Source organism: Martes martes (genome assembly GCF_963455335.1).
Source record: "Martes martes genome assembly, chromosome: 7".
In the NCBI taxonomy this organism is placed as follows: Eukaryota; Metazoa; Chordata; class Mammalia; order Carnivora; family Mustelidae; genus Martes; species Martes martes.
In genome coordinates, this window is record NC_137894.1 from 59,594,511 (window position 1) to 59,732,073 (window position 137,563).

Consider the following 137,563-nt stretch of genomic DNA (forward strand, 5'->3'; position numbering starts at 1 on the left):
TCTGTGCCTGATGGCCTGACGGAATTGATTAGTGAAGGGTGGCAGGAATGCATCTTAGTCAGGAAGCAATCATGGGATCAGATGAACCGTGATAGCTAGCTCAGCCACCTTTTACGAGCCTTCAGAAACCTTGAAAAGGTTCTGCTTTTTTTTTTTTTTAAGATTTTTTAATTTTTTTTTTAATTTGAGAGAGAGAGAAAGCATAAGCAGGGAGAGGGAGAAGCAGACTCCCTGCTGAGCAAGGAGCCTGATCCCAGGACCCTGGGATCATGACCCGAGCTGAAGGCAGAGATGCTTTACCGACTCAGCCACCCAGGAGCCCCTAAAAGGTTCTGCTTTTAAAGGACTCTGAGCAGCACGTGCCTAGCTGGGGAAGCTAAGGGACCAGTGAGTATAGATACTAAGAATTATTACCAGGAGAAAAAAAAAAGAGAATTCTTACAAACACCGAGCTGGCTGAGACCTGGGGTGAGGATGAGCCACCTGCTAGCATCACTGTTCTCACCAGTGAACCACCGGCCCTGTGGATAGTTGAAGAAGTGCAAACACCAGGAGAGATGTGCTGCTGCCCCCGCAGTGGTTGGTCAGAGCTTTGACAGCGGAGCAGGTGAGAGAGCCAAATGGCTGAGAGAAGGTGTAGGTTGCTTCAGAGGGGAGGCTTTTTCTCCCCTAAAGCAAACAATAAAAGACATGTGGGTGAAAAGCAAAATATGAGGGATTAGTTATGCTGCAAAATACAGGGCACACAGTTGAGCTGAGCTCATTATTAGACAATGCTGCCCAGTACAAAGAAGAGTGAGAAGCCAGTGTCGGTAGGGCCCCCTGAGGCCTGCACTTCTCCAAAGCTGTAGGGGGGTAGCTTCTGTGCTTTTTACATCACCTTGTAGTCTGCAGGGGAGCCTGGAAAAAGTCCGCCCTTCTTTTATTTCCCTCTGCAGCCTACACAATGGCTTTCTGTGAGAGGGCTTGGTAAGGCAGAGCAGAAGGGAAGTGAAAGAGTTTCCAGGGTTCTTCTGGTTCCCCCCGGCCTTTGTGTAGATGGTGACCTGTGGCTTTTGCAGTGGCACACGGCTTCACATACTGGACACATACGGCAGGCAGTGTGTACAGCAAGAGCCCGCTGACCGCCAAGAAGGGCACCATTGGCCAGAACAGAGTCGGGTTGGTGGGGAGCCGTAGTGGGAATAGCTTTATTCTCACGGGTTAGAAATGAGCTGCAAAACTGTCCATCAGGAAGGAGAGGTCTGTGCAAAGTCGGGGAGGGGGTTACTTTCCTTGACCTGCTTTGCCCCTGGATGATCAGGATCGTTTCTAGGTGTTTACTTCCATGAGAAGTTCCTCTGTGCATTTACTCCCTGATGGCCTGCGTTTGAAGGAGGAGATCATCCTCTCTTGGAAGTGAAGTTTCGAAGGGTGAGGGATCAGGAGTTCGCTAAGCTGTTTAGACTGAGTTTGTTGGAATCCTTCTTTCCCCCATGATGCTGAGGTGTAGGGAAGGGTTTCTGTGAAGTTTTAAGCATAAGAAATACTTTCTTCCTAACAGCTCTGGATTTCTGCAAATTATGATACCACAGCTTGGGAAGCTTTTCTGTCTACCTTGTTTTTCAGTTTTCACTAGGGAATTCTCAGATACTGTGTTCTTCAGTTGAGTATTTATATCCTGTTTTGAAATGCTGAGTGGAGAGCATCTACTTGTTTCTACATGTTTCTTTTAGGGGAACCGAAAGGTCAGGTCCTGAGCTTTAGGGCTACCGCAGCTATTAAAAGGGGTAATAATTGTCCTCCCCTTCCTGTCTGCAGAGAATGGAGATATTTCTGGAATTGCAGTGCAATAACAAAAGGGCTACAGCTGTATACGTGGTTTTTTGTTTTTTGTTTTTTGTTTTTTTGTCTCCCTCAGTGGAGGGATAGACCCCAATAGCTTTGCTTGTTTCGTGGGACCAGCACTGAGCTTGGTGCCTGGCACATAGCCATAGGTGCTCAGAGGTTGTTGGCCATTTGGTTGATTGTCGTGTTAGATAGAAGTAGCCCCAGTATCAGTGTGGTGTTTCTGGTGTAATCCATTTGCGTTCCCACATCCACAGCCTGCAGTCTGGTTCAGGGGAGTAGATGCCTGAAGAGAACCCATGCGCAGACCATAGTCTCTTTCCAAGGTGAAGGACTTGGGCCCCGTCTGCCTGGTCTTTCCAGGCACCGGAAGTCCCCAGCTCTATCCTGTGTGGTGCTTAGCAGGGGCAACATAGATTATGTGTCCCATCCATTGTCCCCTCTGCCCTGGCCCCATGGCCCAATGCGGAGCTGTGAAAATACCTGCTTTCTCGGCAGTTTTTGGTCACACCTGTTTTACTTGCTGACAAGCTTGTGGGTTTCTGCTGCCACAAAACCTGTGTTAAACTCTTTGTTCCCTCCAGTAACTAATTTAAAAAACACAAAAACAATTTTTCCCCCTTAACCACACACCCAGACTCCATCAGGCTGTCCATCCTCAGTGCAGAAAAAGCCATGGCTCCAAGTCCTGCACTGTGTACATGAGCCACCAGGAAGGAGCACCTGGGCCAGACCAATTTCCATGCATTCTATAAACATTTGTTAAGCGGCTATAAGGGACCAGAAAATTCCCACACTGTTCTCTCCCTCAAGCCATTTACAGTCATGCCAACAAGAATCTACCTTTGTTACTGCCCTGTTTTCTTAACTTCCAGAATCTGTTTTTACAGTAGCTTACCAGTTAAACGCAATAGAATTCTAACTTCCCTTGAAATATTTTCCACGAGCCACTACTATTAATCTGAGAACTATTTATTCACTGCCTACAGTGTGCCAGGTGGGCCCCAAAAGCCCCCAAACGGACTTGTCCAGAAAAGCAATTCCATTGATGACCAAGGCACTCCTTTTTAATCCACCTCTCTCTGCTCCCTCCGTGTTCAGAGTCATGAGCTGAAGTCTCTGCCCAGCTTGTGACCTGGAGGCCACCGCCACTCCCTGTGGGTAGTCTGGGCAGGATTGCATCACACGGCAGTCAGCCTCCGTGTGCATGGCCAGCTCAGGGCATCACGAGGACCTAGGGGGTAGCAGGGGGAGGGAGGCCGTGTGCTCTCAGAAGGGACCCTGAACTGAAAAATAGGGAACTTGCAGACTCAGTGGTAAGACACTGGTTAGGCCTTGGCCCCACTTTTTCCTCCTAACCAATGGGAACTCGTTAGAGCCACCGGAGGGAATCGGTGTGAGATGGCTTGGAGATCTGGGGACTGAAAGTACCATGTATACATAGGAGGTAACATAGTTTCAAGCGAGTGCCTGTCCCTTTGGGCAAAATGATACCTGGAGAGAGACGTTATACACTGTGCCCAGACCATCGGCGTCAGCATCACCTGGGAATGTGTTAGAAATGCCATGTCTCAGGCCCCCTCCCAGACCAACCGAATGAGAGCTTCAGAAGGTGGGGCCCAACTTTGCGTTTAACTAGCCTTCCAGGTGATTCTGACACTAAAACCTGAGAACCACCGGCCCAGACTCTCCCTCTGATTCCGGAACTTAGGGTTTAGGTATTTTTGTTTTGACAGATGGCTACAAGGTGACTTTTGACCTTTTTTCTTGGTCGAAGCCAGCTGCCCTGCTGGAGAGAAAGGAAACACCGTATCCCCAGAGTTTGTAAGAAAAAGGGAAAAAGCCTGTGTTACTGGTTATTTTTGAAGGTGCCCAGAGAACTTGTCCTGAAGCTCCTTAAGAAGGATGCAGGCCTGCAAGAATCTGCTCTCCCCTCCCACAAAGATACTGCTGTGTCTGCTTCACCTCCTGCCCCAGGGCCTGCGCTCCTTGTGTCAGTCCTTAAAAGGAGCAGTGGGTGCCACATTCAATCTTTCTGGTGCCAGGTCTGTGCTGTTTCACTTTGCCGGCATCAAGTGGTTGCTTAATGAGAGGCTGTGACGCAGGCCGGCACACTTGAGAGAAAGCAGCCTCAGTCTGTGCTTTCTGCAGCTCTGCTCTACTCCCTGCCTTCCCAGCCTCGGGGTCTCCCCTTAGTGAGGTTGTGGTCACCCTGGGGGCAGCCCTCACTCAGAAGAGCTGCTTGCTGGTGTCTGTGGGTGCTGATAAGTGACTGGAGAGGCAGAGTGAAGTTGTATCTTTAGTTTCTCCTATTCCCTTGACCCCCCCCTTCCCAATCTTGTCCCCAAAATAAGAAGACATAGATAGCCACATGGGGATTATAGCTATTTCCTTTGTGGGTTTTTCTTTCCCTTTTTTTTTTTTTTTTAAGGGGGTGGCGGTGGCTGGTACCATCTTTTCCTGTTATTCCTGTCCCTGAGGCCAGGATCAGGGCTGGAGTTGACTGATGGTCAAACCCTCCAAACGTGTGCCTTGCGAGATAGCTAGGGATTCCCCAGTTACCTGTCCCTTGACCATAAGAAAATACAGTCATGCTGCTCCTTTGGGGAAAAAAAAACAAAAAACAAAAACTTAACTCTGGGAGGCATAGAGCAAACCCAACAAGGGAGTTTTAATTCTGGGGAAAATAATAAGCAAAGACCGTGGTGGGAGTCCATGAAATTACCACTGACGTTAATGGAAGAAAAGAGGAAACTCTTGAGGAATGAAAGTTGGTGCGTGGAGTTAAAGGAAATGCTGAGGGCGAAGAACACCCCAGTAAGAGCAGGGTCCCTGTGTGAGTCTCTTTAACTCCAGGCGACTCCCCAGGTGAGCTTCCTTTAAGAAGGTCACTTCCCTGGAAGGCTGAGTAAACTTTACAGACCATCCCTTATTTCCCTGAAGTGTACTGACCCCAGTGAAGGTGAGGCCAGAAGAGGAGGTAAAGGAGAAAATCGAAAACAAAGTAGACAGAGATCAAACCAAACAGCTACTTCATTTATTCAACACACTTGACTGAGTGCCAGGCTCCTGTTTCTACATTGCCTACTTGGTGAGCCGGGCATGTTTTGCATACTCTTATCTTTAATTTGTTTTTATAACCCTTCAAGGTTGTTACTGGCCCCGTTTTGCAGCTAAGAAAACTGAGGCTTGGGAAGGTTAAACTTGATCAAGTTCACCCAGCTAGCCGCTGACAGACGTAGGTTAAGATTCAGTCTGTTGGAGTCCAAGGCCTATGTTGGTTCCACTCTACCATGCTGCCAGTCCTCCAAAAACATACCTCCCTTGCAATCTGGTCTACTGCTCCCTTCTGCCCAGGTGCTAGGGGCTCAGGACAGAGCTATCTTCTGCCCTTTCCGCCCTCCTGGTTATGAGGCCTTAAGTAAAGCTATCATCTCCCTACTCCTCTTCGGGCAGCTTCCTTCTCTGTTCCTCCAGCTCTGTGCCTGGGTTCCTGAGAGCTGTGTCTCATGAAGAACTTCCCACCTTTGAGGAGAGGCTTGTCAGTTGGAGAGGAGGTTCTAAGAGGAAATCTCCCAGCCAGGCCTTTCAACAAAGGAGCCAGGAGTTGCTACAGGCAGGCTTTCATGATCCTGAGGTCTGTGGAAGGTGGTCCATGCTTTTCTCCTGCTCCATAGCTGGTTCCATCCGAGGGAAGGAGGGTGGCCACCATAGCTGCTGGTTCTCTTATCCTGAAGAAGTGCTCCCCCTTTTTTGAGAAAAGTTCAGTGATACTTGCCTGGCATTATAGTCTTCCTATAGGGAAGATGTCCTGGGCCAGTCTCTGCACTCTCCAACCCTTAGTGACTCCCAGGACATCCCGCGAGAGAAGCTTTCTTTCTCGATAGCCCTTCATAACCCATCTTTCTCTCCTGCTTAGGTCCTGTTGTGAGGGCTGAACCAGAGCTCTGCCCCAAATCTATGTCCCCATCCCATTGTCAAACATACATTGGCCTATACTCTTGGTAGCGCTGGGGGATTGGGAAGCAGAATTCAAATTCTTGATCATGATTATTTTTGGAGATCTCTGAATTCAAGGGCTCTGCCTGAATCTGCTGTTCCCCAGCTCCATCCTTTGGGAGTCATGGGTCAAGTCCAGGGTCATGCTCCAAGTGTATCTATGGATGACTGGAGGGCAAGAGGCAAACTTGAGCTTGGAGTCACTCACCTTTACCTATTCCTGTCTCACGGGAGTCTCCTTCCCACGTGCATAAGAATATTCCCAAGCCTTTTTAAAATTCCTCCAATCTGGGGCACCTGGGTGACTCAGTGGGCTAAGCCTCTGCCTTTGGCTCAGGTCATGATCTTAGGGTCCTGGGATCCAGCCCCACCGGGCTCTCTGCTCAGTGGGGAGCCTGCTTCCCCCCCTCTCCCTGCCTGCCTCTCTGCCTACCTGTGATCTCTCTCTCTGTCAAATAAATAAATAAAATCTTTTTCAGAAAAATTCCTCCAACCCCATACCAACCTCTTCCACCCCCTTCACCTCATCCCATTCCCAAGCAACTTCCTCACTCCCCACTACAGGAAGTTGGCATCACCCACTCACTGGCCTCTTCGAGCATCTTCCCAGGTGCCTCAGCTTCCCACCCAACTCTGAAGCCAGGAAGCCCCCACCTGGCAGGGGCAGCCCTCACCAGGTCCCCAATATAGCCAGCAATAAGTCCTCAGAGTCTAGAGTCTGTCTGCCCCTGGCCCTCCATATATTCTAGTCCAAACCCTTCCTACTCAACCTGCGGTCCAAGAACCGGCAGCACAGGTATCTCCAGGAGCCTATTAGAAGTGCACATTTCTAGGCCCACCACAGACCTTACAGAATTAGAATCTGCATTATTCTGCACCTTAATGCGCAAGGAGCACACTGATCTGCTGAAAAGACACCCCTCCTCATGCTTCCTGAGTAGAAGGGGTGGAGGGCGGCGCAGGAGCCCGTGAGGAAGCTGTGACTCCACAGCTCTGCCCTCACTTTGACAGAACAGAACCCTTGGGGATGATCGAGATACTCCTTAGAGAAGCCAGAGAGGCTGGGGAGGCCCGGGACCCCCAGCAGGGAGGACGAGCCACGGCAGGGCTAAAGAGGAGGGGAGCTGGGGGGCCACATGGGGAGATCCACGCATGGTGAGAGGGGAAGGGGCACCTGCCTTTTCAAGCAGAGGTGAGATGATTCTCTGGGCTCCTACCACCATCCCCAGCTCCTAGCAGGCTCTTACAGCCAAGAACGTCGCCTGCTGTGCCGCCTAGATCTGCTGGATGCCTGGGTTTCTCCCTCCCTCTTGCTGGCAGAGTCACCATCGCCCACCGGCTGCACTGCTGCTGGTGGGTGCTCAGGAAATGTTTGTTGAATAGAGAGGAAGCCACAGCTTGTGTGGAGTCTGAATAATTCACCAGCCGTGGGCCTCAGGGGAGGGGCGGGAACGGAGACCAAGTAGGAAAGACAAGTTCCGAAGTTGTACTGAGCTAGATAGAGCCCCTTTCTCTGTCCCTTGTCTGAGTCCTTGCTTTGGTGTGCCGGTAGTGCAGGGGGGTGGTGGGGAAGAGGAAGTAGGAGACGGCAGGAAATGGCCCTGGGCTGCCCTCTGCACCGCCTCAATGTTGTCTTGATGGTACACTTGATGTCTGGTCTGGGTATGGGGGAGGGTATCCCTGATCATGAGCCCTCCCATCCTTCTGTGGGGAGAAGAGGCTGTCCTCTCCCCACCCAACCCCAGGCTGTTTTAGAGAGGAGGCCTTCCCAGGGACCCTCTCTTTGGCAGAGGCTCTGCTCTTCTGTCCCCAGCTCAGTCCCTACCTGCTGTGGCCTCCCTTTCTTCGAGCCTCAGCCTTCTCTTGCAGAAAGGCCAGAGGCTGACAGCTGATGGCTGAGATTCCCCTGGCTTCACCATCCTGGGAGTTTGGGGCTGTGAGTCACCTGGGTGCAAGGCAGAGGCAGGGGAAGGAGCCCAGGCCTGGACTGGGCCTGCTGGCTCCTGAGGCTGCCTACACCCAAGGAGCCAAAGCCACAGGTGGAAAGAGAAGCCAGGCCTCGGGGTGAGAGAGGCCTGGAGTGCCAGGTGCTGAGTGCTTCTGAGCCTCACCTTGCCATGGCAGGAAAGAAGTTTGTGGCCTGGGTGGCAATAGACCCAAGACGGGGCTCACCAGTCTCAGAGACCAGGGGTGGCATAGGACTACACCAAGACCTTTACCTGCAAGTAAAAACACACCTATACACGGGACATACCCAGGGATGTGTCCGTGAGGTGCAAGAAAGGACAGCTCCTTGCCCTCCCAGTGTCCCCCCACTGGAGAGTTTGCCCAGCTGTGCAGCCAGATGGCCACAAGCCACCTGCATCCACACACCCATCCCACGCCAGACTCCCACCTGTGTTCTTCCCTCTTTCTCTCCCCAGCCCGGCCCCTGTGCTCCCAGGAGTTTTGCTCAACATCTTCCTGCAGGGCCAGGCCGTCCTGTCCTGCTTCTCATACCTCTTGTGCCCCTTGCCCTTTGGCCCATTCCTCTGGATGGCCTGTTTCGTGGTGCCAAGGCCTGCTGGGCCCCAGCCTTGCCAGACCTGTCTTCTCTGGGCTCTAGGGGCCTTGTTCCTCCCTGTGGCTCGGAACTAGGCTGTACTTCTGGCTCAGCCTGGGTGTCATTCCACTCCAGGATCTGCTCAGAACCATCTGGTGGTGGCGAGGACACAGGGTTCTCCTGGGCCCCAGGCCTTAGAGTGAGTGCACAGGTACTCTCCCCAGACCCAGGGCTACTGGCCCCTCCAAGAGAAAGGTCAAGGGGAACTAAGTCAGTGTTTTGTGGAGAGCTAGGGTTTGGACTGGCTATGGAGGCTCCTGATTCCCTTTTTGGGCCCCCTGGGGATCCTGGGGCTGGGCTAGTTGCTGGGGCACTTGTGGGTCGGCCCAGCTCCGTCGGGCTCTGCTTCTGTGAATGTTCCTCCTCACTCCAGGTCTTTCTGGTACTTTGGCTTCCCTGAAACAAGAGATTGGCCCTGCTGGCTGGCGATTCAGAGCTCATGCCCCTGGCCCACCCCATCCTATTTCCAAGCACCCACCTCCTGGTTCTGCGGCTCCTCCTTGTCTTCCTTTGTTTCCCACCTGTAGAAACACAGCACGCGGCAAGCCCTACTCCTCCCCACCCCACCTCACATCCCTCTGTCACTCTGTAGCCAGTGGCCCATGTTCCCAGGAAGCAGCCGGAGCCAAGGGTCTCAGAGGAGCCTCAGAGCCAGAACAAGGCTCCAGGATGCTCCCCATCCAGCCATTTCCTCCAAATGCCACCAACTTGAGCGCCATCCCAGGTCCCCAGCTGCTGTTCATGGCTGAGCCCGCAGCACCTCGAGTTTCGTGGGGACTCTGGACATGTCTCTGCCTGCACCGCCTGGGAAAGGCATGCCCAACTTCCCGGGGGAAGGCAACTGCTGTAATTACTGCCAGCCTCCCTGGGCACCAGGCTCTCGTGGCTCCCGCCTTTGCGGCTGGCCTCTCCCCGAACCTCATTAACCTGCCTCCAGGCAGCCGTCAGGCAGAAGGCAGCAGCCCCAAAGGCTGGAGCGGCCACCTGGACCAGTGCTGAGCCTGACCTCCCAGGGCCAAGGGAGATCCAGGAAATCAGGGAGCCCAGATGCTTCCCCCAATTCTGCCCCCTGCCATCTGTTACCTGCGGGCCCTGCCGGTCAGCCTCTCTGTCCCCCGGGCTTTGCTTCGTGTGGCCGACACCACTGAGGGTCTGCTGGGTTGCCCACCCCGAGTAGTACCACCTGCAAGAGATGGTCCACAAATCAAGAAGGGAAGAGGGTCATGGCAGCCCAACACCGTCCCCAGCTCATGCAAACCTGCTCCTTTTCTCTCAACTCACCTTTACCATCAGGGGACAGTGGTGGGGGTTGTGATTTCCGGTGGCTCCTGGGACCTAAGTGAGGCAAAGGAAATGGAGAAAGAGTGGGGTGATAAAGGATCAAAAGCAGTAACAGGAGTCTTCCAGGACCAGGAAGATGTCTGTCTTTCTCTTGGTCCAGGTGTGGGTTTTCTGACTCCCAAAAAGATCCTGTCTCCGGGGATGGAGAGAGCTGGGTCTCTGTGCCCCCGTTGCTGTTCCTGGCTAGGTAACTGGCTGAGTCTCTCCAGCCCCAGCTTCCTCACATGTAAAATTAGGGAACCAACAATTCTAAAATCTCTGTTCCTACAACAGGCCAGGGGCAGGGAAACTGGAGCTTTCACCCATAAGGGACCAACCTTGAAAGGATCCCGGGGCAGATTTCCTTGTGAGCCTCCTCCCCCAGACCTTCTGAGGTCAGAACCCAGGGTGGGAGCTGTGGATTTAGGGGGTGGGAAGGTGCCCTGCTCTGATAATGAGGGAAAAGAAATAAGATGTTCTTCCATGCCTCCTTCCAGCTCCAAAAATAAGTGCTATGCCAAGAGACAGAGAAAGGAGAGGAAGCATGAGGGGACAGGTGGGGGTGCTGTGATGAGAGCCAAGGAGGAGAAGGGGCTGGGGTAGGTATTGACTCACCCCTGGTGCCGCCTACCCTGGCCAGGCCCTCTTCCCGAGGCTTGCTGGAGTCCTGTAGCCTGTGGAGCCAGAAAGTCAGGCTTCTGTGGGGCGGACACAAGCTACAGCGAGACCCACACAACCCCTGCCTCCCCCAGCTCCAACCCCAGAACCGACGACAACAAGATAATGGTGAGCCCCCAAAAATGGGGACCCGGTGCCCACCCTCTCAGCCCAAGGTCCCACCAGAGAGCCCAGACAGACCTTAACCACCCTGGAGAGGGTCCCACTCCAAGAAGCACCCACAGTTAGTCCTACCCCAAGCCCCATAAGCATGTCAGTCCAACGAGCTCCCCAGCCCTGCCACCCACGTGGGCTTGGTCTTGTCCAGGTCCCACGGCCGACGCCAGTCACCCTGTGCATCTCTGTGCCTGGCCACACGAGCCAAATCGATCTGCTCCCGTTCCTGCTTCCACTGGGCATAGTCCCAGCCCACCTCCAAGGGTCCCCCCATGGGCCGGTGGGGAACTGAGCCTGGGACCAGTCCTGGACTCTGGGACTCCTGAGTACCCTGAAGGAGAAGACAGCACCATGGGGAAGAAGCAGGAAGCCTTGGACCTGGAGTGGAAATCTGGATATTATCAGCCCCTTCCCCTCAAGGTTTTGACGTCCCCATCTAAAAATGAAATCCATTCCATCTCTGACATGTTTGTTTGCCATAGGCACCGTTTCCAGTCACATGTTAGCTGTGTCTTTTGGGCAAGTTACTTAACCTCTCTGTGTATCATTTCCTTATCTATAGAATGGGGCTAATAATAGCACCTATCTGCTGGGTTGTTGCAGGGGTGTGTGTGTGTGGACAGGCCCCAAGTGGAGAAGCTCCCAGCAGCAGTGAGCAAGAGCCAGGACTAGGGGCTGCTGCCACCTAGAGGTCACACCTGGCACACGGCCCACCCCCAAGGCCCCCACAAGCTTGCATCAGAAAATCCAGTTAGGGTAAGGGGCTGACCTCTGACGTACCCTGTCAGGGTAAGGCCCACCCAATGTGGAAACTGGCCAGAGAAAGGGAGAAAGGGTGGGAATTCTTGCTGGGGCTGCCTGGGCCATGTCCCCAGAGATAGGGGACACAAGTGACTCAGCTTCTCCGCCTCCCCCGAATGATGACTGCCACTTTCATGTCCCCATCCCCTCTTAAAGATGTACTTTCCGGGCAGAATCCGAGCTGACGAGCATCTGCATGGAGGAGGTCCGGCCCAAGCCCCCTCCACGTGACCCTTCTGCGCCCTGGTTCCTTGCTCTGCTGGGCTTCTCACTCACGATTCGCTTGGCCTGGGTGGGGAGAGGAGGGAGGCAGGGACGGGCAGCGTGGCACAGTCTGGTAAGAAGAGGCTGCCGGCCTGATGCCCTGGCTTCCCTTGCCCACCTGCTCACCTCGGCTTTGTTTTCCATGGTCACAGCCAGCTCCACCCGCTCCCCCAGGCAGAAAGTACCAGTGTGGTCATCCCCTTCCTCATCCTCAAGCATCTCGTCGGCTGCTCCAGGTCTGAGGGGTCTTGCCCAGTTCCGGCTGACCACCCGCTTCCCCTGCAGAATGAGATGCCATGCCCTCAGACCACATGGCCAGAGCCGAGCAGGAGCTGGGGACGGAGTCCTTTGGAAGCTTCCCCAGGCTGGGTTCCAGCCCTGGCCCTCCCTGGAATGCCCACAGAGGAGCGGACTCCCTGGGGCATTCACATGCCGGTGCCATGAGGTTATCCAGGGACCGGGGCCACCCCGGGGCCCAAGATGCCACAGCAGCCTGTCATCTCTGAGCTGGGAAATCCAGAGAGCTCGGACAATGGGGCTTTGTCCCTTGCACTCTGTTCCTGGCATTCAGCCCCCCTTCTCTGTCCCTCTAGGGTTGGGGGCTCAGGAGTGGCCTGGGATTTAGTACACAGGCGCAGGGCTGTGGGTGGGGACCCTCCCTAACTTTCACATTCACCTGGAAAAGGGCTTGAGGAGGACTCGATTTGGTGGCCTTTCAGTTGTGGCCCTTTGGGGTCAGGGGAACCACAATGGGCTAGGCTGCCTCAGGCTGGGAGCTGAAGTGGAAGTGTACCCCAGAAGTGGAAGCAGAGGAAACAGAGGAGCAAGAGCAGTTTCCTTTTTGGACTTGGACATGGGCTGGACCTCCACCTCCTTACCACCCCACCCTCTCTTCCTGGGGTGGGGGAGGGGGGCTTACACCAGGAACCTGGCTGATAGTGACAGTGAGGCCATCAGGCTGGAGGAATTCTGCTGTGGTCACGGCCATGCCCCCCTGCTCTGCCTGCCGCCGGTCTTCCTGGATCTCCTGCGGGAGGGCCCTGGGTCAGCACAGGCCACGGCCCCCCAGATGCACACAGAAAGGCCTACACAGAGAGACACCAGTGGGACACCAGGGGGCAGAGGCACCACATCACAGCATCCCCGGGACCCTCACAGAGTTTCTGAGAGGGACCACACCACTGTAACTCGGACCCCAGGCTTAGCGCCTGTAGGGAAAGACCACAGTGCAGGGGCGCGGGGCAGGTCTGGGGGTCACACAGGCAGTGCCAACCCAGTCAGTCCTTCCAGCTCCCATCACAGCCCACTCACCTGGTACCTACGTAGTAAGGCCTGGTTCTTCTTTCGAAGGGCAACTATCCTCCGGTCCAGCTCGGCATCCTTCTCTTCCTGCCTGCTCATGGGTGACTCGGCTCTGTGAGGCCCCTGCGTAAAGTAGGGGTGGCAAGCTCCTGACTATTGTGCCTGTCCCTTATCAGGCCCCTAACTTTCACATTTACCTGAGAAGCATCTTCTTACTACAAATGGACCCCAGCCCGAGAGCTAAGCTTCCAGGGGGAGATGGCACATGGAAGGCCCCAAGTCCCCACTCTGCTGGGCTTGTCCACCTGTCTCTGCCTCCTCAGGGGCTCAGGTCAGGGCCTTACTACCCTCCCCCCCACCACCACCACCACCCCTGCACCCACAGCTTCCAGCAGTGGGCCGCCCCTCCCCCAGCCTCTCCAGGGAGCTCCACCACTGAGCAGAGCCTGGAATGAGAGTTATAAATGGCTCTGGCAGCGGAACCTGCGGGGACTGGGAAGTTGCCAGGGGATCCAGGAGGTCGGTGGGGGGCGGGGGGCGCTGTTTGGCTCCCAGGCCCAGAACCACAGTAAAAAGAGAGGCCCGGGCTCTGTGCTGGGCTCCCAGGCCCTGGGCTCCACTCCCTAGGCTTGTACCCTGCCTGTGGGAAAGAGCCACTCTCATGGGCCCAGTCTCTCCCGGCCTGGAACTGCTGGTAGTCAGGACAGAAGAGAACCAGTTCCGTAGGCAGGCCCGGCCAGGGAGCCACCCAAGCAAGCCAGGCCTCTGCCCCTAGATCCCAGGTCTCTCCCTGCCTGGCTGCAGGGTCTCCATTGCAGCCAAAGGCCCCTGCCCAGACCCCCAACGGCCTAGGCACAGCCCTCTTCCTCCCAGGCCCAGCCGTCCCCAGCTGTCCCCAGAGTGTGACTGCCTGGTGCCCCAGCCTCCTCCCGGCCCCAAGAAGCCCCCCGCCGAAGGTGAGGTGCCACTCACAGCTGAGTGCATGGTAACAGTGGGCACCGAGAGAATTCCAGAACAGCCCCAGGGGAGCCAGAGCAGGAGGGAAGCTGGAGCTGCAGAGCCACGGGAGCCGGAGCGGAGCCGGGGCCTTTGCTGGCCTCTCCCTGCCGGCTTCACTGCTCAGCACACGAGATCATGTTGTGATTACAAAAGACTCCTCTGGGCTCCCAGCCAGGAATGCGCGCCGCCACCCCCACCCATCCACTCTCAGAGGGCAAGGACCAGGGCGCCGGCCCTGCCCAGCTCCTCTCCCAGCCCTGGCCCAGCGTCCCCAGAGACACAGGCAGGAACCTCTCTCTGTCGGGTTGACCCCACACAGGGGGCCTGGCTGCCCCAGGCCCTGCCTTCTCTGAGGCCGTTCGCCCAGCAGAGCCCCAGCCTGGACCTACCTGCCAATGCACAGGCAGCCAACATAAGCCTCCATCTCTCCCAACAGTAAAGAAAGGCCTGGGGGATGCAGCTGAGCCCATCAGCTGTCCTAGTCTGAGGGCCCACACCCCAAATGAGCCCCCCTTTACTGTCCTCATCAGCTCTGGTTTAACCCATTTGGAGGGATCAAGAAGCTTAACTCCCCTAGGCCACCAAATACAACTACATACCTGAAATGACACCATTAGTCATTCCTTGACGTAGAACATTGGCTTCCCTGTGTTTTAAAGCACAGCCACTTCTGAGAGGCTCAGCTGTTCAAGTCTCCCCTCGGTGTGTGGGGAACTGGCCCTTCCTGCAGGGCCCATACCACTGCAGCTTGGAGTCTGCCTACTACAGCCTTCCCCACCCAGGTTCCTCACTCCGGGCCCTTCCTGGCCTTGGTCCCCATGGCTGACTTTTAAGCCTCTCCCACCCCGAGAAAAGAAGCAGCCTTTCTCAAGAAAATCTCTCCCCAAATCTTCCCAGTACAGCTGAGGCTGGTCCCAGTGCCCAGGGGAGCAGCTGGCCTGGCAGTCCCACTCGTGGAGCCTCCAGGAGCTGGGGCTTGGGGTAAGGGGGGGGTGTCTCTGGATCAGGGGTACCTGTGGTCTCCTTCAATAGCTACAGGGCCCCAACCTCTAAGCCCTAAAGGGAGGGTCAGAGATTCTCTGCATCCCCCACATCCCACCTGACCAAGCCTCAGTTTCCCTAATTCCAGCCCCACTGCCCTCTCTCTCCTCCCCAGACCAGCCCAGTCAGCCAGCATTTCAATCTCTGTTCCCCTTGAACCCTGTCTTCCTGCCCTCCTCCCATTCCCACCACGGTTAGCCTCTTTCCTGGCCAGGCCTTCACATAGTACCCCGGACCCCACAGCCAGTCTCCACAGCCCCATAGTTCCCATCCTGCTTGGAAATGCCACCACACTCTCTCTTCCTTTCCTGCCGGATGTTCTCACTGAGTCAAACTCCCAGCAATGGTGACACACCCAGGCTCCTCTCCCCAAACGATCTCTCTCTCTCTCTCTCTCTCTGCCTCTCTGTCCTTCTTCCACCCTTTCTGGGCACTGCCTCAAACAGGCTGCTGAGTTCCAGCCTAGCCCCAGAAGGCCAGAGGCAGGGCCCTCGTGGGCCCCACAGTCGCTGGCCCCACCCTTCCCAAGTGTCGCTGGTGGCAGCCCAGCTTCCCACCGCCTCCCCCGCACTGTGGTATTGGAACTGGGAGGCCTGCCCAGCACCAGCCTGGGATGGGGAGATCCACCTGCCGAGACCTAATGTTCTCCATCATCTCTGGAACCCAGGCTCCCAAACCAGGTCTGGGGCAGTGGGGTGTAGCTAGAGGAGGCTACGGGGAGCGGGTGGGTGGGGAGGCCAGGTCAGCTGCACCTCTCACTCCTGTTCCCAGCCAGAGTTGGGGTGGGACAGCAGCAGGGGAACAGGAAGCCTGGGTAGCAATCCAGCCGTCCCACAGGGAGGGCCGGAAGGGAGAGACTCTCCTAACCCAGTGACAAAGTCCTCTGGGCCCCTCAGGCTGCAGGCCCATGTGCCTAGGACAAACCATTGACCAGATAGGACCCTGCAGTCACTGGCCCCACCCTTCCCAAGTGTCACACAATATGTCAGACCTCAGAGCAGCCCCGACATTGTCCCCGTATTCTCCAGAGTCCGAGGTGTGTTTATCTGATCCCCCACTGGACAGAAGCTCTCTGAGGGCAAAAATGGTGTGCCAAGTGCCCCCAGATCCCCAGGGCCTGGCACAGTGCCCTTCTAAACCCCAGACCCTGGTGTGCCTGGGTGGCTCAGTTGGTTAGCCGTCTGCCTTCTGCTCAGGTCATGATCTCAGGGTTCTGAGAACGAGTGCCACATGGGTCTCTTTGCTCAGTGGAGAGCCTGCTTCTCCCTCTCTCTGCCCCCACCCCCGCTTGGGTGCTCTCTCTACCTCAAATAAATAAATAAAATCCTTAAAAAAAAATAAAAATAGGGGTGCCTGGGTGGCTCAGTCATTAAGCGTCTGCCTTTGGCTAAGGTCATAATCCCAGGGTCCAGGGTTCGAGCTCTGCTTCGGGCTCCTTGCTCAGCAGAAAGCCTGCTTCTCCCTCTCCCACTCCCCCTGATTGTGTTCCCTCTTTCACCATTTCTCTCTCGGTCAAATAAATAAACTCTTTAAAAATAATAAAATAATAAATAAATCAATAAAAATAAAATAAACCACACACCCTCCCTCAGCGCTTGCAGGGCAAATATATGCGTGAATAAGCCATTCTGTCTTGTGCAGGCCCGTGGGTATCCTATGGGTATGTCTTTCTCTACCCAGAATGCACGCAGCCCTGAGAGAGGCCATAGGCTGTAAAGGGTCTTACAAAGTGTAGAGGACCCTTGTCTGGGAGAGGTAGGGAGAGACCATGTGTCTGTTACTCCCTGCCACCACTAGAGGACAGCAGAGTCACAAAGCCTGGGGCGGTGGGGGTGCTCCTCCCCTTCCCTCCTGCTCCCCGGCTCCTCTCTGAGTCTCTACAATCTGCAGAGGAGAAAACTCCCAGCTCTGCCAGACTAGAGAAGCCTCGTTATTGATGAGGAGGACCAGAGAGGCAGCACCACCTGCCCAGGGCACACAAGCCTTTTGGGTCACACATGAGACTAGAATCCAAGGCTCCTGCCGTCCTGCCAAGCAGTCTCCTCCCCCTCCCCACCCCCAGGCTTCTCCCAAAATGCTGTTTCCACTGCAACTTCTCTCTGTGCCCTTGTCCTCTCTGCCCCGAGGCGACGCAGGGTCCTAGCGCCTCAGCCATGGGTCTGGGTCCCATCTTTTCCCTGGCTGATCTCCCACCCCCTCAGGTGGCCTGCCAGCTGCACCCACAGCCCCCACACTTGGAGTGGACCATATCAGGGTGCCATTTGCAGTCTGTGGTATACAGAGCTCATCCTGAGGGCAAGATGGCAGCAAGTCCGGGAATCTTCACTGAGGAGGAAAGGGGAGAGAGGGCTGCAGGGGAGGAGGGGACTGTCGGGACCACACACAGAGACTGGGAGCACAGACCTGACAGAGGCCCCACTCATGGGCCTCGTTCACTACTTCCAGAATGGCTGCCCCTGCCTGTGCCTGAGTAATAACATTTAAGCACTCCGGCCCTTGACCTCCCTCCAGCTTGTCATAAGATGAGGCAGAGAGGGCTAGGGGAGTTCAGATTAACTTCACCCTCACTGGCTGTGTAGGTCCCTTATCTCTCTGGTCCTCATCTGGAAAATGAGGTGTACCTACTCCTCCAAGTCATTGGCAGATGAAATGAAATAACAGTAATATCCATCTCCAGAACAACATGCAACCCAGAGTGAAGTTCAACCTAGTTTTCTTCTTGCCTCAGGTAACCATGAGAGCTACCTTCTGGATACTACCACTGCAGCATCCTTTGAGGGGCCCCAAAGACTGCCTCCTGCAAGCCTGCTGGGATCTGCACACACCTAAGCCTTCTGAGGTATGAGGCCCACTTGTAACCTGGTGGGGAGACCCAGAGGCACCCCGTCAGCCTCTCTGAGCCTCCCTTCATGCTGACCCCTGGCCACAAAGCCTGCACAGCCAGGTTCCTGCCCCACCCCAACTGCCCTCCTCCTCTGTCGCTTTCCCCTCTGAAGTCCCAGGCTCTGACTGCCATCTCTGGCCAGCTTGTGCTGGTGCTTCTGGAGCACCTCCTGTGCTTCACCTGCCTCTGTTCCAGCAGGAGAACAGGAGGGCCCAGTTCCGGGTTCGCCTCCCAGCACCCAGGAACGATTCCTGGCTGGGCCGAGCACTTAGAGGTCACCGGTATCACCTTCAGCTCTGGGTGTGTGGATGAGTGTTGAGGAGGAGGACAGGCCAGGCTGGATCACGTGAGCACCCAGAAACTAGGCAGGCAATCCGCCAAATGGAAAAGGTCCAGAGGGTGGCTTAAAGGTTTCCTTTCCTGCAAACCCATCCCCCCCCAGGGTCACTTCTGGGCTCAAGAAATTGCTGTCCTGACTCCTCCTGACCTGAAGTCTGTGCAAGCCTCTCAGGGCAGGCCAGGCCTACGCCTGGGTGGGGAGGACTCGAAAGTACATGAGGTAGGGCTGGAGGGACAAGGCCTGGCCAGGCTCCAGTCACCGGAACAGTCTGGGCCTTGCCTCCCCACATATGCCAGAACAGGGCGGGACTGAAGCCCTTTGAGGCATCGGGAAGGTGGAAGGAAGGCTGCTCTGGGGACCCACTCCTCTGGTCTGCTTTCCAGGGCACACCCAAGGCTGAACATCACGAGCTTTGGAGCTCCTGCCTGGCAGTGAGAGATGAACTCTAGTATGGAAATGAACCCCTGGGGTCTCCCTTGTTTGGGGCCCTCTTCTCCATGGGGAGTGCAAAGGTGACTCCCAGTGTTTTCCCAGGACCCACCCCTGCGTCCCACCCCCGGCCCTGAGCTGCCTGCAACCAGAAGCTGAGGGCTGCCTTGTCAAGCGCTTGCCTGCAACATTAATGCGGCACCTACTGTGTGCTTTCCCTGGCCGAGATGAGGGAACCAAGAGGCAGGGACCCAGACTCCACCTTCGAGGCACTTGCTAATGCCAGTGTGCATTAGCCTGAGGCCAGGGCCCCACAGGGCTCAGACCAACCCAACCAAGGAGTTTTCCAGCTGAGCTTCAAGGGGCTGAGCAGGACTCAGCAAGGAGATGGTCGGGAGAGGTCATTCCATAAAGCGTTCGTGGGAAGTGGCAATAGCACACACGGAAGGGTGTGTTCAGATCCTGGAGGGAGGGGTCTGGGTCAGACAGAGCGGTGGGGATCCAGGGAATAGTGAGCAGGGGGCCCTCACGAGGCCTCATGGGGGTGGGCAAGGTGGAGAGGGGAAGAACCAAGGCATCAAGGACTCAGGCCTAAGGGTCCTCATGGATGTGGGGAGCAGCCCCGGTTTGCCCGCATGCAGTCAGAGGGCTCTTTCCTTGGGGCAGACAGAGAGGCTGGAAGGCTGGCATGGGACAGGCATGCTCTGCACCCCATGTGCTGCTCACCACAGGGAGGTGAGGGGTGGGTGGAGTCATACCCTCCAGGCATAGGGGAAAAGCCTGGCAGGGTTTTAAGGAGTAGAAAGAAGGACAGAAGCCCAACAGAAGGCAGAGGGATTGTAGAGAGCTGTCCTGTCCCACTGAGAAGATGGAGGGGCCTTTGGAGTGGCTGAGGGGGGGCCCCACCCCTGAGAGGGGGGCATACCCTCTCTGCAGGTAGCATCACCGAGCCTGGCGGCTTCAAGACAAGAAAGAACAACCCATGTGAAAGAGAGAATGTGCCTGGGACACTGTGGTCACCACAGGGAAGAGGAAGCAGCCTCAGGGCGGGGAGAGAAGTAAGGTGACCAATTGTCCTGGCTTGCCTGGAATTGATCCCTTCGGAGCACTGAAAGTCCTAGTCCAGAACACCCTCAGCCCTAGGCAAACCCGGATGTTTGGTCACCTTAGGGGGAAGGTGGGTGTTACAAGAGGCTGGACCAGAGAAGGAATGTCTCGAGAGCCTCTTAGTAAAATACTCAGTGATGCCAAGAAGCCAAAAATGGTGACATATCTGGCAGGAAAATCCCAGTGTGAGACAAGGCAGGAATGATGAGGCCAGGAAGTCAGTAGGTTGTCGGTGCTAATACTGACAATAATAACACCGTGTTGGGGCACCTGAGTGGCTCAGTCGGTTAAGCATCCAACTCTTGATTTCAGCTCAGGTTAAGATCTCAGGGTTATGGGACACCTGGGTGGCTCAGTTGGTTGGACAACTGTGTTCGCCTCAGGTCATGATCCCGGAGTCCTGGGATCGAGTCCTGCATCGGGCTCCCAGCTCCACGGGGAGTCTGCTTCTCCCTCTGACCTTCTCCTCACTCATGCTCTCTCTCACTGCCTCTCTCTCAATAAATAAATAAAAATCTTTAAAAAAAAAAAAAAAAAAGATCTCAGGGTCATGAGAATGAGCCCCATGTTGGGCTCTGAGCTGGGCGTGGAGCCTGCTTAAGATTCTCTCTCCCCCCCGGGGGGGGGGCGGGGGAGGGGGGCAAGGAAAAAAAAATATATTCTCTCTCCCCCCTCCCTCTGCCTCTCCCCAGCCATGCATGCATGTTGAGGGTGGGGGTGGGGGAGAACGTGCTTTCTCTCTCTCTCTAAAAAAAAAAGGAACACCATTCACTTACATACAACCCTGCCAATGGCCTTATACTTGTAATGTCATTTGGTCTCATCTATCTTTGAAATGTGTGAATTAACTAGGGCAGGTGTTGTTAGCTGCTTTTTGGAGATCAGTGTCAGTGACTCTGACAGAGTCAGTAGGCTCTGCGGTGAGGTGGGGGGTCCCCACAGCACCTATGCTGCCTCACAGAGGCTGACATCCAGCCCTGCGCACTCTCTCCAGCCCACGCCCAGGACCAGCCACCTTTGCCCTGTTGCCATGAGAAACCCATCCACCCAGAACTGTGTAAAGACGCCTGGCTCTCCGGCCTCCCTCCCTGACTCACAGCGCAGCCCCGGAGCAGGGTGGCGCCTTGCTCACGGGCTCTGCTGGCAGGGATTGGGGGTCACAGAGACTGACCCCTGATCTTTTCCACTCATGACTTTCTGGCAGGGAAGACCACCTCTCTCAGCCAGACAGTAAGTCCAAGCACGAGGTGAGCATTCTCCATCTCTAAGGCATTGTCCCCAGGGAAAGAGGGGACACACCCATGGTTGAGGCTCTGCTCACCCACATCTTAAGTTTGGGCAGGGGAGAATCCATACACATCATACTCTCTTATAAGTTCGCCCTGCAGTGTGCACCACTGCTATGGGCATCATCACCTGCTGCAGGAACCGCCCCCATCCCGCCCCTCCCCGGCCTCAGCCACCACATCTGTCCTAGCTTCTCTGTCCACCCCATCAACACAGGTCCACCTGCTCTGCCCAAAGCCTCCTTGTCTCCCACAACCTGCCTGTAGGACTCGGAACCGAGTTCAGACCCTGACTCCGGAGACTGTAAGACAGGAACCTGGAGCCCAGGGCACTGGGACCCAATGGCACTCCTCAGCCCTACAGCCCCACTGCCCCCTTTGGGGGTCCCTGAGGACACAGACCTTCTCCCCTCAGCCTCCTGCCAAAGGCTGGGGGTGGGGGTGGGGAATCATGCCACCAGGGTCCCCGAGGGGGAAAAGGATGATTCCCAGAAGAGGGGGGCTTACAGGGCTGCGGAGGCCAGGGACATGGGTGGATGCGGGTGGTGCCATTCCTGCGGTGTGGGCTGGAGGGTGGGAAGCTGCAGGCACCACACCTCTGTCAGCTTCCTGGGACTTGGGCTGCCCTCTGTGTCCCGATGCCCTGAAGGCACATAATTGTGTGTATAACGCCCCACCTTCTCATGATCCAAAGCCCTTTGCCCACAAAGTTACCAGAGCAGGCTGGAATTTTCCTGAAGAGCATTCCTGAAAGGAAAGGCAAAGTTAAGGAAAAGAGGCTGAGGCGCCAGGTCCGGGGGTCCTGACTGGGACTAACTACACACTGGCTGGGTGACCTCAGGCAAGTTTCTCAACTTCTCTGAGTCCTGGCTTCTTTTATCTATAAAGGAGGGAGAAATAATAACACCTTTCTCCAAGAACCTGTATGAGATCATTGATAGTGTGAAAGCACCTGATACAGGAATAATTTCCTGTCCACCATGGAAATAAAGGAGAATCACTTTTTTCCTTCTCTCCATTTTTCAAACCTTTTTTTTTTTTTTTTAAAGATTTACGTATTGATGAGAGAGAGTGCTCATGTGTGGTGGGGGGCAGAGGGAGAGATACTCAGACTCCTTGCTGAGGGCAGAGCCCACCGTGGGGCTTGATTTCAAGACCGTGAGATCATGACCTGAGCTGAGATCAAGAGTAACCAACTGAAAAAAAAAAAGTAACCAACTGAGCAACCCAGGCGCCCCACGAATCATTTTCTGATATGGCTATGTTACTTCTGTTTTTACAGCTCTTAACAGAGACCAAATTGACATACCATAAACTGCACAAATTGTGCAATTTGTTATGTGCCATGTGTATACTCCGTGAAACCATCACCACAATCAAGATAATGAACATATCCATCAAACCTCAGAGTGTCCTCATGTCCCCTCTAATGGCTTCTTTTTTTTTAAAGATTTATTTATTTATTTGAGAGAGAGCGCGCGTGTGCAAGCGCTTGCCCAGTGGGGAGGGGCAGAGGGAGAGAAAGTCCCAACCAGACTCCATGCTACCGGCAGACCCCCATGGGGGGGGCTCCATCTTATGACCTTGAGATCACAACCTGAGCTGAGACCAAGTCGTTTAACTGAGTGAGCCACCCAGGCCCCTCTAAGGGCTTCTTCTACTCCTCCCAATTCCTGCCCCCACTGTCCCCAGGCAACCACTGATCTGCTGGTGTTAGTTCACATTATAGAATTTCATAAAATTTTAGACTTTTCTAGACATAACTATACATTTCTTGCTTCCTTCACCCCGCGCGTGATTTTGAGATGCAGGCATGTTTTGGTGCACATCCGCGGCTCATCCCTTCTTATTGCCGAGTGCTGGTCCATTCCATAAACATGCCCCACACATTTATCCACTTGGCCTATGGATAGACATTTGAGAAATTTCCAGTTTCCAATTTCAGCTATTGCAAACAAAGCTACTATGAACATTCAAGTAGAATCCTTCCTGAGGACCGGTTTTCATTTCTCTCCAGTATGTTACTTTTTTTCTTCTTTTTCAATCGGGTATGTTACTTTTATAAAAAACTAATTAAATGCAGCTCAGGTGCAGCCAGTCCATCCAGGCTCTTTACCGGGAGGCCTGGCAACAGTGGCTGTTTTAACTTCTCTGCTTTGTCTTGCGTTCTTCAGATTTCTCAGGGTTCTTGTTCTCCTGGATTGAAAGGGGCCAACTGAGCCCTGTTGTCTAACTGAAGGTTCAGAGGGTTAGTGGGCTTCGGTTTCGCCCAGCACTGGGAGCCCAAGAGTTGCTGAGGTTTGAGACCCTGATTGGTTCTATGGCTTCTAGGGCGTCTCCTTACCAGACTGATGGGGTAAAGGGTTGTTCCCCAACCCCTTCACCTGCTCCCTCTCCCCCTCCCCACCTGCTCCCCACCCACACCCTCACCCATCAAGCTTCTGGCTGCTCTTTGCCCAGATAAAAATTAGCCCATCCTCCCTCATTCCTCCACACCCTCTGCCCATGACCCTCCTGGTGCACCTGATTCATTGAGCCCCTCCCCACCCTATACAAATACACCTGAGGACAGACAGAGCCTCAGACTTCCTGCAGCTCCTGGCTCTGTGCTCTCAGGTAAGGCTCTGCTGGCTGTGGACGGTGGACAGGAGGGGCTCTCTTTGCAAGTGTGTTGTGGGTCTGTCTGGTTGTGCTTTCTCTGAGTACGTGTGCATGTGTATTGAATTGGTATCCGTGCCTCTGTTTCTGCTTCTGTGGGCGTCGTACATCTGTGAGTGATGGTCTGTGTCACTCAGAAGCACAGTGTGGGTCTGTGGGCCATGTGTCTGTGTATCTGCATAGGCGGCCACCCCAGGACTAGCCCGGGTACCTCTGCTGCCGTGCCAGGCAGAGTGGTCTCTCTGAGGGCTGCAGGGGAGTCAAGTGTGCGGGGATCCTTTCCAGAGGAACCTGCCTGCCAACTCCTGTCCTTCAAGCTCCTTGGCCTGAACTGGGGAGAGAAAAGTCCATGGCTTGTCTTGTTTTTTCTAATTGAGGTTTAATTGACAAAACCTATTTGTTTCAGGTGCACAGCAGTTTATACTTTTTTAAAAAAAGATTGTATTTATCTGACAGAGCGCACAATCGGGGGAGAGAGAGAGAGAAGCAGGCTCCCTGCAGAGCAGGGAGCCTGATGTAGGTTGATTGGGTCAGTCGTGTGACCTTGAGATCATGACCTGAGACAAAGGCAGACGCTTAACTGACTGAACCACCCAGGCACCCCAGTTTTTACCTTTTGACACCCATTTTGCACCTCCACCCACTGACCACCAAACACCAATCAGTTTTCTGTGTCTATTAGCTAGGGGGTTTGGGTTTGGGGTTTTGAGGAGGTTTGGGTTTTTTTTTTTTTTTTTTTTTTTTAGATTCCACATATAAGTGAGAGCATATGGTATTTGTCTCTGTCTGACTTATTTCACTTAGCATAATGCTCTCAAGGTCCACCCAAGTTGTTGCAAGTGGCAAGATTTCCTTCTTTTTGATGGCTGAGTAATAGAACACTGTATACATGTACCATGTTTTCTTTGTTCATCCATTGAAGGACACTTAGTTGCCTCCATGTCTGGCTACTCTAAGTAATGCTGCAATGAACCTCGGGGTGCACACATCTTTTCCAATCCGTGTCTTCATTTTCTTTGAATAAATGCCCAGAACTGGAATGTCTAGATCCCATGGTAGTTCTATTTTTAATTTTTAGAGGAACCTCCATGCTGTTTTCCATAGTGGCTGCACCAAGTCACATTTGTACCAAAAGCATATGACGGTTTCCTTCTCTCCACATCCTCACCAACACTTGTTATTTCTTATCTTTTTGATACTAGCCATTCTGACAGGTGTAAGGGGATAGCTCATTGCAGTTTTGATTTGTGTTTGATTTGATATTGAGCATCTTTTCATGTACCCGTTGGCCATCTGCACATCTTCTTTGGAAAAATGTCTATTCAGATCTGCCTCCCATTTTTTAACAGGCTTGGGTTTTTTCTCCTTCTTCCAACCTAATTTAGTCCTAAGCTTCCCTTGATCACCCCCTTACCACACCCCAGCCTCACGGATCTCTTCCATACTCATTACTCACTAGGGGAAGGTTCAGGGGTCAGGAAGGACCATGGGCATAGCTCAGAGGCTAACCACAACTGAACATTTGTGGTACAAGTAGAAGCCAACAAAAACGGGTGACTCTAGAGGTGCAAGGGGTTGGGGCTCTTGTGTTAGGGATGCGCGCACGTGCACATGTGCGTGTGTATGTGTGTGTGTGTGTGTGTCTGTGTGTGTGTGCTTGCATGTTTAGCAACCATATGGATACCAGAGTGCCCTGATGTCAGGTGTTTGGTCCTTTCGTCATATACTAGAGTCTGACTTGGGGTCAGAAAAAAAATGAATGTATTGTGTGTCCATAAGGTCCGTTCCGGGGTTGTGCATTGTGACCGATGTTCCAGCTCCAAGTGAGACAAAGCCAGCCTTGGTACCAGAGCACATCAGTAGTTCCCTCCAATGAGAGTACACTCATTGGAGAATGACAAACTGGCTCAGACCCCAAGCCTCCCACCAGCTTCCAACGTCCTGGTGGGAGGAGGTAGGAACAAGCAGCTAGGGCGCTGGAAGGCTTTCCATTCCTTTGTGCTGAGTCCCTCAGAGGCCCTGACAACCCCAGCCTGCTCTTCCCTGCTCTGTCTTCAAGCCTCCCTCTCCCACCTTTATGCCAGTTGTCTACATGGAGGCAGGAATCTATAGGGACTGGGTGCCATGGCCCGGCACATGGTAGGCTCACATGAATGATGAACATGACTGACATTGACCAAGTGGAATTGAGTTAATACACGACTGGTAGTCTGGGGGTGGTTCTGGGGTCAAGTGTGAGGGTGTGGTGTTCAGGGGACAGTGTATGATACTTTCATGTCCCTGTCTACCCTCCATGTGGGTGAACCCACCGTGTGCATTCACCACCCATGCCTGGCACCTACTCCGCGCCCAGCTCCATACTGGATACCAAGCTAAGCCAGAGGGAGCACTTTTATCCCTTGAAGGAGCTGTGTGTACACATCCCGGCGGGGGTGGGGTGGGGGAAGAAGGAGAGACTGAGATTTAGATTACAGCCAACTAAACTTGACCTGTTGAACCACAGGTGTTTCTTTTGTCATTTCCTGTAGTTGGCCGATAAAGATGGATCCAGGTAAGTGCTGTGGCTGGGAGGCTGTGGGGTGAAGAAGGAAGGAGAGAGGTGAGAGCAGAGGCCATCGGTCAGCCATATCTACGGCATGCCGAGAATGTATGTGTGTGTGAAGGTAGTGGAGGGTTCTAAGAGGAAAATGATCTCTTATATCTTGTAGAACACTTTAGAGTTTAGGAGACATGCTCATACAGCCTTCATCTCACTAGCCCTCAGGAGTAAGGCAGACAGGTGCTTCTCCCATCGTACACATGGGAAATTAGGGGCCATGCTCAGGATGACATTGTGGGGATATGGAAGGTCTGGAGCCCAGAACTCAGCTCTTGGCAGCTGTGCCCTTGGCTCCCCTCAAAAGGAACAAAGGACTATCCTGGTCCTCAAGAAATTGCAGTCTCCCCCAGCAGATGATTCCCACCAGTGGAGCACTTCAGAAGACTCAGGACCACTCCGATTGGTTGTTGCAGATTGAGCCCACCACCGTGGGCAAGCAGAGCGGCAGGATGGCCCAGTATAAGCATACTTTCTGCAGGAAGGCACACAGAACAGAGCGAAAAAGCTATCCAAGGGGCAGGAACAACAAGCAAAGGCTAAGAGCTGGGGCCAGATCAGAAGCAGGAACACATGAACACCTGAGAGTCTGAGCAGAGACTGGGTCAGAAAAAGTCAGATTTGGGGGAGGAGGTGGACTGGGGAGGCAGAGTGGGGACCGTCTGGAGGTGGAAGCAGAAGAGTCAGGATTTGCCACTGTGGAGTACCTCCCTTGTGTCATGGAATTTGGCCAAGGTCGAGAGGGTAGACAGCCGGCAGGCTGGGGATGAGAACCCATGTCCCCTGACTTCACCCCACCCTGGAGGACTCCGTCAGCTCTCCAGCAAACAGGGATACACAACTAAGCTTTGTACTGACTTCCAATTATCTGTATCTGTTGTTGAGAGAAGGAATGATGGTCAGGCAAGTGACCAGTTCTAAGGAGACTTTGCGGGGCTTGGCGATGAGGGTGGGGCAGTTTGGTGGCCACAAAATCTGGCCCCGGGGACAGCACAGTATCTCACTGCAGAACCAAATGACCAAACCTACTTCTTTTTCTCCTTTCCTCTCCTACAGGTCCAAAGGTAAGAAAGCTCTCTAGCCGTCTCCCTTGCTCCTCCCCACTGCCATGTCCTCCAGACCTCCAGCCCCCTCCCTTGACCTTCAGGGAGTAGCCATGACCTTCCTGAAATGAAGAGTGGGGAGCAGGCTTGGCCATCAGCCCCATGGGCGGGCAGGCAGGGGCACCACAGTGCTCCTCCACCCGGGCCGGCTGCAGTCTTCTCCTCAGCATCTCTCCTGTTTTCCCATCTGTCTCTCCCGCTTCCTCACATCCCCTCCCTGTCTCAGCTTCTCTCCTGCTGCTTCCCCGCCTGTTTCATGCTTCTCTGCTTTCCTGGCTACCCCCACAGCCTCCCTGGATAGCTGGCTTGCTCCCAAACCCCAACCACACTGCAGGGCTCCAGTGACCTGCCTCTGCCGGAGAAAGGAGGCTGCCTACCCACCTCCCCCCATGGGTTCCCACCAGCAGATGGGGCTCCTAGGCCTGGAACTGGCCCCACCCCAAGGAGATCATAGAAGGAAAGGCGGGCGGGGTGGGAAGTAGTTGTTTGCAGGCATCACTGAACCTGGATGAGGAAGGGGCTGCTCTGACATGGTCATGGGAAGCACCCCCCCCACCCGAGCCCTGGAGCCTACCTCTACTTTTCCCATGCCAAGCCCTCACTGGGGCTTAGGGGGCAGAAGCCAACTGAGGCTAGGGCCATAGCCCCACCCCTGCTCCCTCAGGGCTCCAGGCCCCCAGTGCCCCAGCACCAGGAGCAAGGTACCTGTTGTCTCCGTTCTCTTCCCTGGGCCTGTGGCAAGAGGCAAAGAAACTCCTCTGGCGTTGGGGCCTCGGGAATTGTTCCAGCAAAGACAGAAGGTTAAGCCACACTCTTTCCGGCCTCTGCTGGCTGAGGCAATACAGCCTTGATTTTACTATTTTTATTCTTCCTGGTTTCTTGAGTCTAGCACCTGCTCAGGGACAGGCACAGGCTCACGCATGCTCCCACTGTCACATATACACACGCACACACATGCACCTACATGAGTGTATCTGGGGGCACAGCAGGTATGTGTGCCTCTATCTGTGTACCTGTGCATGGGGTGGGACCCACCTGTGCACAGGTACACAGACATAACTCTTTGCATGTAAATAGAGCACACCCCCTTGCACCTACACACACACACACACACACACACCCAGAGACACACAAAAACACTGTATAGAGAACTTGCATATCCTTACCTGCCACCTCCTGCTTTTGTTCTCCTCCTACCCTCCAGCTACCCTCCCCCTCACCACCCCCCCAGGGCTCCTGCATCACTGTGAATCCTGCCTCTTGTCTCCTCCTTGCTCCTGGCCCTCAGGGAGCTCCCTTAGAGCCACCCCCAGCCCACCCTCACTTGTGAGTAGTCAGCCTGCAGTTTCTAGCTGGGCAAAATCTCCAATGACTCTGTAAGGGTTCCTGTGTGAGAAAAGGGAGAAGATGAGATCATTCTGCTCCTTAGCTATAGAAATAAACCAAGGTCCAGGGAGTAGGAGTCATTTCTTGGCTCAAGGAATGGAAACCAATGAATCTAGGTTTTTCCCCTTTTGTCTGCTTAGTGCTCTGGCTTCATCACTTGCTGGCCCTGCCTCCCAGCCCTATACCACCATCTCCTGCTAGTGTCCAGGAATCCAGAATCCTCTATGACAGAAGGTGGAAGGGAGGGGGGAGAAAGAGGGAAGTTGATCTCAGGCGAGACTGGCACTGACCCCTGACTCTAACATTTTTCATTTGGCTTTCCACAGGGGCACTGCCATGGTGGTGGCCACGGCCCAGGGCACTGTCCTGGGGGAAACCACCCCCCAGGGCCCTGTGGGCACCCCCCTGGCCATGGCCCAGGACATGGTCCTGGGGGGAACCACCCCCCAGGGCCCTGTGGGCACCCCCCTGGCCATGGCCCAGGACACGGTCCTGGGGGGAACCACCCCCCAGGGCCCTGTGGACCCCCACCTGGTCCACCTCACTAAGGAAGCAGAAGAAAGAGGACACAACAATGGGGAGCCTGAGTTGGGTTGCCCTGCTGACCTGGCATGGAGCCTGAAGCAGAATCTTCTCTTCCTAATAAACAACCTCCCAGAGGCCATATTTTATTCTTAAAGAGCCTATCATCCTTCTTATCCAACTGCACACCCAGGGGCCCTGGTGGTCTCCAGGTTCCCTAATTATAAAAATGAGTACCCAGCCAGGCATTCTCAGAAGCTTGACTCAGTGGTGCCCATGGCACGTGGTTGTGTATGGTCACCGTTCCTTTCCTTTTCACTTCTGCCCTCTCCCATCAAACAGCCTCAACTGTGTCCTCACCACTTTAACCCCATCATATACACCCAGACCTGGTGGGCCTCCTGAGGTTCCATCTAGATGCCTCGCTCTACAGATCAAAAGACTTCAGTGAATCCCGACTGTCCAGCTGTATTTCTCACCATTCCCTAAAAAGACACTGACCTTTCAAGCCTCCTTAGCTTTGCCTATTTCGCCCCCACCCCCGCCCCTTCCCCACCTCCAGGTCAAGAATACCTTCCCTCCCAGCCAGCTTCCTTCCCATATTGAGGCTCCACCATCAATATGAAGCCTTCCCTAAAGTCCATGAGGAAGAGAGAGGTCCTATTTGTATGCTGCACCCTTCTCTGTAGCTTATATCAACCATCACAGGGGCCTGACCACACCCTACCCAGTCGGCACTAGTTTATGGGCTGGCCTTTTATATCTCCAGCTGAACTGTAAGCTATTCAGGACAGGTCCACCACTCCTACACCTGCCTCTAGATTCTCCCACCTAGTGACCTATGCCTTGCATAGAGTGACATGCACAGTTTAGGGATACCTATATTCTAAGTGCTTGTAGGTTCTGACTCTCTCCCCAGCCCCACTCCTCAGCCATGGCAGCTCCCTGCACATTCAGCCAGCGTGCTTGCTGTGAAACACTTTCCATCCAAATCCCACATCTGGAACCCTCTCCGCTCCCCAACTCCCAGGCCTCTCATCACCCATATGTATTCTAGAACTCTACCCAGGCCTGTCCCAGGCCCATTACTCCCTCCCCTCCCTCATAGCCGTTCCCTGATGGTGGAGCAGCAAGTGTCCTAAAGTGAGTGGCTGTTGGGTACCTCCTAGGCTGAAGTGGGGTGATTATAAGAAAAAGAGCTGTGAATTCTCTTTTCTCCCTCTTCCCACACCCCATACTCCGCACTTGAATAACAGAAGCCAGGCTCCAGGTCCAAGGGGTGCAAACCCAGGTCCAGGTCCAGATAAACGTGAAGACAAACCCAACCTGAACAGTGCCTTAGTCCCACTGTTGGGACTGAGGAGAGTGTTGCTGGGCAAAGCCGAGAGAAATGTGGGACTTAAGTCGCACAACGTCTCAACCTTGGAAGTTTCTTCCTCTTTCTGGCTGGAAGAGTGCGTTTCAAATAGTGAAGCTCTCCGCACGGTGCCTAGAGTCGCGCTTCCTGGTCCCTTAGGGGAGGATCGATGTCCCCCTGGGAAAGGCCAACGTGCGGACTACAGCCAGCCGGCCAGACTCCTAAAAGCTCTCAGACCTGGCCTGGGTAGGTCCCGGGGTTTTGAAGACAGCAAGCCTCCAGCGCTGGGCAGCCTGGCAGCCACAAACCTCTGTCCCCGCCCCTCCGGTGCCGCGCCCATTGGCTGGGCTTCTTGTCGGCCCCGCCCAGCGATCTGTCCGACTGGCGCAGACGCATGCGCGGGAGCCAGGCGCCGCCGCCGCCACCGCTTCAGCACCAGCACCCGGACAGCGGTGCCGCCCACGGGCATGGACGCTGGTAGCGGCGGAAGCAGCCGCGGTCCGGCTCCCGGCCCGGGTCCGGATGGGGAGCAGCGGCCCAAGGGGGAGCCCTTGGCCCCAGACAGCAGCTCCCCGGACAGGTAGGGCGGACCGCTCCGCAAACCCAGCTCGCAGACCTTCCCAACACCCCCGCCCCAGGTATCCCCGTAGCCGCCATATGTCTCCCTCATTCATTCCCCAGCCCCTCCCAGAGACCCTTCTAGCGCCTCAGAGCAGCCGGCCCCCTGGCCACGCCCTCATTCAGCCGGGTCAATTTTCTCTCTCCCTGATACCCCCTACTGCGAGTCCCCATCGCTCTCACTGTCCCGATACCTGCCCCACCCACTGTTCCTACCTTACCTCTAGTGCCGGGCTCTCCTCCGACCCTCCAACCTCATGAACCCCTCCCTTTAGGCTCTGCCCCCGCATCTTCTCAGTAAGCCCCAAGCCCGGGGAAACCTTAGTCTGGGTTCCAGCATGGCAGTGTGCTCGAAGGTGCATGTGTGGCATAGACGGGAGGATCCCCCAGGTGTGTGTCCTGGGGAGAGCAGACCTTTGCCGCCACGCCAGGAACTGTCTTTGTCCATCACCGTCAGTCTCCAGTCTGCCTCCATGGCCGGCTGCACACGTGTCGGCTTGAGTCCCCGCCTGTGGCAGCTACCAGCACTCACTCGCTGGAGGCGCAAGGGTGGGCAGGCTCTGAGGCTCAGGCTGCGGTTAGTACCATCCCTGAGGGAGTCCCAGGCTGGCAAGACAGGAGGAGCATCTTCTCATTGAGAGCCCAGATATCAGTGCCTCTCCTCCACCTTCCCCCATCATATGTGTGAGGGAACAGCCCAGCCAGGTAACAATATGGCGCAATTTCTGTGCCCTGCCTGGTCTGCCACCCTCAGAATCCCTCCCCTGACATGACACTGCCTCTCTCTCTCTCTCTCTCTCCTGCCTGGACTGAAATAAGAGGCATTCTTTGGGGCCAAAAAGCAGAGATGGACATATACTGCCCCAGTTAAAATGTATGTTCTTGACCTCAGAGCAAAGAGGAGGCCCCACAAGTAGAGAAAAATGTTTTCTTCCCTTTATTGTCAACACTCAGCCTGGATAGATTTAACCACCTGTCACTCTGAAAGGCACAGAGCTTTCTTCAAGGGAATGAGACACAGGATGGATGTGTTCCCTGGACCAGGGGGCTGCCTGGGACTATTGCCTGGCCAAAAAGCCAAGGATGGACAGGGCAGGGACAGGACAGGGCAGGGCGGGGGCCCGGGGCCAGAAGTCTCCCTGGAAGGGAACAGAGAGTCATTTGCTGCCTTGGATATTTCATTAAGGATAAGCCTTGTCTGGTCTGATCACTTCCTCTGCATGTGGGGGTCATTCCTGGGCACAAGAACCACTGGCTCTTCTTCAGCAGCTCCTTGGGACCTCTGGCCTCTCTCTGATTTTCCCCAGAGACCCTGGACACTAATCAGGCAGAGGGGCACAGTTCAATTCAAGAAACAAAAAAATGTTCATTGCGAGCTAAGAAGTACTCTGGAGTTAGATACAGAGTGAATAAAACAGTGTGTGTGTTTAAGCACACCCATGGTCCTTTACTAATTCATTGACTACAGAGCAATTTGAAATAATTCATTCTCTGTGTTTTTGAAATTACCTTTTTATTTTCCCAGCGGCATGACTGCTCCCTTATCCATCTTGGCCACTCTGCGGGATCACATGGAAGTCCATATGGCTCTGTGGCTGTGGGCCTGGGGGTGTCCTCAATGTGCATGTATTTACCTCTTATGAGTCTCCCAAGTGGGCGGCTCTGTGTGGGGGGCAGCCCTATCAGCCAGGCATTGTCTGCTTTCGCTCTGGCCTCTTGAGGAAGCCTGCGTCAACACTTTCCACCCCCCTGCCTGCCTGCCCCAGTCACTTGGGATACAGGCCTGCCTAGGAGGTGGCTCACTCTTGTCAGAGCCATGGAACTGAAGGGGTAAGAATGAAAGCTGCCTGGGGAGGCAAGACCTGGGGTGTTTAACTTGTGTTATTACTAGGTCTCCTGAAAACTGAGAGCAGCAGAAGCTGGCAGGAGAAAGCTTTTATTCTCAGAGGAGTTTGGCTCTTCTCCTTGGGAGGGTTGACACAAAAGCCCAGTTCGTACGGGAATGTGAAGGGTTTTAAATTCTGCCACATTGACAATGATGAGCACTGTCAAGAAGGATGGGATTTGGGAGAAGCTGACCTTAGGTCCCTGGAGAGGGGTGAGAGAGGTTGAGAAGAAGGGGCTGGGGTCAGGGAAACCCCAGTAGAAGCAAACCTATGGTAGAGGCTGGAATCCCCCTTGAACAGAAGGCAGCTAAAGAAGGGTGCAGGCTTATGAACTTTGGTAGACTGCCTAGGAAGGAGTGCTCCCTCTCTCCTCCAGCACCCCCATAGTGCTAGCTAACCTTAATAAATTAAAAAAAACATCCCCACACTCCAACTGGGACAGGGGAAGCCTGGCTCTATGTACTCAGTGAGTGCTCTAAGACCATGGGCAGCTCAAATAGACACTCTGGCCGCCCCACCCTCCTGACCCTTGGAATGCAGGTTTGCTCTAAGGAGGGAGACCAAGGGGGGCCTGGATGGCTCAGTCAATGGAGCACATGACTCTTGATCTCAGGGTTTTGAGTTTGAGCCCCACATTAGGTGTAAAGATTACTTTTTTTTTTAAGATTTTATTTATTTGTTTGACAGAGAGATAGAAAGAGAGCACCAGTAGGCAGAGGGGCAGGCAGAGGGAGAGGGAGAAGCAGGCTCTCCATTGAGCAGGGAGCCCAATGTGGGGCTCGATCCCAGGACCCTGGGATCATAACCCAAGCTGAAGGCAGTCACTTAACCAACTGAGCCACCCAGGTGCCCCAGTAAAGATTACTTGAAAAAAATAAAACCTTGGGGTGCCTGGGTGCCTCAGTTAGTTAAGGGTGTGACTCTTGATCTCAGCCCAAGTCTTTTTTTTTTTTTTTAAAGATTTTGTTTATTTCACAGAGAGACACCCAGTGAGAGAGGGAACACAGGCAGGAGAGGGAGAAGCAGGCTTCCAGCCAAGCAGAAAGCCCATGTGGGTCTCGATCCCAGGACCCTGGGATCATGACCTGAGCAGAAGGCAGATACTTAACAACTGAGCCACCCAGGTGCCCCTCAGCTCAGGTCTTGATCTTAGGGTTGAGTTCAAGGCCCATGTTGGACTCCACAGTGGGCAAGGAGCCTACTTAAAAAAAAAAAAAAAAAGATAAAAAAATTAAATCTAGGGGCACCTGTGTGACTCAGTTGGTTAAGCGTCAAACTCTTGATTTTGGATCAGGTCATGATCTCAAGGTTATGAGATCAAGCCCTGCATGGGGCTTAGCACTGGGTGTGGAGCCTACTTAAGAGTCCCTCTCTCCCTCTTCCTCTGCCCTTCTCTCCCCACCATGTGCTCTTTCTCTCTCGGAAAAAAATAATAAATAAAGGGGAGACCATGACTAATGGGTCATTTTCATGCCTTCGGGATAACCAGACCAAGAGCGGTGCCCAGCATGTGATAGGTGCTCAAAAGAAACCTGCAAGGGGCATCTAGGTGGCTCAGTTGGTTAGGCATCTACCTTTGGCTCAGGTCATGATCCCAGGGTCCTGGGATCGAGTCCTGCATCAGGCTCCCTGCTCAAAGGGAGTCTGCTTCTCCCTCTACCTGCCTCTCTCTCTCTCTCTCTGTCAAATAAATAATTTTTTTTTTTTTAAAGACCTGCAGGGGTGCCTGGGTGGCTCAGTGGGTTAAGCCTCTGCCTTTGCTCAGGTTGTGATCTCAGGGTCCTGGGATCAAGCCCCACATTGGGCTCTCTGCTCAGCAGGGAGCCTGCTTCCTCCTCCCTCTCTGCCTGCCTCTCTGCCCACTTGTGATTTCTGTCTGTCAAACTAAAAAAAAAAAAAAAAAAATCTTAAAAAAAAAAAAAAGACCTGCAGAATAAAAACCTTAAAGAAGAAAATGTCCACACTTATGTACCTTCCCTTTGGCCCACAGAGATGGGCCAATAAGGTCTTTTATCTTCCAGGACCTTGGTTGCTATATCTACTTTATGGGTCATCTGAGGTCTTGCTTTAGAACAACTTTGTCAAACTCCTCTTTTTCTAAACAATGAGTTAGTTTAAAAAAAAAAAGTATCAGTGATTTAAACCATGAGATCAAATGCTGATGCAGCTTTTGAGTAACAAAAAGGCAAGTATGTGTAATTATATATGTAGTGACAGTCTCAAGGTGTGAGGAGTTCTAAAATGGAGTTATATTATCTGAGGTGCCTAAAGAGGTCAAATTGTAAATATACTTCTTAAGCTGCATGCTCCCCACAGCCCTGAGTGCAAACGAGGGCAGGGGGACAAATGTGTCTTCCCCATGCCAGGCTCCGACAGGAAGCTCATGTATGTTACACCTTAATTCCTGTACCAACCCCGAGAGGGGGTGTTACCATCATACTCTCGCTCAAGACAAGGATGCCAGCACCCCAAGAATTGTGTGTCTTTCCCAAGGCCTCAGAGCTAAAGGATGATAGAGCCAGCAGCCCACCTCCAGTGCTCCCGCATTTTCCCTTGGCATGAAGGTTGTGCTTTCCCAGACCGCTATGCCAGCCAGCCATGCTTCCAGGAGGAGCAGGAAGAGCTTGCCTCTTCTTCCCAGTTCCTCTACTTAGTCTCCAGGCAGAACCCAGCCTCCCTGGGCAATGTCTGCTTGCCGCCAGGACAGGGACTCTGGCCTCCAGCCCCTTTGGGAGTGCAGCAGGCAGGTCTGAAAGCCACAGGTGGGTCAGCATAAACCACACAGCTACACAATTTCTGGCAGGCCAGGTGGGTCCAGTGAATGTGGGGAGGAGACAGGGCTCTGCCAGGGCTTCCTAGTCCAGAACCTCTCTGGGAGCACCCCTTAGCCCTCAGGGACTCTGTTCTGTAGCCATCTACTCCTGTCCCAGGTCTGGCAGTCCTGCCACTGGGGGAGACTCCGCCTCCCCGTGCACCCAGGGAGTGAGGCTGGGTCCATGCCCTGAGTACTGTCCTTGTGAGTAGTTCTGAAAGAAGAATCTATTGCTGACTCCTCCTTGGCAAGTTCTTTGGGGGTCCCAACTCCCTTTCCCAGCCGTACACACTCTTGCAAAGCAAACCTTCTGTCCCGTGGCCCAAGGGTGGAGGAAGGGCAGCACTCACAGCTGCCATACCTTCCGTGACTACCCCCACCACCCTGTCAAAGTTGGGCCTTCCTTTTCAGTGCTCTGTGACTTGGACTCTGGTCAACATCTCCCACCCACTATGAGTGCCTGGAAGACAAGAATGGACCTTATTCATCCCAGCATCACCATTAGCAGCCCATCTAGGGCTCAGTATTCACTCAACAAACATTCCCAGGGCCCCTTCGAAGTGCAAGAGATGAACAAAGGCATGAGACCCTGCTCTCCCAGAGCTCACATTCCATCGGAGAGGCAGGCTCAAAACAGGACACTGGATAATGTCCAGTTGTGGCAAATGCTGCGAAGAAATATAAAGCAGGTGGGGGATTGAGAGCCGGCAGGTGGCTAGTTGGTCGGGGAAGGCTTCTCTAAGAAGGTAATAGTTGGACTGAGACTAAAGGGAGGCTCCGAGCCATCCAGTTATCTTGGGGAGGAGACCCCAAGCTGAGGGAGGAGGAAGTTCAAAGGCTATAAGGTGAGAACAAGATTGCAGTAAGTGCTCAATAAATGCCTGCCAAGAGAATGAACAGGTGGCTGCAGCAGAAAGAGTACAGGACTGGGGCGCCTGGGTGACTCGGTCAGTTAAGCATCTGCCTTGGGCTCAGGTCATGATCCTGAGGTCCTAGGATCAAGTCCTGCATCGAGCTCCCTGCTCAGCAGGAAACCTGCTTCTCCTTCTGCGTGCTGCTCCCCCGGCTCATGCTTCTTCTCCCTCTGTTTTCTTAAAAATCTTAAAAAGAAAGAAAGAGGGGTGCCTGGGTGGCTCAGTGGGTTAAAGCCTCTGCCTTTGGCTCAGGTCATGATCCCAGGATCCTGGGATCGAGCCCCACATCGGGCTCTCTGCTCAGCGGGGATCCTGCTTCCCCCCCCCCTCTGCCTGCCTCTCTGCCTGCTTGTGATCTGTCTGTCAAATAAATAAAATCTTAAAAAAGAAAAAAAAGGGAGGGAGGAAAGGAAGGAAGAAAGATAGGCAGGTAGGTAGGTAGGAAGGTAGGAAGGAAGGTAGGAAGGAAGCACTGGCGCAGGACTGCAAGTCAAAATGGGTTTAAGGCCCAGCTCTTGTCTCACTGAACCTATTTTCAAATATAGAACAAGGAAAGTATCTCCCCTGTAGGGTTTTGTGAGTACACAAGATCATACATGTAAAAGCACAGTGTCTGGCATGTAGCAGGCTGCCAATAATGTTTTTTGAGTGCATGGACAGGTGATGAATGAGACAACAGACTCAAGAGATAGGTTGGGGGTGTATGGATGGAGGCTGTGCCCCCCTCCCCTCTCCCCCAGGACTAATAAGAACAACCCCAAGCCCTGTCTCCTTCTCTCAGGGCATGGGGTAGCCCAACAGCACACCCCACACTCATCACCCTTGTCTCCTCTCTCCCCAGGTCCCAGAGCAAGGCTGTGGCCCCTGAGGCAAGCCCAGAGAAGAGCTGCTCCCTCCACAGTGGCCCCCTGGAGGATCCTTCCAGTTCTTCAGGACCCCCACCAACAACTTCCACCCTCCAGCCTGTGGGCCCATCCAGCCCCTTGGCCCCTGCACACTTCACCTATCCCCGGGCACCACAGGAATACCGGGGGGACAATTCCCTGCCAGGGCTTGGGGACCGAGCAGCTCTATGCTCCCATGGCTCTAGCCTCAGCCCTTCACCAGCCCCCTCACAGAGAGATGGGGCCTGGAAGCCGCCATCTGTGCAACACCATGTGGTCAGCGTCAGGTAAGGAGGGATCCAGCAGCCTGCAAGCTTCCACTGGAAGATGGGGCAGAGCTTAAAAGTGGTGTGAGCCCCCCAGGCTCTGGACTCCTTCATTAAGAGGCAGCCCAGGATGTCCCTTGCCTCTGAGGGAGGAGGCAGCCTGGATGGAGGAGGAAGGAAGCATTGGAGCTTGAGAGTAGAACAGCCTGAAAGGATTAATACCATCTTGCTCTGTCCCCATACCCTACCTCCCACCCTGCAAGGGGGCTCTGACAAGCAAGTGTCTTTTCTTCTCTTCCACAGGCAGGAACGGACCTTCCGGATGCCAAAGAGGTAGGCCCCTGGGCCTCTGGCCCCCTAGGGGTGACTAGGTGGGTGCCGAGTCTGGCCCTGCCACCCCTTCCTGGTGACACCTAAGCTTACCACACCCAACATCAGTTCCAGTGGCTTCTCTTCCTCTTTCCCAGCTATTCCCAGCTGATTGCTGAGTGGCCAGTGGCTGTGCTGCTGCTGTGTCTGGCTGTCATCCTCGTCTGCACCCTGGCTGGACTGCTGGGGGACCGGCTGCCCGACTTCTCCAAGCCCTTGCTGGTAAGAGGCTAAAGGGGGGACAGGGACTCCCAGGCCTAGCCACCTCGGCTCAGTCTGGGGTAGAAAGTTGGAGTGACCCAGCTGGGGGTGGGATGGCAGTGGTGGACTCTTGACCCCCAGAGTGAGTTGGGGGAGATGGTAAAGAGGGGATACTCTCGTCCAATAATCCAGAAAGGCAGGCTGGCCTTCCCTGCTCCAGGGATCCAGGGGGCAGAGCCAAGAAGGGCCAGATGGGACGCCGCTCCTTTTGCCCACCTGATCTTCTCTGTCCCTCTCCCTGCAGGGCTTTGAGCCTCGAGACACAGACATCGGCCGCAAGCTAGTAGTGTGGAGAGCACTGCAAACCCTCACGGGCCCCAGGAAGCTGCTTTCTCTTTCCCCAGACCTTGAGCAGAACAGGTACTGGGTTTCCATCTTTCCACTGTTAAAGGAAAGGGGGAATGAGAGAGGACCTCCCAAAATCCAGGTCAGAGGGACTTGCTGGGGTCCACTGGGAAGGGGTGTCTGGCCTCCTCTGAGCCCCTACCCCTTGATGGTGCCTGGCATAGGTTTTTCTCTCTACCTTAGTTCCAACGCCCACACCACTCTGAGCCCCACACCCTGGAGCAGTACCCAGGAGGGCTTAGTCCGGCCTCGAAGGATGGTGGAGCCCCTAGAGGACAGAGGGCAGGAGAACTTCTTCTGTGGCCCGCCGGGTAAGCAGCAACCTAGCCAGTTCCTGCCTTTAATGGTGGCCCCCATCATACCGACTAGAACCGGAGGGCCCAGGAGAACAAATCTGGGCAGGCCGAAAAGGAAGGAGGCCAGCTGGCCACGTTCAAACCATGGAAGTTGGGTTACAGTCAGGAGGCTGAGCTAGGCCTCAGCTGCTCCAGCCACACTAAGTCAGGCTGGGCAGGGGTGGCGGGGCACAGGATCGGGCAGCAAGGCACAGGTTTCAGACTCCTGAGAATCTGAGCCTCATAAGGCCCTGGGTAAGTGTCTTCCCTCCAGCGGGCCCAGGACCTGATGCCGAAGAGCTGAATTCTGGGGTGTGTTGGGGGGTGTGTTGCAGAGAAGAGCTATGCACAGCTGGTGTTCATGTCCACCTCGGCAGGCAGCCTGTGGAACCTGCATGCCATCCATTCCATGTGCCGCATGGAACAGGACCAGGTGAGCTCACTGGGGAGGTGCCGTGGGTGGGAGGTGAGGCAGGGGGAGAGAAGGGACTCTTCTTGGCCTAATCCCAAGGAAATACAGCTGAGCCAGGACTGCTAGGGTGGACTGGGGAAGGGTATTCCCTGCTCAGAAAAGTCTTCCAGCCCCTGTTGAAAGGCTCCAGGTTCAGGTGGGGAAAGAAGAGTCAGCTGTTCTTAGAGAAGCCAAGACACAGAGACTAGCAGAGCCTGGGGATTTTCAAAAGGTCCTGAAAAGGGGCGCCTGGGTGGCTCAGTGGGTTAAAGCCTCTGCCTTCGGCTCGGGTCATGATCCCAGGATCCTGGGATTGAGCCATGCATGGGGCTCTCTGCTCAGCAGGGAGCCTGCTTCCTCCTCTCTCTCTGCCTGCCTCTCTGCCTACTTGTGATCTCTGTCTGTCCAATAAATAAATAAAATCTTTAAAAAAAAAAAAAAAAAGGTCCTGAAAAGGAGCCTCAGGGGCTATTGAGGAGGCCCCAGCCAAGGCCGCCTCCTGATCATTCCAAGCAGTGCTAACCCGGTTCTCCTAATCCGAGAGCCAGATACCACCATAACATCTGAAGAAAGGTTTGTTGCCAAAACAGTGTAAACACCATTGAGTCGCCCAAGGCATCCACACAAGTGTATCTGATACACCAAAAGACACTGGTTAGGAACACGTGCCCTGGAGTCAGATTCCTGAATTCAAAGCCAGTTCTCTCTCTCTCTTTTTTTTTTTTAAATAAAATTTTATTTATTTTTACGATTCACAGACCTGTACCCCTGGGGATAAAAATACATTATATGTTTATTAAAATAAAAAAATTAAAAAAAAATTTTATTTATTTTTTATCTGAGAGAGAGAGCTAGGGGAGGAGCAGACGGAGAGGGACAAGCAGGCTCCACCCTGAGCGTAGAGCCCCACATGGAACTGCATCCCAGGACCCCGAGATCACAACCTGAGGTGAAATCAAGAGTTGAGCACTCAGCCAAATGAGCCACCCAGGTGCCCCAAGGCCAGTTCTAATACCCCCTAGCTTTGTGATTGCAGGCACATTTCTAAACCTCTCAGTGCCTCGGGCTTTGGATGTAGAAAATAGGACAAATAATGGTACTTTTCTCATAAGGATGTTGTGACAACTGAACAAGACAGATTTGCCTGGCAAATTGTAGAATAATGACTGGCAATAGAAATCTCTCCGTAAATGTTGCTGTTGTTACCATGATCTCAGGTCCAAGCCCATATAGCCAGTTGGTAGCAAAACAGGGCCTCAGATCCCCAGGCCAGTGCCCTCCAGAGCTACACCGGCTGTCATGATGTGTTGTGTTAATAGCAGGTGGGAGAGAAAAGGAGGCATGAGGTCTGAAAAAGAAATAGCTCTGTCACTAAGACGGTTTAAGCAGCCCAGTGGACAAAGGTAGGAGGCTATGTTTGGCACTGACCCTGACCCTGGAATGTTCTGGTCCCTACTTTTCCCACTGTTTGCTTCCAATTCCCTGGACTCTTGACCCATCTGTGGCTGACACTGTCACTTCCACTCCTGGTTTAGGCAGGGCAGAATTGGGGTGTGTGACCTGCAGGGGCCCTTAGGGCAGGACCTCTCGGAAGGAGATCTCGGGCAGCATTCCTGAGGCTCCCCTTTGGTGGGTAGTCAAGATGTAGCCAGGAACCGAACACAGCTTTGAGATGAGCCTTGTCTGCTGGGCTGTCAGGTACCTCTCTGCCTCAGCCCTCTAGCCTGGTAGGAGGTGAGGCGTCCCTGGACAGGGGCCGGGGAACCTGGGCCCCTGCCTTGACCCTGAGCTCTCTCCTGCCCTGTGTGCTGTACAGATCCGCTCCCATAGCCACTTCGGGGCTCTGTGCCAGCGTACGGAAGCCAACAAGTGCTGCCCCAGCTGGTCCCTGGGCAACTATGTGGCTGTGCTCTCCAACCGCTCCTCCTGCCTGGACACTACTCAAGCCGATGCTGCCCGAACACTGGCCCTTCTGCGGGCCTGTGCAATCTACTACCACCGTGGCGCCCTGGTGCCCTCTTGTTTGGGCCCTGGACAGGACAAGCCAGCACACTGCACCCAGGTGCCCACCAAGTGCTCCCGGAGCAGCGCTGTCTACCAACTCCTCCATTTCCTGCTGGACAGGGACTTTCTGAGTCCCCAGACTGCCGACTACCAGGTGCCCTCCCTCAAGTACAGCCTGCTCTTCCTGCCCACTCCCAAGGGAGCCTCCATGATGGGCATCTACCTGGACCGCCTCGCAGTGCCCTGGGGGCTCTCTGACAACTACACGTCCATCACTGGCATGGACCTGGGCCTCAAGCAGGAGCTGCTGAGACACTACCTGGCCCAGGACACGGTGTACCCCTTGCTGGCCCTGGTTGCCATCTTCCTCAGCATCGCCCTCTACCTGCGTTCCCTCTTCCTCACACTCCTGGTACTGCTGGGGGTGCTGGGCTCTCTGCTGGTCGCCTTCTTTCTCTACCGGGTGGCCTTCCGCATGGCCTACTTCCCCTTCGTCAATCTGGCAGCCTTCGTCCTGCTCAGCAGCGTCTGCGCCAACCACACACTCATCTTCTTCGACCTGTGGCGCCTCAGCAAGAGCCAGCTGCCCTCGGGGGGGCTGGCGCAGCGCGTGAGCCGCACCATGCACCACTTCGGCTACCTGCTGCTGGTCTCCGGCCTGACCACCGCCGCGGCCTTCTACGCCAGCTACCTGAGCCGCCTGCCGGCCGTGCGCTGCTTCGCCCTCTACCTGGGCACGGCCGTGCTGGCGCACCTGGCACTCACGCTGGCCTGGCTGCCCGCCTCCGCCGTGCTCCACGAGCGCTACCTGGCGCGCGCCTGTACGTCCCGGGTGCAGGGCCCAAGGGCCGGCAGCGCGCCCCGGCGACTGGCGCTGGCGCTGCACAGAAGGCTCCGCGGTCTCCGGAGGGCGGCGGCCGGTACCTCGCGCCTGCTCTTCCAGCGCCTCCTGCCCTGTGGGGTCATCAAGTTTCGCTACATCTGGATCTGCTGGTTTGCCGCGCTGGCGGCAGGGGGCGCCTACATCGCCGGAGTCAGCCCCCGCCTGCGGCTGCCCACGCTGCCGCCGCCCCGCGGCCAAGTCTTCCGGCCCAGCCACCCCTTCGAGCGCTTCGACGCCGAGTACCGCCAGCAGTTCCTGTTCGAGCGGCTTCCTCAAGGCGAGGGCGGCCATTTGCCCGTGGTGCTGGTGTGGGGCGTCTTGCCCGTGGACACCGGCGACCCGCTGGACCCTCGCAGCAACAGCTCACTGGTGAGTGACCCCGCCTTCTCGGCCAGCGGCCCCGAAGCCCAGCGCTGGCTGCTGGACCTCTGCCACGGAGCTCGGAATCAGAGCTTCTTTGGCACCCAGCCCGAGGGCTGGCCCACGCTCTGCTTCGTGGAGGCCCTCCAGCGCTGGGTGGAGAGCCCTGCTTGCGCCCGCCTGGGGCCGGGCCTCTGCTGTGGCCACTCTGCCTTCCCTTGGGCACCCCAGCTTTTCCTGCACTGCCTCAAGATGATGGCTCTGGAGCAAGGCCCCAACGGCACCCGGGACCTGGGGCCCCGCTTCAATGCCCATGGCAGCCTGGCTGCCCTGGTCCTGCAGTTCCAGACTAACGTCCAGTATAGTCCGGACTACGGCCAGGCCCACCGCTTCTACACTGAGGTTAGCCACTGGCTGGCAGCGGAGCTGGGCCGCGCACCGCCTGGCCTCCACCGGGGCTGGTTTACCAGCCATCTGGAGCTCTACAGCTTGCAGCACAGCCTGAACACAGAACCCGCTGTGGTGCTGGGCCTCGCGCTGGCACTGGCCTTTGCCACACTGCTGCTGGGTACCTGGAACGTTCCACTGAGCCTGTTCTCGGTGGCAGCCGTGGCGGGCACCGTGCTTCTCACTGTGGGTCTACTGGTTCTGCTTGAATGGCAGCTCAACACTGCCGAAGCCCTCTTTCTCTCCGCCTCTGTGGGCCTCTCGGTGGACTTCACAGTCAACTACTGTATCTCCTATCACCTGTGCCCGCACCCTGACCGCCTGAGCCGCGTGGCCTTCTCCCTGCGTCAGACCAGCTGTGCCACGGCAGTGGGGGCCGCGGCCCTGTTTGCGGCCGGGGTGCTCATGCTACCTGCAACCGTGCTGCTCTATCGCAAGCTGGGCATTGTCCTGATGATGGTCAAGTGCGTCAGCTGTGGCTTTGCCAGCTTCTTCTTCCAATCTCTGTGCTGCTTCTTTGGGCCAGAGAAGAACTGTGGGCAGATCCTCTGGCCTTGTGCCCACCTGCCTTGGGACACTGGAACCGGAGAGCCGAGTGGGGATAAGGCAGGCCGCCCACGGGCAGGGCCAGTGGGAGGGGCCCCCGGATCATGCTCGGAACAGTACGAGCTCCAGCCCCTGGCACGGCGCCGGAGCCCCAGCTTTGACACGAGCACAGCCACGAGCAAACTGTCCCACCGGCCCTCTGTGCTCTCTGAGGATCTCCAGCTGCACGATGGCCCCTGCTGCTCCCGGCCCCCACCGGCCCCTGCCTCCCCGAGGGAGCTGTTCCTGGACCACCAGTCCGTCTTCAGCCAGTGCCCAGCCCTGCAGACATCCTCCCCCTATAAGCAGGCGGGCCCCAGCCCCAAGACCCAAGGCAGGCGGGACTCCCCAGGTCAGAAGGCTGAGCCTGCTCGGGCTTCGCCAAAAGTCCCTGCCCACTCTCCCAAGGCCAAAGCTGTGGAGCCTCCTGATTGCCTCTGCTCTTCAGCCAGCACCCTAGAGGGCCTCAGCGTCTCTGATGAGACCTGTCTAAGCACCTCGGAGCCCAGTGCCCGAGTTCCAGATTCTGTGGGTGCCTCCCCAGACGACCTGGATGAAACAGAGCCAACTGTACCTGAGCGGGGCCAGCTGAATGAAAAGCGGGACACCCTGTGGCTGGCGCTGAGGGAGGCCGTGTACGATCCGTCCGTGCCTGCCTCCCACCAGAGCAGCTCATCCTGGAAGGGCCGTGGGGCCCCGGGGGATGGCAGCCCTGTGGTGCTGCCCAACAGCCAGCCAGATCTGCCAGACGTTTGGCTCCGCAGGCCCAGCACCCACACTTCAGGCTACAGTAGCTGAGGGAGGCCCAGACTAGGGTGCAGAGCCTGTTGGAGGTGACCAGGTGGCCCCGGACTGAAGCTCAATGGTGTCTCCCCACCTCAGCACGGAGAGGTTTCACCATCCAACTGTGGAGTTTAAACCCTGCCCCATGTGGGTCAGCCTCGGTCCAGGCTGCTGCTTACTCCCCACATCTGGAAGATTCAGTGGGGTGGATCTTGGGAAAGAAAGGTCACAGGCTCATGTCTTGTGACTTGCTGATCTCTCATCTGCCCCCCCCGCCCCCCCACGTAATGCCAACCAGGACCTCTGGAAGGGGGAAGGCCAGATGCATGGCTCCAGGTATCAGGGGGAGGCCGACATGTCCCCCAAGCCAAGCAGGTGTGAGGGACCCAGTTCCTGGGACCCTGCAGGGCACCTCACCAACCAGAAGAGCCCGGGGGAACCCCAGCAGCCTCCAGGACCTCACACCTTTCAGGATTCTTTATCAGGACACTCCCTTCTCTTCAGGGAGCTTCCCTGGGCCAGAATTAGGCTGAGGCCTCTTTCCTGAATGGCCTTACCCCCTCACACTCCCTAGGCTGACCAGGAATTTGTCAAAGCCGGGTAGAGATGGCTGCTGGCAATGAAGCAGGGGGAGGAAGGCCAGTCAGCCTCAGAGTGTCGTACAGTTGCAGAAACGGTCCCTTGTGGGGAGCAGGAAGCGTGTGCTCCCCTGGAAACAAACAAGAACCCTTTATATCCTGTATCTTTTCCTTTACACAATACTTAACTTGCATACCCACATCTCCTTGGAATCTCACCATGTCACTACGGGGTAGCCTGCAATTAGCCAGATCCTCCCCCCACCCCTGGTTTATAGGTAAAGTCACTGAGAATAAGTAAGGTTAAGTGATTGACCCACAGTCTTAGAGCTCTTAAGTGTGGGAGCAGGCTTCCTGCCTTGATCCACTGCTAGAATTCCCACTGTCGTGGCTACCCGCCCCAGGGCATTGGCCCATAGTTAACTTGATGGTTCACCTTGCTGCTGTTTCTGAGGATACCCATCCTGCCCCTCTTCAGACCTCTGTCTCCAGACAGCGCTGTACTCTGAGCAAGCCAGGCGTTGTTCCACATCTGCCCCGTGCTTCCCTCCAGATCCACTGAGAACCTCCAGGCTCTGGGGCATCCTGGCGGAGCTGATTCCCCGGTTCCAGGGCATGCTTCTTCCATGGCCGTAGTGTGTGGAGAGGGACAGAGGGTAGTAGAGGTTGAACAGAATTCAGCTAAGGCAGGAACTCAGGCCGGCCCCTTTGGGGAGTGTGTGAGTCTAAAACTCTACCCCCAGTCAGGGAAACCCCAGATTCCTACAGGCAAGTCTGTCTGGGGGCACTCAGGAGACCAAAAGGTGACTCCCTGTTCCCCAAAGCAAAGAGTCTCTCTGCAGTTTTATGCCATATGAGAGCTCCTGGCCCTTGAAGCAAATTTACTTGAACACCTACTCTCATGTGGAACCTCGAGGAGACAGAGGCCTGGAAGGGAAATTGAACACCTGCCCTTAAGGGGCTCACATGCTAGCTCTTCCCTCAGGCGTGGATGGGTCACTGGTGGCACCATGCAGTGTGGGCTGAGGGCCATGTGCCTGTCACCATTCATATTGCCGGAGGTCAGGTACCCAGGACCGGTAACCAGGACGGCTTCCCTGAGGGGAGACAACTTGAGCTGGGCTTCGGAAGTCCAAGTGTCTCAGACTGGAAGGGACCTTAATGATCATTTATTCCACCAGTTTTCAAGCTTTGTAGCCTCAGGATCCTTTCTTCAAAGAATCCTTGTGTGGAAACACAGTTACAAAACAGACAAGAAGCAGCGACTCTGGGGGGTGCTGGGTGGGTGTGTACAGAGTCAGCTCAGCCTCCCTTTCTCCTAGGCCTCTTGGGGGCCCTGGGGAACCCCACAAGCTCCCAGCAGCTCTAACAGAATGTGGTGTGAAAACCACCAATCCAGGTCATTTTACAGATGAGTAACCCAGAGAGGAAGGGATTCTTCTAGGGCCAGACACTCTGTGACCCAGCTAGAGGCAACTCAAAGGGCGTTTCTGTTTTGTTTTGTTTTGTTTTGTCCTATATTCTTGAGACCTACCTCCCACCATAAGAAGCCCATGAGGAGTGGAGCAGAAATCCAAATGACACACAGGAGTTCTGGAAGAGCGAGAAGACCATGGGTGCGAATGACAGGCTACATCAGCTCCTCTGCAAGCTAAGAAAATCAAACCCATTTGACCCCTGACCACCAGGAAGAGGAGGCAAGGACAAGGACCTAACTTGCACCTATCCTCTGGGAGGTCTGTGGGACCACTCTGTCCTCATGTCCAAGTGGAATTCCCTGTCTCTGGCCTGGGGCTTCTCATCAGGGTCTTGGCTTCTCTGCCCTGTGGACCATGTCCTTCTGTATCACACACCCACGCCTTGAATGCCCTGGTCTCATCTGGGACAATCAGCCAGAGGGAGGACAAGGTGAGCCCTTCCTTCTGAGCATGAACAGAAGTCTGGCCTTGACTCAAAAAAGAGACCAGCGTCTTAATTGTTTTTTCCAAGCACCTCACCAAGGCTCTTCTGCCTTGTATTGTGTGGGTGGGCAGCAGGGACTTGGACCAAAAGGACCTGCTCTTCCACATCCTTTTTGTCTTGCAAAGGGAGACATGGTATCTGGGACTGGAGCTTCGAAATTTTGCCAGAACACAACCACTGAAATGTCAGAGAGAATACAGAGGGGTGGCTAGGGCGGGCATCAGGGATGTGGGCACAGCTGAGGATTCTACTCAGAGATTTCTGGGTCCCATTCTTGCAGGCCACAGCCACAAAGCCCAGCAGGAAGGCTGATCAACCAGAGTAGCTGAGGTAGAGACTGGATTTGGTCTTTATACCGCTGGGCCCCAAAGACTGGAAGAACCCAGCAGTAATCGAAAACACCACCTCACTCCCAGAGTGGCCCATACCAACGGCAGGCAACCCACATTAATGGATAATCTAGCCTACCTCTCCAACCCCAACTCTGGAAAGCAGGACTTAAAGTATTGCCAATTTCATGTAAGTTTCAGCAGACCTATTTGCTTCATTACATTATCAGTGGTTACAAGGAGTATATGGCTCAGAAGCATGCTGAGGCAGGGGAAGACCAGCTAAAGCATTCATGTTTGCTCTGTGAAATTCAAGAAATGGTTTCTTAACACTGAGACACTTTAAAATAGAACTACATTGACACCCATCTGGGACTTAAAGTCCTTTCTCCTATTTGTGCCACAGATCCTTGAACTTCCACTCAGAGTATGAGTACATGTGCTGTATGTTTTTATAATGTAACTTGGTTTACTTTGTCACTATGGGAAAACCCATCCTTCCGTGGCTGTGGTGCTTTGTTGACAATGATGGAGATTGGTTTGACTAGCATACTCTTAGATTGGCACATGGCATAAGTGATACCATGCTACTAAGGCAATATCCCAGCCTAAGCCTGATTCTAAAAGAGACATCTTGCAAGAGACTTGTAAGCCAAACTTCCTCAGCCCCATCTAACTCATTCCATTCTTCTCCCATTGCATGACAGGACAGAGAAGCAGGTGAGAGGTATCAGGAAAGAAGATTCATTGGTTTACAACCTTCACACATTTATCTGGAGAGTTTCTGATCTTTTCTTCCGTGGTGGCCTTTGATAATACATATGGGCAGTGACAGCTCTCTGAAACCCCATCCCATCCATCAGGATGCCATTTGCTTGGGGATAGAAAAAACAGGCATTCCTCAACCTTTCCACACACACACCTTTGATCCCAGGGACAGCTATAACTCAAGGTCGGGAGGTGTTTATGTGTAAGAGAAGAAAGTGTAACTCAGTTCGATGGGAAGATGAAAAACAAAGGAAAGCCACTCTGCTATGTAAATGATTGGTTGCCTGAAGCCACTCTGTGCTGAAAAGCCCTGGAAGGACCTTGATAAAGTTGTAATCATTATCAGGCTTCTGTGTGATTATGCAGTTCTGTGCCTTCTTCATTTAAGAATTCAAATTCAAGAGTGAAAGGTTGATACAGAATGCATATTAACCACATTTGTTTGAACTGAAAAACAGTAGCAGACTTTTATGACAGAAAGCCTGGGTGCATCTGGGTGGTTCAGTTGGTTGAGGGTCCAACTCTCGATTTCTGCTGGGGTCATGATCTCGGGGTCATGGGGTCAGCCCACATAGGGCTCCATGGCCTGTGGGGAGTCTGCTTAAGATTCTCTCTCTCTTGAGGAGCCTGGGTGGCTTAGTCAGTTAAACATCTGCCTTCTGCTCAGGTCATAATCCCAGGGCCCTGGGATCAAATCCCACTTTGGGCTCCCTGCTCAGCAGGAAGACTGCTTCTCCCTCTGCCTCTGCTGCTCTCCCTGTTTCTGCTCTCTCTGTCAAATAAATAAAATCTTAAAAAAAAAGAAAAGATAGCCAATCTGATTTGGCTGATGGGCACAGAGGTTTGACTTTGCACATAGGATATACAGTGGGCATTTTCCAAAAATGAATGATTTAAATCTGCAGCTCCATGGTTTTAACAAAAATACATTTAGAGTACATATTACAACTTCCCATTTCAGACAAGATGGAATAGCAGAGACCAGATTTGCCCTCCTTCCAGAAACAATCAACTAAACGTAAAAAGTATGAAACAACAGTTTTCAAGATGGTGGACACCAGACAACAAAGACAGTGATCCCTGAAAGACAAGAAACAGATGAGATGAGCCCTGTGATTGCCTTAGCTTATTGCTGAAGAGAGTTTCCAGGACAAATTGCAAGGAGGGAGAACACAGGCAGGGCCATGCAGGCTCCCTGAACTGAGGAGATAGCTCAGAGTTTGTGGCAATCCAAACTCTGTGCTCACAACAGGGTGCTGGTGAGAAAAAAGGTGCATAGAGAGAGAATTCTGGAAAGGGCCCCCCTCGAGTATTCAGCAGAGCACTACTCATCATGGAAATGTTAGGAAATTACTTGAGACTAAGGAAAGAATCATCCAAAATAATTAGAGGGAACAGTAACCAATATTCATAGAGGACTGGAACAGTGACTGTTCCCATCGATCAGACTAGAAAACCTCATAATTTTATGAAGCATTAGTTGAAGTTCTTAGAAGGGTCTTGCCTTAGCAGTGGGGACACATTAGCCCCAGCTTACTTACTTATTTTTTATTAACCCTAGTTGTTCATGCCATTTAATAAATTTTAAAAGCAACACCTGAAGAGATCAAACTATTTCTAGGTAATGTAACTGCTTCTCAGAACGAACCTCAAGAATGCTTACAGAAAGGGTGCCTGGGTGGTTCAGTGGGTTAAAGCCTCTGCCTTCGGCTCTGGTCGTGATCCCAGGGTCCTGGGATGGAGCTCTGCATCAAGCTCTCTGCTCAGCCAGGAGACTGCTTCCCTTCCTCTCTCTCTGCCTGCCTCTGCCTACTTGTGATCTCTGTCTGTTAAATAAATAAATAAAATCTTAAAAAAAAAAAAAAAAGAATGTTTACAAAAATACGAAAATAACCAGCACGCGAAAACACAAAATTTACAGTGCCTGAGATCTAATAAAACATTAGCAGTCATACAAATAAGCAGAAAATTGTGAACCATAGTGAGGAGGAAAACCAATTGACACCAACCCAGAATTGACACTGATGTGAGAATTAGCAAAGAGATTATTATAGCTGTATTCCGTATGTTCATATAGCTAAGTAGAGACTTGGAAGGTATTTTCAAAAATACACAAGTTGAACTTCCAGAGATGGAAACAAATGAATGAGATGAAAAGCCACTGGATGGAATTAACAACAGTTTAGACACTGCAGAAAAAAAGATTAGTGAACTTGAAGACATGAAACTAGAAATTGTCTAAAATGAAACACCAGAAGAAAAGAATTTTAGAAATGCATAAAGAAGTACATAATACATAATGGGTAGAAAGTTGGTTTTTTAAAATATTTAAAATTGGGAAAAATGCAGGCATCAACTAAAAATGGGTGAGAGGGCATATTGTTTTTGTTTAATTATTTGTGAAGGTATGTGAACAAAAAAAGAGATGATCTTGAAAATGCTACTCCAGATTCCATCTTCCTTCCCCGTTTGCATATGACTTTGCTCCTGTGATCATCCCCCCTCCTCCTGAAGCATCCTTTTCCTCCTCTCTGCTAGCTCATTCCCCTTAGTACATGTATCCATCAGTAGCTGCATCTTGGGGAAAACCCTTCCTTGACCCCCACAACCCAGCACCACAGTGACTGCCCAGTTGCTCTACTCCATTCACAAAGTTTCTAATGTCTGCATCTGCCATCCCAACTTCCTCATCTGTCATGTACTCTTTAACCCACTCCAATGTGGCTTCCACTCAGACCCACCTCTCCACCAGAATTCCTTTTGCTGTATTTGCCAATGACTTCTTTACCAGTTATTCTCTATAGTTTACCACTCCCTCCTTTGGCAGTTTACCACTTCCTGCTCCTTGGCTTCTAAAACACCACCCTTTTTTGTTGTCTTCTCACCTCCCTGGCACCTCTTTATCAGGTTTTTTTGGCTGGTAGCTTTTCACTGCAACTCCTACATGCTACTATCCCTATCCTTGGCTCTCTGTAGACTCTGTACACTTCTTCCCTTGGTAATATCATCCAATATCTCAGTTGTTTTTTTTTTAATACATCCACGTACACCCAGATCTCAAGAGTAGATCTCTAACCCAGACTCCCCTCTGGGCTTGAAGCCTGTATTTCAAACTGTCTACTTGACAGCTCCATTTGAATGTCTGAGAGGCATTTCAAGTTAAGTTCAAAACTAAGCTCTCAATCTCCCAGCAACATAAAATAGTGACTTTTTCCACATAGTTATTCAAGCCTGAGAATTCTCCTTAAGACTTCCTTCTCGGGGCACTTGGGGGGCTCAGCGTTCACCTCTGGGTTTCTGCTGGGGTTGTGATTTCAGGGATCCCAGTTGTGGGCTCGAGTCCCACTTTGGCTTTGGGCTCCATGCTCGGTGGGAGTCTGTTCAGAGAATATCTTCCTTTGCTCTTCCCCTCATTTGTGCTCTCTCTCTCTCTTTCTCTAAAATAAATAATCTTTGAGGGGCACCTGGGTGGCTCAGTCAATTAAGTGTCTGCCTTCAGCTCCTGGGGTCCTGAGATAGAGTCCCACATCAGGCTTCCTATTTAGCGGGGAGCCTGCTTCTCCCTCTCCTTCTACCCCTCGCCTTTCTTGTGCTCACTTGTGCTTGCTCTTGCTTGCTTGTGCTTGCTTATGCTCTCTCTTTCTTTCAAGTAAGCAACCTTAAATAAACCTTAAATAATCTTTTGAAAAAAGCCCTTTCCCTTCTTCCCACATGCAGTCCAACACCGAGTCCTGAGATTCTATGTCCAAAAGCTGTCTTAAATGTATCTGCTTCTCTTCCATCCTTGTGGTGTCTAAATGGGGTGTCTGTCCAATTGGAACGGGGCCTACAGAATGTAGGGAAATGATCAGGTGGAAGTCGGTGGCATGGGCGGTGAAAGGATTCGCCTGAGGCAAAATGAAAGAGATAGACATTTATTGAATAGCCACAAGGGAGCCATGGGGAGGACAGCAGAGGAGAGGTTGTCTGCCAGGAGAGAGTGGGTGGGAGCTGTTTTTAAAGAAGGAAGGTGAGGACGGTTTGGGACTATGGAATCTTCCCTTTTTTGGTAACTGTGCCTAGTTGTAGTAGCCCATTGGTCAGTTAGGACCTATGGAGGTTTTGAGGTGGGTCGCCTGATGGGCCCGTCTGTATTCAGCCAGGTGTTGCTGTGGGCTCTTTCTGCATCCCATCGCTCCAGCCTGTTTGCCTCAAAGTGGCCTCTGCACTCTCACTATTACCAGCACCCTCATGGCCAAGCCACCATCATCTCTCATGTGAATGATTGTAGCAGCCTCCCAACTATCTCTATAGTTTTGCCCTTACCCCCTTCAATCATTTCTCCATGAAGTAGTCACAATGAGCTTTTATTTTTTTTTAAGATTTTATTTATTTATTTGACAGACAGAAATCACAAGTAGGCAGAGAAACAGGCAGAGAGAGAGTGGGGGAAGCAGGCTCCCTGCCGAGCAGAGACCCTGATGTGGGGCTCGATCCCAGAACCCTGAGATCATGACCTGAGCTGAAGGCAGAGGCTTTAACCCACTGAGCCACCCAGGCAACCCACAATGAGCTTTTAAAAAATAAATTGAATAACATTCTCCTGCTCTAGTATTTCAATGACTTTCCATTACTCTTAAGAAAAAATCTAGTCTTGGGGAGCCTGGGTGGCTCAGTCGTTGGGCGTCTGCCCTCAGCTCAGGTCATGATCCCAGGGTCCTGAGAACGAGCCCCTCATCGGGCTCCCTGCTCAACCGGAAGCCTGCTACTCTCTTTCCCACTCCCCCTTCTTGTGTGTTCTCTCTCTCTCTCTCTCGCTGTCTCTGTCAAATAAACAAATAAATAAATAAAATCTTTAAAAAAAAAAAAAGGTAAAATCTAATCTCTTCACCTTTAGTCTGCAAAGCTTGCCATTTGACGTCTTATTTCTCCAGCTTTATCTGCACTGCTTTCCTCCCATCTTTCATTCCCAGCTAGTCATTCCTGCTTTGCAGCTTCACATTTTTCCTCCCTCCCCCACTGTTCATCTGATTAACTCCACTCACCCTTTGTTTTAAGAATTTTATTTATTTGAAAGAGAGTGAGAGGGCACAAGCAGGGGTGAGGGGCAGAGGAAGAGGGAAGCAGTCTCCCCACTGAGCAGGGAGCCCTATGCAGGGCTTGATCCCAGGACCCTGGGATCATGATCTTAATGGAAGGCAGACACTTAACCGACTGAGCCATTCAGGTGTCCCGGACTCTCATTCATCTTTCATTAATCAAACATCTCCTTAGATGTCTTCCCTGACTATCCAATTTCAACTGTTTCCCCAATTTTCTCTCTCATAGCACATTGTGCTTTTCCTTCATAGTTTTACTACAGTTGGTAAATATACATTTATTTGAGGGTTTTTTCCCACTTAATTGAGATGTAACTAATAAGTGTGTGTGTTTTAAAAGATTTCGTTTATTTATTTGACAGACAGAGATCACAAGTAGGCAGAGAGGCAGGCAGAGAGAGAGGGGGAAGCAGGCTCCCCGCTGAGCAGAGAGTCTGATGCAGGGCTCAATCCCAGGACCCTGGGATCATGACCTGAGCCGAAGGCAGAGGCTTTAACCCACTGAGCCACCCAGGTGCCCCCGTTTGTGTGTTTTTTTGTTTCCGTTTTCTAGATTGTAAATCCAGGAGGGCAAAGCCAAAGTCAGTCTGGATATTTGTTACTCCTCCCCCATCTGTCCTCTTAGAAGAATGGTCTGGCACACAGCTGGTGCTCATTAAATATTTACTGAGTGAAATGAATGAGTGCCTTAAGTGCTTGAAATCCCTGACCTGTTCTCTAGTAGGAGTAGCTCTGAATCTCTGCTTAAAATCTGGATAAGTTTTGGGGCGCCTGGGTGGCTCAGTGGGTTAAGCCTCCGACTTCGGCTCAGGTCATGGTCCCAGGGTCCTGGGATTGAGTCCCGCATTGGGCTGTCTGCTCCGCGGGGAGCCTGCTTCCCCCTCTCTCTCTCCCTGCTGCTCTACCTACTTGTGATCTCTCTCTGTCAAATAAAATCTTAAAAAAAAAAAAAAATCTGGATAAGTTTTGGGACACGTGGCTGGTTCAGTTGGTAGAGCCTGGACTCTTGATCTCCCGGTTGCGAGTCCAAGCTCTTTGTTGGTCATAGAGCTTACATTAAAAAAAAAATCTGGGTAAGTGTTATTAAAGTTAGGACTGGGGTGCTTGGGTGGCTCGGTCACTTAAGCCCCCCACTCTGGGTTTTGGCCCAGGTCATGATCTCAGGGTTGTGGCATCAAGTACCGCCTGGGGCTCCCCACCAGCGAGGAGTCCACTGGAGATTCCCTGTCCCTCTCCCTCTTCCCTGATCACATGCTCTCTCTCTCAAATAAACAATCTTTAAAGTTAGGACTGAGGGTAGGTGAGGTGGGGATTTCCGCCCACAGACCCTTTTTAAACCTCACCGGCTACTCTCCACCCTGCGCGTCCAAACACTCCTACGCTCTTGCCAATCAAGCACCAAGCAAAATCCCTATCATGGACCAAATAAAGAGGATTGTGACATAGACTCTAACAGTGATCGCGTTTGTGTCTCAGGCCCGGAATATGACGCTGGCGGCTCATAGCTCCTATCAGGCAGGCAAAGTGCACCACTCCCCTCCCCCGCCCAGACCTGGGGCCTCTGACACCCAAAACCTACAAGCTCCTGCTGTTGCCTCAGTTCTGACCTGCCGTACAGCATGGCAGCTCCTAAAGGCGTAGCGCCCAGCACGGCTAACCGTACAACATGGCCGCCTACAGAGCGCGAACCGCGCCTCCTCCCGCCCAATCACCGGAAGTTTCCATTTGAAAGCCTGGCGGCAGACCCGGTCGCTGGTGCGGCGGTTACCGAGGAGCAACCTTTGAACCAGGGCAACGAGGGCTACGGGCAAGAGCTGCAGGAGCTTGGGTTCGACTCTCCCGGGGCGAGGGATGGGGCTAGATGTGGGGCGGGCGGAATGGTCTGGGAATGGAGAATTTTCTTTCTCCCGACTTCTTCCCCTGGCTGAGATAGTCCAGGTCGCGCTCTCTGGGGGCCCTCCACCTACTCCGGCCCCCAAACCCATCACAGGGTAACGTTCACCTTGCACCTTTCAGACCTCAGCTGCGCCGCCTCGTTACGATGACCAGCGTGGTTAAGACAGTATACACTCTGCAGCCCCCCGCTGTGCAGAGCGGCGGCATGCCGGCCGGTGGGTATCCACACAGCCCTGCGGACCAGCAGGGTGGTCAGGCGGAGGAGTACGAGGGAACAGACCAGTGGCCAGAAAAGGGGGGTGCGGGCAGGGAAAGGGCAGTTCATCAGCTCTGACAACCTGCTACTTCCGCTAGAACTGGGCTGTCTAGGTTTATGACGGGAGTTGGGGCAAGAGCCCTGTGGTAGGATTTAGACGTGCCCTCCCCCATTCCACTTCCCAAACCTGATCGTGCTGCATTTACTAATTAGATTTAAGTTGCTGATTGTTTCACAGTATTATTTCCTCAAGCTAGGAATCCTCCCCTTTTTAAAAAAAGATTTTATTTATTTATTTGACAGAGAGAGAGAGAGGGCGAGTGCGCACAAGCCAGGGTAGAGGGAGAAGCAGGCTCTCCGCTGAGCTGGGAGCCAGATGCAAGGCTCAATCCCAGCACCCTGGGATTATGACCTGAGCTGAAGGTAGACACTTAACTGACTGAGCCATCCAGGGCCCCAGGAATCCCTTTTTAAACAGTTGCCAGTTTGATTTCCAGATCTGGGCTACCTGGAGGGACTGGATTTGTTGTCAGGGAGAAGGGAAGAGAGTCCTTTGAGAAGCGTGATTCTTGGAGGCACCAGGGTTTGCACCTTGTCTCGTTCACATTTGTTTCTGCACCGTGTCACTTAGACAGTAAATTGTCAATCAGTTGTTGGGTGAAGTGAGAGAGAGGGGCCAAGCCTAGCCAGAGTTTTCCATAACCTTGGGAGAAGAAATAGGATTAAAAACAATTTTTGATTGCTTTGCCATCTTGCTTTGTGTTGCTGGGCTTGTGATTGAAAGTCATGTAGGCTCTTGAGCTCCTTAATCTCAAGAGCAGGGCACAAAATAAGTTTCAAACATCAGAACCTGTGGGGGCAGATTTGGAAGTAGCTAGTTAGGATTCCTCCCAGGGGACTCTGTGCAGCTGGTAGATGAGCAGTGGAGGATTGATCTGTAAATAAAAAGGGTTTCCTCAAAAGGCTTAAAGATTTGTTTGTTTGTTTGTTTGTTTTACCTGGCCTCAGAACACCTAAATGGTAATCTAGCATCAGCAGGACCTAGGAGTTATTGGGAGGTAGGGGGGAGCATGCCCCTGCAACAGCCTTTGCCTTGGAGAGCAGTGCCCTCTCCTTGAGTGGAGACCGGCTTTCCCCAGCCAAGTTGGAAGTTTTTAATCTCAGATTTCTATCCCTGTCCCAGTTTTATGATCATATATAACCTCAACAGTTTAACATTTTAAGGCTATCTCCTACGTTTTCTGCCTACCTAATATACACATGTAAAAAAGAATCCAAAGTTAGAAAATATTATGCCGTGAAGAACAAGTCTCTTTTCTTTCCTTGACCAGCCATCCAATTCCCCTCCTTAGCGTCTCTCATTTTTTTTTTAAAGATTTTATTTTATTTGACAGAGAGAGAGAGAGAGAGAGAGAGAGAGAGATAGATCACAAGTAGGCAGAGAGGCAGGCAGAGAGAGAGAGAGGAGGAAGCAGGCTCCCCGCGGAGCGGAGAGCCCGATTCGGGGCTCGATCCCAGGACCCTGGGATCATGACCTGAGCCGAAGGCAGAGGCTTTAACCCACTGAGCCACCCAGGCGCCCCGGGTCTCTCATTTTTTAAAAAAGATTTTATTTGAGAGAGGGCGGGGAGGGAGAAGCAGACTCCTTGCTGAGCTGGAGAGCCTGCTTCAGGGCTCAATTTGGTAACCCTGGGATCTTGACCTGAGCCAAAGGCAAGCACTTAGCCAACTGAGCCACCAGGTGCCCCACGTCTCTCATTAAGCCACCCAGGTGCCCCACATCTCTCATTTCAAGAAGATAGTCTTTGTTAAATCCTGCTAAATTTTTTCTACAATGCAGTCCTTAGGCTCTAGCAAGTACAGATTATTAGAATTGATTCCAGTCAGCGAAGAGTGGTCATTTTGATCAATTTATTAACACCCTTTCACCTGGGGGGAGATGTGTTACTGTGTATAACTTACTAATACTCAGAAGAGGAGGTAAATATGTTCCCCCAAGGTTACCTTTTACTTGAAAACAGAGACCTGGGGTGTCTGGCTGGCTCACTTGATAAAGCATATGACTCTTGAGCTCGGGGTTGTGAGTTCAAGCCCCACATAGGGCATGGAGCCTACTTTAAAAAATAAAAAGATAAAAACAACTACGCAACAGTTAAAGGAGAACTTCGCAACAGCTGGAGTGTAGCCTCAGGAGAGTGGGCAGTGGGCGGAGGAGTTTTGCAAGGTGTTTCGGTTCCACTGGTTCTGGAGGAAGGCTCCAGCTGCGTGTCAGCCCTGCTGACAGCCACACGACCCCTCTTTTCATTCTTCGCTTGTATCAATGTCCATTTTCATGCCTGTACCCCTTGGCCGTTCAGTTTGCCAGATCATCAGGCTTTTGGCTATCCTCAAGTATCACTATCACCTTCCAAAGATTTTGGTTCCCAGCCCCAGTTAGTCTAGAAGTGTATTCTTCTGAATTAGTCCTTGCAAATTGAGATGGGCCAGAAAATACAGGGTGCTGACAGCCTGGAACGGAGCTGACATAGCGTTTCTTCGGTTGGGTCACGATGCTTGAGGTCTCAGCAGCTGTCTTCCTTTGCAGACACACAAACTCGAGCCACTTCTAAGAGCCTGCTACCTGTTAAGTCCAAGGAAGTGGATGTTTCCAGACTTCATTCAGGAGGTTCAGAGAACGATGTTATAAAAGTCACTAAACCAAGACGAGAGAACGGGTGAGAGTTGAATCATTGGTACCCGATGAGAACATTTGCCTGAGGTTGCTCAGTATCAAGATTTAGAAAAGAGGGGTTTTGAGAGCACCAGGCAATCGGAGTCCATGGCCCGGAACAGCAGTGTGTGAGAACCATCTGTGTTGAACAGTTCTGAGGAGGCCTAGCAAGGGTTAGGATAAGAGGTACTTTGTTTGCTCTGAGTGTGCAAATAGCCGGACCCTGGCCAAACACCAGGCCTTAGTGGTGGTCGGGGTGTGTGGGGCTGCTTGTTAGCCCAGGTTGCTGGTCTGAGCGTCGTCCTGCCCTGGGTAGTGTGTATGTTTCCCTATACTCAGTTCCCACGTCAGCCAGCTTGACAGGACGTAGCCATACCGCTCTGAGCAGGAGCAGGTCAGCTGGGCCGTTGAGGTGGACCAGGAGAGGAGCCCATTCCCTATCCATAAGCCTTTTCCAATAGTCTAGGCTCAAACGACAGCACACGGGCCCTCCGAACTTCTCAAGCTGTTGGCATTGTATGTGGTCTCTGGTTTTTTCCTCAGAAATCCAGGCTCTTTGTTCTGCCTTGTTCACAACACACAGAACAGCAGTGCTACCATTCTTTGATTTCTTTAATACTCTTTTTTTTTTAATTTATATGATAGAAAGAGAGCACAAGCAGGGAGAGCAGCAGGCAGAGGGAGAGGGAGAAACAGACTCCTCGCTGAGCAGGGAGCCGGAGGTAGGGCTCAATCCCAGGACCTTGGGATCATGACCTGAGGCTTAACCAACTGAGCCACCCAGATGCCCTCTTTGTTACTTTTTTAATTGAGGTCTACTAACGCACAACATTGTATTAGTTTCAGGTGCGCAACATAATGTTAGCTATTTGTATATATTGCAAAATGATCACCACAGTAAGAAGAGCGAACATCCTGATTTCTTTGTTTTTGCTTCTCTAGGCAGGTAAAAGCTGCAGACCCTGCCACGAGGAAGAACATCAGAAAGAGGTGAGCAGCAGGGTAAGCGGAAGTTGGCCACCATTTTAAGGTGGAGGCTCTCAGTCCTGGTTGTGCCTCAGAAATCACTCATAAGTTTGTTTAGTGTGTGACAGCCTGGCTGCCATGCCAAAAATCTGAGTGGAATTTTCAGGGGGGAGGCACAGCTCAGTTTGAGAACCACTGGCAGGGCTAGGATCTTCGAGGCTCCCATCTTGAGAACCAGACAAGAGCTTTCTGGGTTCCATGCCAGGTTCACTGCTGATTGGACTTCAAAGCCACCTATAGCCTGTGACTAGGTGGATAGGGGGGTGAGCTTTTGGGATATGAGGCACTGCATGTGGTTAGTGACTTTAAGATGGTGGTGGTAGAAATCCTGGGGGAGAATCCATCTCTCTGTTTGAGGATAGCTTGTCTATTTTGCTTCTAAAGATAGAAATAATACAAGCTGGAAAATTGCTAGAAGTAGGTTCTAATTCCAAATCTATTATTTGTGCATGTCTTGAAAGTTCTGAAGATAGGGGCCCTGGCCAGCCCAATTGGTAGAGCGTGTAACTCTTTCTTTTTAATTTTTTTAAAGATTTATTTATTTTAGAGAGTATGTACAAGCGAGATAGGGGCACAGGGAGAGGGACAGAGAATCTCAAGCATGTTTGACTCCCCACTGAGCGTGGAGCCCTGACACAGGGCTCCATCTAATGACCCTGAGCCGACATCAAGAGTCAGGCACTCAAATGACGGAGCCACTCAGATGCCCCAAACATGCAGCTCTTAATCTCGGGGCTGTAAGTTCGAGACCCACTTTGGGTGTAGATGACTTAAAAAATAATTTTTTTTAAAGTTCTGGAGATAAAATACTACTCAAGAAGGACTCTGAGGGCACTGAAAAGAAGTAATGATGATGATGGCTATTTATTGTTTACTGTGTGTCGGCTATTATTTATTGTTTACTATGTTACCTGTGCTGAGAATTCTACATGTATTCTCTCTCTTATTTTTCACAGTAATAGAATTATGAGTTGTGGGTATTATCCTAATTCTAGAAATGAGGAAACAAAGTCTCAAGAGAGGTTATGTAACTTACTGAGGGTCATATGCCACTATATAATGAAGCCAAGAGTTGAACCCCTGTTTGAATGGTTCTGTAGCCCATTTTCTTATACCTCCACTTTTTCACCTAAGCACAAATTATCATTACAGCTACAAACCACTGAGTAAGCAGAAATCAGAGGAGGAGCTCAAGGATAAGAACCAGCTCTTAGAGGCCGTGAACAAGCAGCTGCATCAGAAGTTGACTGAAACTCAGGTAAGAGACCCCTACTGGACCTCTGTCATCACCGCACTAGGCAATGGGTGGCCTCTGGAGGGATGGCCCTGGGACAGGAGAAGCTTGTCTTGCCCGGGGGCCCGAGCGGAGGAAGAAAGAGGCCAGGCTTTTGCTGTGCGGGTATCAGAGCAGGGGCAGGAAAGAAACCCCCCCACCCTGTAAAGGGGAGCAGGCCTGTTCTGTCTGTATGGCACCTCCATAGGGAGAACTGAAGGACCTGACCCAAAAGGTGGAGCTGCTGGAGAAGTTTCAGGACAACTGTTTGGCAATTTTGGAGAGCAAGGGCCTCAACCCAGGTAAGACACAGTGCACAGTTGCCTTCGGAGGAGTCAGTGCATGTGCCCTTTCCTGAGGTGGGGCGAGGGTGGTGGAGTGGTTGTGGACTGTCTGTCAAGAGTCCCAGCACAGCATCAGCTGGCCCATTCAGTGCAGGGTGCTTAGCAAAGCAAGAAAGATTGGGCGGATCTTTTCTTTCCTTTTTTTTTTTTTTTTTAAGATTTTCTTTATTTTTAAGTAATCTCTACACCCAGCGTGGGGTTTGAACTCAAGCCCGAGATCAAGAGTTACAGGCTCTGCAGCCTGAGCCAGCCAGATGCCCTGAGGAGCTTTTCTTTGTTCCCTTGTGGTTGTGGACAGAGGAGTATCTCCTATCTGAACACTTCATTCGTGCCATTCGTTTGGTGCCAACAATTATGACCTTGCAAATAGACCAGAAATATTTTCTTTTTTTCAAGGTAGATAGCAAAGTAACTTTCCCAGGTGGGAAAAGACAGAGGTGATACTCTACCAAGGGCTCCTAAACCTGGTTCATCAGCAGAATCGCAATGGTTAAATGTGATTTCGGTTCTGACCCTGTCCATAGAGAGCGGAGTCTACAGCAAGAAGGGGAGTGGAAGCAGGAATTGCCCAAGGACTTTACAAGAGCTTCAGACTGAGTTGAGGAGCCTGAGAATATCCAGTGAAGGGGCCCAGGCTTCTCTGAATTCAGGAACACTGACTTTGAATGCTGCTGATTAACGTGTACATTTTAGGATATATTCTTTATAGTTACCATATGTTTTTATATTATTTTAATTTATAATGCATATGTACTACTTTTACCAAAAATAATAATCTTTAAGCCCAAATGCTTTATTTTTTTTTAAGATTTTATTTATTTATTTGACAGAGAGCAAGAGAGGAAACACAAGTGAGTGGGAGAGGGAGAAGCATGCTTCCCGCTGAACAGGGATCCCGACGCAGGGCTCAATCCCAGGACCCTGGGACTGTGACCTGAGCCGAAGGCAGACATTTAACAACTGAGCCACCCAGGCGCCCCAAGCCCCAAAAGCTTTAAAAAATAGTTTTTTGTGGGGCGCATGTGTGGCTCAGTTGGTTAAGTATGGGACTCTTGATTTCAGCTCAGGTCATGATCTCAGAGTGGTGGGATCTGGCCCTCTGTCAGGCTCTCAGGGAGCCTGCTTGAGATTCTCTCTCTCCCTCTTCCCCTCACCTCACTCCACACTCATGTGTACTCTCTCTCCTCTATAAAATAAATAAATCTTTAGAAAAAAAATTTTTTTTTAAGATTTTATTTATTACTTTGAGAAAGATAGAGAGACAGAGAGCACAAGCAGGGGGAGAGGGAGAGGAAGAAGCAGGCTCCCTGCTGAGCTGGGAGCCCGATGTGGGGCTCAATCCCAGAACCTCGAGATCATGACCTGAGCCGAAGGCAGACTCTCAACCATCTGAGCCACCCAGGTGCCCCTAGAAAAATTTTTTTAAATAAAAATGGGTTTTTGTATTATAAACAAAAAAACTCAACCAACACATTTCCTTTGGACAAATTTTCTGCTAAGCTGAAGAGAAAGCAGAATGAACTTTTAACTATATCCAAAGCTAGAGAGGAGGGAGGTAAAATAAAGCTCTGAGGGTAGGTGAAGGTGACCCTGCCAAGGGGAAAACTGCCAGACTCTTCAAGAAGTTTCCCTCATGAATACTCCTGTACTTGTCCATGGAGGGGTTTTTAGTTTTTGTTTTAGGTGCGGTTCCCTAAGCAAGGCTGACTTTGTCCTTTGCATCAGTTTTAGGCAGTGAGGCCCTGGCATCACAGCAAGGATCCACCACCGATCACACGGACTCTATGGTGAGGGCATGGGTGTGAGTGGGCAGGGGCCAAGTGACCGTGGGGCTCTGCCCAGCCAAGAAGCGCTCGGCCACGTGCTCAGCAAACTCCAGGAAGCTGCATTTATTTTCCATGATAGTGGAAGACAGCAGTGGATGTGTACTCAAAATAGCATATTTCATTTGGAAGGCGACTTTGTGCTTACAGATGTGAGCGAGTCTGAGTTGAAAATATGCTACTTTAAGACACATTTTTTTTTTAAGATTTTATTTATTTGACAGAGAGAAAGATCACAAGTAGGCAGAGAGGCAGGCAGAGAGAGGGGGGGAAGCAGGCTCCCTGCTGAGCAGAGAGCCCAATGTTGGGCTCAATCCCAGGACCCTGAGATCATGACCTGAGCTAAAGGCAGAGGCTTAACCCACTGAGCCACCCAGGCACCCCTTTAATTCACATGTTAACATGGACATGTATAGAGAACTTTCTGGTTTCTCTCTTCTCCACTTTACCAAATTTCTCCCCTTGTCTATTTATTGAGAACTGTAGGATGGAAAGGTCCAGCCTGGAGTAAAATTGACTTCTCTTTGGTTCCCTCCCCAAAGTAGGAAGGTAGTTGTTTGGGCTTAAGTCTTTGAGATTCTATGCCCTCTTCCCCAGGAAGATCAGTTGTCATCTTAGAATCATAGAATTCTAGCTATGGAAGGCTTCCTCCACCCCCTAGGCCAGTAGTCACCTCTTAAATGGCTACTCTGTTTTGTGTAACATAGAGCATGGGGAAGTGGGGTGATCTGTCCATCGCTTGGACTGAGTTCCTCCAGGGGTGCCCCAGGAAAGAGCCTGGCACATGGGGGACGCTCAGTAAATGCCTGAAAGAACGGAAGGATTGTTAGCAGTCGTCTAATCAACTCTCATTTCATATGAAGAGATTAGTTTATATGAAGAAAGTTTTCACGTATCAGTAACGATTTGTTACTACATTGTACTTTCCTCTTAGTTGCTGCTAGAAACTTTGCAAGATGAGCTGAAGTTTTTTAACGAAACAGCCAAAAAGCAGATGGAGGAGTTACAGGTGAGAGGCAGACATCACCTTGAGGCAGGATTACCATTTCCCGCCATGGTGGGTAGGGCTCTGGAGGATTCTTCCTTATTCATACATTTCTTTCTTTTTAATAAACTGCTTTGTAATCATAGATTTATAGGAAAGTTGCAAAGATAAATACAGAGAATTCAGTGCCTTTAATATTAACATCATGCATTATCATAGTATATTTGTCATAATTTAAAAACCAACATTGATGCATTACTATTCACTAAATTCCAAGACTTCACTTGATTTCACCATTTTTTTCAACAACTGATTTTCTATTCCAAACACTCAGAAATGTTCACATCTACAGGGCTTGAGGCAACGTACAAAACGCTAGGTTGCTCAGTGTATGAGGTGGACCTGTGTGATAGCTCTGCTTTGGAAACTTGGTATCTCAAGGAAATCTGGAATAGGAAACCCGGATTGAGTCTAGACTACTTTGGATTGCTTGGAAGAATCATGGGCCAGTACATTGAATCCCAGAGGATTTCATGGCTCCAGTTTAGATATAGGAGTCTGTAGTAGAGAGAGACCATTCCTAAAACCAGCCCAGATATACAGATCTAAGACTGAAAAATCTCATGTCTATATTCGCATCATCTTCCTCAAGGGAAGAGAAGCATAGTGTCATTAAATGGTATTGCCTTTCGTGTGACGCAAAGTCCTGTGGGTGTTTATTTGTTTCTTCCTTCCTTTCTGAATGTCTTTCCATGCAGGCCTTAAAAGTAAAGTTGAAGATGAAAGAAGAAGAGAGGGCCCGGTTCCTAGAACAGCAGACATTATGTAACAGTCAAGTAAATGACTTTACAGCAGCCCTTGAGGAAATGGAACAGCTATTAGAAATGTGATAAAAAGCAAGTGACCAGATGGCTCCCACAGAGGAAGCCACTTAGGACATCTGCTTCTCGGCCATGACCTTCTAGGACTCACTATCCCCAGAATGGAAACATTTTCTGCAGTAGGATTAAGGACAGTCTATGCTGGAATGGCGGTTCCTCCTTTAGGCAAGTGTGCGCCCCCCTCAGACTGGTGGGCCCTCCTGAACCTCGCACACACATAATCGAGGCCAACAAGAGGGCCCCTCTGACCCCGGAAGCTTGGATCGACCTTCGCCAACAAAGCGGACGGCAGGCCATTAGAATCAGGAGACTAAACTAGCCACAGCCAGACGATCCCAAAGGTCACATTCAGATGCATAGGAAGAAAACCTTAATTGTACCGTGGAGTACAGAGACTCCATGGGAGACATCGCTGAGAAGTGATGCTGTCCCCTTCTAACTTGGAACACACTCTGTCTAATCCTGGTTGGGCTCTAGACCTCATTGTTAAATGAATGAACGTGAAGTTACTGGAAATGGCTTAATAAATGAGGGTGAAGATTTAGATAGCAGTAACACCTACCTGAAATAATACAACTTGGAGCTTTTAATCTAAATCACTTCTGCTTTTATTTTTTATTAAGTGCCACTTTTAAAATAAACATTTCTGTGACTATCCAGACTGCAACACTGAGAAATGAAAATAAGCCATTTAACTGACCCATGTCCACTGAATACTCTTGGCCTAATCCAGGGAACAAGTTCAAGACTCCAGTGTAACCCACAATATTTTTCTTCCACTTCAGTGCTCTGTGGCTAGCCCTGCTGTCTTCCAGGAGCAGAGCTGGTCTTCTGAGGGTGTCCGCTGTTTGTGGCAGTGGGTGCCCAACTCCATCCTATCTATATTCCTGAGCCTGGTTATCTTCTGCTCTTTGCACAGCCAGTCCTGGGCCTGGCCCCATGGATCCCTAGTTCGCTAAAGTCCATGGTAGGCTTCCCCCTGGTTTACCAAAGGCAGAGCTCTATTTCATTTCTTAGTTGATCTAGGCAGACTTTGGCTATCTTCCGTATTTTTCTGCATCTCCCAATTTCTACACTAACCACACCCCCCTCCACTCTTGAGCATTGAGACTACCACCCAACCAGGCCAAGGAACACCCCCACCCTGACTTTAGGGCTAAATTTCTTTGCCTTCACATACAGATATTCACATAGTTGGTTATGTCCCCCAAATCAGACATACGCAGTTACATAACTCACCAGTCAAAAGGGCTGAATCTTTTCTTCTACCCATTTTCAGCATGTTTATAGTTTAAAAGATTATTTACCCAAATGAATGTGTAATTGACATTTCTGCCCCCCCCCCCCAAGTTCTACTTCCTTCTTGGAAAGAGAGCAGGAGAACTCAGCTGTGGGATCCTCACCTCCTTGTCAGGCCGCCCTAGTTAACACCTAGGAACATAACTTCCTCAATGCCTATGACTCCTCTAACCCAGCACCGAAACCCTGTTCACTGGTGGCCGGCCAAGGGGCCTTCGTCTCACCAGCTCCCCTCTGTGCCCCTTTGCCTTTTCTGTTGTTTCCTCCTACCTCTGTTCCTCCATCTGCCTCTCGTACACATGGAGGTGTTCAGGGTGATTCATCTGTTCTGTAGGCTGGATGAACTCATGTTAGGAGAAACTCAGCAGATGGTGACCCATACTCTCCACTTTGCTGGATGCTCTAGGAAACTTTAATGGAGAATGGCATTCTTAACCTCAAAGATGCTTGCCATCTATTTGGGAAAACTTGTATGTGCAGGTGACATGTAAGTGAAATAACAAACAGCAACACTTTACTAACTGGGTTGTGTGGCATAGGTGTGTACTCTAGTAGTTCACTATGGGCTAGTTTGGTTGGGGAGGGGTTGAGGAGGAGGCTGACCAGAGACTGAAGGAAGAGTAACATTTGGAGAGGCTAGCTAGAAAGTGGAGGACATTCCAGATCACTGAACATGTGGAGGTTCAGGGAGAGAAGCAAGGTCAGGTCACAGGCAGCTCTGCTTCCTTTCCCCCCACCTCACCGTCTGTATATCTTCCACCTGGCTATTCCTGAGTTACAGCCTGTGCAGTAAATAAAATGTTTCTCTGAGTCTGTGAATTGCGCCAGCCAATTATAAACCCAAGCAGGGGGCTGTCATTGGAACCTCCAGGGAGAAAATCAAAGCATGAAATGCTGGAGGAAAGAATAAAGAGCTGAAGGGATATCCAGATGAGTCTTGGGGAAGTGAGTCAGGGAACTGGACTTCTGCAGAGGTTCAAGGTAAGAGGAGATGTCTGTCACTTAACTGACCATTTGTACTCTGCCATCCATGGGGCCTATACCCATGATTCCTTGCTGTACTTCTCAGGTAATCCTCATTACCATCACAAGGTAAGCACTATTACCTCTTTATGCAGCCGGGATAATAGACTCACAGATGTTAGGTTAATTTACCCAGGGTCAAACAACAAGCAAATATTGGGGAAAGATTTGAGCCAGGGAATATTGGGGGTGGGAGGTACTTGGTGTTAGTAGAAGTCTTGAAGATCCTTGAATGCCAGGCTTTTGCCTGGCATTTTTATCATTTGGCCAGAGGTTTCCAAACTCTCTCAGTTCATGATGCTCCTAGGTAGTGTCTTACTAATATTTATGACACCCAAAGAAGTATCAGTGATTCCATTTTGAGTGGTCAGATCCAACAACTTAGTGTAGGTACTTGAAAAAGTGTTCTTATTTCATTTTTAAGTAACTACAATTATTCCCTAATGGAATCGTCAACACAAAATGAATAAACTCTTTAGAATCTTTAAAAGTAAGGAGGGATGCCTGGGTGGCTCAGTAGGTTAAGCTGCCAGTTCGGGGCATGATCTCAGGGTTGTAGGATCAAGTCTTTCCTTAGGCTCGGTGGTCAGCGATTATTATGAGCAAAGAATTGATTGTTTCAGGCAAGATCCATCCTAAGAGGTACACAAGGAGGGCGTGTCCATCAATAAATTTCCCAGTGCTGACAGGCAACTCCCATGTTGAGTGGTTAGAGGTTACATTCCTGGGGCGGGGGTGGGGGTGGGGGAGTGAAACTACAGTAAGGTAGTTAAGTCTCAGTTTACTGATTCAGAGCCTTAAGTGGCTCCACTGCGGCTCTGTGTTTTTCTTTTTAATACTCGTAACTCACTACTCTTGCTTTTCTGTACCTTCATTCCCCTCCCCCAACCCTGTTTTTAAAAAAGCCCTGATACTCTTCTTGTACATTGAATAATTTGCAAGACAGTAACTCGTTCGCATAAAACTCCAAAATCACTCAACCCTGTTAAATAATAAAGCAAGTTTTAATGGCTTCTAACAGTGTGCACAACAGAGCTAGCGCTCCCTACCCAATCTTAGACATCCCAGATAGGCTTTAACAATTTATTTCCAAGCACTGGACATCTGGAGAGTTTTCCCAGGCTGTTTTAACATTTTCTTTCCCGCAGAAATAGACCTCTGTAGTTAGGGAATGCTACTTCAAAGCAGGGGAGATACAACTCCTAGACTCCCAAGACACCTTTCTCGCTCTTCTACTTAGTAAGGTCTCCACCTAGGGATGACTCCCGCAAAGTCGCCAACAGCGCCAACCAAGGCCCCGCGGTGGGGACCCGGGATCAACTCTTCACCGCTGATTGGCTGGTGTGGTGACCAAAGGCAGCGCGGCCTTCAGCTTGCCGCGGAGGGTGATAGGTTGCTGAAGACCCACCCCCTCGCCGATTGGGTGGGGGCAACAAAGCCCGGGATTGGTGGAGCCCAGGGGGCGGGTCGTTGCTGAGGGCGCTGGAGCTGGCGCTGCAGCTGCGGCTCTGGCTCCGGCTTCCTCTTCCTATTCGCGGGCAAGGCCGAGATGGCGACTTCGGCTTGGCTTCTGGGACGGCGTGCGGCGAGTTGGAGGCTGCGGTCGTCGCGGGCTCAGCTCGCTAGCCTCGTGTCCCAGCGGGCTCACTCTCTCTTGCCTGTGGACGATGCGATCAACGGGCTAAGCGAGGAGCAGAAGCAGGTAGGAAACCTCATCCCCTTCCAGGCCCCAAGGCCTGCTGGCCAGGCCGCATCGCCCTGCTCGGAGGTCGCCCAGACGCTCCTCTGCCCGGCGCCCACTCAGCCGTGTCAGTCGGAGCGCGGGGGTGGGGGACGGGCGCGGGTCGCAGCCTCCCCGCTGTGGAAACAGCAAAGCCTAGCTGCTGAGTTAGATAAGGAGTCGGAGATCGGAAGGCTCCTGGAAGGCTGATGGTATTCTGGTGGAGGTTTGATGGTGTTTTGGCTGGGCCACTGGCATGTAGTAAAAAGCCCTCTTTCTGAGGTCCAGTTACACCCGAGCACTGTCTTAAGACTATGGTTCTCAAGCCTGCTTAAGAAGAATCACCAGGGAATCTTTTTCGAATACTCAACTCCGGGGGCTTTAAAGTGCACTGTCTTATCTGCTATAAGTTCTTCAACACAGTTGCGTCCAAAGCACAAAGTTGAACAAAACACAAAATTGCGTTACAGGTGAGCCTGAACCAGAGCCTTTCTGGAAGGTGACTGTTCCCTTTGGGATGTTGGCACAGAGTTCCCCAGGAACCTGAGTTTCCTGGCTATTAGGCAAATGTCCAAGGCTCCAGGAATTACAAAATCCATTTGCATTTGCAGTTAGCAGATAGAGGTTTGAATCCCCTCCCACAGAAAGGGTTCAGCCCTTACTCTCAAACTTGTCAGGCAAGTTTCTAATCTCTTTCAGTTATCCTTTGTAACCAAAGTCTAGGGGGACAGAAAGCCTGGCACGTGCCAAAAACTGAAGAGGGTATGGCTGGAATAGTGAATGGGCTGAGAAGGATGATGAAGAAGGCTCAAAGAGTCAGTAGGGGTCAGCTCATGCAGGGCCTTAGAGACATGAGTAAGGAGCTTACCTTCTAGGTACAATGAAAAGCCATGCAATGATTTTATGTACAGGAGTGACATTTTAAAAATACTCAAGCTGTGTAGACTGAGGACCTTAAAAGAGATGAAGATCATCTCTGAGGAAGTATAAACTGTTACGGTCTCTAAGTTTCAATCTGATGCCGGTTGGTGGGGTTACTTGTGGCCTGTTTTCCCCAATGTGTCCTCAGTAGTGGAGATGCTGTTCTTAGTGGCAGCAAGGGACTGTCTCAGTGGCATCTGTCCACCTCTCTCCCTCTAGCTTCGTCAGACCATGGCTAAGTTTCTTCAGGAGCATCTAGCCCCCCAGGCCCAGGAGATTGATCACATCAATGAGTTCAAGAACCTTCGAGTGAGTCATGATGCCTGTTTTGGGGGGAGTTGGCTGGGGGTGGGGCCAAGCAGCAAGGGGGCAGTTTAGGGGCTGGGCTGGGTCAGGAATTGTACTGCTTCCTGGAAGAGCTCACAGTCTTCTGGTAAATAAAACCTCCCTAACAGTGCAGACCCTTCATGTGAAGCATCTGAGTCTCGTTCCAGATGTGCCAGATGCCTGTGACTGGCTGCCTTCTCAGAGCTCACTGAACTTCACTTTTTTCTGTTGGCAGGAGTTTTGGAAGCAGCTGGGAAACCTGGGGGTCTTGGGTATCACCGCCCCTGGTGAGTATAGTTTCCTTCCCTAATGAGAACTTTTCATGCATGCCCTTTAACACCATTTCCAAAAGAAACAGGAAAGGAGGGGAAAGTTCATTCTCAAAGAACCCAGCACTTCCTCTTGGACCTGAGAATGCATCCATTGACTGTCAGCCCAAGGAGGAGTATACTGTTCAAGCAGTAAGGCAAAGGGATGAGGCCTGTGTGGTTCACTGACTGAGAATCACTTAGACTCTTGAACTCTGCATGTTTAATAAGTTCCCTCAGCTCCCCCAGGTGATTTGGGGAGTTTAGAAAACTCCATTATCATGCAACTGTCTTGTTTTTGTTTTTTTTTTTTTTGTTTTTTTTTTTTAAGATTTTATTTACTTATTTGACAGAGATCACAAGAAGGCAGAGAGGCAGGCAGAGAGAGAGAGGGAAGCAGGCTCCCTGCTGAGCAGAGAGCCTGATGTGGGGCTCAAGTTTGTGTTTACTATAAATTCTGGGATCATGACTTGAGCTGAAGGCAGAGGCTTAACCCACTGAGCCACCCAGGCGCCCTACACTTCAGTCTAAACCATCTCCCTAATTCCTAAACTCTACCCTACTAGTAGCCTCTAGGCAGGACCGCTCAGGACAGGTATGTTCCTGTGGGGACTGCCTGTGTCCTCTACCCACAGCTGACTTGCAGTGCCCAGTAAAGAAACAAGTCTGTGGCCTCACCTGCCAAAGCCTGGACAGTCTACACTGCCTCAGCTTGTAGTGTTAGAACAGAGGTGGAACACAGTGTTGTTACGTCTTCCCTCACCACTTGGAGACGGTTGCAGGGATTTGAGCTGATTCCAGACTCATAAAATGGAAAGACTTAAAAATGTAGACCACCTTAATGTAAAAAGTGGAATAGGGAATGCCACTGGGAACTCCCAAACCAGACTATGTTTTGGGGTTTATGAGCCCCCAAAGAAAGCCAATTCTGGTAAGTTCTAGTTTCCACCAGGGTTGTCCTGGTGGCTCTTTCCGGTGCCACCCGCCTGTGGGCTTACCTTCCTAGAGTTGCAGGGGTTGGGCTCTCCTTTCCCTAGAGCCTAAGATGAGCCTGACTTTTTGGTCAGAGTAAACGTGTTTAGAGCCTTGATTTAAGATTTTGTTATTATTTTTTTAAATGATCTCTTTACCTTTCATGGGGCTTGAACTCTTAACCTCAAGATCAAGAGTTGCATGTTCTACCGACTGAGCCATCTAGATGACCCCGTGTGCGGAGAGTCTTACCAGGGTTTTCCCAAAGAGCAAACCTAGGGGTGGGAGGTGGTAATACCAGATGAGCCAGGCACTTTGATTTTGGATCTGTTACCAAGGAAAAATTGGCGAGGAGCTCTGAAATTCACCATTTGTGGCACTCCAGCCCCCCATTACTAGTCTTGCCTTTTTTTTTTTTTAAGATGTAATTGACATACAATATTGTATCAAATAACATGTTGGTTTGATAGTCAAATCACCTATGCTATGCTAGTCCAAACACCTATGCTATGAAAATCTCACCTTACTCAGACCTTTCGCACATGGCGTCCTTTGTTTAATGTCCATTCTTAGTGCTCTGACCCTCCTTCTTTGTGTTTCTTGGTTAATCCAGGTCGCCCTTCATTTATTCATCTGCCCATGCACTTCTGTGGCTTTCTGAACAGTGGGTGCTCAGGCTCTCTTGTCTTACGTAAGAGGTCTTTCCAGAATAACCCAGGCATTTGCAACAACTGTTTTCTGAACCACCTCAGCTGACCAGAGGCAGCAGGCAAAGCCAGTTCCATGAGCTGGTAAAGCAGGGCCCACAGTGTCAGCCTACCGACCTTGCTAGAGGGTCACTTGGAGTAGGAGTTCCGAGGGTGTTTCTTTGCTGCTGGTAAACATTCCTGTGACTGCCCCAATGTAATCTGGGCTGCCTTTTCCATTCCACTGCCCGGTCCCAACTCCCAGTTCAGTATGGCGGCTCTGGCCTGGGCTACCTGGAACAAGTGCTGGTGATGGAGGAGATATCCCGAGCGTCTGGAGCAGTGGGGCTCAGTTACGGGGCCCACTCCAACCTGTGCGTCAACCAAATTGTGCGCAATGGAAATGAGGCCCAGAAGGAAAAGTACCTCCCCAAGGTGAGGAGATGAGGAGGGAGAAACCCTGAGGCATCCTCCCGGGTTGGCAAGGGTCAGTCAGACTTGCTGTCTACAACATGCTGCCCTCAAGCAGGAGCATCTAGCCCCCCAAAGGGTCATGGACTTGCTTTAGAATAATTCAGTCAGAAGAATTAAAAATAGGACCAGAACTCCTGAGTGAGTCACTGGATGTCATTTGTGGAGCATTTGAAGAAATGGAAAACTGGGACTCACTTCCCTTGCAGAGAGAATGGGAAAGGAGAGAGATTTTCAGTCGTATAGGTAGTGGGCTTCTCTTCCTGTACTTTACCAGTACCTGGTCTGAGAGAAGTCTGAAGGGGTGTCACATGAGCAGATGAGAAGCAGTGTCGTGAGCTCCCGCAGGGGACTTCTGAAGTCATAACCAGGCCTTGTGGTTTCCCTTGCAGCTGATCAGCGGTGAGTACATCGGAGCCTTGGCCATGAGTGAGCCCAATGCTGGCTCTGATGTTGTCTCCATGAAGCTAAAAGCAGAAAAGAAAGGTGAGGCTCTCTTGACTTGGGAGCTTCTGGAAAGGGAGCTGAAATGCACAGAGGGACAGCCCTTCTCGGGGTGAGGGAGGGGGTGGCCTCTGCTGGCTTTCCAGAACTATTTCCCAAAGGGGGCACCTTCCTGCCCAGCAGTAGGTCCTGAAGTGACTGGTTGGGATGGGCCAACACGGCTTGAGCAAGTAGCCAACTTCTCGTCCTTAGGTGATCACTACATCCTGAATGGGAACAAGTTCTGGATCACCAATGGCCCTGATGCTGACATCCTTATTATCTATGCCAAGACAGATCCCGCTGCTGTGCCAGCCTCTAGGGGCATCACGGCCTTTATTGTGGAAAAGGTGAGTGGAGAGCAGTGCGTGCCAGGAAACTGTTGTCTCCTGAAGTCAGTACTACAAAAGGTCTCTCCTGCTGGTCATAGACACAATCAGTGTGTGCTTGGCCAAGGCTCCAGAGGGGGCAGGGGGTGGAGATAGAACAGCTGACTGCAAGGAGAGGGGCCACATTGGAGCCCAAGAAGGATGAGTCAGGTCTGAGCATGGTTGAGCCACACAGAAAGATCCAGGAAGATGAGGACTAGAAGGAAGCAACTGGATCTGATTACCACAGTGTCCCTGCCATGGGGAGAGTGGCTGCGGAGAACAGCAAGTTCTGAACATGTGAACAGCAAGGCCAGGGTGGGAGGGCTTCGGGGGTGGCCAGGCGGTGGATGAGGGCCGCAGCGAAGCAAGGGGGAGATGGCGCAGGAGTTGGAATAAAGAGGCGGACATTTGAGTTTGTTTTCAAGAATGGGAGAAAACTGGGGCGCCTGGGTGGCTCTGTGGGTTAAAGCCTCTGCCTTCAGCTCAGGTCATAATCCTAGGGTCCTGGGTTCGAGCCCCACATTGGGCTCTGCTCAGTGGGGATCCTGCCTTCCCCTCTCTCTCTGCCTGCTTCTCTGCCTACTTGTGATCTCTGTCTGTCGAATAAATAAATAAAATCTTAAAAAAAAAAAAGAATGGGAGAAAACTGAGCAAATTATTTCGTAGAGAGAAAGGAATATAGGAGAGGGAGAAATTGAGGTGTGTGGGAGCAAGTGAGCCAAACCCAACAGTGAGCCATAGGAAAGGTAGGGCTGGATTACAGGTGATAGTGGAGAAGCCACCTGAGTCATGACTGTGCAGCGTGAGGGCTGGGAACCGTGCGGGTTGGGGAGTTGAGAAAGAATTCTAGGAATTAAGTGTCCTGAAGGTTTTCAATACCCTCTATAGAAAGAGGGAACTAAGACCAGAGGAAAGAAAAGAAAGTAGCCCAAAGAGCCTCGCAGAGATTGGAAATCTCATGGTCATGTGGTATGACCTGCATTAGCCTGCCCGGCCACATACTCTGCCAGTCACTTGGCAATGCAGACTGCACCGGGTTAGCCTCAGGCCAAAGTACATAGATGGCTGAATTTGATCCTGGGTGGGACTCAGATACAGATGACAGAGGTACAGAGGGAAAGGAATGGAGTTACCTGGAGAGAGTGTCACGGAAGTGCTTTCCCCTGAGAAGAGGAAACAAAGCCAGCGAAGGTCAGGGGCTGCCCAGGGTGTGGGTATTTCCTTGAGAAAGCACTGCTCCCATGAGAAGTGGGGAGAATGCACCTAGAGGCAGAGGAGGGTGGGGCATTAGCTGGAGTTTATAGGAGTGGGGCAGTCCTACAGAGTGGGCGCCCTGGGAGGAGGAGGCAGTGTGTTGTGCAAATTCAGGGACCAGATGGGAGGGTGGGCATTTCTCAAGGATCTGCCTTTTACTAGCCACCCTGCTTAAGGACTAGTCTGTAATCGGGGCCACCTTTTTTCCCCCCGTAAAGGGTATGCCTGGCTTCAGCACCTCCAAGAAGCTGGACAAGCTGGGGATGAGAGGATCCAACACCTGTGAGCTAATCTTTGAAGACTGTGAGGTTCCTGGTGAGTCCCTGAGAATGGGCAAGCACCTGTGTGACCCTTTCATAAGTTCAGAAAGTCCATCTCGGGTAAGAGAAGCTCACCATCGTCAGCTTACCGACGACGTGTCTAGATGGTGTGCCTCCGTCTACTGTGCTTGCCCACGGGCCCATACATGTGGGCCTCAGGCTGCCAGGCAGCTGTCCGTACTGAGTGTCCTACCCACACCTCCCAAGGCCATCCAATGCCCTGGCTTCCAGGCTAGGGAGGTAGTCAGCAGATTGCATAACTGGCACTGAAAGACCCATCTCTTAGACGAAGACTCTTCCAGAGACTACTTTTGTCGTGGGTGGCGGCTGGTGATACTGGAGCAGAGAGCAGACTCAACCTGGGGGACAGAGTAATTCTCAGTTTCCTTTATGGGCATGGGTAAAAAGAACTAGGGAGGGGTTGGATGGCTTCTAGACCAAATTAGCTTTTCTTTCCCATTCAAAGCAGTCGAGGAAGAGAAAGGGAAAGTCTAAAGATGGGTCCTTTGTGTCTTGTCTTATGAGTGCGGGTGTGTGTGTGTGTGTGTGGCACAGTGTGGTGGTTGGGGAGTCCCTCTAGCCAAGGTCTGCTTTTTTTTTTAAGATTTTATTTATTTATTTGAGAGAGAAAGCATGAGCGGGGTGTGGGGAGGGAGAGGGAGAAGCCAGACTCCCCGCTAAGCAGGAAGCTGGATGCAGGACTCAATCTCAGGACCCCAGGTTCATAACCCGAGCCAAAGGCAGATGCTTAACCCACTGAGCCACCCAGGTGCCCTGTAGCAAGCCCTACATCCAGCTGGAAGTCATAAACTCCATGTTTGTCTCTCACTTGGAACCCTAGTCGGCAGTCCGAGGTCAGGTGACATTTTAGGGCCTGCGTGAAAGCCACGATATCAAACCTAGCAGCTTTTATACAAGTGAGGAGGCTGTGGACAGCCTTCTTCCCTCTGACTGGCACTTTTTCCCGGCAGCTGCCAACATCCTGGGCCATCTAAGTAAGGGCGTCTACGTGCTGATGAGTGGGCTGGACCTGGAGCGGCTGGTGCTGGCTGGTGGGCCCCTTGGGTGAGTGTGAGGCTCCAGGGGAGCTGGGCTCTCAGCCTCCTTGGCAAGTCATGACATCACAGCCTTCACCTTGGTGGGGGCCAACGGGAGCTGCCTCCCGGAAGATGCGCCTTTTCTCTTGGAAACAAAATGAACAGACCTCCTCCTCCCCCATGTACTTTCTTCACAATGGAGGGAGATATTATCAGATGACAGACATAAGGCCTGAGTTGCAGTTCTACTTAATTATTCAGGATGAAACAGGACACACTCAGGCACTAAGACCTCTCTGCACAGGGGTCCCGCTCCTCCATCTGGTGTCCGGGAAAGGGGCACACGTCCTGGGCAGTCGGTGCAGTGACTGAGCCGGCGTGATCAGAACCCTCATGCTCCTTGTCTCCTCCCTGGGACTCCAGTTCCTTATCTTGCCAAGACATCTCCCTGCAAGCTCCCCACGCTGGCAGTGGGGGTACAGCGAGGCACCTCCCCAGTGTCGTCCTCTTTCCCGGCAGGCTCATGCAGGCTGTCCTCGACCACACCATTCCCTACCTACACACAAGGGAAGCCTTTGGCCAGAAGATTGGGCACTTCCAGGTGAGTGGAATGCTTCTGCTGAAATGTACTTTCTTGACAGGGTCCAGATTGTCTTTATCAAATGGGCGAACAGGACACTCCATATCTTTTGCCACCAAAACGAGCCTGGAGGCTTGGAACGCAAGCTCCTTTGGCATGCTGCCTGGCTTGGGACCTTGTTGGGAAGTGGACCTCGTGTCCACTCACTTCCTACTTGAGATGAATGAACTAGACCTTGTAGGGCTGGTGGGGGAAGCGTGCAGGCTGTAGGCAGGCCCAGGGAAGGGAGCAGCGTTTCTGGTCATGTGTCCTGGCATGGAGTCACCTCTCAGTGTGCGGGGTTCACGGTGCAGCGGCCGCTCCCTGGGCAGCTCTGTCATCTAAGGCAAGCCAGCCTCCTAGCTGTGCCCTCGCATCCCCGGGCCTGGCTCTCAGATGGCCGCTGCTGACCTGCTTTGGGTGACTAGGGGGAGTGTCTGAGAGGAACATGGCTCTGGCGTGCTGACCTGTTGACCCCCACCTTGTGCCCAGCTGATGCAGGGGAAAATGGCCGACATGTACACCCGCCTCATGGCCTGTAGGCAGTATGTCTACAATGTCGCCAAAGCCTGTGATCAGGGCCACTGCACTGCCAAGGTAAGGGCGGGCTGTGGGTACTCCCTCCCTGTGTGGCCCCGGCAGGGCCCTGCTGACCCCGAGCCCCCTCCCACAGGACTGCGCGGGGGTGATTCTTTACTCAGCTGAGTGCGCCACCCAGGTTGCTCTGGACGGCATTCAGTGCTTCGGTGAGTGGCCCCCACTTCCCACTCCTGGCCCTGGAAAGTTTCCGCTTCACTCCTCACACTGTGCTTCGGCTGCTGCTGAGCTGCCGCCTTTAAGCTCCTTCTAATCCCAGTTACTAGGAAGACATGTTAAAGCAAATGAGAAAACTGCCAGAGGCCACGAGTGGCTCATCCCATCAGCAGTGCCTCCCGCTCACACTCCCTGCCTGGTCCCGTGAACACTGGGAAATGGGGAGGGAGGGATGCCTCAGAGGCTGATGGCCTTAAGAGCCCAGAATTGGGCCAGAAGGCCTGGATTTGAACCCTAACCCTGCCACCGGCTGGCTCTATGACCTGTGCAAATGACTTACCCTCCCCTGGGCCCGGCCCCCAGTGAGCACTGTGCAGTACCTTCCTGTCTGCCTTCCCAGGTCTACCAGTGGCAGTCACCATCTTTGCCTGGTGTCCTCAGCAATCTGGGTGGCCTTCCAGCCCCTTGTCCCCGCTCCCACAGCTAGGTGTTTCCCACAGCCTCCCCTCTCAGCTCCATTTGCTGCTTGTCTTTAATCAGCCTCTCCTCTGGCTTCTTTCTATATACTTGGCTCTCTGTTTGCTTTCCTCACTGCCCCTCACCTCCTGTTGTCCTTTCCTCTCTGCCCGAACCCTGGCCACAGGTGCGAACGGCTACATCAATGACTTTCCCATGGGCCGCTTTCTGCGAGATGCCAAGCTGTATGAGATTGGGGCTGGGACCAGTGAGGTGAGACGGTTGATCATCGGCAGAGCCTTCAATGCAGACTTCCACTAAGCCCAAGACCCTTCATCCCCTTTCTCAGCACCGAGAGGCCTTTCTTTGGACATAGAGATATGGCAGCTCTCCTGCTGCTTGGCAGCACTCACATCAGCCCTTGGCCTCTGCGTGAGGTCTCTACGTGAGGTCTCTACCATGGCTGACAAGTGCTGTGGGCCTCAGAGCCCGGCCTCCAGGATGCCGCAAGTTGAAGGCAGACATGGGGGGATGGGGAGCAGCATTTCTAGTTACACCTTCCGGTCTAAAGAAGCTGGAGAACGTTAATAAGTGTTGTGGTGGGTGGAGGGCCTTCCTGGAAAGTGGCTTAAAATGGACTCAGCAGGAAGCATACTGGCTGTTCTGGGGCTTCTGGGAAGGCAAGCCACCCCTTTTTTTGGAGGAGGAGGGGGGCTATGCCTCTGGCAGGGAGCCCAGTACCCCAGAGGCATTGCCCCTCTACATGTATTTGAACATGGCAGCCTCATCTTTCTAGGGAAAAAAACAAACAAACAAAAACCCAAACCTAGCCTTTGTTTCTGCTGATTTCTAGAGGCATCAGCTCCCAATAGCTGGTGAGCAGGCACCCGCTCAGCCACCGCTAGCGGTTCCTCCGGGCCCCCCAGGGCTTTATTCGTTAGGGCTGAAACCCCGCGGTGTTGGGGTGGAGCTCCAAGAAGAGGCAGCTCAGAACACCTGGGCCACCCAGACTCCACGGTGTGGCAGAGATCCGCGTGCTTGTGAGGGATCAGCTCGGCGCCAGCCTCCATGGCAGCACCTCTGAGCCCTTCAGTCCTGCCTGGCCGCTGCCACCATCCAGTCCTGGCCGAGACAGCCTATAGCTGACTGGGCAGCAGGCCTGGCTGGCAGCACAACTCCAGCCAAGGCCGCCTGTGTACATTTCTCTGGATGCAGAGATACAGAGATACAACAGCTCCACGGCTGCTGCCATTTTGTATTAAGCATTAGGAAGCAAACCCATCTGCTTCTAAACTGGTGTTTCTGGCAGGGGGCTGGGGAGCAATCTACTTGCTACTGCCTCCTGTCCGGCTCTAGCCCTGTGGCCTTGGAGGATAACTAGTCCAGGTCCTACTCTGCCATCTCACCTACTCATTGGTGATGCGTGACAAAGAGATAGTATCTTCCTTGAGGACAGAAGAGGTTTCAGCCTCCCTTCCCCAGATCTCCCAGTGGTTTTTAAAGGAAGGAGGGAGGGGCACCTGGGTGGCTCAGTGGGTTAAAGCCGCTGCCTTCAGCTCAGGTCATGATCCCAGCGTCCTGGGATCGAGCCCCACATCGGGCTCTCTGCTCAGCAGGGAGCCTGCTTCCTGCTTCCTCCCTTCTCTCTCTGCCTGCCTCTCTGCCTACTTGTGATCTGTCTGTCAAATAAATAAATAAAATCTTAAAAAAAAGAAAAAGTTAAAAAAAAAAATAAAGGAAAGAGGGAGTCCAGAAAGGTAAGTCTTAGAGCTAGAAGAAAGCTTATACATTTCTGGACACCATCCCCATGGTTTTAGAAGACTAAGACAGGGGTGCCTGGGTGGTTCAGTTGGTTAAGCTTCTGATTCTTGGTTTTGGCTCAGATCATGATCTCAGGGTCATGTGATTGAGACCCACATCAGGCTCCATGCTCAGCATGAATATGCTCAGGAATCTTTCCCCACCTCCTCCATCCCCCTCTGCTCATCCACCTTCTCACACACACACTCTCAAAAAAATAAATCAGATCTTTAAAGATTAAGACAATTTGGTTTTCCCAAGGTCAGAACTGGAGCTAGAATGCAGATCAACAGAAATGAAAATGCGAGCCTGCAGCCCCACTTGCACAGTCCAGTGGAATGGGTTTGGGTTGTTCCACTGGATCTAAATTTCCTAAGAACTGGTTTGCTTGGCTCTTGGCCCAGGGGTGCCTTTCTGACTTTAGGTCCTTGCTTGTGGCCAAGCGCTGTTCCAGCCTGATGTCTGAGACAGGTGCAGTTAGCTCCTTACCAATCCTACCCCAGTTCTATCCTGAGGGGGAAACCCAGGGCTTGCGGCACTGTCCCTTTACTCTCCTCCAGCCTGCCCCCTGCTATGTTGGAGATGAATGTGGCCAAAATAGTGGTCTTGCTCACATGCAGCCTGGAGACGTTCAGAATGTGACAGGATGGAATGTTACCTCCAGTCTGTGTACGTTACGGAGCCCTGCCACCAACTTGGGGAGAAGGTGACTGTTTTCCTGATGCTATATATGAAAAGTCATATTTTAAAGTAAAGCTGAAAATAGAGTGTGGCCTGAGTCATGAATGAAAGAGCAAGGGACTCTTCATTTTGGTTGTTTTGAGGTTTTTGGTTTCCATGCGTTTGGTAACTACAGCACCAGCTCCCAGTGCTAGTCAGTCCTGGGGCTGCTTCTAATTCCACCCATTCCAATTTTAGGCAGGTCACACTATCAGCCCTGACCTGCTGTTGACTACTGTCCCATTCATTGTTTTCCCTGGGATGGCAAAAGAAGCTGAGACCGGTTCTCCAGATGTGGTCTGTAGAATGCAGATTCCTTGATCAACCCCAGACCTAATATCTTCAAGAACAGTTCTGAGGTAGGGCAACCTTTTTGAATAACTGACCTGGGACCTAGAGGACACCTCCCCAGAGGCTTGAATCCTAATTCTAGTAAAAACAGCCTTGCCTATGTGGCACTGGCAAGTCTGGATTTGATGAGTAGCTCCCTGGTCTTCACAACCCCATGGGAGACAATGTTGTGCAGGGCGGCCTTCCAGAAGACACATTAGGTGAGCGGCCCAGGGGCGTGGAACTCGGCAGGGAACCAGGCGCCCAGCCACGCCCAGACGCGAGGTGGAGCCAGAGATAGTATCCGCGCGGCGTGGGTTTGGGTGGGGGGAATCCTCTTTAATTCGGCAGCTGGCGCCCAGCCTACGTCCGCTCGGCAGAGCTGGGACCCAGATCCCAGGTGACCATTCGTCGCGACCCTTGGGGTGCGGCGGGCCGCGTGTCCTCCCTGTACCCCGCTCACCCGCCGAGGGACCGCGCCCCGCGGAGCGCTGCTGGGACTCCGAACTGGGGCGCGGTACCGGGGGGCCTGCGTGGAACTCGCCTGACCTCTGCCGGCCGCCCGCGGGGTTGCAGACGCGCAGAGTCGCCGCTCTCCGGCCTTAAGCCCTGTGCTCTGGACTAGCGGCTCCCTGTCTCTGATTTCAGGTCTCAGGGCTCAAGGTCTTTTGTTTGTTTTGTTTTGTTTTGCCTAATGAGAACGTGAGGGGAGCTGGGGAGACGCTGGCTATCCTCTATCTTGTATCGTTTAATACCAAAAGAAAAAAAAGTCACTTTTAGCAATTAAAAAAAGTGTAAGTGATGTAAACTCAGAACAAAGCCAGTGCTTTTTTATTTTTAAAATTTCGTATGTTTTGGGGGCGCCTGGGTGGCTCAGTGGGCTAAAGCCTCTGCCTTCTGCTCAGGTCATGATCCCAGGGTCCTGGGCTCGAGCCCCGAATCAGGCTCTCTGCTCAGCAGGGGGCCTGCTTCCCTTCCTCTCTCTCTGCCTGCCTCTCTGCCTGTGATCTGTCAAATGTATAAATAAAATCTTTTTTAAAAAAATTTCGTATGTTTTATGTCCGTGAGTTTTAAAATATGTTTAACATGTTAACGTTTTTTTTTAAAATCACCCCTATCCCCAATCCCTCCTCCCCAGGACAAAACCACCCTTGAATGTTTAAGCGATTTCTTCTGGTGATGTGCTTGATGGCTCTAAGTGATGTGCTTCTTTACTGATTGGCTTGCAAACACTTCCAAGGAGAGTTCTTCACTGTGCCTAGACTGAACTTACAAACAGCTCATGACATGCCGTATTTTCCCTGCTTCCTCCGTCCAGTCCTGTCCCACAAGCCAGCCTTTGGGAACCCTGGGACCAAATGGTGCAGAATCCTGTTCACATTCCTCCTGCCCACACTTAGTGCTCCTTGGTACCCAGAGCCCAGAGCCGCACTAGTTCTGGCTTGGAGCCCTGCTCCACCTGGTGGCTGGGCAGGGAGCTGGTGTCTCCCAAACCCAACACCCATCTAGCCTATCTAAACTGGCCTATCTAAATATTTTTTGGATCCACAACAACCTGACAACTTGTCTGCCTTCCTCCAATCCGTGTCCCTCAACCCTTCCTCTATTCTGAGCGGGAGTGAACTATCCAGCTCCCCCTAAATCTTTCAGTGGATCTCAGTACCCATAAAATCCAAGGTTTTACAAGCCAAATATGACTCTGATCCCCCTCGGCTGTCCGCTCTAGCTGCTACTCTCCCTATCCCTGCTGAGTACTTGTGTTTTGGTAGCAAATAGTCCTCAGGTGCTCTTCCTTACCCCTGACCTTTGCCCAGCTGGCCCCTCTGCAAAAGATGGCCTTCTGGCCCTTTGCCTAGCTCTTGTTTTCCTCATCCTGAAAGCCTCAATTCAGGGTCTGAATGTTTAGGAAGACCTCCCTACTCCAGCCTTCCCCACTCCATCTCACCTATCCTAAGCGGGCAGGGGTCGGGGGAGTGGCCTTCTGCTTCTCCCTGAGCCTGTCTGCCTCAGTGGACTTGCTCCCCTGTTGTGTTTATCTTGTATGTGTGTTTCCTCCGAATTAGGCTAAGAACTTAAGGGCTGGGATTATGATTCGACGGCCCTTATATGCTCACCATCCAGCACGGTTCCTGGCACGTAACAGGTACTCAACAAATGTTTATTGAAAGAGTAGGTAAGTAGTCCTGTAACACTTAGCTCACATTTTTCTGGTACTATATTATTTGTGTATATGATTCCCTCTGAGTATATTGTAAGATCTTTGAGGTCAAAGACCATTTCTCGCTTATCGGAACCCTCCCCACAGCACCCAGTGCTCACAGCAACCCCTCCGTGGCTCTGTGGATACTGAATGAGTGAAACAACAGGTGGGCCAGAGCCTTGGCCTAATCCCCAGAGCTGGCAGAAAGAGCGGAGCCAGCCGGCCTCGCCTGGCCCTGCTTTCCCTAGGGCTCCTCACCCTGGAGTAGCCAGGGCCCAGCTGCAGAGGGGAGGCCCTCATCCCCATATTCCTCCGACCCACTCAAAAACAGAGGAGAACTGTGGATGAAGGACCCTGGCACAGCCTCTGGCAGCAGAGGACACAAATGGGGATTGGATGGAGAAAAGGGGCAGAGTTGAGCACATACCATCCTTTTTTTTTCTTGTGTAAAATGTATGATATATACAGAAAAGTATGTAACATGCATAAATGCAGTGTAAACAATAATAAACGCCTGTGTACCCAGCCCCCAGGTCAGTAATCCAAGCACCTTAGAAGCCTGCATGCCAGGCCTTGACCCATTCTTCCCAGAGGAGCCACCATCCTCGATTTAATGACAATCTTCTCCTCCCCAGTATCCCCCCCCTTCTTTTTTATGGTTTCCTACCTCTGTGTATATCCCTAAACAATATTGTTTGGATTGCCTGGTTTTTTCTGTTTTCTTTTCTTTTCTTTTTTTACTTTCTGCAGTTAGATTCATTCTAAATATACTCCGTATCTTGCCTCTTTGGCTTATTGTGTGTTTTTTTAGAGATTCATTCATGTTAAGGGGTAGAGCTGTAATTGGTCCAGTTTTTTTTTTTTTCTTGTATAGCATTCCATTGTGTGAAAATACTACAAGTTAATTATCTGTGCTGGTGTTGATGGACGTTTGGGCTGTTTCCAGTTTGGGGCATTCTGGATGCATCTTCTGGTTTCTGTGTGCAGGAGTCCCTCTAGGTGTGTTCCCAGGAATGGCATTTCTCTTGTGTCAGGTATGCATGTGATCAACTTTACTAGGTAATTCCAACTGTTTTCCAAAGTCATTGTGTGCCTATATTTTTTAGATTGGTGCCACCAGAGGTGACCTGGGACAGAGACGGCATGTCCAGCCCCAGGGCCAGCCAACTGTATGAGCTTATTTTCAACAAGGGGAAGAAGTTGGTGAAAAAGTGTCCATTCCTGCTTTCCTGCCCAGGCCCGTAAACCACATGGTCAACAAATCTTTAAAGACAAGCTCTGAGCCGAGCACCAGCCAGGGCCTGGGAGACATCACCGAGTTAGCACAGATCAGCCTCAGAGACAGTTATGTTTCCACTTACTCTGCCAAGCCATCTGACACAACTTTGCCCCAAAAGACATGGGAGAGTGAGGGCCAGACAGGCAGGTGGGAGTTTTCTGGAAGAGAGGAACAGTAAGTATTCCGGGCCCAGGAGTATCTCGGGCCCTACAGCACAGGCAATATCTTCCTTCCAACGAAGAGGGCAGTGGATCAGTGGAGGGAGTACAGAGGGCTGCCGTCACCAGCTGCAGAGGGAGGGAAGAAAGAAGGAAGACCAGGGCTGTGCCTGGAACCGCAGGGATGTACACCGCTCCATCCAAACACACCTGTGCCCTCATGCCCTTCCGGGGCCAACCATGAGTGCGCACACACCACAGAGCCGTGCACACGATCACACGCACGGAGAGATGGGCTGTTAGACACGCTGCAGTAACAGAGGCAAGGATGGTCAGCTTGCAGCTGCCCTCAGGAGATAAGCCCCAGCACCGGGGGCCGCCTGCAGAGTCCCTGTGGAGGCACATGGGCCTGGGCTCCCTGACAGGCAGGTTCGGCAAATAGAGGGTGCTTTCAGGACCACCTGGGGGCCCCAGGTGCTTGCTGTTTATGGGAATGGGCTAGCAGAGTCTTAAGCCCTACTCGAGCCCCATCTGATGCTGCCAGGCTGGGCAGGGTTGGCTATGCAGTAGGTCCCTTTACTCGTGGAAGTAAAGGTGTTTAATTAAATTTACTGTGGGGCGAATCAAGATTTAGAACAGAGGCGCCTGTCTGGCTCAGTCCGTAGAGCACACGACTCTTGATCTCGGGATTTTGTGTGTTCAAGCCCCACGTTGGGTGTAGAGCTTACTTCAAAATTAAAACCTTAAAGAAAAATAAATAAATGAAATAAAATAGGGGAAGGAAGACTCTGAAAGGAGAACAGGCTGTATGGAGGTGAGACTTGCTGTCCTTCTCTTTCAGCCTGCCAAGTCCTTCCTTGCTGTCCAGATTCCCCTCCGGTGGCCCAGAGTGGAAGGGTGGGGGAGGTTGGGGCCACTGCAAGATTGCCAATTAAGGCTGAAGGTATGTGAATTTTCTGTAACCACATTTGCCTGGGGGAGTGGGGAACTGCTCCCTAGGCTGAGACCACCAGAGCTGAGGACTGTTCAGACTAAAGAATCCCCACCCAGCTACTCAGATCCAGCCCCTCTCCCCACTCCCCACCTGTCTCCCTGCTCCCACCTCCCAGGTATACCTGGGCAGAGTATACTCTGCAGTCCTGCAAAGCTGAGAAGGAGGGGATGGGAAATAGATTGCCCTTTGGATTCTCTATCTCCTGGGGTACTCAGGGTACCTCAGCTCCCGGGGAGGCTGCCTGGCTCCAGAGTGAAGGAAGGTGAAGTTTCCCTGGAAAGACCTTCCTTAGTCTTCTCCTTCTGTGCGAGCCTCTGGGTGCTTGGAACCCTGCCACACACACACACACCCCTGTGCCCCATTCCCTGACCCCTAGGAGCCTGTTGGAGGACTTCAGGCTGCAGTTTTTCTGCTGTCTCCACCTGATCACCCACACCTCCAAGGGGCTGGAGCTTCTTGTCCAGGACTCCTGAGCCCTGGAGTGACCCATGGTGTGTGTGGGGGTGGTGAGGGGGGTTGGGGGGTAGATGGTCAAGACCCTCTGGAGTGTGGAGCCCGTTGTCAGTAGGGCAACAAGACAATCTATAAGTGAGGCTGTTAGCCCTCCCCGAGGAAGGGTCAGACAGGGACACACTGGCTTCTCAGTGTTAGCTCTGGGGCCCCTTCTCACTAAAGGGTACCCTTCCTGTCCCATATTCCTCAAACTTCTATGTCCCCTCTGCTCCAAGGCTGGAAGCCCCAAGGGGCCACTCCTGGGGACTCAAGCATCTTAGGCTTCCCCACAAGGTCCCCTGATAAGCCCCTTCCTGCCACTCACCCTACCCCACCCTACCCCCAGCCTGCTCCTCTCACCAGGAACAATCACCCAATTCATTTCCATGCTGCCTCCTGGAAACTTCATCTCTCTGCTCCTCAGAGTCTGTGGGTTACCTGGGGCCCACCACCCAGCCCCCAGTCAACAGATGGACCTTCTGCCCTCCTACCTCCTGCCTGCCCCCCAGCCAGTACACCCCAGGCTCAGCCTACTTGAGTGAGCTGCCCCTTCACCTGCCAATCCCCAGTTAAGAATAACCTGCCTTTACTGAGTGACCACTGTGTGCCAGGGGTGTAAGAATTGTGGAGCCAAAGGAGCTTACAATTCAGTTGAGGAAGTAGACATAAACCCAATTGTTTCCATCACTCCAACCACTTTTAATGTTTTCTATTCTTTAAGCCCCAGCACTGAGCACTGCTCACCCAAACACTGGCGCTGTCCCCGGCTCTGCACTCTATCCCCAGCATGAAACCTGGCTAAGTAGAGGTGCCCATCCAATGAATACTCGTATAATGAATGCCTGCCCTGGGGGCTGCAGGAGCGAACCCCCTCTTTTCCTGTCGCCCTCCACTGAGCTTATCTAAATGAGATCAGATTTAACTGAAACCTAAAGGGCAGACTTACAGGGGAAGGGATAGAAGGGGGCAGGGGAAATCCCAAGGCTTTGCCTTGAACTAAATTCTCCCATTCTTCTCAGTAGCAACGGAAAGAACAGGGTTCTGGGGCCACAGACCCTCACTTCTTGGAGAAGCCATCTGGACTGCCAAAGCCAGAACCGTGACTTTATGCCTGTGTTTCAGAGTCTGCCCAATCGGAACAGTAACTATTATAATCCAGTCACTGAATTAATCAAGTCAGTAAGTTTTATAGTAAGAATGTACACAAATCACAAACCTCCCCCAACGGTGGAGACTCACAGGCCAAGGTGACATCATAATTAGTTCTGAAACCAGGCAAACTGGGCTGGGAGGAGTGAGTCTTGGGGCAGCAGGCAGGGCCCAGGACACAGTGTGCCTACAGGACATAGTCTGCTAAGTTGATAGAGAAGTCCAGTGCCACAGCCACCTGGCAAAGCAGCTGAAGCTTCAATCCTCTGCCTGTCATTTATTCATTCACCATTCAGTAATTGTTACTGAGAATCCAATGTGTGCACTTACCCCGCCAGGCTGTGGGGAAACAGTGGGACCCAAAGCAGCTGTGGTCCTCCGCCTCGCCTAGCCAGGGAGACAAGCCTCACCAGGAACCACTGACTTGCTCAGCCTGGCTTGGGAGAGAGGGGGTATCTCTGGTCCAGGAGTGTGATTTGGGGGAGGAGGGGTTGGAATCAGGGAGCCTCCCCGCTGGGACATCCTCCAGTCATTCTGGGTTCCGGGTTTGGGTCTTTATCCCGACAGCCAGCAGGAGCCTCAGAAGGGTTCCAGTAGAATGATATGATGCAGTTCTGTTCTGGAAAACTCCTCTGGTTGTTGTGTAGAAAACAGACATGGTGGGGTGATGTGGGGTGCATGACTGGGCTATGGTTCCTGGGGTGGGGAGGAAGGGGGTGGTCGAAGTGCTGGTAAATGACAGTCAGGTTGTAGTGATGGATTAGCTATGGGTGGTGGCTGGCAAGGGAAAGGGAGGCACCAAGGAAGATTGGAATATTCCTGACTTTGGAGACTGGGTGGGAGGTGGTGCGTTTACCCCAAAATCAAAGCCCTGGGAGAGCACTGAGTTCACCTGTAGCTGGAAGTTGGTTGTAGCGTATCTGATGTTCCTAAAAGACCACATTGTTATTTCGGTGTCAAAATGAGTGCAGAGGGCAGGGAAAGGGTACTTTTGATGAAGCTTTGCAAAAGGAATATTCTTTTTATAAAGAAATATGACAATATGCCTGCAACATTTTGCCCCCAATCTAATACTGAGATGAACGTTACTCACAGCAACTTCATGTGTAAAATCCAAATGAGTTGCCAACAGACGTTTGGAAAACATAATAGAGAATTGTTTGGGGAAGCTCGTTTAAGAACGAGTGATAGAGGAACAATTAGAAGTGACAAGGCTGGGATCTGAAGCCTGGCTCCCTACTTATTAACTGTGTGATTCTGGACAAGTTATTGAACTTCTCTGTGCCTCCATTTTCTCATCAGTAAAATGGGAACAATAACAGAACCTGTTTCATAAGACAGGTTGGGGATTAAATGAGAGCATATAAAGAATTTAGCACAGGGACGCCTGGGTGGCTCAGTAGGTTAAAGCCTCTGCCTTCGGCTCAAGTCATGATCCCAGGGTCCTGGAATCAAGCCCCACATAGGGCTGTCTGCTTGGCAGGGAGCCTGCTTTCCCCCTTTCTCTCTGCCTGCCTCTCTGCCTACTTGTGGTCTCTGTCTGTCAAATAAATAAATAAAATCTTAAAAAAAAAAAAAAGACCAGTTAAAAGTAATAAAACTGTGTTAAAAAAAAAAAGAATTTAACACAGCACCTGGTTCACAAAGTCTCTCTAGGAATGTTACCTATGGCCACAGAACATGCTCCAACAGAGAGAAACTGATGAAAAGGGCAGTTGCTGACTTCCCTGTATGCGTCTGAATAGAGCAGAGCTGCCCATACAGCTAGGTGTGAATTTCATAAATCCCCTTATGAGATTTTTAAAAATACACCAATATTCACGAATCGGGAGCAATATTTGTCAGATCTTGTGCCTGAGTCTTGGTGTCACCTGCCCAGCCATTTATCATCTAACCCTTGACCCATGCTTGAGTCATAGACTCTTGGCCAGGTTCTTCAGTTTCAGAGGGTCCTCTGCCCGGGGGAGTGGAAGCTTTCCAAGGTCAGAAGCCATGTGATTGGCATCACCTTCTAGGTCCCACTGGTGCCTGAATGGTGCTGAGCTTGAGTAGAGCTCTTTGTGGTTGGTACACAGTACTTGTGGCCCAGACTGTAGTTTGGGGACCTCTCCAGGGAATGTCTCTGCTGGGGGGTTGGGGAGGAGTTGTCCTGGCCACAGCTGGCTCTCCCTCTGCTCTTGGTTTTGGAAGACTAGAGAGGTCAGTGACTGTGGCTGGGAGCCTGGAGGAGATGGAGTCACCCACACCTTGGGGAATGGGATTAGGGATGCCAGGGGAGATCTTTCCAAATGCAGAGGAGGCTGGCTGGGGTCACAGAGACAGTCCTGGTGTTAGGATGGTGTAGTGGATAAGCCCTGGGGAGAGAGGCTGGTCCCTCCTTTAGACCCAGCAAAGGAAGACATTCAGCCTGGCTGAAGCCAGAATGAGACATGCTGCAGCTGAGTGGACAGAATACAGCATGGGCACAACATAGTAGGGACTCCGTCTGGGAGACAGGGGGCAAACGGGGTTGCAGGACCAGATTCAAATACAGTAACAGGGCAGGTGGCAGGAATGGCCCGACGGAAGCGTGATGAAGTAGGTTCATAATTGCTAATGCTTTGGGGACAGTTGCTATGGTTTGGGCGCTGTTGCAAGGACTTTGCATGTTTTAGGAAGCTGTAGAGGACTTCTACTCGGGAAGCCTGGCTAAAGAGTTTTATTCTTAAACACTAGGCTCGGCGAAATGTAGACAGTAAAGGTTTTAAACCTACCAAGGGTTAGACCTCTGTTTAACCTTTATGCTAACTGCTGTACTTAAAAAGGCAGAGGTTTGGAGTCACTCCAAATCTGTGTGATCTTGAGAAGTTACTTAGATGCTCCAGGTCTCAGTTTCCTCATTCACTTGTAAATTTGAGAATATTTTCCTAATAGTGTTGTTGAGGATTAAAGAAACAGGTGTTGAGAGGCTCCCCATGCATTCTGTTTAAGACCCCTGGCTTTGGAGGCTCTGGGGACCCAGCCCATTCCAGATACGAGTTTCCCCTTCATCCCAGGCGGGTCTGCAGGTCTGGGTTGAAGGAAACACAGTGGGTGCAACGCCCCCACAAACTTCTAGTCCACAGTCCGTGGGGTTCCTCAAGGGAGGGATCTCCTTTAAAATAATCCCATTTGGTATCAGCAGACAAGCCTCATGAGAGCAGTGACCCCGAGGAAGCCGAGGTTCCAAGCAACATCCCACACGCAGAACATCTCAGACATTGTGGTCCTTGGAATGGTCTTTCCTTCTCCATCAATGTATTCATTTAGTTACTACTTACTTACCACTTACTGTTCAGTTCATCAAACATTATTAGGCACCTACTATTTGCAAGACATTAAGCCATGCTCTTAGGAGTAGTCATTCAGAGAAGCCCAAAGACCCTGGACCATTTTGAACATCCCTTTTCATCTCCAGCCTGGGTCTGTGGCTTCTGTACATGGGGCAATAATAAAAATGTTATTAGAGATGGCCCGTGAGAATAGAACAAGGCACTCAGAGTAGGTCCAAGGAAGACAGACACTCCAAAGACATGTACCATAACATCCATCTGTGTTTCTGTGGCCACAGCACAAGGATCACAAGACTGAAAACCTTCAGGGATCAGGCAGGTCTTAGTGCCTCAGCAGGGCCAGGCAGAACCATTGCAAACCGAAGAATGCCTGTCCTGTAAAGGCAATGTTTGCTAGTTGGCAGCAGTGTACTGTTGTACGTGGAGATGTGGACCAAAGGGAGCCAGACTTTCTGATTTTTTCAAGAGAAACTGGAAATCCGAATTTCTATTTTCAATCTCCAGAAATTTCAGCATTGCTTCCTAATTTTAATCTTCTTGAAATCCCTGTGAGATAAGAACTTGTCAAACCGGGGTGCCGGGCTGTTTCAGACAGAGGAGTGTGAGACTCTTGATCGTGGGGTTATGAGTTTGAGCCCCACGATGGGTATAGAGATTACTTAAAATAATGAATAATTTAAAAAAAAAAAAAGAAGAAGGAACTTGTCAAACAGAACTTGTCTGCCTGCTGAATTGTGTTTGAAGCTTGCTAGTTTGGGATTCCTGAGTTGATCTGTGGAAGGAGAGAGGCAGAGAGTTGTGTGTCCTGAGACTAGGTTCTGAGGGATCTAGAATGCCAACCTTCCTTGGGTCCAGGGAGGTGCTAGACACATGGGAAGCCGTAAAGAGGGAGACAAAACCGTAGTGGTGTCCATCAGGGGTCTATAGTATCATACTGTGATGAGAGAGAGAGAGACACAAGTAGGCAGAGAAGCAGGCAGAGAGAGGGGGGGAAGCAGGCTCCCCGCTTAGCAAAGAGCCCAATGTTGGGCTCAATCCCAGGACCCTGAGATCATGACCTGAGCCAAAGGCAGAGGCTTTAACCCACTGAGCCACCCAGGCACCCCAATAAATAAAATCTTTAAAAACAAAATTAAAGTATGAGATTTCACTGACACACCTACACCCTGTCCTACTCCCCTGGCAATCCCAAATGTGGTCATGGTCAAAGGGAAACAGGTAAGCCAGCAGAGCAGGGTTCTCCAGGCTCATAGAAGGCAATGTTGTGCAGTGGGACCAGGAAATCTGACCCTGACCTGAATCAGGCAGGCTGGGGTTTAAGTCTGCCTGCCTGTGTGACCTGGGACAGACATTAACTGCTCTAAGCCTTGGTTTTCAAATCTGTGAAATGGTGACAGTAATCATGCCTACCTTCTGGGACTGGGGTGAGGGTAACACCAACTCCCGGAAGTCAAATGCTCAGTCTGATGCCAGCCCAAGGGCCCCACTGAGGGGCATTTTCTTGGGACTCTATATGGTTTTTGTCACTAATGTCCACTACCTGAGAGTTCTAGTTCCAAGTGAGGTGCAGAAAGAGCACCTGGAGGGAAAAGTTGATCCCGTTGTTTGCCGACTTCTTTCCTGTCGTTATTCTAGGAAATAGCAATGATTCTGGGAGGGCAGAACTCTCTAGAAGGAGAGAGATGCAGATACTGGGGCCACCTATCCCTTCCCAGGGGGAGAGAGAGAAGGTAGAGACCCTGCATGGCAGTGAGAGCGGTGCTGAGAGAGGATTCTTTCCCAAAGATGGACTCTTTACCGCCCATCCGGGACCTGAGAGGGAGGGTAGAGACACATCCTTTTGGGATGCCCGCAAGTCTGCTGGGTAAAAACGGAGATGCAACATTCTCCCCCCATGAGCCATATTCTTCTGCTCCCCCCAACCCACCTCCCCAGATCCCTGTCAGACATAGATTTGACCAGGACCTTCCTTCCCTTAAAGTCCTCCAGGACCCTCCAGTGTCTTTGGAAAGAGGCTTTCTGACAAGGCATATGAAGCCTGGGTGGCCCCCCGCCACTCTCCAGTCTCATATCCAGCCTCACCTCCTATTTCACAGCTCTCTGCCTTCGCTAACGTCAGCACCCCGCCTGAGGCTTCCTCAACTTCCCCTCCTACCAAGGGTAGGTCTGACGGGAAGAATGCCCGCTCCTTCAGAAAGCCTCCGCACAGCTTAGCCATTCATCGAACGTTCTCTCACCTCACCCCACCCAGCCCCACACCAGGGGCAGACAGTGGCACCCTTCCCTTTGCTTCCTCAGCAGCCATTACCCGTTGCTGTCATGAAGTTATGTTTATCACGCTGTCTTATGTCTACAGGTCCCTCTATCCCCAACACATTCCAGCCGCCGACTAGAAGCTTCTTGAGAGCAGGAACAGTCTTGTTCCTCGCGGTAACCCCAGGGCTTGCCCTTCTGCGGGGCGGGGCGGGGGGGGGGGGACGGCGGCATTCGGCCACTCCGGAAGGGACGGATAGCAGGGCGGGGGCACGGGCCAGTGAGCGGCTAGATATTAGAACTAGCGCAGAGGACGGGGCTGCTTTTTCAAAACCCGCGGAGGGCGGGGAGGGGGGGGGCGGGGGGTGGGTAAGGTGAGGTTAGCATTTCACCCACCACAGGAGGCTCCTGCCGAAGTCAGCCCACCCAGCCCCGCTCCCGCCCTCAGAGCCCGTGCCCACCCAGCCAGGTGATCTCGAACCTTCTCCCTCACACACCCCAACAACAAACAACCCTCGCGCTTTCCCTCCGGAGAAAGGAGGTGGAGCCTGACCTCAGCCGGAGGCTGCAGCAGCTGCCGGAGGGCGGGGGGTGGGGGGGGTGGTTGGGGGGGAAGGCCTCCAAGCTCCAGCCCTTGGGGGGAGCCTCTCCTTCAGGGAGTGGCAGCCGTGGGGGCCTTGGCGAGTTCCCAAGCGCCTGGGGAAGCCCTCCCTTGGCAGCGTCGACCCTCCACGGGCGAAGGGAGGAGGGGAAGAAGGGGTGGCTTCAGTGAGTGTCTGCTTCCGACTCTGTCCCTCTGTCGGTCTGGAGTGCCCTCGGACCCTTCTGCACCCCATTCACACCCACCCTCCCTGGAACCCTGAAGCCCCAAGGGCTGGGTGAGACTAGGTGCCGAGTAAGCTAGAGGGAGAGGATGCAGCTCTGCTGGGCTCCCGGGAGCCGAGGTGTGCCCATCCCCCACCCCCTTGGCTGGTCGGGGGGAGGGCTCAGGGGGTGAGGCATACCCCAGGGATGAGCCCTAGGGCAGGAAAGAGCCTGAAACAGTTGTTGGGGCTGCGGCAGAGGCAACTTGTATAAGGGGCAGAGAGGGCACCCCAAGGGGAAAGCCAGGGGCCCCAAAGAGAGTAAGAGTCAGGAGTTGGGAGAGAGGAAAGGAGAATGCAGCTTTTCGGGGAGAGGCAGCCTGCTAAGACTTCTCCTGTCAGCAATCTGGAGGCTTGTACTGGACAGATGGGGGTTTTGGACACAGCACCATGGACATGTGTTCCCCAAAGTCTGAGTGCACATAGCCCCCCTTATCCCATCTTTGCAGAGACTGGGCCCACATAGGACCCCACCTCACCTTGACTTTAACCCTGGCCTTATGCTGTGGCAGTAAGTGCCATTAGAGGAGAGTGGGGTCCTGTTCTCTGTTGGGCACTCAACAGCTGGCTCCTTGGTGGCAGAAGGGGCCTTGCCCCTCCAGTTCAGAGCCACAGGGAGAACACTTCTGCCTCCCCCATCTCTAGGGAAAGGGGCCCCAGCAGGTAAAGACCAAACAGAGGCTTGCGCTTGGATTTGCTTGGGGGCAAATAATTTCAGGAGATCCCTTTAAGGAGAGGGTTCCGATCCCTTTAAGAGGGAGTGGGTCAGATAAAAGGACTATAAAAGTCCAGCTTTCTTTATTCCCCCACCCTGGGGGGGTCCCTATGATGGGGGAGGGGGCAAGTGCTGCGGCCACATTTAATTGGTGCCCCGGTGTCCCTCCCCCCAGGAGCTGTGCCCTCCAATTAGTCTGTTGGGGCTGAGGGGCCAGGTGGCTCAGTAACTGTTCCGGGGACCTAAAGTTCAGGCACTTCAGGGGGGCAGGGGAGCAGCCGCCCCACTCCCAGGGGAGAGGGGACCCAGGCATGGAATGGAGGAAGGGGAAAGTGGGTACTACCATCACTGCAAGGACTTAGCTGCCCTGCTGAGGTGCCCTGCCCGGTGCCAGGTAGCTGGAACCGAGGGCAGGCGGTCTGCAGGGACTGCGGCGAGCGGTGGGGGAGGTGCCCGGCGGCTGGACTGGAGATGACGGAGCAGCTAGTCTGTCCCGGCTGTCAGTCTGGTCGTGCACGGTGGGGGAGGGGTGTGCAGCGTGTTTTCTCTCAGCCCTAGATGTTTTCCTCTCTGCATCTCCCTCTTTCTGCTCTCCCGCTCAGAGGCAGTTAACCCTTCCTGATAGGTCTGAAGGCATCTAGGGAGGGAGAGCCCCCTGCCTGGAAGTAGGGAGAGGTGGTCCAGGAGATCTGATGGATCCATTCCTGTCCCTAGACCAAGTGGCAAGTCCTTTGCAATGGAGGACGCCTGGGCTGCTGGGCGTGTGCCGGAGTGAGGAGAGGTGATGGGGCCCAGGCATTGGCAACACCGCCTTGGTGGGAGCATCACTCACTCAGGAAGGGTTAGGGGAGCTGGAGGAAGCTTAGAAGAGGAAGAGGTGGAGGCCTTTCCAGGTGTAGAAGGGCTCTGGACTGGGAAGGAAGGAGGCCCAGGTGAAGAGGTCCTGGCAAAGTGGGGTGGAGAGAGAAGAGGCCAAAAGGTCCCTTGGGGGACAGGCAGGGGTGTGCAGCCCTTGGCCTCTTCTTTGCGGGGTTTGCTGACCAGATTTAACAAAGGAGGCAGGGAACTGGGGTAGATCAGTGGGCGGGCACAGGAGGAACACCAAGTGCCTTTAGCCAGCCTGTGAATATAGCCCACTCAGTCAGAGCCTCCTGGGGCAAAGGAGACAGCCACCCACAAGGGGGACGCTCTGAGTAGAACTCCTCCAGCTGCTGGGCAGGCTGGGCAGGAGCAAATGGGCTCTCATGACCACTCAGCCCCCTCCCGAGTCAATGTTCCCTTCTCTCCCTCCCACCAGGACCCCAAATAAAGACAACTCCTCCCCCCCCACACCCCTTCCCAGAGCCAATGGATCTTCACTCCTGGATATTGGGGGGAAAGTCCAGTCCTCCAACCTCACCCTGCAACCACTTCCTAGGCCGAGGATGGGCTTCCTGCCACTTGGGTCTCCTTCCCTCTGACTAGGTACGTTTCTCTTCTGACCCTTTTGGCCTCCATCCCTGCCCATGAGTGGGCACGAAGCCAAGGTCAGCACAGGCTGGGCTGCTGACAGAAGCCCTGTCCCTTCTTCTGCTCTGGCTCTAGGCTGCCAGAATGGCATGGCTCAGCTCCAGCGGCCACTGCTGCTGTTACCCTCTCTGGCGAAGGGTGGGGGACATCAGTCCTGGAGGGGAACTGGGACAGGGAGAAGGGGCATTTGGGGAGGTGGGGGGTGTAGGGCTGGCCTAGTAGTGGTGGGGGGAACTGCTAGGAATCTTTGTCCTGGGAGGCTCAGGGAGGGGAGAAATCCTTTAGTGCCCTACTTTTTTTTTTTTTTTTTTAATATAGGTTTGGGGAATCAGCTTTCCCTTAGGGTGGGAGGTAGGAGAAGTAGAGAGACTTGTCCTAGGAGAACCTGGCCCTTTGAGAAGTTTCTGTGCCATGGTCTTAGCTTTCAGCTCTCATTCACACACTTCCCCTGCTGGGTGACCATGTCCTTTAAACGTGTTTCCCAACAAAGCTTAGACTGGCTGGGCCCCCTTGACAGCTCTGGAGGCAGATGGGGAAACCATCTTCTAGAGTTCTCTTTCCCTGCCATAGAGGCTAACAGCCCTGATTGTCTTAAAGGCTGCCTTTCTGAGTGCCAGAGTCTCAAGGTCTAGGAAAGGCTAGGCAGCATGTGTGGTGCAGGAGGAGCCCCTCAGCCACACTCTGAGGCTGGCTTTCTCTGCACGCCCAGGCTGCCCCAGCACTCGGGGTGCTTCTCTCTGCCAGAAGCGGTCCTCGGCCCAGCCCCTCCCCGGGCTGCTCCCAGCACTCTGGTGACTTGACACTACCGTTTTTGCTGCTGCTCCTTTTACCTCCCAAACCTCCCCTCCCCCGCCTGAATTGGGAATGAGGCTTTGTTCTGGGGTGGACTCAGCATTTCTCAAGAACCTACTATGTGCCCAGGCAGCGCTCACTGAAGTGAAGCCCTGTGCGGACTCAGGCGACACCAGCTGCCCAAGACACAGCCCCTTCCCGCATCTCCCAGGGACCTCCCACACCTCCGTGTGACCTCAGCCTGCTGTGCCCACCCACCCCGCTGACCCCGCGAGCGTGCTTGGGCTTGGAAAGGCACGTCTGTGGGCGTGAGACGGAGCCACAGCGTTCGGGGACTAAGGGGAAGCCAGGTAAGTGACCACGCTTGGTCCCATCCTGGCTTGGGGACGCTGGGGAGGGAGTCCAGCCGGGGCTGTCAGGCTGCCCGCCCCCTCCCCCCTCCCCCGGAGAGCTCAGATGTTGCCCGCGGTGGTGGAAGAGGGTGTGTGGGTGTCAAGGACTCACAGACCAGGCTCTGCTGTCAGCTGGGAACGGATGAGGGTTCCATACACTGCTTCTGAGAAAGGTGAATTAGGAGCTGGAGTGGGGGGCGGTAGGTGAAGAGGAGAAAGAGGAAAAAGAGATGCGGGTGAGGGGTTACCGAGCTAGGACCGACCTTGCTTGAAAGGAAAGGAGACGTGGCAGGCAGGGAAGTCGGAAAGATGAGGCAAGGGCGGGAGGGGCTTTTCAGCAGTCGGGGCCCTTTCGCTGGAGTCTGGGGCCCTTTCTGCAGGAAAGGGGGGTTGTTCTCGCTTGATTTTTCGGCTGGTCTTCCCGAGGCTTTGCCCTGGGGGCAGCAGCCGCTGGCGAGGGTGGGGTGTTTCTCGGCCCGCAGTTTTCTACAGTGGGGGCTAAGGAGGAGAAGGGGGGAAAGGGGATGTAGAGGGGTGATGGTCAGGGCGGGGGCGAGATGAGATTTCTCGGGGGGTGGGGTAGCAGCTGGGGGATTGGGGCTCCAGGGTCGGGTCACCATGGGATACCGGCTCCGGCTCTGTAGCCGAAGAGAAAATCCAAGAAGCCGGCAAAGAAAACCACCCCCCGCCACCACCCTTGGCACCGTACCCCTCCCCCCAGGCCCCACCACTCCCCGCACCGCCTCCCCCGGCCGCCTCGTGCTGCCCCCTGCGTTGGGACGACCGACCCACGGTTCTGATTGGTCGGAGACCGGGAGGGGGAGCCGAGGGCCGGATTGGCTGGCGGGGCCAGCGCAGGGCGGGGCGGCTGATTGGCGGAGCTGGCCGAGGGGCGCGCTGCTGATTGGCTGGGGACGAGGAAGCAGGAAGGAGGGCGGCGGAGGCTCCGCTCTCGGGGAGTTTGTGGGGGAACCGCGAGCGGCGTAGCGGATCCCGGAGCCCGGCCCCCGCCGCCCGCCCGTCCGGCTGCCTGCCCCGCCCGTCCGGCCCCCGCGGTCCGCCCGCCCCGGCCAGGCGCTCCCGCCCCCCCGACGGCCCCGCCCGGCCGCGGCCCCCGCTCCGCCCGCCCGGCCCCGGCCCCCAGGAGGAGGCGCTGACGCAGCAGCGTGGAGCCCGGGAATTGAGCGCCCCCGGGGGGTTCCAGCCGCCGGATTCCAGCCCGGCCGGGGCCTGCGGGCGCCCAGAGCCGCGCCGTCCGCGCCGCTGTCCGGGTGAGCTAGGGGCCGGGGTCGAGGAGGTGGGGGTAAAGGCACGAACAGGCGAGAGGGAGCAAGCAAGGGAGGTAGACGAGTGGAGGGGAGAGAACCGGCCGCCCGTCAGCGCGCCCCACCGAGCGCGCCGCGCCGCCGCCCCCGCCAGCCCGGGAAGGGACGGACGGACGGACGACGCGAAGCAGGTGCGGCCGCTTGCTTGCTCGCGCCGTCTCCCTCCCTCCGGGTCCGGCGCCGCGGTCCCGCCATCGGGGAGCGCAGCGCGCCTCGAGGTGACAGCCCCCGGGGGCCGCCCGCCTCTCAGGCTGGGGGCGGGGTGGGTGGCGGCCGCAGGGTGGCAGCTTGGCCGGGCGGCGGCGGCGCGGGCGTCCCGGGCCGCGGAGGGCGGGAGGACGCCGGTCGTTTCCTCGCCGCGGTGGAGCGGGCTCGCCTCCGAGTGCGCGGGCGGCAAGGCCCCCGCCCCCCCCCCCACACCGCGCCCCCTCCCCCCCATCGCGGTCCCAGAGGCAAGGGGCCGCGGCCGGGGGCGGCGCCGAGGGATCGCCCGCTCAGGGTGGGGGGCGCCCTCCTGCGCTGGGAGCTGACCGGTTATTGCTGGGTGGGGGGCTGAGGCTGGGGGCCACACCGGAGCCGGGGGTAGTGTAGACCCGACCCTATTGGGCTGGAAGGAAGGGAGGCGCCGAAGACGGAAGGGAACCGGTTCGAGAAGCGAGTGTGGGCCGCGGGAGGCCCGGCGGAGACCGTGCGGAGCGGCGGCCGAGTCCGAGGTGGGGCGGGGGGAATCGAAGTTGTCAGACCGCCTCCAAGTGACAGCGGGACCCCATGCTCGCGGCCCGGCCTGGTCTGGCCCAGCCCGCCTCTCCGCCTCTTCTCCGGGGCCGGGGGCTAGGTCAGGTCGGGCCCGAGGGGCCCGCTTCGCGGTGAAGCGCCGGACAAAGGCGGCGCCTGAGCGGGCGCAGGTGGTGGCGTCGGGGAGGGGAGCAGGTCCGAGCCACCCACCCCGAGGGGCGGGCGACAGGGCCGGACTCTGCCCCAGGGATTGCGGGGGGCCAGGGTGCCCGCCGGGAGAAGCTGCGACAGTGGCTCACCGCTCCAGCCACAGATCACCTCCCGGTTCTGGGAAGAGTGGGGTCGACCCGGCTGGAGCGGAGAGCCAGAAGTGGGGTTGTGCACACAGTGGGCCTGGCCGGTGGCGACCGGGTTAGGCGACACTTTGGTGAGCCACTCTAGAGCCTGCTAGGAATGAGGGGTTTCAGCAAGCAGAGTCTGCCCATGAGGAGAGGTTTAGTCCCACCTGGGACATCTAGTCGCCCATTGTCGACAGTCTTAAAAAGGTAGAAGACCAGTTGGATTGGAGACTAGGAGATAGCCCCCAAATGTGCTGCAGCAACCCATCCACAACTGTTTTCAGCACTTTTCTTTAGCCAAGAAGGTACCCACAAAGGGTAATGAGAAGCTGGAATTTAATGATTAAATGAAAAGGTTTCCAGTCTTTCTCCTTTGTGCCACCTGAGAGACTATCCCACCAGCCTCTCCACTCCCATGTCTTCTGAAAAAAGGAGAAAAGGGCCCAGCACATATCCTGTCTTGGAGGGATACCACTGTCCTTGGCTGGCTAGAGGACACTTGGGAACCAGTGGCTTAAGCTCTTGAGTGCCTGTATCCCCACCAGTGATCATTTCTAAGCTGGATGCTGTTTTCCACTTGTGAAAACTCACCCAGAACTCGGGGCTCCTCATGGGATCGTATACCTCTGTGAAGAGTTGGGACCACAAAGACAGGGAGATTGAAGCTGTTCTGATTGTCCACTTTTGCTGAGATTCTGGGTTCAGGTCCCACCTCAGGTAGCTGTTGGGTTAGGAGCTGTAATCCCATCAGGGGAATGTTGCATGTCACTCCTGCTTAGTGTGGACATGGAATTAATTCACAGCCGCCCTCCGAACCCCTCCTCCAGAAGGGTCTAGAACCCAGCCTGGGTGGAGTTGAGGCTTGTGGGAAAGGGAGGTGTTATCTTATGCAGGAGATTCACGTTTGTTCTGGGAGGATTTAATTGTATGTCTAAGATTCGGAGAACGATGAAGAATTTCAAGACCTTGTCTCCTTTAGGGCTACACAGCATGTGATTTCTTTTGGTGGCAGTCAGAAGGGGGTGACCTGGTCTGGCCACTAGAATATAAAAGGCAATTGCCGAACAGTGTTTCCCTCTTTGACAGGCTCTTACCTGTCAGTCCGGTCAGGTGTTCAGGACGGTTTGCTCTGGAGAGTTTGCTCCAGTGAAGAGTTTCTCTGTTTTTCGTATCTCCTTCCTTCCTTTCCTTTCTGTTGCTCTGCTGTCCCCATGGCCGGCCTGTGTTGTCGTGGCCTGGCCGCCTTTTTCCTCCTGCTTCCTCTGGCCCTTCTGATCAGTCTGTACACAGCTGCTAGACGATTCTTCCCAGAGCACTCCTTCTCCCATGCCATTCCCCTGTCCACACACTTCCAGTGGTTCTTCTTTTCCTGCAGCCTGACCCTAGAAGGATCCCCTCAGCTCTCTCCTGGCCTGGTGCAGTGATCTCCCCGCATCATTGCTGCTTCTGCTTTCTCTAGTTATCCCCAGTGAGGAGCCTCTTGCCTTTCTCTCCTCCTGAACCCTACTCATCTTTGTTTTGCTGTCATTCAGGCCCCTCCAGGCTAGCATTGCTTGCCTTTGAGATTGTGACCCTGGGTTTTATAACATGGTATTTTCTCAAGTGGTTTTGTAGGTTGATAGTTTCTTAAAGAAGGGATAGTATAAGTGTTAAAGCGGTGTGTGTGTGTGAGAGAGAGAGAGGGAGAGAGAGAATATTACGGGATTTCTGGTATACTGCTCTGCATGCTGTTATGTTGAATGAAATAATGCAGTTGGCTACTTAGTTGATTCGGAACAGGGGAAACCTTCCCTTCTTCCAAAGAAATGCTCAGTATGGAGTCCTTGGTGGTTTCCAACCTTTTCTGTCAAAGGCACATAGGGCATGTTTGGGATGCTTTCGCTTGGGGAACAATTGAAACTTAGCTGTTGTTTCTGATACTCCGGCTGGTGGAGAGTTCTGTCCTGTGGATTGCTCACATGACACCATATAGACGTGAATTGGAAAAGAGCTGTAATCCTGTTTTCCTCCTATCCCACCAGGCCTTCTCTCCACCCGGCTTTGCTGCTCTTATGCAATTTTCCTTGTTGTCCATGCTAAATGAATCCATATGTTTTATCTCTTCTCAATCCTGGGTGTAAATGAGGGAGAATACAGTTTTGAGAACAGAAAAGAAAAAGATTCCTGGGTCCGGCCGCTGGACAGGACTTTTGGGACTGGCATGGGAAGAGGTGTTTATCACTGACATCGGAGGCATGATCAGCCCCATACTGGACCCATCCCATCGAAGGGAAAGCTCTGATCCCAGCTTTCTTGGAACTTCCGTTCTTGTTTACCATCAAACCTTGGACCATGGGGAAATGGGAACAAGAGCTGGTGACTGGTTTGAGTCTAGACAGTGAAAAAATAAATTCTGCATCCATCCCCTTTCCCCCAAACCTCCCTTTTGTGCCCCAGTTTGATGATTAATGGGCCAGCATTTCCCTTCCAAGCGGGAAGGCCACCCCTCACAGTTGCCATGGCAATGCAGACCGCTCCCGTCAATTAAAAAAAAATCCCTACTACTTCTCTCCTCCTTGCTTCTCCTGTGGCAGGAGACAGGCTACCTCAGAATGCATCTCCCGGGCTCTCTCCTCAGCTGCTCAGGCTGTTTGGCTGTGGGTCTTTGAACGCAGTCCTTCCTCTCTTTCTGGGGTCTGCCTGAGTTTCATTACCCTGAGCCAGTAGTGTCCTTTTTCAATCCAGCAGTCCCTGGAACACGTCTGTGAGGAAGCAGAGAAAATGACTTTATCCGCAATGCGAATTAAAGACCACAGTGAGCCCTCAGCTTTCTTTTCTTTTGGGGTTAAAAAAAATTCCTTCCGTACCTTCTCTCTGCTGGGTAGAGGTATAAGTTGGGGATGGTTTTGACATCCATAAAGGAAGTTTCAGTAAACCTGGAAGGAATTCAACCTCCCAACATACCTATTTCATATTGAAGTCGTATGGGGATTTTCATTTTATTGATTTTCGTCTCTTCCCACCTCTCTATCCCAGCATTCGGGAGGACTTGTGTGTTTTCATTTTATCTGTCCTTACTCCTTTTGGCCTTGCTCCGGCAACATCTGGCCTCAGTGCCCTGTCGCAAGGTGAGTCATGAAAGGAAAAAAAAAATCTTAAGGGAAAAAGTCTCTGGAGTTGAGAAGTAGCCTGTGTTGAACTGAGGCTGCCAGCCGAAACTGCTGGGTTTATGGAGCATTATATGAACAGCCCCAACATTAAAGAGCCTCCTTTTTATGAATGGGTTGCGAAGAATGTAAATAAAGCAGCATCTCTCAATGGGGAAGCATTTTACATAAGCAGTACTACCCTGGCCCAAGTATTTATGGGAATTTGCTAGCTCAGTCTGGCAAGGCTCACTTCCTTTGTGAACTTGCCATTGTGCAGGAGACTTCGGAGGGATAAGGAGAGTGCTCGGTTGGACACCGAGGGGTGCCCCAGCGCTCCTGCTCTATGGGTCCGTGGCCTTGACCCAATGGGCCAGCTCATGGCTAGAATGCCTGTTAACTTTGAAAGACAGAAAATACAGAGAGTATTCAAGAGTACGTGAAGATGAGAACCCGAGGCTCCTGATGGCCTAGGCCCTGAGATTCTGCAGTGCCTCACACTCTGGGTTGCTTCGACCTCCCCAGGTCAGGGGGCCAGGGAGATCTTGGTGGATGAAATCCTGCCTGGTTTTATGGGAGGCACCTCACCGGAATAAAATGGGCCGGTTTGAATTTCAGCTCCTTTATGTTTCCCCTGCCCACCTCCTGGTACTACCACTAATGAGCAGTAAACCTGCTAACAGGGAGGAGGAGGAAGAGCCCTGGCGGCGGCAGCCTCAGAGGCCTGCTCTGGGCCAGACGGCTGGCTGGACAGGCCCCCTCAGCTCCACTGAGCTCCAGTCTCTCCCTTGGCTTTGCTCAGCTAAGCAGTGGCCGCCGGCCCTGGGCTTCCAGTGGTGGAATTGGTGCCCTGCCCGAGGCGATGTGCTGGAGCCGCTCAGGACCAGAGGACTGAGGGTTTGCTGAGCCCGCCTCAGGGCAAAGTCATGTCCAGGACTTTGTATTGTGTCCCAGGAAAGATTTTTCATCCAGATTCCGTTTTTCCCGGTGGGAGACACCTGCAGAGGATGGTTAGGTATTCACCTGACTCAGCATCCTACAAAAAAAACAAAAAACAGTGTCCTTGAGAGCCTCTGCAGGCCTGATCCACCAGGAATAAACGAATGGGTTTGTCTCTGAGCCTTCCTGAGATTTGAAATGGGAATTTTTTTCCGAGGCCCTGTGACCGAGTTACCTGAATGGGAGAAATGATAAGTGACTTCTCTTAGTTAATGGGATCAGTGCCAGGCCGGAATTTGGTGTCTACATCTTTTTTTCCTCAAATCCGTTTCTTTTCGGGGTGGGGGGCAAGGTGCTTTGACACCCCCGCCCACCCTTGATTGAGGAGGTAGGGTATGCTTCTGCCTTTTGGGACCCGAGGACCTCACCGGGAGTGGTGTTGGCTGCTGCTCCTTCTTTTCCATCTCTGGCCCCAGTTTGACGGTTTGACGCTCCTCCCCACCCCGACCCCCAATGTGGCTCTTTCAGTTTCCTGCCTGCAGAGGAGAGGGGTGGCCCACCCTTGTCCCCCCCCCCCCCCCGCCCCGACCTTGAGCCTCCCTGTCTAAAATGGGACGGGGAAGGGAGGGCAATTCAGTTTGTTAATCACATTCTCATCTGGCTGGGTGGTTTAGAGGTGAATTATTAGCGTTGAGAGGATCTTTGTAGAAATCATGGGAAAGGTGTTAGGGTGCTGTTTGATGCCAGGATACCCTGACAGGGATGCCAGAAGGGAAGATGGATTCCCATTCCTACTAAATCAGAGCTGGCAGGCCCTCCTGCCACATGCCTGGAGAGGGGTTCACGCAGATTCCACAGAACAGAGAGGAATTATAAAGTGGATTAAATGACTATAAAACATGATCTTCAGAAAAAATTGGAAGGACTTAGATTTATCAGTGCAAAGAGAGCTAGCCATGGGACAATTAATACATCTTTGACTATTAAGATGGCTGTTCGGTCCACGTGCGATGACCAGACTTAAGTCCGCGTTGCAGTTTGGGCTGGAGGGAGATTGCATCTGGTTCAGGAGATGTGATGAGATGTATGGGGGATGTGTGGAGCCCTCTCTTCTGGATTTATTGTAAAATGAAGGCAACATCTTTTCGAAGCCCTTTTCCCCTTCCTATGATATGAAATGGATTTCTTCCCAGAGTTGACTGGGGACTTTGAGCAGACTTTGCTGTAGAAACAAGTCTGTAAAAGTATGTGGATGTTCCCTGGCCGGCCGGCCGCTGCCATTTCACTGCAGTACATCTTTGGTTCCTTTGTGGTGAAAAGTCAGGGAAAATGACTAAGGTGTTAATACCAGCAATTAAAACAACACAGAAAATGTGAAATTGACTGTGCAGGTTTATCTCGAATGTTGGTCAGTGAGCTGTCCTGGGTTGCAGCAGGGGTGTCGGCTCTGGGATGGACACCAGGTGCCCCGCCCCCGGTGTCCCGCCACCACTGTCCATACCCGGGGAGTGTGGGCAAATTCTTTTACCCCTCTGTACCTGTTTTCTCCTCGTTTGGATGAGATGGTAGCAACCCCCTCGTGAGGCAATTGTGAGGATAAATGAGAGTGAACGTTACATGTTTAGGGTGGTGCTGGGCAAGTAGTGAGCGCTTGACAAACATTAGCCATCCTGTTAGACTAGAAGCTTCGGCAGTGAATCAATTCTCTACTCTGCACACTTAGGAGATTTGAGGCCTGATAATGCTGGTTCTCTGCTGCTGAGTTCACCTGAATGTCTGTGACGTTCTTTGTCTTGATATAAGTGTGCCTCTAGTACCGCCCTCACCTGCTTAGTGCTTTGGAGTAAGAAGTGGAACGAGAGGAGTATCTTCCTGAGATAGAGCTGGGCAAGCTGGGGGAGAGAAGGAAGAGGATGGTAGTGGAAGAGGGTGGTGCTATGTAAATAGAGATTTCCCTGAAGTAGCCCTATTGAACTGTTGATCACACTAAAGAGGCACAGCACTCCCTACTCCAGGGAATGGGGGAGAGTTTTTTTTTGGGGGGGCGGTCAGAGTTTCCAAGTGATGCCATCAGTCTAGAATAGAAGTGTTGAATGGGGTGGAGCAGGTGGGCAGCCAGATCTCAGTTCATTCGACGAGCTCTTATTAAGCTCTGGAGGTGAGATTTAGTGCTAAGACAGGCAGAGCCCGCCTGTCCCCATGGGGCTTGGATCCTAATGAGGGTGTCACTAATCACTTACTTAATTAGTTACCTGTGAGGTATTCGTGTTGGGTCTAGTAGGGCTGGCCTCATGGTTCTCACCGTGCTGGTGGAACGTTGGGAAGGCCCTGTCTTGGGAAGGCCCTGTCTTGGGTCTTGTTCTTTGAGGCTGAGCACCCCACTGGAGAGTCTGAGGGCAGAGCCCCCAGCTTGGCCTGGCCAGCCCATTTCTTCTGTTCAGGACGAGAGACAGCACTTCCAGGCTTGGCAGACCATCTTAGCAATCTAAGTTGTTGGTTCCTGGAGTGTCCTGGTGGTTGAACCAACACATATCCTTTGCTCTCCTGGGCAGGTGCCCAGAGCGGGTTGGTGAGCTCTAGTTGTGTATTTGTTGAAGAATTGTGTATCAGTAGCGTGACATTTCCTGTTGGTTTTGCAGAGGGCCTGTTGGTGAGCTCTGGGGGGCCCTGTCTCCATTCCTATTTGATTTCTCCCCCACTGTTCATGGCCCAGAGCAAACAGGTCCTGCTCCAGGAGCAGCTGCGCTCCTGGCCGAGCCTGGCCACTCTGGGGTCTGTGTGGGAACATGTGAGGGAGCCTTAGCCTGGGATTCTCTTGTCCCCCAGACTGGAGGAATCCTACAGGGAGCTCCTAAAGGTGAGTCTGGGAACAGTTGCATTTGTCTCCTGCCTCGAGACTTCAGCTTTGGTCTGTTGCTGCTTCCTACATCCAGACATTTCTGAAGCAAAGTTCTCAGGCTCCTGTTCCCTCACTACGCCTGGCAGGAAGCAGGCCCAGCTCCGATTTGCCCTCCATGAAGTCGCTGTGAGCCAGAGCTCCCCACTCCAAGCCCCATGCACCCTGTTACAGTCCTTGTCACACTGTCTTGTCCTCTTTTTTTCCTACCAGTCCAAGCCCCAATTTCTTCGTCTCTTTGGTGTTTTTCTTCTGCATGTGGCCGAACACTTGACATACAGGGGAAAGGAATAAGCTGGTAGGAGCACCTGGTGTATCCCAGGCATTCTGCTGGGCACACTTCTCATTTAACTTGATCCTCCTGATGGCTTTGCTGTGTAGACAAGGATACCAGCGCTCAGGGAAGCTCAGGCTGTTAACCAGCCCCACTCAGGGTTAACAGCAGCACGGAGTGGCTTCTGGCCGCAGTGGGTCTCACATAAGTTCTGTGGAGCCCCAGTGAGAGGCTGGCCGGCATTGGCTAAGTGAGGAAGGAAGGTCCCAAGAGATGCCGTGTGCCTGGGAATGAGCAGTAGGGGCTCGGCTTAGCTGGACTGGCCACCTGCAAATTTGGGACCACCTTGTGTGGGGGGGGGGCATGGCCTGGGAAGAGGCTGGGGCAGGCACATCGCCTTGAGTGGGTACCTGTGCCTTTAAGGAAACCCTCTAAAAAACCACACTTTTGCATCGCGTGTGATGACCTTCTGATTTGCCAGGTCAGGGTTTCTTAAAGCAGAGCACCGAGGTGTGACTGAAATATGGTGCTCTCTGCCCAGTGTCCCCGTTTGGTGGTCCACGTGTGTCTGTTGACTTCCGGGTCCTAGTGGTACACTGCCTCTTTCACTGTCAGCCCCTACCTGAAGGAAGGGCTCACCCTGCAACCAGGGCGCTGGCAATTTCTAGCGAGGAGATTCCTTCAGCTCTACTACTGTTAACTATATTCCTGTACTTAATTGCAATTCTCAGATAAAATTGGAGGTCCCTTTGTAGTTTGACTCCGAACTCCCCTACCTCCCCACTGAGATTTGTGTTCCTTTACAGTAACAAGAGGCAGGCTGTCTGGCTTTGTGTCTGAAGCCAGAAGTAAGTGGGGGTCCTGGGTACTTGGGTACAGATGTGGGGCGGATCTGTGGGGATCCCTCCTGCTGGGATGGTCACAGCACATAGAAACAGCCAAGATGGGGGCTGGGGGCTGGGCTGGGTTGGTGGAGGTACCAAATGCAGGGGAGGAGGGTGACCTTTGCTGCTGGGCTGCTGCTACCTCTCTGGGCTCCTGGGAGCCTCTGGTGTGAAGTGTGAGGAGTAGGTGGTCTGATGGGCTGTGAATAGGCTGAGTGCTACTAAGGGAGGGCCCAGCTCCTCAGATGACCTGAAGGCAGTCTATAAAACAAGCTGTTTCCAGACAGGTTGGGCCAGTTCCCTCTGGTGGGTGGGTGCTTCCTGCACAAGTGTTGTAGGACCCCAGCCTGACTGCGGAGTGAATTGGGTGCCCACAGCTGGGGAGGTGAGGCTGGTGGCCAAGACCACTGCTTTCTCTTTGAGGGCAGCCCCCTGGGGGCTCGGGTGCTTCTGCTCTCTGTGGGTGCTTCTGCTCTCTGTGGATGTTCATGCTGAAACAGCAGTCTGATGGCGGGAGCTGGGGAACTCACGCCTCCTGAGCCCATCTCCTGGGCCTTTCACCATCCAGTTGAGTGTTTCCCGGAGGCATGGAGCAGTTGGTTGGGGTTTGGTGGGGTATAGTTTCTGCCCCTGTCCACTTGTGTTGTAAACAGAGCCCCCCACGAGTCCCCCCAGTGTCTCCATCCATTCCCAGGGTTGACACTTGGGTGTCTTTGGTAGACTAGAAGTTGAGCAGAGTTCAGGTGCAGGCTGGGTTTTCAGGTTTGTCACAGCCCACACAGCTCCAGGCCCTGATGTGGGGAACCCCCGGGGCCAAGCCAAGGGCAGATTGCCCTCCTCTGTCTGTGGGTCCGGAAGGCCAGGTGGGGGCGTATGCTGGCCCGCCGCCCAGAGACTCGTGTCATCCTCACCACCAGAAGGTCCTTCTGATGTATCCATTTGAGATGAGGAATCTGAAGTTCAGGGAAGCTAAGTAAGTTGTTTAGCAGGGCAGAGCTGGCATGCAAACCCGGGACTGCCTCCCTCGAAGGTTTGCTGCTTTCCAGTTTACCAGCAATGGGGGGATTCAAGAGAGGCCAGCCGTGACTGAACCTGCCTTTAGCATAAGACGTTTCAGCAGCTTCACCTGTTTCTCCATGTAGTAGCACTAGCTACATTTAAATGAACAGGAGCCTGCCTTGTGCTCTTGCTGCGTTTCTTCTCTGATAGGAGGTTGAAGAAACCCAGTGCTCATGAAAATCTCTTATCCCTTTGGGGGAAGTTACACCAAGAGAGCGTGCAAAGGAAGGCAGTGCTTAACTCAGTATCAGTTGTGTGACTTTGGGTATCATTGGAGGGAGGTGGCTTGGGTCAGGGACCTTCCTGACCCTCACCCAGATGACCACCTGGTCTGCCTTTGCCTAGGACTCCCTCCCTCCCCATACTGTCCTCCTATGGAAAATAAACCAAAAAGCTGGAAATGCAGAATTTGAAGTGCAGTGGGTAATCGAGGTTTCAGGAAGGGTAGTGGAGCAGAGCCCTGGGTCCTGAACCACTAAGAATGCAGGTGGGTATACAGTCTAGAGCTGAGTAAATACGGGGTAGAGAGAGAGCAGTAGCCAACCTCTTCCTGCCGCAGGGCAGCCCCTGCTTACAGGAGCATCTGGGCTTGACCCACTTGTATTCCCTTCAACGGTGCCTGCAGGCCTTTGACCCTCCCTTGCCCACAGCCTCTTGGGTGTACTCTGCCTGTGGGAGTGGGAGTGGATGTGGTGCCTGATGCTGTTGCAGGTTGAGGGCAAAAGGCAAGTCCTTCCTCCCTTTCTGCTCCTGTGGGGAGGACTCCTGCTAGCCCTGGACAGACGTGGGATGCAGGATAGTGACGCTTCAGCTGGGCATGTTGGGCTTGCTCTCCCCCTCAATTGCATTCCCACAGTGCCTGCGCCTGTGATGGCCTCTTTGCCATCTTTAGGGTACACTTGTGATTTGGGATTCAGCCTGTGGTTTGCTGAGTCTTTGGCACAGAGGACACTGGCCGGTCACTGTCCTTCATGGCAGCTGGCTCTGTGCTCATCGGAGCTGGGGACAGTCAGACTGGTTTTCTTCAGTGCAGGATAGCTTGACACAGTCTAAGAGAGTAGTCATAGGCCCCGGGGAGTCCGTTTTTGGAACCTTCTCTTTGGGGTACCCAGACTCCCCATGCCTGGCAGGATAGGGCTTCCCCAGAGAAGGATCCCACACCCCCTTCTCTCTTGGCAGTGGTAGGAAGTTCCTGGTTGGGCTCGTGTTGGGACAGGGCAGCAGGAGGATTGGCAGAGCTGGAATGGGAACCATGCCTCCTGCTTTCCCAGGGTTTTCTTCCCCTGTGGGGCTGGGCCAGCCCTGCAGGTTAGAGGGGCCTGGCAGTCTGGGAGCCCCCTCTGCCCAGCCCCACCCCAGGGAAAAACTGCAGCTGAAGTTCTCATAAGCCTGGCTTCAGAGCATGACTCACACTTGCTCTCCTCAGATTGGGGTGCGGGAGGCCGGCAGCTGAGTCCCCATCCTCTCCTCAGGACGGTGAGTGACGCTGCTGGCCTTAGGCACCACGTGAAAGCCAGGAGTTCTTTTGCTGGTGACAAAGGGATTCGGTGGAGGCTCTCAGGCTTGATTTGGAAAGGTGACATGCACCCTGTGATTTAGAGGCTTCCTGGGATCCGGGGACAGTGGGTGTCCCTGAGGGACTGGGGAGCTGAAAGAGTAAGACACTGAGGAGAACACATCCCCAAGGTCTGGGGACAGGCTCCTCTCCCAGCCTCTCCCCGCTGAGACCTTTTGCATGTTGAGAGGGGGAGGCTGGGGGGGTGGGGCCAGTATCCCAGAGTCCTCCCTTGCAGCTGGTCCACTAGCAAACTGGGGGGGGGGGGCAGTGGGACAGGCCAGTCCCCTCTCTAAGAGCTCTTTTGCTTCCCAGGCTTGCAGGCACCTCCCTGAGCTCACTGTCTTTCCCATCTGGCTCCTCCTTGCTCTGTACTTGGTGTCAGGGTCCTTAAAGGCCACAAGCCCAGGTGACCTCAGCCTTGGCCCCCAGCCATTCCTAGTCTGACTCCTCTGGTAACTTGGGGCCTGTTGAGGGGCTTCAGCTCTTGCTCAGCTGTGCGGCTCTTGCTCAGCTCTTGCTCAGCTGTGCGGCCTGTTCCCGAATCCTCTTGTCCCCGGGCCCTTTGGGGGTGGGGAAGGGCTGGGCCTAGGCTTTCCTAGGAAATACAGATATGCTTCTTGTTGGGGCTCCTCCTCCAGCACAGGGGTGCCCCTTGTTTGCGAAAAGGGCCTGTGGATTATAAACAGCTAGGATGCTTTTCAGAGTGAAAGGAGGCATTGCTAATAAGCCTGCTGAGCAAACAGGGATGGGGGGCCACCCTGCATGGAAGTGGGGGGGCACTTAGGGAGCCTAGCAGACACCTGGGATTTTTTAGGAGCTCTCTGTCTGTGCTTCAGGGGAGGAATGGGTTTGCCCCCTCTGCCACTGTCTTGCCCCAGCCTGGTCTCTGGGCAGTGGCAGGGCCCTGCACGTGGCCAGAGCATTGCCTGGCACAGTGCCTCCCTTTTCCAGTTTTCCGACTCCTTTCTGAGCCTGACACCCACGATGCTCTCAGCCTGGTTTTCCGAGCACTCTTTCTCAACTAGTACAGTGTGTGTGGGGAGAGAAGGTACCCAGTGACCCCAGCCATTGGCCCAAGGCCACAGGAGCTCGCGGGGAAGGGCTCAGGAATCCCTGGGAGCCCTCAGGCTTGGGGCTTTCAGGGTTAAATCCTGGCCCAGCAGGGACTGCTCCCAGCCTCTTGGGGAGAGGGAGTATGAATAACAATAGCAGTGGGGAAATTGTACTGGAAAGCCTGGGCCTGCTGGGTGGGAAGGGGGTTGCCGGGTGCCTGGGAGGGCTGAGCCTTGTCTGGCACCTTATTTGGCAGCACCTTGCTTTGGATTGGGGAGTAGGTAGGGAGTGAACAGCTCAGTCGGCTCTGACCACTGACACTGACGCCTCCACCCCCCCCCACCCCCACCCCCGCCAGTTCTGCATTGCCTTGGCCATGCCGGCTTCCAGGATACAGCCCAGCTCTGGCCTCTCATTCAGGACGGGGCCCAGGTTGCCCCAGGTATGTTGCGGGGTATTTGCTGAGCAAAGTTAGGGGATGCTGCCTGGTCATGGGCATTTTCTGCCCAGTGTTTTGGGCTTCCTGCCATGCATCCCCACAGCCTCCCCCCGCCCTCACCCCAGTCCTCTTCTCTGCCTGGCATCTTGCCTACCAGGAGGGAGACCTGAGAAGTAGGACAGGATAGCAAGGCAGCCCTGGGCTGGTTTATCGGTTTGTCTCCAGTTAGTTCTTCTCTTTGATGCTTTTATTTCCCTACTAGAGGCTGGTGGCGGTCTTGTATGTGTTCCTACCCAGGAATGCTGGTCCTCGCCTTATAGGCATCCCTTCTCTAGGCCCGGGCACTATTTGTGCTGCCCTTCCCCAGCGTCTGAATCAAGGTGGGGCTGGACCCTGGGGCTGGCTGAGACCTCCCTGGTCCACTCCTCAAAGCCAGGCCTTTCCGTTCAGGGGTTTTTCCAGCAAGGCCCAGGTTATGGCTGCCCTGCTGTATGTGCCAGGCAGGGTGTCCCCACAGGCTGGACTTTGCTTTCCTCTGCAGCCAACCAGGCGGGTTCCTCACCTTAGTTCCTCGCTATCCCTGTCGTTATCTTCCTGTGGCCAATCTCAGAAGCCCCAAGATGGGGGAAGGGTTGGTAATGTTGTCAAAGGAACAGATGGGCTCGCATCACCCCAGCCTCATCCTGGCCTGGTGTCTTCAGAGCCTCTTCCTGACCTGTGATAAGTATCTAGCGGGAGAAGGACAGGTAGTGAGAACTGAGCACTTTGCCCCCAGCGCCTTCTGTCTTCTGACCCCAGGGTCTGCATCCTTCCATAGGCCCTTGAAGGGCTTAGTTCAAAGAAGGACCCTAGGCTAAAAGAAGAGTGGGGCAGCTAGCCCATGCACAGCTGTTGGTAGCCTGACCCCACTGGACCTTTGCACTCTGGAAGAGAGGTCTTGGGAAAATCCAGGCTGTAGATGGATGGGGTGAGGGTAGGCTGGAGTTACTGAAGCGGGCGGTTGGGGGGTGACACTGGACGGGCTGCTGCAGAGAAGGCAGGCCGGGCAGCTCAGGATGGGCTCGTCTCATTGCCCGCCTTCTGCCCTGCAGATTGGGAGTACTCCATGACACACACACGGAGGAAGTCCCTTCCCATGCTGAGTTCGGGCCCCACTGGCCGCCGGGAGCCCCTGCAGATGGAAGGCAGCAGCACGGAGCAGGGGGCAGAGAGCGTGGAGGCAGGTGTGCCTGAGAGCCCAGGGCACCTCACGGGGCGCCGCAAGAACTACCCGCTGCGCAAGCGCCCGCTGGTTCCTGAGAAGCCCAAGGCCTGCAAAGTGCTGCTGACCCGCTTGGAGAATGTGGCTGGTCCACGGAGCGCCGATGAGGCCGACGAGCTGCCCCCGGACCTGCCCAAGCCCCCGAGCCCAGCCCCATCTAGTGAGGACACCGGCCTCACCCAGCCCCGCAAGAGGCGCCTGGCCTCCCTCAATGCAGAGGCCCTCAACAACCTGCTGCTGGAGCGGGAGGATGCCGGCAGCCTGGCAGGCACCCGTCGCAGCCGAGGGGGTGACTCTCACCGCAGCCGGGACAAGGACCGGGCCGCTGGGGGCTGGGCCTCCTCCAAGAAGCGGCCCCGGCTCGGGGACCTTGGAGGAGGAAGTCGGGACCTGTCCCCAGAGCCAGCGCCAGATGAGGGTGCCCGTCGAGATGGTGACCCGGCGCCCAAGAGACTGGCCAGCCTGAATGCGGCTGCCTTCCTGAAGCTGAGCCAGGAGCGGGAGCTGCCCTTGAGGCCACCTCGTGCCCATCCAGAAGTAGATGGGCGTGCCGCAGAGCCACCAGCGTTGAGGGCTCCCAGGCCAAAGTGGGCTAATAAGGTCAACAGCAAGAACTATCCCAAGACCCGGCAGGGCCCTGGCTCTGGGGAGGCTGTAGGCCCACTTGGCTGGCAGAGGCACCCTGAGGAGCCGTGGCCGTCTGCCACCCCTCGTGGGCCAGCCAGCCAGCCGCCTTACCGGCCCTTGAGCCAGGCTCTGGAGAGCCCCTTGGGGCTGCGCCCCCACCTGCCGCTGCTGATGGGTGGGCAGGCAGCCTTGAAGCCAGAGCCTGGGCGCCCAGGCGAGGAGTCGCCTGCCCCCAAGCAGGAACTGCACCAGCCTTCCTTCCCTGCACCTCAGCTGTCCCCCCTGCCACTGCCCGGCAACCCTGCCCACTACAGCGGGCTGTGCGGCCGGCCCGAGCTCAGCTCACTAGGCAGCTTCTACCTGTACTGCAGCCAAGACGGGCTGCAGTGTGGAGGCTACTCCCCCTGCCCCATGCTTCCCGAGGGCAAGTTGTCCCCAGTGGCTGCGCCTAACGAGGGGCTCCTCTTGGCACCAAGCTCAGTGCCTGCTGGCACCCCTTTCCAGCACCCTCCCTGGGGCTCTCGCTACTGCTCTAGCGAGGACACTGGAGTGAGTGGCTACAGCATCTGTGAAGTGTTGCCGCCATCTCTTACCCATATTGGCACTACCTGTGGTGGCTGTCCGTACAAAATGCCTTTTCCAGCAGGTAAGCCTTCCTGGCTGTGGGATGTCCCAGGGACTTAGATGCAGAGTCCCAACAGGGTGGGCCACGGAGTGGGGTGGGGCTCCTTGAGGTCTAGCTACTGCGTGGGAAGTAGGGGGCTTTAGGAAGGGATGACTCCCCCAGTTTCACACCCCAGACTGGGGTAGTCCCAGAAAAGGGGCCCATGTCCCTTAGCTCTTAGCTCTGTTTTGTCCCCACTGTCTGTGAGATTTTTTGGCATGGCGCTTAGGTACTAGCATCGTGGCAGGGGAAGGGGCAGGGAGAGCCACCCATCCCTCCCCGTTGGGACACCCATTCGTCTACTCTTGAGTAGCAAGTTGGATGTTGAAAATAGGGCTTTTGCCAAGTCATTCCTGGATCCTTCTGCCTCCTTCAAGGAGGGCTAGAATTCTGCTTTGCAGGAGCCCATTCCATCTGCCTGCTGGCCTAGCTCAGTGTTCATGGGAAGGTTGGTGGGTGCCAGGCCCCGTGCCAGCTGCAGTAGGACTCCTTCGCCCTGGCCAGACAGGCCTTGAAGGAGAGGTGGGACCCAGACATAGCCCCACCTTGCCAGGGGCTAACAAGAGCGGGCACCCTCCAGGAGCAGATAGGCAGAGTCCCCTGGCCCAGGCAGGATGCTAACAGGGCCCTTGGCTTTGGTGTCTACCTTCCTAGTGAGGCCTAGACACCTGAGAGGCTCGTGGTGCAGCTGCTGAGACACCCCCCACAGGGCTCTCTTCCCCCAGACTGGCAGGGGTGTCCTCACATGCCTCTCCAGCCTCTGTCCCTGGCTCCTGGGTGGAAATGAGGTGACCAGAGTCATCCTGTCTGGCAGGTCTGCCCTGCTGCTGATGAAGTGGCAGGGCTCTCCCTGCCACCACCCCACACCCCTTCTTGTAGGGGTCTATAAAACAACTTTATAGACCAGTTGACTCTGGCCAGACTGGTTGTTTCAGGTTTTGGCGTGAGTTAGAGCTCTAAGAAATGAGATCAGGCTGCTGCTTGGGCTTTGCCTTCTTTTTTTTGTACCACTTTCCCACATCTAGACACCTAATCCGTGGGACCCAGGATCCTGTCCCCTTGCCCTGGAACCCCAGGAAGCACCATGTGCTGGGTATTGTTCAGAGCGCTTTACATATGGGAGGCCACATGGCAAGTAATTGAGTACAGATCCTTGAGCCAGACTGCCTGGAGTGAAATGTTCTCCCCTACTTCCTTAGACACGTGACTGTGGGACAAGCCAGGAACTGCTCTGTGTCTCAGTTTCCTTAATTTATAGAATGGGTCATGGTACTTAGCTTGTAGCATTGATGTGAGGATGAAATAAGTTAATACATTGATAAGAGAAACACCCAGGATCCCCTGTATGATAGCTACCACCCCTCCTTCTGTTGCAGGGCACGGAGAGGTAGTGTGACTTACCTGAGGTCACACAGCCAGTGAGTGGCAGGTCTGGGGTTCATATCCTGGGCTGACGCCAGCTCCCCTGCTCCTAAGCTCTGTGGGAGCCTTAAAGAATAAGTCAGAGCTAGAGACACTGTTCCCATTGCCCCCCTTCTTTCAGGCCAGTGGGGAAGATGGAGATGGCCTTGGGCCAGCCTCCAGGGGCAAGAAACACCCTTGGCCAGTCACTCTGATAGTCCACCTCAAGGCCCCTGACTCCACTTGCCACCCCAGCGACCCCTGGCTTCATGCTCAGAATGGAGACAGGAGCAGGCTCTGAAAGCGGGGGCACCAGTGGGGTTACTACTCATCCCTCCCTGTCTTCACCTCCCTCTCCTTTTTTCCCAGAAGGCTGCAGGTCCCTAGGCCAGCTGGAATTTCCCCTCCTGGAAGCCGGCCACCCTGCCTCACCTGCCCACCCCCTCCTGGGATGCCCTGTCCCCAGCGTGCCACCTGCAGCAGAGCCCGTCCCCCACCTTCAGACACCAACCTCGGAGCCCCAGACAGTAGCCCGTGCATGCCCTCAGAGCGCCAAGCCTCCTAGTGGCTCCAAGTCCGGTCTGCGCACAGGCTCCAGCTGTAGGCACACGGCGAGAAGCAAGGCCGCCTGCAGGCCCAGCCACCCCAAGCAGCCACGGGTCCAGCGCCCACGCCCACGCCGCCGCCGCCGCCGCCGCACGAATGGCTGGGTGCCTGTTGGGGCTGCATGTGAGAAGGCTGTCTATGTCTTGGTAAGTGCCAAGTGAGAAGAAATGTGGCAGGGGGACATAGGACCTACTAGGAGAGGATCTCAGGAACCCTTGGCTTTGGCCTCTCCTGAGAGGTGACAAGGGACTCTAGCTGACTTACACTGTGGGAGCTGATCATGCCGGCCCAGCCTGCTTCCCCAGCCCTGGCTGATCTGGGATCACCTGTCTTGGGGAGGTGAGGGGGTACACAGTCAGGATCGGCTGCTGGTCTCCGTCTCTGTCACTGACTCTCAGAGAAGCCATCTCAAGTGTCTTCGCCTCTCATCCTTGATCATGCGTGCGGCCTCTTCTGTCCTGGATTATAAAATGAAGGACTCTCCCAGGGGCTTTTTGGATAAGTGTACGTAGAGGTAAAGTTGAGATAGAGAAAAAGTGATCTAGGAGCATGAGGGTTGATGAAAAGAGTATCGATCGACTAAACTGGATGGAGCTAAGGCGCTCTCATCCTCACCACCACCCTGTGAGGTGCGTATCCCGTGTTTCTGTCCTCATTTTGTAGGCAAGGAAACAGGTATAGCAGTGGATTAAGTCATTTACTCAGGGCCGCACTACTTCACAGTGGTGGTTTAAGGGTCAAAACCAAACCGCCCCAATAGGAAGTTTGAGGACCTTCTCAGTGCTGGGGCTTGGAGCGAGAGAACTGGCTGCTGGGGTATGGTGGTCACAGCGCAGCCCCAGAAGCTTTAGGCCACTTTCCCATGCCTGTTCCTATTTTTTATCCTTTCTCCAACCATGGGGAGCTCCCACCCCATCCTGCCCCTGAAAGCCAGGCTTAGGGAGAAGAGGCCACTATGCAAACTGCTTTTGTCGCTTCCCATCCTCAGTGGTTTGCCCGGAGGAAAGCACACAGAGAATGTCTTCCTCTCACCCCCTCCTTCCTCCACTCCTCATGAGCCCGTTTGTGTCCTTGGTTGTTGCTCAGGATGAACCAGAACCAGCCATCCGAAAGAGCTACCAGGCGGTGGAGCGGCATGGAGAGACGATCCGAGTCCGGGACACTGTCCTCCTTAAGTCAGGCCCACGGAAGACGTCCACACCTTATGTGGCCAAGATCTCTGCCCTCTGGGAGAACCCTGAATCAGGTACCCCCTGCCTGGAGTCTCACCTGGCACTCATCTCCTCATGTTCTTGGCACGGAGGCTGCCTTCCACTCAACCGATATCTGCTGTTCGGAGGGCTGCAGATGGCCTTGTAGCTTGGGTCGGATCAGCTCTTTAACCTTTCCACCCACCAGGACCTGGGCATCTGTCCCCCCACCTCACCTGTCCGTGCCTCCCCAACCCCTTCTGCCACCATGCCTGACAGCACTCCAGGCCCCTGATCCACCAGGCTTGGCCCAAGGTGGGGGATCTGGGTGGCTGGAGCCTGTAGGATTGTCCCAGACGTCGAACCTGGGCAGGTTGCCGGCCTGCCTGCCTGTCTGAGTGACTCTGAGGTCACCAGCTCAAGCCCTGACTGCTTCTTCTGTCCCCCTAGGAGAACTGATGATGAGCCTCTTGTGGTATTACAGACCAGAGCACTTACAGGGAGGCCGCAGTCCCAGCATGCACGAGGTGAGTTGCCCGGCGAGTACGGCAGGGAGGGCAGAGGTGGCAGAGGGAGAAGTTGTGGCACCAAAGAACATGGTGTGGGGAGGCCTCCATGGGCAGTCAAGTCATTGTCGCCTGGGTTTTAGCCTGTTTTCCCAGCACTGCCCCACTTTACATTTCAAAGGAATGGTAGCCTTTCCCTTGAGAGAGGGAGCAGGGAGGGAGACCCCCCAAGGGCATGTCAGAATGGGCGCAAGTGGCTGTGTCCTTGTGGCACCAGGAAAGGGGAGGTGGAGCTATACACCTAGTCCCTTTTGCTGCTGGCCGGGGCATGAGAGGGAGGAGAGAAAAGGCTTAGAACACCCTGGGCACTCTCCTGGGCAGCGTGTGAGGAGAGGTAGTGCCAGCGGGTATGGTCACTTGGCCCCCAGCCAAGGCTCCTTTGTGCTTCTTTGCCCTTGCTGGACTTGTCGTTTCATGGGGGAGATGAGTACCACTTCCCTTCTCCTCCCCTGAGCCAGGGGTGGAGGTCAGGAGGCTGATGACATGGAGGTAGGGAGATGGGTTTTGCTGGAGCAGGCTGTTCCTGAGTCTCATGGGACCTGGTAGACACTAGGTGAGGAGCAGGGAGGCCGAAATCTGGGGGCTGCTTCCTGGCCTTCTGGGCACTAGCTGGAGTTATCTCAGGTCAGGAGGCCCAACAGAAGAGTTAATGTTGGCCTTGCTTCTGGCGTTCACGTGCTTCCAACCCTGGTACCAATGTCCCCCTCTCTCTCCTTGAGCCTTTGCAGAATGAAGTCTTTGCATCAAGACATCAGGACCAGAACAGCGTGGCCTGCATTGAGGAGAAATGCTACGTTCTGACCTTTGCCGAGTACTGCAGGTAGGTGCTGCCCTGGCCCTTGGGCTAGCCTCTCCCTTAGACTCCCCAGGGCTGTTTAGGGGCCTGCCTGAGAGCCCCAGGAGGACTCCTTCACAGGGCCTGACCTCCCAGAATGTTCTGCCTCACAGCCTTCTACCGTCTGATGTTTATAGAAGAGAGAAAGATTGTTCCTTCTCTGAGGCAGAGCGTTGGGGGCGGCATTTGGGGGTGGTTACGGAACTGTCCGCAGAGAAGCGTCGAGAATTGGCAGGTGTTGGGAGGGAGGTCCCAGCAGATGTGCTCCCCCCAGTGCCCAAGAAGGTGGACAGGCAATGGTCGGCAGAGAGGCCGGAGCGCCGGGGGACAGGGATGGAGGCGAGGCCACAGCTCCCTGGGCAGGGTGGGGAAGGGGTTGATCTTCCTTCAGAGGTGGCCACACTAAACCCAGCAAATGGCGTGTGTCACTGCAGATTCTGTGCCATGGCCAAGCGCCGAGGCGAGGGCCTCCCCAGCCGAAAGACAGCACTGGTGCCCCCCTCTGCAGACTACTCTACCCCACCACACCGCACAGTGCCCGAGGACACGGACCCCGAGCTGGTCTTTCTTTGCCGCCACGTCTATGACTTCCGCCATGGTCGCATCCTCAAGAACCCTCAGTAGCCTCCTTGGGCCCACACTGGGGCTGCCCACGGGCAGGGGGGCTCGGGGAAGGGGGCACTGCTTGAAGCACAGCACTTGGTTAAGGGGCCACGGGGGCTGGAAGTTGCTGGCCTGTGGTTCTCTTGGGTTGGGGGGGAGGGCAGGGACCCCTGTGGGTACTGGGCCCCTCGGGAGGGAAGGGGAGGCCAGGGTAGAAGGAAAGCATCACAGCCCTCAGCTTGACCCCAGGTACCTCTCTCTGGTTGCCTGGGTGGAGGAGACTTGAAGAAGCAGTCTTTCCCGAGGCTGGGCCAGGCCTGAGGGGGGCCTCTCCCAGGGGGAGGGGAGAGTCCTTCAGGAATAAGGCCCAATAAGGCTCTTCTTTAGCCTCCCCTGGGCCCTTGGAGGGGGGAGTGGGAGCCAGCTTTACCTCACCCACTGTGACCCGCTGCTTCCCCATTGGCCTGGGACCAGGCTCTCCCAGATTCTAGCACAGCTCCGACCTCCTTCCTTTGAGGCATAGAGAGCCAGAGTCTGGGTTCCAGAGCGTAGACTTTCTCTTTGTAGACTTGGGGCCTGTCCCTGGCTTCCTCCTTTGCCCCTGCAGTACCCCACAGTGCTGGGACAAGTGACCTAGTGCTGCATAGTCATGGGTGTGGCCCACTTGTGGGCGTCAGCTTCCTGTCTGCCTCCTGGTGAGGGCCATCCAACAGGTCTGGCTTCCCAGACGCTAACTGGTCAACATGGGGTTTGTCGCGTCTGGGAGGGCAGAAGGGAGCTGGGAGGGGGTTAGGGGGCAGGGGGCAAGGAAAATTGCTACCTGATTTATTGAAGACTTTTCCTCTTGCCTTACACTTGGAGGTTCTAGGAAACCTCTTGCAGAACTTCATACATGACTCTTCAAGCCACACCCACCTGGAATCAAACCAAAGGAGTGCTGTGGCTCCCCTGCCCTGCCACCCCTTACCCTAGTCTTTTGTAGATTGCACTAATTTACATCCCTGCGAGAATCAACACTGTATCAGTCCACAGACCTGCTGAGCTGCGGCCACTCACTCTAGGAGCTAAGGACCTGCATTTTCAGTTTGTTCCTGTTGCCCAAGGGCCCTGTTCTCACCTCACGCTGTTCCCCAGGGTAGGTTAGGAGGCTGGACTCCCTGTTGTCCTTACCAGGACTAGGCCCTGGCCCCTCCTACCTCCCCTGGGGGGCTCTCTGTGAGGGGGCTGGAGCAGTCTGGTTCTATCCTATTTGTACCAAAGAAGAACATGGTGGGGAGGAGGAGAGGAGCACAGAGTGGTCTGGGCCCTGCTGTTAGCACTTCCCCAGGGCACACCCCTGGGGGCAGGAGCCAAGGGGGGCAGCTGTTCCTTCTTTTTCCCTAGGAAAAGGCAGGCACAGACCCAGCTCCAGCTAAGCAGGTGACACTGGGTGAGGACAGTCAGGTTGGGTCTGGAGAGGGAGGTAGAAGCAAATCCTGAGGGCCCTCCCAGCAACCCCAGGCCCTGTGCTATCCCTGAGAAGACAGGCTCCTCCCGATTGGTCACTGGGCTTGGGGGAGGCCTAGAGGCTTCTGAGGTGAATTTACACATGGAAAGCCCAATCCCAGACCCTGGGAAGGGACTAGGGTGCCCTTGTATTGAATAAGCTGTTCAGAGGAAGGCATGGGGCAGTGAAAGAGGTTGGCAGAGAGTGGCTGTGGGGGGCTCTGGAGAGCCAGCCTGGGAACCTGCTCATTCCCAGGGTGCTGGGCCCTTGCTGCCAAGGAGCCCAGCCTCACTCAACAGGAGAGGAGATCAAGGCCCCTCCTACCCCGGAGGCAGGGTCTGCTGCCCAGAACTTAAAATGCTTTTGGAATCTCTTAGATGTGGAAATATTTTTTCGAACCTGAAAATGCAGCTGGTAGAATTTCAATGGAAGCATAATTCATGTAAAATATATTTTAGTTGATATTTTGTAAAATGCACTTTTTGTGTGTGTCGACCCTGGTTTCTCAGATCTGTATTTCAGTGTTTACAAGGGAGGGGGGGACCTTTCCTCACCTCCCTTTTGACAGAGATTAGAAGTACTTCTTTAAGAAAAAAATAAATTTGAAAAATTGTATTGATTTAGAAAAGGATCGTTTCCTCTGTGTCCTGTCATCTTTGTTGGGGGGTGTGGGGGTATGTGTGCAGAGGGGCTCACTATTTATTTTGGGGGGCCCCTCTTGGCCCTTGCTGTGCAGGGGCTAAGGCCAATAAACAAAAAAGGACAGGAAAGAAGGGGGAAAGGAGACTGAGGGAATGAGAACTTGGGTTTGACCTCTTGGGATCACAGTGGCCAGAGCTACCTACCTGGACAGTGTGAAATGCTTGGGTTGCCAGACTTCCCCTGGCCAGTGACCCCAAAACAGGTCCCCAGGTGGGTACAGGGTGAAGATAGCACCTCATCACCAGGGGTCATGTCATTGGGGAATGAAGGTCACATCACAGGCCCAGGCTTTATGACTGCCTGGCCCTTGGTTCAGCCCAGCATCAGTGTTGATCATACTCAGTGTGGGGCAAGCTTTGTGGTCATGGTAGTTCCTCGGGGACAGAGCATAGCTGCCCCCCCCCATGCTGGTAAGGACATCGGGCAGGTGTGTTTTGATAGAGGGTATTAGGGGCACAGACTCTGACTCTGCCACAGACATACCACAGCACTGCCATCAGTGTGCTGCCTGCAAGAGTCCCACAAGGTGGATGGCATCCTATCGTTTTACAGACTCCCCCAAACGAAGCGGCTGTTCTGTACTCCTAACTTTGCTGTTCCTACTAACACAGAAGATTCGTCGGAGGAGTAAGCACATATTGGCCAAATCATCAAAACATTTAAAAAAGGTTTTTTTCTTTTTCCCCCCTCTTCCAGCATAAACAACATTGTTTTAACCGATTTCTGATGGAAAGTAATCCCAACACCAGAAATCTCCATTCAATGCTACTGGAAGGGAGGAGCAGTTCAGGGAAGGCTGACCCTGAGGCGAACTTAATCAGCGGATGGTGCTTCCTGAGATTGACCCCAGCAATTGGGCAGTGAGATGTGGGGTGCCCACTGCGAAGCTGGAAAGCCACCAGGCTTCCTATTCCTTCTCTGCACTCGCCCTGCGTGCTCTTGTGTCACTAGGGACCAGGAGCTGTCTGTGAGCCCTCTAGCTTCATCTCACCCCCTAGGACTCCTCAGGCTTCTGAATTCATCTGATCAGTCGTACCTCCATTCTCCTACCAAACTCAAAGCTTCTGGCATCTTCTACTCCTGTTCCATTCAGCCCTTTTAGTACTATAACCTGGGATTAGCTGCTTCCTCCCAACAATTCCATGCTTGTGGTCCATTAATCTCTGAAGGATCGAGATTAGGAACGTAGGTTTTAAAATCAGACTGACCCATATAGACTCTCAGCTTCCCTGAGCCTCTCGATTTCCTCAGCCCTGCAGTGGTAAAGGCCCATAGTACCTGCCTCCCAGGGTGACTCTGATAACTGGAAGAGAACACCAAACACCCAGCAGGCACCTGCTTTGGTAAATGTGGACCCTGACCACACTGCTACCTCCCATCAGAGCATCACCGCCTCCCCACACATACCTAAGAGGATGAAGTCTGGACCCTTAGCTAGGTTCCCAGTTCAGGTGGGGAAAGGCTGGCCCCTGCTATCCTAGGCATTCCTGTAGCTGCCTGTAGCCCACATGGTCAGCCTGGTGCCACTGAGCACATGTTTCCTTAGAGGCAGGGAGGCTGCCGCTCTGTGCCCCCCAGCTCCTCACCCTTCCAGATGTGTGCTGATCGCACTAGTGATCACCAGGCACCAACCTGTCATTGGCCTCTCACCAGAATGTCCCAGTTATCCCACCCCTTCAGGCCTCGAGGAGGAAAGACAGGAGTGAAGAAGACTCCATTTCCAGACATTTAATTGTTACCCAGTGGATGAATCCACCGGGATGGCCATCCACCAGGTACTGTTAAATCTAACAGTCACCATGGAGATGAGCCACTGGTCAACCCTTGGCAGTCCCGCTACTCTTTACTGGAGTGGCTAGGGCAGGGTGAATGGGGGAGCACACCGGGACTCCGCGTCCAGCGAGAAAGAAGGATTTCCCGAAAGTTTGGACTCAGCGCACAGCGCTGCGGGTGCCCTCTGCCTCCAGACACGCTGTTGGAGGACGGTCTCAGCCAGGCCAGAGTGTGCGGCAGGGCGTGGGGTGCAGGTCCTCTCCGTCCAGCTCCCCGAGGGCACGCGCTGCGCGAGAGGGAGCCGTGGCCTGGGTTTCTTTCTGCCTTTCGGTCCTCGGCAGCTTTTGTCTCCGAAGCCCGGAGCTCCGCGGCGGCCCTGGCTCCGGCGCCCTCTCCCGGGTGGGGGTCTGCACGCTCCCTCCTCGCCAGCTCGGTGCAGGGGGCGCCCGCCTCTCTCCCCGCCCCCGGCCTGGACCCGCCCCCGCGCCTGTGTCACGGCGGGGCCGGGGGCGGGGAGCTGCCGGGCGGGACATCCGGCCACGGTCCCTCGCCGCGCCCGTCAGCCGCCCGCCGCCCGCCGCCCGCTCCGGCGCCGCAGCCCCGGGGCCGGCCACCCCCACGCCCGCCGGGTTCTCCCGCCGCCGCACCCCTCCCCGAGCCCTCCCGCCAGCGGCGGGCCCAAGTCCCCGGCTCCCGCCCCCAGCCCGGGCCCGCCTCCCCGGCGGCCCGTCGACCTGCCTGGCCGGCGCAGGCCCCCACCTCTGGAGCACCATGTTCCCCCGCCCGCTGACCCCCCTGGCGGCCCCAAATGGCGCCGAGCCCCTGGGCCGGGCGCTGAGGCGGGCCCCGCTGGGCAGGGCCCGGGCCGGGGTTGGGGGGCCGCCCCTGCTGCTGCCGTCCATGCTGATGTTCGCGGTGATCGTGGCCTCCAGCGGGCTGCTCCTCATGATCGAGCGGGGCATCCTGGCCGAGATGAAACCCCTTCCCCTGCACCCTCCCAACCGCGAGGGCGCGCCCTGGCGCCAGGCCCTCCCCAGGCCTGGGGGCCTGTCCCTGGAGGCCGGGGACCCGGACTTGCAGGTGAGGCAGGACGTCCGGAACCGGACCCTGCGGGCAGTGTGCGGACAACCAGGCATGCCCCGGGACCCTTGGGACTTGCCCGTGGGACAGCGGCGCACCCTACTGCGCCACATCCTCGTGAGTGACCGCTACCGCTTTCTGTACTGCTACGTCCCCAAGGTGGCCTGCTCCAACTGGAAGCGGGTGCTGAAGGTGCTGGCGGGCGTCCTGGACAACGTGGACGTCCGCCTCAAGATGGACCACCGCAATGACCTGGTGTTCCTGGCCGACCTGCGGCCCGAGGAGATCCGCTACCGCTTACAGCACTACTTCAAGTTCCTCTTTGTGCGGGACCCGCTGGAACGCCTCCTGTCTGCCTACCGCAACAAGTTTGGTGAAATCCGAGAGTACCAGCAGCGCTACGGGGCGGAGATCGTGAGGCGTTACAGGGCTGGCGCCGGGCCCAGCCCTGCAGGGGACGATGTCACCTTCCCCGAATTCCTGAGATACCTGGTAGATGAGGACCCTGAGCACATGAATGAGCACTGGATGCCTGTGTACCACCTGTGCCAGCCTTGCGCGGTGCGCTACGACTTCGTAGGCTCCTATGAGAGGCTGGAGGCTGATGCCAACCAGGTGCTGGAGTGGGTGCGGGCACCGCCCCATGTCCGGTTCCCGGCCCGCCAGGCCTGGTACCGGCCGGCCAGCCCCGAGGGCCTGCACTACCACCTGTGCAGCACCCCGCGGGCCCTCCTGCAGGATGTACTACCCAAGTATATTCTAGACTTCTCCCTCTTTGCCTACCCGCTGCCTAACGTCACCAGGGAGGCCTGTCACCAGTGACCGTGGGTGGGGGACAGCAGCTGTTGTCGACGGGTGTTGACAATGCCAGCTGCCTGCCATTTAGAGAAACCCTGGCTCTGGGGACTTGGGGCTTCTCCAGATCCCTGGATGGCTGGGACTGCGCTTGGAAGTTCCTTGTCCAGGGTGGGTACCCACAGTGGCTCAGAGTACAGGGTCAGTTAGACAGGAGGCCTGGGGCTCCCCGCTGGGGGGATTTCTTAGGGGCCGAGTGACCTTTCCTGCCCTGGCTCGGGCTAGACACCAGTTTGCCAGCAAAGCAACGCATCTGTTCTGAAGATTGGCTCCAGGCTCCTGGCTGCAGGGACTGTGCCGTCCACTTCGTCTACCTTAACCTGTGGCCAAACCTAGGTGACACCAGTCAGGAGAATGACGGGGCGGGGATGGGGGGGGTGGTACTGGGCTCTGATCACCATTCATCCACTCCCTGCGCCTAGGGGCTGCAGGCAGCATTCGTGCCTTATAAATGACTTCTGTGCCTTTCTGCTTCACACTCAGAATTTCCTGCACTTTCCAGATTCTTTCCGTGTTTCCAAGGAGAGGAAAACTGAGTCAGGGCCCTTGCCTGGTAGCTCCAGGACATGGCCCTGCACACATCCAAAGATCCCCTGTGCCCAGCCTTTCTTGGCGGGGGGCTCTAGGCACCCTCTCCCTTCCCCCAGGGCTGTGACTGCGGCTGGTGTACCTGGCTGTCTCTTTTCTGACTCGTTTATTTAAAATTTGTACTTTTTGATAGAATGCTTCTGAAGACTTTGTTTTCCACATTGCTGAATTTGTAATAAACATGGTTTTGTATACAAAGCCAGCATCTGTAATTGTCCTTTGGAGCTCCTGTGTGTGCAGTCTCTCCATGGTGCCTGCCCCCCCCAGGTCAGGAGAGGGAGCTTTCAGGTAGAGAAAGTGAGACCAAGTTTAAGTTGCTTGGGGCAGTCCAGGGGGCCATTTCCATACCAGGGAGCCTCTGGGGGCTTCCCATAGGCCATACCCAATCACAAATGCAGCTTCTGGGATGCCACCCAAGGACAAGCCCCATTAGAAATGACCCCATGTCTGGAGCACACCTACAGGGATTATTCCCTGAAGAAGAGGGTAGGTATGAGACAATGGCTTCTCCTCCTGTTAGGCAGGAATACTTTTTGACTGAGGAGGCCACACCCGCAAAAGGGGATTGTGCTGTGAGCCACAGCAGGTTATTCCTGGCATCAAGAATTACAAAGAAGGCAAGGAGGTTGAGGGAGGAGCAGGGTCTTGCTGACTTAGGCTCAGAGGAAGTTGTGGACGATGTGGGAGGAATACAGTCTGAGCATTAGAGGACAGGCCTCCATGTGCCTGTTCCCCCAATGCTGTCCAGAGTTCCCAGAATCACCAGGGGATGGAGAAAAGGCAGGTGGGCCTGCCCTGCCCGTGGGAGAGATGCAGGGCCAGAGCTAGCCCACCCTTGTCAGTCCTACGTCTTATACTTCCGGTGGGAACTGCTGTACTTAGGGACCCGAGGTAGTGGTGAGAAGCGCCAGAGGGAGTGAGGGAGGGAGGTGGGAAGGGCCCCTTTGCAGATACCTTGCTATTGGCCTGACTTTAGAGGAGAAATCAGGGGAGGGCAATTCTGTGGGCACTCATGGTTCTCTACCACAACTCCTCAGGAGACATTTACTTGATTCTCTGTGTGGATCAGAGGCCCCTCTTTGGGGCCCCCTTGGCTCTTTTTTTTTTTTTTTTAAGATTTTATTTATTTATTTGTCAGAGGGGGAGAGAGAGAGAGAGAGAGAGCACAAGCAGGGGGAGTGCCAGGGAGAGGGAGAAGCAGGCTCCCTGATGAGCAAAGAGCCCGATGCTGGACTCGATGCCAGGACCCTGGGATCATGTGAGCTGAAGGCAGATGCTTAACAGACTGAGCCACCCAGGCATCCCAGGGGCTCACCTCTGATAGCACTTAGCTGCTCCCTTGTGACTGCCCTGTGACTTCTCCATCTCCCCCACTGAGAATGCAATTGTGTGAATTTGAGACCATGTCTATCTCGTTCCTTTGACATTCCCAGGTCCTAGCCCAGGGGGCTGGCATGCAGTAGGCATGCAGATGGCCGGGCAGAATGAAGGTGTACTTCTTGCTGCGGGACAGAGAACACTACCCTTGGAGTCATCCAAACGGATCTCTCCCCCAGCTGCCTGACCACCTTTCTGAGCCTCCCCGCCCCCCACTGGATCACCAGAATCCTAGCAGAGTCCTGGGAGGATGAATGAAGACTAAATGAGTAAAAGGACCTCTCCTAGCACCTGGCTGAATGCTAGTTGAATACCTGATCCCTCAGAGGCCTGTGGGGACAGGCTAGAAGCCAGGACACTGTGTCCCTCCAACGCTGGAGACTGGAGCTGCCTCTGGGCAGAGCTCCTTCAACCTGTGGGTTCATTTCCCCTGCCAACTGGTCAGGCCTGGTCAGTCCCTCCCTGAGCTTCCAGGGCCCTCAGGAGCCCCCGCCTTTTATCCTCCCCCCAGCTGCTTCCCCCCTGGGCTTGGAACAACTGCTCCAAACCTACAGCGGCTACTTAGTCACCCACCCCCACTCGGGCCTGCAGCATGGGGACCCAGAAAATGCCCGCCCCCCCGCCCTGCATGCCTCATTTAAATCTCTCCACAGACCAAGAGCATCCTGTTATACGGACACGGAAACTGGCACAGAGAGTAAGTATCTTGCCCAAAGTCCAACCCAGGGCTGTGTGCCTCCCAGATTCCAGGAGGGGGAGATCGGAGATGGTGGGGTGGGAAGAAAAGGGACTAGGAAGGGGAAGGAAGATGAAGGGTGGAACGGGTTGTATTTGGGGGCACTGGCACACGTTCTCTCTCCTCAGTTCTTTCAGATTTTTTTTTTTTAATTTATTTGACAGGCAGAGATCACAAGTAGGCTGAGAGGCAGGCAGCGAGAGGGGGAAGCAGGCTCCCTGCTGAGCAGAGAGCCCGACGAGGGGCTCAATCCCAGGACCCTGGGATCATGACCTGAGCCGAAGGCAGAGGCTTTAACCCACTGAGCCACCCAGGCGCCCCTCTCCTCAGTTCTTTCATTCCTTCGTTTTCGGAGATTCCAATTCAATCCCGCTGACACTTACCAGTCCCTGCCCCGGGAAGAGTGGGGGTCCAGTGAAGTCCTTGATGTGGTTAGCTTATTGGTTCCTCTCCTCCCGGACAGAAAAGAGTGCCAGGCCACAGAGCACTCTGACAGCCAGAACCAGACACCTGAGGTTCGGGCAGGAGAGCTGAAGGTGAGAGGGAGAGAATGTGCTGAGACAAATTGTCACCTACCACAATTTTTCCCTGGAGTCAGCCCTGGGGGACTTAATTTGTCATCTACCCTTCTTTTCAGGAAAAAGGGCCTCTTAAAAGGAGGTGCCAGAGAGCTGTGGGTGGCCCCAGTAGGGTCTGCCTTGTACTGGGCCCCCAGGTCAGAGCTAGGGATATGTGGCCAGCTCAGGGCCACCACGGCTAGGGCCAAGGCTTCTGCAGAGCTGGACACCTGGACTGTGTCTTCTTGGAATTCTCCCTTTGCGTTGGGTCAGCCCTCGTCCCCACACAGAGCTACAGCCATCGGCTGGTGCCTCTGAGGACAAGGGTCCCCTTTCAAACTGGCTCCAACCTGTACAGCCTAGTTCCCCAGGGTACGGTGGATGGGGCTGGCACTTCTCTCCCTGGCTGAGGGCCACGAGCAAAGGAAAGGAGAGGAGCCCAAAGGCGCTGGCCATCGGGCTCTGGGCCCTGACTCCACTCCCAGGCTCCAGTTCTGGTCCATTTTTCATCCCGTCTGATGCTGCTGCCCAGAAACCACCTCACCTTAATTTCTGAGGTCCTTTTCTCTCCTCTCCCTGCCCCTCACCAGCACCCCCCCGCCCCATCACCCCTGGCCCCTCCCTCCAGGAGCGTCTCACAACGCAGACCCTCTACGGCAAGCAACAAGGTCCCGACCCTAAGCCCCTGCCCCTGGGTGAGCACAGTACCCTTACCTTTTCCAGGGGTCCCAGGACAGCCAGACCTGCAGACCCCTTCCCAGGGTGGATCCAGTGTTTGTTTGTTTGTTTGTTTTTATTCCTTGAACCAGTCCCTGCCTGCTTTCAGGCAACAGGGGAGGTCTTCTCTCTCTTCCTGAAGGAAAATCCAAGTAATTAACAAAGCTACTCTGAATCGAGAGCATGTTCCCAGGGCGCTGCCAAGTCCTTTGCCTTGTCACCTTCTTCTTACAACCCAGCAAGGTAAGTTGAATTATTCCCATTTTATAGATAAGGAAACTCCCGCTAAGAGATAGCGGGGTTGGGATTCAAACCAGCTCCAGGTAGTGCTTGCCCCTCCCAAAGTGGGCCAACTTGTGTCCGTCCTAAGTTCTCCAGCTCATTGCATCTGCTGATAAGCATCGTGTTCGTTTTCTTGGATGTTTGCACCCTTCCCCAGCCTTCTTTCCCGACACTCCACGCGTGATTCGGTCCACAGGCCCCTCCAGCTATTATAAAATTCTCCGAATTTGCCCACCCTGAGAATCAGCTTTCGAGTGGTGTGTTGGACCCAGACCATGAATATGCTGGACTTTCAGCTCAGGTCCTGTGAGCAGCAGGTGTCAAGACAGAATTAGACATGCAGGAGATGGATAGGAGCAAACAGCTGTGCAGGATAAAGCGGGAGGAGCAGGAGTAGGCAGGAAGAGCCTGGCACCTGTGAACGGAGAGAGGGAAGGAAGATTGGGTGGGAAGAGTCTCAGATTACCCCGAGGCTCTAAGAAAGGCCCAGCAAGGCCAGTGGGGAGTCCTGGAAGGTGCGGAAGGGGAAGGTGCGGCAGCTGGCGGCTTTGCACTTCTTACAGCAGGTTCTCTTGAAGGGAGATGTGAGCAGGCCACCTCCATGGCTGCCACACGCCCCCCCCCCCCCCCCCCGCCACATGGCTGCCCTGACCCGTGGGGATTGCTCCCCTTGCATTCTGTGATGACCTTGGCAAGAACCAGAAAGTCGAAGCTGACTGAGCAAGAGCCTGTCAGTCAATTCAATCAGTGGCTGGGGGAGCTTGAGCTGAAACTCTGGCCCGTGGCCCTTTTCTGGCTTTGTTGCAGGACCACTGTCCCCCTGCCTTTCATGGGGGCTTTGGAAGACACGTACCACCAGCACGGCCAAATGCCCATGCCCTCATTTTCAGGGGGGTTTCTCTGTAGTTTACCCAGCTTGCTGCGGGTTCTCACTGTTGTTGGTCCGTGTGTCATTGTTATTCGTGGGGTGGATAGTGACACTCACCTTCACCTAGGTTCCATCTTGCATAGGCTCACATCCTTTCGACTGAGAACAGACTTGCCCACAGGGAGGGTCTGGATGCTGGCGCCTGTGCCTCCCAGCAGATGTAGTCTAGGCTTCCTCCCAGTGTGATCATGCAGCTGGCTTTAAACGCAAGGGGCAGCCCGAGAGGGAGGTGAGGTTGCCCTTGAGGGAGCTTCTGGGGATCCACATGCCCAGGAGTACCATGTCCTCCATAGCATTCTCATCCTGAGCTCTTTGGCTTGTTACTGCCCGGTTCTGGATCCGACCACACGGAGACAAAGAGAATCACAACTTCCATCCTGGCTGTGCCATTGTGAGGGGACAAGAAGGACCAAGGTCAGGCCCAGTCATCCCCTGCCCCTCGAGCCCCCAAAAGAAAAGCTGTGCTGGTCTCAGCCTTTGGGCAGGGTGGGGGCTGGGGATTGGGGGGCAGAAAGACAGGAGAGGCTTCAGGAGCTAGGGAAGGAGGAGCCTGTTGTGTCACTCCTGCCACTAGCCCTGCAGTGTCCTCAGACCTGCTAGGCTGCCACCTTGTAGTGTTTGCAAACAGAGGGAACCAGGTACTCACCCTCCCCATGGCGAGGGAAGTCATCAAGCCTCCACTGGATCATTTCTCTGTCCTCAGCCCTGGGGAGACTGAGCTGCCCCTGGGACCTCCACCAGGACCCCAAGGATAAGAGAGTTCCAAGAGTCCCAACACTGTGGCCAAAGGGGCCATCAGGGTAGAGGAGTCCATGGGAGCTAGAGATCAGGCTGGACCCTGAAACAAGTGTCTACAAAGGGCCCCAGACTGCCTGGAGGAAGGCACTTGACACAGGCTCAAGAATGGTGGATTTGGCTGGGCAGGGGTGGGGGAGATGAGGCAAGGCTTTCCAGTTGAGTAGCTAAGTCAAATGGGGGTCAGCTGACCCCTGGCAATTCTTGCATGCCTCCCCACCCCACAATGAGAAGCTGTAATGAGTGTCTTCCACAGAAGCTGCTAGATGCAGTGGCGGGCCAGTCCCCTGTGAGAGGGGTCTCCTGCTGCCTGGGTACCAGTGTCCAGTAATAAAAAGAGCACTGTTCTGACAGATGAAAGACAGAGCTGGCCTAACTGAAGTAGGAGAGCCAGGAAGGAAGAGCCATCCCCTGCGTAACTTTTAGGGAGGAGTCTTTGATTTTTGTCCCTGTGACTACCCTCAGCCTAAGCCCCCATGGAGAACAAAAATGAATAGATGGGGGACTGGGGAAGTGATGGGCACAGAGGAGGAACACAAGGAAGGGGACTCATAGTCGCATCTTAGACACCTGGAGCTCCTGAAGGCTTTTCTCAGCTACTGGCTAGTTAGCCCCTCCCTCCTCTGAAGTCCCATGGTCCCTAGTATACACTTCTAGGAAAGTTTTCAACCCATGGTGTCTGTCCCTGCCCTGTAGACTGGGGGTTTCCCAAAGGCAAAGGCCAGGCCTTGTTTTGCTTTGTATTTGGTACATAATAGGTGGTCAATAAGGGTCGAATAAGTGAAAAGTCTGATGATTGGATGGACGATTACATGGATGGATGGATGGATGGGTGTATGTGTGAATGAATGTGTGTTTATGTGTGCACCTGTGTGAATGGAAGGATGGATGGCTAGATACAGAAGTAGTCGATGGATGGATGGGTGGATAGGTGTGCATGAGTATGCATGTGTAGGTGTGTGAATGGGAGGATATACGGAGGTACATAGTTGGATAGATGGATGGATGAATGGGCTGACATATGAATGGGTTGATTGGTGGATGACTGAGTGCATGGATGGATGGATAGGAGTGTGTGTGCATGTGTGAATGGAAGGGTGGATAACTAGATGAATAAGTGGGTGGATGGATGGATGAGAGAGTACATGGGTGGTAGATGGGTAAATGGCAGCAAGGAGAATAAAGGAAATGGAACTTTTGCAGGAAAAGGAATCAGGAATCACAATGGGCATCTGGCAGCTAGCATATTGCTTCTCAGAAGGAGGAGAGTGGAAGGAAGGAGAGATGTTCCACCAAGGAAGGAATAGCAGAGGTTTGGGAAGTGGAGGAAGTGGCCCAGGCAGAGCAGGAGAGAAGGGGTGTCACCTGGACTGGTGGTAACAGAGCCAGGTAAGAGAGAGGTCCTGAAAAGTGGAACCAAGGGAGGAGTGAGGAGGCGAGAAGTGGCCATGGGAATTCCGTAAAAGGAAGGCTTCCAACAATCAAACACCTTCACTAACATGGAGGTAGAAGGGGGCTGTGTTCCTGCCCATGTGTTTCTGGCCCATCCGAGCTGCCTAGAGGAAGTGGGTCTCAGCCACCGGTGGTTATTGGGAAGGGAGTCCCCTGGGGTGGTAAGGACAATGAAGAACCCCATTCCTGCATTCCAGTCCAGGCTCTGCCACAAGCCTCTGATGATCTCGCTCAGTCCCTTCTCTGAGTCTCAGTTTCAACACCTGTCACCTTCACCATCCCATGAGGACTTGCAGATCACAAGGAAAGGAGCTTTCCATGGCATAAAACTGCACATACAGAGGGCTGGAGAACAGCAGGCAGGTGAGAGCTTAGGAGTCAGAAGGTCCTGCATTCAGAAACTTGCTCTCTTGCTGAGACACTTACTAACTGGGCCCATTGAACAAGTCTCTATGCCTTTCTGAGCCTGTTTCTCTACAAGCGAAATGAGCAAAATAACATCTCTCCCAAGGAGTTGTAGTGACAGAACACACCTAGCATTCAATAAATGGAAGCCAATACTATTACATAGAAGGGATTCGTCGGGCCGCCATGCACAATTGGGCAGCCAGGGCTCGGATGTAGGCTGGGTCTCCCCAGAGAAATGAGCACCTCTTTCTCATCCTCACAAAAATACTGTGTGCTCCTCAAGGCCTGCCCCTGGAAGGCTGTCTCCAGCAAGCCTGAGATTAAAAGTGTCATTTCCAGTTCTAATCTCTTACCTTCCACATAGGAGAAATCTGCAGGTCGGGCACCGAACATGGCTGAGGACCTGGGCTGGATGGGTCCAGACTTCCTCCTCCCAGAAGGTGAGAGAGAAGGAGCTCCCTCTCTGCGTCGGGAACACGGTCATCAGCCCTTGAGGGGCCAGGCAGAGTAAGGGAGGCTCCCGCAAGATCCCGCACCCTGAGTTCTGCCACTCTCTTGTGCCAGAGTCATCCCACTGTGCTCCAGCCACTTTTCGGTTTTAGGGCGCCATCCCCACATAGATGCGAAAGTCCAAAAATCATAAGAAACTATCATTCATGAACTGCTCTTTGGGCCAGACCATATATGAAGAGATGCTTATATACCTTTTCTCCTATTTTTTATTTTGAGAATGTTCTAACCTCCATAAAAGTTGTGAATATAACATATTGAACACCCAAAAATGTAGATTCATCGGTTGGCATCTTGCCACCTTTGTTTTATGTCTCTGTATATGTATGTTTTACTAAACCATTCCCTTCCAGAATAGATTGCCAACATCTCAACGCTTTCCCCCCAAAATATTTCATCATGTGTCTTCCAAGGAAAACGACATTCTGCTATATAACCCCATATATAATCAAACCAAAGATGTTTTACATTAATACAACAGTAGGATATGGTTTATCTCCAAATTTTCTAGTCATTCAGATGATATGACTTTTAATTTTTAATTTTTATATATTTACTTATTTATTTGACAGAGAGAGACACAGCGAGAGAACACAAGCGGGTGGAGTGGGAAAGGGAAAAACAGGCTTCCTGCTGAGCAGGGAGCCGAATGCAGTACTCGATCCCAGGTCCCTGGGATCATGACCTGAGCCGAAGGCAGACACTTAATGACTGAGCCACCCAGGCACCCAGACTTTTAATGTTTTAAATCCAATCAAGGATCATGCGCTGTCTTTGGTTGTCGTGACTCCTTAGTCCTTAGCCTCCTTTCATCAAAAAGTTTCCCATTTTCCCCCCACTTTGGTCTTCCATGCCATTGACATTTTGAAACATTCAAACCAGTTGTTTGTATAATGTCCCTCCATCTGGATTTTCTGGTGGTTTCCTCATGGTCAGATTCAGGCTGACCTGCATGTTTGACCCTCCTCATGGCTCTCTGATGGATTTTACTCTTCCATTTTACAGAAATGGAGACTGAGGCTCCAAGAGAGCTGTCACACAGCTGCTGAGAGGCTGACCCAGAGTGGATGCAGACAGCTCGGTGGTTAGTCCGGGCTCACACTCCACACTGCCAGGAGCAGCTGCAAAGTCTTCCCAGGTGGGTTCTTAGGATAGATTTGTTATCAGCCCCCTTTAGCACACTGACTCTAAATAGGGAGCAGATTTTGACTGGTGCTGGTAAGGGAGAAGAAGCACCCCCAGGGGAGGGGGTGTTTCCAACATACTCTGCAGTGAGCCCTGATCTCTAAGTCTGCACTGGCAAGAACCCCCAAAAGTTCCTTTAGGCTGTTTTTTTTTTTTTTTTCTTCCTTAGGCCATTTTAGAAATCTGACTTTTTCTGCCCCCCTTCTAGACCTCCAGGGGAAGTAATGCATCACTTTACCACCCCCCCCCCACACACACACACTCTCACACACCACATGCCACACACTACCAAGGGTGTAACAATCTTCTCGAGACCATCATCAGTGGATTCTGTCCTGTTGCCTAGCAACCCTAGGGCATTTCAACCCTTCCTAGCCAGAGGGTAGGTAGAGAGGGCACCCACGTGACTGGCTGGGTATCTCTTACTCTGGAGGTCTTCAAGCCCTGCTTCCTTATGTCTAGTTGCCTAACAACCAAAGGGGTCCTTGTGCTCAGGGGAGCTCCCCTCCTCCTCATAGGGAATGAGCAGAGTTTCTCTAGGGCCTTCCCTCTTGGTTGGGGAGCCATAGAGGTGCATGGTGTACTGCAGAATGTGGGGCTTCTCCCCAGGAGGGGTTCCAGAAAGCTAAGAGGAGGATACACACCTCCCCCTGCAGCAAATCTTTGAAGGGAAAAGGATAAAAGGAAAAGATTCAGTTAAGAGCCTCACCGTGCCAGGATGGTGAAGCTTCCTGTGGTATGTGCCACACAGAGGTTCCAAGCGCCGTGGCCAACAGTGCTGGGTCAGGGTCATGGCCATGTGCCTCTGGGAAAGGAGAGAGATGGATGCCCCCCTTACCTGGGCGGTTCCTTAAGCATCCAAGCTTGCAGTTAATCTCGAATACGTGTGCATCACTTTAACCATTTGATTTGAGTAACATTTAGGCCAAGGGTCCTTGCCTGGGGTCCTCAGGACCCCTTAGGGGACTGTGGGGGAAAAGTTACATCTTTCTTTTCCCAAACCTCTTCTAAAATGTCTGAACTGTTTTATAAGATATTGTAAATTCATAGTTCTATGAAATAGTAAAATTGGGGACTTTGTCATAGAAATCACAGATAGTTTTTATCACTTCACAGTTGTTGAAGATATTACCAGCTATCGATTATACTCAACACTACTTAGAAATTACAAGTTATTAAACCTGCCATTAGATCCTTAATGTGCTCATGAAGAAGCATAAATCACGATCACAGTTTCATTTTTTAATATTTTGGTAAGTAAATGTCAATGTAATTGGTTTCCTCTGCAATCCTTTCCATTTTTTTTTTTTTAATACAAAACATTATTCTGAGGCTTCACCAGGCCACCGAAGGGAGCTATAGTACAAAAAAAAAAAAAAAAAAAAATTAAAAGCCTCAGGTTTAGGCTATGGAGGTTTTGTTAGACTAAAACCCAAAGAAATATTCTGGGGAATCTTCTCATTTTGAATGTTCAGTGTTGATGGTAACGTAAACAAATTACTGTATGGCATTCCTGAGGCCACACCAGCCCTATCAGCTTCTGAGTTTGCATTTACAGCGGAGAGGATGCCAAGCAGCTCCACCCAAATTGTTCCATTCTGATTAGAAAAGAACAGAGACGGGCTCCTGGCTGGCTCAGTCCGTAGAACAGGCAACTCTTGATCTCAGGATTGAGTTCAAGCTCCACGATGGGTGTAGAGCTTACATTTTAAAAAAGTTTAAAAAAACAGTGCCTGGGTGGCTCAGTCAATTGAGCCTCCAGCTCTTGATCTCAGCTCAAGTATTGATCTTGGGGTTGTGGGTTCAAGCCCTGCATTGGGCTCCGCACTGGCCGTGGAGCCTGCTTTTAAAAAAAAAAAGGTAAAAGAAAAAAACAGAGACAGATGAAATACAGAAATGGTGACAATACCAAAAAGAAGAAAAGAAAAGTGGCAGGAAAGTTGGTAAGACATAGCGTACTGACCTAAAGAACGTGCCACCCCAGGAGTCAGGAACAAAGGCAGGTAGGCAGAATTCTGCCGCAGCAACATGGTATCATTTATCCCATTAAATTAATGCTTTCAGGGGCACCTGGGTGGCTCAGTTGGTTAAGCATCTGCCTTCGGCTCAGGTCATGATCTCAGGGTCCTGGGATCGAGCCCTGCATTTGGCTCCCTGCTCAGTGGGGAGCCTGCTTCCTCCTCTTTCTCTGCCTGCAGCTCTTATGCTCTCTCGCTCATGCTCTCTGTCAAATAAAAAATAAATAAAATCTTTTAAAACCTTAATGCTTTCAATTTAGATCGCTTATAGTAATAATTTTGTTTAAACTTGTAATTTTGTTTTGGTTTTGCAGTATAATAACTATTTCATAGTATAATAAGTATTAGCAGAAGTGTCCTAAGCTTCATGTCTTATACTTAGGTAGGTAGTAAGTTGCTGGCAGAGATCTGGGTGTTTCTTTTCTTCTCTTTAATGGGGGTCCGTTCCTCAAGGATGAGAAATACCGGGCTTCGGTACTCACCGGCAACTCCTCGTGTTTCCTTCTCTACCTCTTTTTCTTTTGAAGAATGACTGAGTTAGGGTCTCAACCATGAGAATGACTCAATTTCAGAGGCTTCCCAGATACATGTTGAGATAGCAAATTACTAGAACTTTCTGCAGGTGTCAAGCATATGCATGATTCCTTGATTTGTCCAAAGTCCCTTTCCCACATCTTGAGGACTGAAGTTGATGGGTAGTTTTATTCCGTGAGCGTGTTGGACTGTGTTCAACTTTCTCAAGATCGGATTTCCTTGTGATGTAAGCACTACTTATGAAGTGGGGGGGACCCATACTGTCATGAAGTCAAGGGGAGAGGCCAGTCTGAACATATGACGGACATAAAATATTCCTCCTTTCCTAATCTACTCTGAAAAGCATTTAAGTCATGTTTTCTATAGTTCTATCGATCGAAGGATAGAAGGATATTCTAAATATTATATGTATATGTGTGTGTGTGTGTGTGTGTGTGTGTGTATTTGTTTCTGTAG

At 53.3% G+C, this 137,563-nt stretch overlaps 7 protein-coding genes across 14 annotated transcripts; 6 read left to right on the forward strand and 1 right to left on the reverse strand.

Annotated features, from left to right (window-relative positions):
- Positions 1-4,841: 4,841 nt before the first annotated feature.
- CCDC9B (coiled-coil domain containing 9B) lies at positions 4,842-14,070 on the reverse strand. 6 transcript variants are annotated; one of them, XM_080809039.1, is made up of 13 exons: positions 13,922-14,070; positions 12,959-13,072; positions 12,567-12,732; positions 11,774-11,926; positions 11,546-11,671; positions 10,714-10,913; positions 10,364-10,422; positions 9,710-9,763; positions 9,512-9,611; positions 8,907-8,949; positions 7,938-8,824; positions 7,652-7,771; positions 4,842-5,575 (listed from the first exon to the last, which is right to left on the reverse strand). In XM_080809039.1, the coding sequence occupies exons 3-11, from the start codon at positions 12,633-12,635 to the stop codon at positions 8,279-8,281; spliced, it is 1,350 nt and encodes a 449-aa protein (XP_080665165.1). In that variant the 5' UTR covers positions 12,636-12,732; positions 12,959-13,072; positions 13,922-14,070; the 3' UTR covers positions 4,842-5,575; positions 7,652-7,771; positions 7,938-8,278. The 6 variants fall into 6 exon arrangements, with proteins under 6 accessions (XP_080665165.1, XP_080665163.1, XP_080665164.1 ...); XM_080809037.1 differs by having other exon boundaries at positions 12,567-12,674; positions 13,922-14,064; XM_080809038.1 differs by having other exon boundaries at positions 7,652-8,824; positions 13,922-14,066.
- Positions 14,071-26,234: 12,164 nt separating this feature from the next.
- On the forward strand, positions 26,235-29,326 carry PHGR1 (proline, histidine and glycine rich 1; the record flags this gene model as incomplete). The annotated part of the gene is made up of 3 exons (XM_080809706.1): positions 26,235-26,244; positions 27,346-27,353; positions 29,105-29,326. The coding sequence occupies 3 exons, from the start codon at positions 26,235-26,237 to the stop codon at positions 29,324-29,326; spliced, it is 240 nt and encodes a 79-aa protein (XP_080665832.1).
- Positions 29,327-31,052: 1,726 nt separating this feature from the next.
- Positions 31,053-44,875, forward strand: DISP2 (dispatched RND transporter family member 2; the record flags this gene model as incomplete). The annotated part of the gene is made up of 8 exons (XM_080808691.1): positions 31,053-31,237; positions 37,729-38,058; positions 38,341-38,370; positions 38,505-38,628; positions 38,912-39,027; positions 39,196-39,323; positions 39,683-39,780; positions 41,615-44,875. The coding sequence occupies exons 1-8, from the start codon at positions 31,125-31,127 to the stop codon at positions 44,873-44,875; spliced, it is 4,200 nt and encodes a 1,399-aa protein (XP_080664817.1). The 5' UTR covers positions 31,053-31,124.
- A 10,307-nt stretch (positions 44,876-55,182) lies between these two features.
- KNSTRN (kinetochore localized astrin (SPAG5) binding protein) lies at positions 55,183-65,448 on the forward strand. Of its 2 annotated transcripts, XR_013967150.1 has the most exons (10): positions 55,195-55,403; positions 55,592-55,686; positions 58,312-58,441; positions 59,380-59,427; positions 60,616-60,721; positions 60,945-61,038; positions 62,806-62,867; positions 63,838-63,912; positions 64,647-64,944; positions 65,007-65,425. XR_013967150.1 is itself a non-coding variant. In XM_080808879.1 (9 exons), exons 1-9 carry the CDS (start codon positions 55,195-55,197, stop codon positions 64,776-64,778), a joined length of 951 nt encoding a protein of 316 aa, XP_080665005.1. In that variant the 5' UTR covers positions 55,183-55,194; the 3' UTR covers positions 64,779-65,448. The 2 variants fall into 2 exon arrangements, 1 of the variants encoding a protein (XP_080665005.1); XM_080808879.1 differs by having other exon boundaries at positions 55,183-55,403; positions 64,647-65,448.
- Positions 65,449-68,572: 3,124 nt separating this feature from the next.
- On the forward strand, positions 68,573-78,618 carry IVD (isovaleryl-CoA dehydrogenase). Its single transcript, XM_080808096.1, has 12 exons — positions 68,573-68,793; positions 69,952-70,041; positions 70,295-70,346; positions 72,291-72,460; positions 72,889-72,982; positions 73,193-73,329; positions 74,823-74,919; positions 75,896-75,989; positions 76,481-76,562; positions 77,073-77,177; positions 77,254-77,326; positions 77,977-78,618. Exons 1-12 carry the CDS (start codon positions 68,641-68,643, stop codon positions 78,108-78,110), a joined length of 1,281 nt encoding a protein of 426 aa, XP_080664222.1. The 5' UTR covers positions 68,573-68,640; the 3' UTR covers positions 78,111-78,618.
- Positions 78,619-97,847: 19,229 nt separating this feature from the next.
- Positions 97,848-121,240, forward strand: BAHD1 (bromo adjacent homology domain containing 1). 2 transcript variants are annotated; one of them, XM_080809492.1, is made up of 7 exons: positions 97,848-98,017; positions 112,463-113,905; positions 115,694-116,076; positions 117,017-117,176; positions 117,571-117,647; positions 118,406-118,506; positions 118,956-121,240. In XM_080809492.1, the coding sequence occupies exons 2-7, from the start codon at positions 112,477-112,479 to the stop codon at positions 119,143-119,145; spliced, it is 2,340 nt and encodes a 779-aa protein (XP_080665618.1). In that variant the 5' UTR covers positions 97,848-98,017; positions 112,463-112,476; the 3' UTR covers positions 119,146-121,240. The 2 variants fall into 2 exon arrangements, with proteins under 2 accessions (XP_080665618.1, XP_080665619.1); XM_080809493.1 differs by having other exon boundaries at positions 118,415-118,506.
- Positions 121,241-123,856: 2,616 nt separating this feature from the next.
- On the forward strand, positions 123,857-125,803 carry CHST14 (carbohydrate sulfotransferase 14; the record flags this gene model as incomplete). The annotated part of the gene is made up of 1 exon (XM_080808467.1): positions 123,857-125,803. The coding sequence occupies one exon, from the start codon at positions 123,857-123,859 to the stop codon at positions 124,985-124,987; it is 1,131 nt and encodes a 376-aa protein (XP_080664593.1). The 3' UTR covers positions 124,988-125,803.
- Positions 125,804-137,563: the final 11,760 nt, after the last annotated feature.

What these genes read in the sequence shown, in the direction of transcription:
- CCDC9B (XM_080809037.1), bottom strand. An exon ending in CTATCAGCCAGGTTCCTGGT is followed by an intron (nt 11,927 to 12,566) that starts GTAAGCCCCCCT and finishes CTCATTCTGCAG; the next exon opens with GGGAAGCGGGTGGTCAGCCG. An exon ending in CAGGGTAGGCGGCACCAGGG is followed by an intron (nt 9,764 to 10,363) that starts GTGAGTCAATAC and finishes TGCCTCACTTAG; the next exon opens with GTCCCAGGAGCCACCGGAAA.
- KNSTRN (XM_080808879.1), top strand. Translation starts at nt 55,195, where the DNA reads ATGGCAGCTCCTAAAGGCGTAGCGCCCAGCACGGCTAACCGTACAACA. An exon ending in CAAGAGCTGCAGGAGCTTGG is followed by an intron (nt 55,404 to 55,591) that starts GTTCGACTCTCC and finishes TGCACCTTTCAG; the next exon opens with ACCTCAGCTGCGCCGCCTCG. An exon ending in AGAAGTTGACTGAAACTCAG is followed by an intron (nt 60,722 to 60,944) that starts GTAAGAGACCCC and finishes GCACCTCCATAG; the next exon opens with GGAGAACTGAAGGACCTGAC.
- IVD (XM_080808096.1), top strand. Translation starts at nt 68,641, where the DNA reads ATGGCGACTTCGGCTTGGCTTCTGGGACGGCGTGCGGCGAGTTGGAGG. An exon ending in GCTAAAAGCAGAAAAGAAAG is followed by an intron (nt 72,983 to 73,192) that starts GTGAGGCTCTCT and finishes TCTCGTCCTTAG; the next exon opens with GTGATCACTACATCCTGAAT. An exon ending in CGGCCTTTATTGTGGAAAAG is followed by an intron (nt 73,330 to 74,822) that starts GTGAGTGGAGAG and finishes CCCCCCGTAAAG; the next exon opens with GGTATGCCTGGCTTCAGCAC.
- BAHD1 (XM_080809492.1), top strand. Translation starts at nt 112,477, where the DNA reads ATGACACACACACGGAGGAAGTCCCTTCCCATGCTGAGTTCGGGCCCC. An exon ending in CTGGGAGAACCCTGAATCAG is followed by an intron (nt 117,177 to 117,570) that starts GTACCCCCTGCC and finishes CTGTCCCCCTAG; the next exon opens with GAGAACTGATGATGAGCCTC. An exon ending in GCAGTCCCAGCATGCACGAG is followed by an intron (nt 117,648 to 118,405) that starts GTGAGTTGCCCG and finishes TCTCTCCTTGAG; the next exon opens with CCTTTGCAGAATGAAGTCTT.